General features: G+C 39.9%; 2 protein-coding genes and 1 long non-coding RNA gene across 6 annotated transcripts; 2 read left to right on the forward strand and 1 right to left on the reverse strand.

The window, feature by feature from the left end:
* Positions 1–560: 560 nt before the first annotated feature.
* Positions 561–76189, reverse strand: LOC134533128 (synaptic vesicle glycoprotein 2B-like). 4 transcript variants are annotated; one of them, XM_063370406.1, is made up of 13 exons: positions 75908–76189; positions 58525–58581; positions 57226–57282; positions 54935–54994; positions 54459–54620; positions 51802–51964; positions 50681–50802; positions 47898–48136; positions 46581–46765; positions 43407–43816; positions 40644–40803; positions 1441–1568; positions 561–798 (listed from the first exon to the last, which is right to left on the reverse strand). In XM_063370406.1, exons 1-13 carry the CDS (start codon positions 75921–75923, stop codon positions 740–742), a joined length of 1818 nt encoding a protein of 605 aa, XP_063226476.1. In that variant the 5' UTR covers positions 75924–76189; the 3' UTR covers positions 561–739. The 4 variants fall into 4 exon arrangements, with proteins under 4 accessions (XP_063226476.1, XP_063226479.1, XP_063226477.1 ...); XM_063370409.1 differs by lacking the exon at positions 75908–76189 and adding an exon at positions 60416–60616 and having other exon boundaries at positions 57226–57277; XM_063370407.1 differs by lacking the exon at positions 75908–76189 and adding an exon at positions 60416–60616.
* LOC134533131 (uncharacterized) lies at positions 10221–17614 on the forward strand. The gene is made up of 2 exons (XR_010075252.1): positions 10221–12245; positions 14489–17614. It is a non-coding gene; the product is annotated as an uncharacterized LOC134533131 (long non-coding RNA).
* A 5545-nt stretch (positions 76190–81734) lies between the features above and the next one.
* On the forward strand, positions 81735–95176 carry LOC134533130 (uncharacterized). Its single transcript, XM_063370412.1, has 4 exons — positions 81735–81942; positions 83930–84180; positions 90739–91081; positions 94733–95176. Exons 1-4 carry the CDS (start codon positions 81931–81933, stop codon positions 95006–95008), a joined length of 882 nt encoding a protein of 293 aa, XP_063226482.1. The 5' UTR covers positions 81735–81930; the 3' UTR covers positions 95009–95176.
* The last annotated feature ends 18660 nt before the right edge of the window (positions 95177–113836 follow it).

Raw genomic sequence — 113836 nt, forward strand, 5'->3', positions numbered from 1 at the left:
CGCTTTCGTTCGTCATCCTCGGGGCAGCTCTCGGTCAGCGGGCTGTTTAATTAATTAATTGTCTCAGTCGAGTTTTTCATCACCGTGTAATAAGTATACTTTGCAGTATGGCCACGTGTGTGGACCATGCCCTCACCTAAACCGATTCGTGCCTCAGGCTTTTTAACCGTGTAATGTGTAACGTGTAACGGGCGTGTAGAGAGACGTGTTAGTGAAATTAAATCTGGAGAATAAATATAAAGTGAGTACTTATTTAATCACGTGGTGAGTGAGTCTAGGAGTGTGGCGTGCCCGACGCCTAGAGCGGGCCAGGTCTGGGTAGCTAGGATAGAAAGGGCTGGTAACTCGTCCCCACTTGGGCTACGTCACGCCCTGAGTGAGAGACTCCGCCGGGTCCACGTGCCCTTCCACGTGGTGGCGCCCATAGTTAACATCTCGAAATCACCGGCAATGCGCGATCAGCCCTCAGTATATTAGTTTTTGCTTAAATGACTGACCAAGACAAAATATATACACTATACACTGAAAACTGTGAATATAAGAGATACCAGAAACAGAAATAACAACAGTAGTATCAACCTTTACTAACAAAATTAATAAACAACATTACAACTTATGAATACTATACAGTGATTGACATAAATTAAAGCCATGTAACAAATCAGTCATCTTATTGATCACAATTTTTCCTTCAGTTCTTTTTTTGGCTTCTTTAAAGTGAAAAATCAAGTGCCTTCTATCATAAAGACGTGACTTTCTTCTCAGGTGATGGCAGAAACAATGAGAAAACAGCACAACCTGAAAACAGAGAAGTAACAAATTTTCAACACTGGTCCACTGCCAACCACTAAAATATCTTTGATGGGTTGATTTTAAAAATTTTCCATTGATTATTTTTGTTAGGGTTTATACTAGTGATAGATCAAATCAAATTTTTCTCGAATCTGAATCCTGAATTCAAATCTCTTAACAGTAACTTAAATGCACCCCTTGAATTCAAATATGTGTGTTAAAAGATTAAGTCAAAAATAAAACACAGTAGAACCATCATTATCCGTCACGCAATCCACCATCTCGATGGCCCTGCACATTCGGCAACACGCTAGAGGAATTCTCGGTATGGATCCATCCTACTCAGGGGCGCAACAACAGGAGGGGGGGCAAGGGTATTTTGTCCCCCTCTGAAACCTTGAAGTGGGGGCAAACAGGGGCAAAGAAAGTGCTGTGTAATCAATTTTTAGATAATAAAACTGCTTAAATAGCACCATTTTCCACCTTGAAATACAAATTTTCCCGGGGGAGGACCCCCGGACCCCCAAGGGGGGATAGATGATTCTTTATAATAAGGTATATTGCCCCTCCTTTGGAAATTTAGTTGTTGCGCCCCTGATCCTACTAGATCCTCCGGGACACCTGGCGGCTAGGGGCGGCGAGCCTCACCTGCGACTATGCCGACCAGCACGAACACCACCACCTCACAGTTGATGTCGAGAAGCGCCCCCAGCATGTAGCTGCTCAAGGCCGTTCCCAGGCGCCCCATCATGAGCGACAGGCAGACCGCCATGGCCCTGAAGCACAGCACACACACACACACACACCCACTCACACACACTCATACACCACTACTAGGGACACAATTACGTATATGGTTTTATTCTTAGGTCAATTTCATTTTGAAAACAAGACATTTCCCTGTTGATCTTATTTTTCCACATTTCTTTATTCATAAAAATAATTTATTACTCAACAAATATGAGACTAAAATATTTCTTAGTACCTACCTATTTCACCAAAAAAAGTCTCATTTTTGATCATTAGTAATAAGCATGTTTAGGACAGAACTACTCCGAAAAATAAAAATAAATTGGTAAATCATATGTGCCAACATCATTAATTTAAAAAATAACAATTATATGTAAGACCAAACTACGTAATATTTTATTTTTCCCCCATCCATTTAGTTCTTACGTTTTGGTATGAAATTCATCCCTACTAATACGTATTATAAATGTGAATGTAAGTTTGTTTGTTACGCTTTCACGCGAAAACTACTAAACCGACCATCATGAAACTTTGTACACATTTTCAAGGAGGTATTAGAAGTAACATAAGATACTTTTTATTGGAAAAAAAAATATTTTTACGAAAGATAACAAAATGTTTGTCAAAAAATCTCAAAATCTAGCTACTTTAACGCCATCTAGCATTCCAGTTATGAAGTTTCAACCCTGAGTACTGTAATACCGTTGCACTGTATTATCGACGGTCAAAATTCAAAATTATTTATTTTTGTTACAGAGAAATATATTTTATTGATTCATTTCTATTGTAATGATATCTGATACTTATTTAATGGCTTCAATGCAAGCGAAGCCGCGAGTAAAAGCTAGTGCTAAATAAATTACATTCAATATATTTATCAAAATAAAAGACTAAAATTCTTGTAATTTCAGTTTTTTTTATTTCAGTGTATTTTTTAGTTACGTTTTGGTGCCATTTCTGTGTTATATGACTGTATTGATATGCTTTACGGTGTTATTTCAGTTTTATTGTAATTTACCATTTAATATTTTCCTTAACCATAAAGCATGCTGCCTCTGCATAGTATGTCTAATGCATTCCAACTAATATGAATATTTTAGAATTTTACTTGTGACCGTCATTCCCATCAACCGCTGCACAAAATTTAACACTAACAAAGCCTGTCTTATACACATTCCAACTGACAACATACAGCATGTAGCTAGCTACACCAGAATGTCCAGCAAAATCAACAACTCATGAAGTTTACCCAACTTCTTTAGGTATTTCATAAATTTTTACTGGCCAAAACCTATGATATTTCCATCATAAAATTAAATAAATAATTTTTGCACTACTTCTTAACACTGGTATATTCACAATGTACTTATGAATTCATCAATGCAGTAACAAAATGTTTACAGAATAACAAAAGCCTGGTAAACTGTGCAATAAGTGATGTTTTTTACATCGCATTCAGACGCACGTTTGAAGATGGAATTAAACATCTAGTGCAAAAACAAAACACAACTTTGCTCAAAATACTTGGCACACCAGCATTGCAACACAGAGTGAACTCTAAATCCAAAATGCCATTATACAGTTATAATGTTATAATGGAGTTCAAAACTATCGTTTTCAAAACAAAATTGCGAAAGTGTCTTCTCTACGGTTCCATATATTTTTTGGAGTGCTGAATCCAAATTTTAAGTTTGCTGCCTTGTAGGAGGTCAGTTTCACAACGAAAAATGCAAATAACCTCAAACATTTTCAGTTTTTCACTTATATCTAGAAAACTGTTTTTTTAGAAGGCCACTCTATACATAATTAAAGTAGACAAAATTTCCTTAAAAATGCAACATTCAACCTTCATATTCTAACAGTGGTTTCAGCTCTAGAGAACACTGAAAAACAGAGAATTTTTTTGCCCTACTGTGAAAACGTCAAAAATGCCTACTCCCACTCATACATCTCGAAAAATATACATGTTATCACCAAAAACCGTTCAACAAGTTCCTCCTGTTGTCGACTTAGGGATTTTTTTCTAAATTCCCTTCCGAAATAAATTCTTGTATCCGCCACTGTTTATGTCCAAACCAAATTAATAGTATGAACTGTACTTTACAAACTGACAGCATTCTGATTTTATATTACAGCTTTTTACATTTTACCATTAATTGCACCATTTTATTTTGGTCCCGTTTTAACCTCATTTGATGCAATGCAAAAAACTCCCGTTGATTACAACTCATGTACTATCTGCTTCCTGCAATTTATGCTGTTCGTTAAAGCTGTACCTATATAAATTCTTTATTCCAGTGTTTGTCGCATACATCATACATATGAAGATTACACTTCCGTGTTGAATACCAAATACAAAATGCTGTTAGGAATACTACTGCTGTAGCTCCTGGGTTTTTCTATGGACTGCCATTAAAAATTGTATTTACAGGTTGCCAAAATTTAAGCACGCCATGCTAGCGCTACAGTTAATACATACAGCAAAACCCCTTATTTGCACTTTTCATGGGGACAAAGTAAAAAAGTGTAAAAAGCGGGAAAGTGTAAATAAAGGGAAAAGTATAAAAAGGAGTACAGTTTACCTTATTTAGAATTTTTTTCCTTTTGTTTAATAGCACATACTACAATGCAGGTACAAACACACTAAAAACAAATTTTACTTTAGTATTTAATCAATTATTAATTTACCACATTTGACAAAAATAAAAAAAGAATGAAAGCCAAAATGTTTTTCTGATTACTTCCTAAAAAATAAATTTGAAATTTTCTTCTGCTTGCTTTTTTGGCTGTTCAAGGAGATTATTTGCCTCTCCAAATTATAAATACAGTTGCAACCGGCAGGGTTTATAACAAATACGGGCTACATACACATTGCTCACAGTAAAAAAATTTTTAAGAAAAGGCCGCAAATTGATGAATGTTTACCGTCAATAGCGCGCCAAACGCGGAGAAAGGTCATTGTACTCGGTCAGCTGCTGTAACGACGCGGCGGCGCATGCGCACTCTATGCTCCGCCCAGACTCATGACGCCATCAGCCGCCAACCAATAGATGCGAGCTTAGCGGAAAAAAATATAAGCTCCACCTCCCGTGTACCAATTTTATCCAGTTCTAATACCAGTTTATTGGTATACGCACCAGTTTTCTCGCTGCCGTGACATGTTCAAGTTTATGTTTATATTATCATGATGTCTTGGTACCAATAATTAATTATTTACGATCCCCAGAAATAAATGGTTAGTTTAAAAAATATGGCGTCAACTGTACAATACTTCCCAAATTATAAAAGACGTATAAAACAGTTACCAAGACACCGCTCATTTTATCTTGTGAAGTTTATGTCTCGTACCAGTATTTCGGCTAAGTTGTGACATAAATACAGTATCAGAACTTACAAGCAGCCATGTTTGTACATTCATGAGTTTACGTTTTTCCCTCGTGCATTTTAGATTGTCTCCTGCTATAATTACTCGTACTTTTACACGCCTAGGCTTAAATTATTACATGTTTAGAAATAAAAGCAACTTTTCATGTTATAAAATATGTATATTTTGCTATTTAAAATGTTCATTGCCTACTAGCTCCACGGTATTTTCTGGTTGTTTATGGTTGTTACGTGACGTAAATAGCGGGATTGATTCGATTTTTGAGACGTAATTCGCGGGAAAGTATTGTATTGGACTATATGGGAACCAAACGGGACCTGAAGAATATAGTGCAAATAACGGGAAAACGTAAATAACGGTAACGTAAATAAGGGGTTTCGCACTCAGGTGAAGTTAGATTCGAATCTCAGATTCGTTTTCCAGCGCGTACCATAATTATAGTACAGCACGATAAAACCGAACGAAAATGATCCACTGCTTCAGTGCAAGAAGGACATAAAGAAATGATATGGTAAAAGTGCATTTAACAAGAAAAATTATTTATAAACATCTGTTTCTGCCTCTTTTACAGCCCCCTCAAACTTGGCACTTTTAAACACCCATAGGTAAAAATCGCCAGGTTTAAGGTGATTTAAAATGAAAAACGAATTTTCTACCCTATCACGAATAACACCACCTTAAACTACGCTACTCTGGGTACAACTAAGTATACCAGATTCAGATTCATATCTGTTTCTGCCTCTTTTACAGCCCCCCGAACTTGGCAAATTTTAAACACCTATAGGTAAAATCGCCAGGTTTAAGGTGATTTAAAATGAAAACCGAATTTTCTACCTATATACCAATAACACCACCTTAAACTACGCTACTCTGGGTACAACACAGTATACCAGATTCAGATTCATATCTGTTTCTGCCTCTTTTACAGCCCTCCGAACTTGGCACATTTAAACACCAATTGGTCAAAATCGCCAAGTTTAAGGTGATTTAAAATGAAAACCGAATTTTCTACCTATATACCAATAACACCACCTTAAACTACGCTACTCTGGGTACAACACAGTATACCAGATTCAGATTCATATCTGTTTCTGGCTCTTTTACAGCCCCCCGAACTTGGCACATTTAAACACCAATTGGTCAAAATCGTCATGTTTAGGTGATTTAAAATGAAAACTGAATTTTCTACCTATATACCAATAACACCACCTTAAACTACGCTACTCTGGGTACAACACAGTATACCAGATTCAGATTCATATCTGTTTCTGCCTCTTTTACAGCCCTCCGAACTTGGCACATTTAAACACCAATTGGTCAAAATCGCCAAGTTTAAGGTGATTTAAAATGAAAACCGAATTTTCTACCTATATACCAATAACACCACCTTAAACTACGCTACTCTGGGTACAACACAGTATACCAGATTCAGATTCATATCTGTTTCTGCCTCTTTTACAGCCCCCCGAACTTGGCACTTTTAAACACCCATAGGTAAAAATCGCCAGGTTTAAGGTGATTTAAAATGAAAACCGAATTTTCTACCTTATCACGAATAACACCACCTTAAACTACGCTACTCTGGGTACAACTGAGTATACCAGATTCAGATTCATATCTGTTTCTGCCTCTTTTACAGCCCTCCGAACTTGGCACATTTAAACACCAATTGGTCAAAATCGCCAAGTTTAAGGTGATTTAAAATGAAAACCGAATTTTCTACCTTATCACGAATAACACTAAATTAAACTATGCTACTCTGTGTTCATCCAAGTATACCAGATTCAGATTCATATCTGTTTCTGCCTCTTTTACAGCCCCCCGAACTTGGCACATTTAAACACCAATTGGTCAAAATCGCCAAGTTTAAGGTGATTTAAAATGAAAACCGAATTTTCTACCTATATACCAATAACACCACCTTAAACTACGCTACTCTGGGTACAACACAGTATACCAGATTCAGATTCATATCTGTTTCTGCGTCTTTTACAGCCCCCCGAACTTGGCAAATTTAAACACCCATAGGTCAAAATCGCCCAGTTTAAGGTGAATTAAAATGAAAACCGAATTTTCTACCTTATCACGAATAACACCACCTTAAACTACGCTACTCTGGGTACAACTAAGTATACCAGATTCAGATTCATATCTGTTTCTGCCTCTTTTACAGCCCCCCGAACTTGGCACTTTTAAACACCAATTGTTCAAAATCGCCATGTTTAAGGTGATTTAAAATGAAAAACGAATTTTCTACCTTATCACGAATAACACCACCTTAAACTACGCTACTCTGGGTACAACTAAGTATACCAGATTCAGATTCATATCTGTTTCTGCCTCTTTTACAGCCCCCCGAACTTGGCACTTTTAAACACCTATAGGTAAAATCGCCAGGTTTAAGGTGATTTAAAATGAAAACCGAATTTTCTACCTATATACCAATAACACCACCTTAAACTACGCTACTCTGGGTACAACTGAGTATACCAGATTCAGATTCATATCTGTTTCTGCCTCTTTTACAGCCCTCCGAACTTGGCACATTTAAACACCAATTGTTCAAAATCGCCATGTTTAAGGTGATTTAAAATGAAAACCGAATTTTCTACCTATATACCAATAACACCACCTTAAACTACGCTACTCTGGGTACAACACAGTATACCATATTCAGATTCATATCTGTTTCTGCCTCTTTTACAGCCCCCCGAACTTGGCACTTTTAAACACCCATAGGTAAAAATCGCCAGGTTTAAGGTGATTTAAAATGAAAACCGAATTTTCTACCTTATCACGAATAACACCACCTTAAACTACGCTACTCTGGGTACAACTGAGTATACCAGATTCAGATTCATATCTGTTTCTGCCTCTTTTACAGCCCTCCGAACTTGGCACATTTAAACACCAATTGGTCAAAATCGCCAAGTTTAAGGTGATTTAAAATGAAAACCGAATTTTCTACCTTATCACGAATAACACTAAATTAAACTATGCTACTCTGTGTTCATCCAAGTATACCAGATTCAGATTCATATCTGTTTCTGCCTCTTTTACAGCCCCCCGAACTTGGCACATTTAAACACCAATTGGTCAAAATCGCCAAGTTTAAGGTGATTTAAAATGAACACCGAATTTTCTACCTATATACCAATAACACCACCTTAAACTACGCTACTCTGGGTACAACACAGTATACCATATTCAGATTCATATCTGTTTCTGCCTCTTTTACAGCCCCCCGAACTTGGCAAATTTCAACACCAATTGGTCAAAATCGCCCAGTTTAAGGTGAATTAAAATGAAAACCGAATTTTCTACCTTATCACGAATAACACCACCTTAAACTACGCTACTCTGGGTACAACTAAGTATACCAGATTCAGATTCATATCTGTTTCTGCCTCTTTTACAGCCCCCCGAACTTGGCACTTTTAAACACCAATTGTTCAAAATCGCCATGTTTAAGGTGATTTAAAATGAAAAACGAATTTTCTACCTTATCACGAATAACACCACCTTAAACTACGCTACTCTGGGTACAACTAAGTATACCAGATTCAGATTCATATCTGTTTCTGCCTCTTTTACAGCCCCCCGAACTTGGCACTTTTAAACACCTATAGGTAAAATCGCCAGGTTTAAGGTGATTTAAAATGAAAACCGAATTTTCTACCTATATACCAATAACACCACCTTAAACTACGCTACTCTGGGTACAACACAGTATACCATATTCAGATTCATATCTGTTTCTGCCTCTTTTACAGCCCCCCGAACTTGGCACTTTTAAACACCCATAGGTAAAAATCGCCAGGTTTAAGGTGATTTAAAATGAAAACCGAATTTTCTACCTTATCACGAATAACACCACCTTAAACTACGCTACTCTGGGTACAACTGAGTATACCAGATTCAGATTCATATCTGTTTCTGCCTCTTTTACAGCCCTCCGAACTTGGCACATTTAAACACCAATTGGTCAAAATCGCGATGTTTAAGGTGATTTAAAATGAAAACCGAATTTTCTACCTTTATACCAATAACACCACCTTAAACTACGCTACTCTGGGTACAACACAGTATACCAGATTCAGATTCATATCTGTTTCTGGCTCTTTTACAGCCCCCCGAACTTGGCACATTTAAACACCAATTGGTCAAAATCGCCATGTTTAGGTGATTTAAAATTAAAACTGAATTTTCTACTTATATACCAATAACACCACCTTAAACTACGCTACTCTGGGTACAACACAGTATACCAGATTCAGATTCATATCTGTTTCTGCCTCTTTTACAGCCCTCCGAACTTGGCACATTTAAACACCCATAGGTAAAAATCGCCAGGTTTAAGGTGATTTAAAATGAAAACCGAATTTTCTACCTTATCACGAATAACACCACCTTAAACTACGCTACTCTGGGTACAACACAGTATACCAGATTCAGATTCATATCTGTTTCTGGCTCTTTTACAGCCCCCCGAACTTGGCACATTTAAACACCAATTGGTCAAAATCGCCATGTTTAGGTGATTTAAAATTAAAACTGAATTTTCTACCTATATACCAATAACACCACCTTAAACTACGCTACTCTGGGTACAACACAGTATACCAGATTCAGATTCATATCTGTTTCTGCCTCTTTTACAGCCCTCCGAACTTGGCACATTTAAACACCAATTGGTCAAAATCGCCATGTTTAAGGTGATTTAAAATGAAAACCGAATTTTCTACCTATATACCAATAACACCACCTTAAACTACGCTACTCTGGGTACAACACAGTATACCATATTCAGATTCATATCTGTTTCTGCCTCTTTTACAGCCCCCCGAACTTGGCACTTTTAAACACCCATAGGTAAAAATCGCCAGGTTTAAGGTGATTTAAAATGAAAACCGAATTTTCTACCTTATCACGAATAACACCACCTTAAACTACGCTACTCTGGGTACAACTGAGTATACCAGATTCAGATTCATATCTGTTTCTGCCTCTTTTACAGCCCTCCGAACTTGGCACATTTAAACACCAATTGGTCAAAATCGCCAAGTTTAAGGTGATTTAAAATGAAAACCGAATTTTCTACCTTATCACGAATAACACTAAATTAAACTATGCTACTCTGTGTTCATCCAAGTATACCAGATTCAGATTCATATCTGTTTCTGCCTCTTTTACAGCCCCCCGAACTTGGCACATTTAAACACCAATTGGTCAAAATCGCCAAGTTTAAGGTGATTTAAAATGAAAACCGAATTTTCTACCTATATACTGTCGCGGGTTGAAATTTTGCAGGGTTGTTGAAATCAAATTTAGGGACTTTACTGACGGGACTCTGGGCTGGCTGCTCTGTTCACTAGTCAGCGCAAGTGGCGTGACCATGTAATTGGGGCACGGGGCCGGCGCGGCGCGCTGCGGGCTTGCAGAATTTTGTTTGTTTGTTTGGCCGCGCGCTGGCGCAGCCACGGGCCGCAGTTACTGGGGCGCGCTGTCGTAACAAGCCGCGCGGTGTGGCCTGCACATTGGGGTAGAGGGGGGGTAGTCTTCCCAGATGTTCTAGTTAGTTGTTTAGTAAATTTGACTTCAATAACGAGCTTTTGTTATGGTAGGCGCGGCAGGGCGCGCGAATTTAAGCGCAAGTGAGTGGTGACTCGGGGCTCACTCAGGCGGAGGCTATGCGTCTCACCTGTGGTCACGAGTTGTTAGTTCGTTCGTGATGTAGGAATTCAAGCTTTCGGGCGGAAGCTATGGCCGACGCCAGAGGCCACGAGTCGTTTAATTTAAGTTAGGTCATAATGTAGTCATCTTCAAGCTTTCGGGCGGAGGCAATGGTCGACGCCAGAGGCCACGAGTCGTTTAATTTAAGTTAGGTCATAATGTAGTCGTCAAGCTTTCGGGCGGAGGCTATGGCCCTCGTCAGGGGTCACGCGTCATAGTTTTTAAAATGTAATGTTCGTTCGGGATTTCAAGGGCAGGAGAGGCCCCTACGTTATTTTTTTAAAGTAATCGATCAAGAAAGGCTTTTCGGAAAATGTGAGTATGGACTTATCTTTGTTTTAATTTTAAGTATTAATTATGATTTGAGGTATTCGGAAGGACTAGGGAAGTGTTGAGTGAAGTTCTCTCATTCTCTCTCTTGTAAGGTCGTTCAATCGTTAAGGAAGTAAAGAGATTATTGTTTTAAATTGTAATCCCGCTATTTAAATGTTCTTTAAAATGATGTTGAGTATTTGACTTTAAGAATAAAATAATTTTAATTAAGTATTATGTTATTTTGCAAAATCTCCTTAGTTCAGCTCTCACCAGACATCCTGTACGGGATGACGAACCTATGATCCTAGGTACAGTAAAGTATTTTATGAAGTTAAGACTAGTTGATGCCAAGCGAGTTGTTTCTATGTAAAGAGCTACGATTCTCGCCCCCCCCCCTCTGAAGGTGGATCGTGACAGAAATGGTAGAGTTCGCCGGATAGGTTCTATTTCTGGAGAGAGAGAGAGGTAGATTTTTATGTTTATTATTAAGTTAGTTTCAGCTTCTGATAGCAGGTTATTAAGAGTTTACTTGAGGAGAGGATTACGGAATTTTAGTCTATAGTGGAGGAAGTCTTTGAGATTTTTTTTTTGACGTAACAGATGTTTATTTGAGGATACTTGTAAGGATAAAGTTTATAGTGATAAGTTGTTTTAAGTCGTTGAATTTATTGTAGATTTATATCGGGGATTATTACGTGAGGAGAATACGTTATAAGTTAAATGCTTATTAGAGATAATGCAAGTGGTTTAATTTAATTGAAGTTCATTTTAAGATTGTAGGTTAAGAGAATTATAATTTAAAATAAAGTTTTTTGTCGTAAATAGGAATTATTTTCAAGAGAAGTTTGTTTTGTTTTCGTGCGCGTAGGAGACGAGACGTACGAATTAAATCAGTCGAGGGAAGGATAAACGTTAGAAAGGAATTAAAGAGAAAACGAGAGTTTATGTAAAAGAGAGTTATAGAATTTATAGTGATGTTTTGTTTTAATTAGAAAAATGTTGAGAGTTGTTTCAGAACGACACGTCAGTGGACGTGGCAGAGTGAACACGTGACGGGGAGGTGCTGAGACCTAGCGGAGAACGGAGGAACCGCAAGCGAGGGTTGGCGCACCTGATGGAATTCGGTGACGTCACGGGCTCATACGGAGACGTGGACAGGCCGTGACCTTGTTTTGATCAGCTGTACGGTAACTTAGCGATAAGAAAATAGACTATTGGTTAAATAAATTTAAATTTAAGTGTGTTTTAGGAGAAGAGGAACTTTCAGTATGTAAGTAATTTAATTTAAGAAGTGTATGATGTATAGGCTAGAAGTGTTTCGTTGTAAGTTGTTTATGTTTTTGTTAGTTAAATTCTACCTCGGTTTTAAAAATATTTTTTTGGGATTTGTAAACATTATTAAGGAGGTACACTATAAAATCGATAAGCATTAAGAAAACTGGGAAGGCTAGATTTTGTGTGTAGAGGGAATTTACTCCAAAAGAACAGAGAGACAAAATTAATGTTTTCATTAGGGCGAGGGACCCTAAGGTGAGGTGTTGTGTCCCTGGGAAGAAAGGGAATTGTAGCGCAGACCATAGGAGATGGGCTGACTACGGAATTAAGGGTCAGGAGAATCCTGAGAGTTGTGAGTAGTTTGGGGCAGGAGTTCCCCATGGTAGTACCGAAGTGGCTATCCTGTATGGGATAGGGTACCATTTCAATGAAGTTTGTTGGTGGGGTTAGAATCCCTTGTTGTGTAGTGGGCCTATAGCAGATAGGCACTACAGTGAAATTTTTGGTTATTTTGTGAGGTAAATTCCCTGGAGGTTAAGTAAGATTGGATTCAGTTAGGAAGGAGGGAAATGAGAAACATTGCTGTAGAGAGTTAGTGTACTTGCCTAATGTGAAATTGAATTTTACTAAATTAATTTAGGAGAAAGTTTTGTTCGGTAAATAAATAATAATGGAAGATAGCTAGATAATTAATTAATTTTTTTTGAGTAAGGTGTTTTAAGTAATGAAATAAAATAAGGTGAAGTAATTTGAATAATTGGGGAGGAGTTTCTTTAAGAGTTTAGATAATTGTTTTTGAATTTATTGAGATATTCAGCCAGTGAAGTTTGAGTGTGAGAGATACAGTGAGATTATAAGGAAATCGGTTGTTTATTAATTAGGACAAATGAGATTTTATGATTAAGAGTCAGTAAGCATAGTTAAAATTTACGACATGATATTTGTTGACAGTTTACAGTTATTAAGGAGAAAACAGAGTAATCTATTTATTTTTATTTTAATGGTTTGAAGATAAGATTATGAATTTTTTTTTGGAAGTTTCTTTGGCATGTTGGAATAATTTTTTTTGATTTTTAGAATTTACAGAGAAAATTTAATTGATTTACATTAGTTTGGAAGTATGGAGGTTTAGTGTTCGATTAGCCCTAACTTGATGGTCGGATCCCAAAAGAATGCCGTAAAACCGATAGCCAATTGAGAGGAATGCGGTAGGCGCTTGTGTAGAGAGGGGTTGTGGGAAAACTCCTTGGGACTGATGGCAGATCAGGGGCCCTAAATAGTGTGTGATGCTGTAAAACCAGTGCAGAGAAAGCCTGGTATGCTTAAATTGTTGGGCACAGGTTATGTAAACCTGGGGTTCCATGGGATTTAGTCATGTTAGCTGCTGTGAGACATTAAGATTTCCAGGCTCCATAGTAAATTCAATGTAAATTTTTGTTTTCTTAAAATAATAAATTTGTTTTTAATTTTTTTGAGATATTTGATTTGTAACAGTGAATACAGACCCCGAGGAATAAGAGTTGTCATGATGTGAGAGGAGAAGGTGGTAGGCCTAAAAGGGTACAGGCACCACAGAGGTTATTTGTATTGCATAATTTAAATATAAGGAAACTTGAGAATTTGAAATTTTGTTGTTGGTTTGTACACCCATAAGAAGAGTATAGGCAGAATTTTTATTGTTATGAGATGTCTAATTTAATTGAAAAGAAGAAAGTTTAAAGATGCAAGGTAACATTATTATTGTAATAATTGAAAGAGATTAAGAGGTAGAGAGAAATAGGCAGTTTTTGTTTGTAAGTACTAAAGTTTACATATAGAAATTTAGTAACTAAGAATGAATAATAAGTTAAGTCTAGTGTAAAAGTTTTTTTTAAGTTTGTTAAGTTAAGAGTCACAAGTAAATTTTTTTTTAGAGAGAATGTCTTTGATAGGAAGTATTAGAAACTTATGGGAATTTTAGGGTAACATAAATAATGTAGGTAATGAATAATAAATAGATGGTAGGTCTTAAGTTAGGATTAACATTTGAAGCAGAATTTAATTAAGAAGAAGGAAAATAAATAGGCCTAATGAAAAGAACAAAAAAGGATTTTATGGTAAAGCATTTTTTTTAAGTAATAAACAATGAATAATAATGTTGTTTCAGGGTAATGTGTACTAATAATACAATTTTTTTTTAGGACCAAAGAACAGGAATTATGTAATTTAAATTAACATGTATTTTTGAAACTGTTACAGATTCCTTAAGATGAGCTGAGCAGCAGTCCAGTTTACAAGATGACAAGAGTTCGAGAGACAAGATACAAGATCACTGAAACAAGAGCCAAGACTGAAGATTCAAGAGAAGAGAAAGCTGGCAGCCATGGACTTACAAGTGGAGATTAATAAGGTCATGTAAAGTTTTATTTTTTTTTATGGAAGACAGTAACTGGAGTTTTTTTTTGTTATAAACATTATTTACAGAACTTTTTAGGTTATAGTAATGTAATGGAACTAGTGAGTTGTGGTAGCTGTCAAAAAGAACTAATACCTTAAGTTTAATTTTTAAAGTTAATTTTCTTAATTTACAGAGGGATTAGTAGTTTTTTTTAAACCTTATTTAGGTTGGAATTTAAATACAATAGCTTATTATAAATGTGTACGAACAGTTCAAGTTCACAGTACTGATAGGTAGGTCAGATGATCTTATTGATTTTGATGATTTGTTGTTTTGAGTTGATTTTTAAGTGTTGTGAATTAGACAATGAAATAGTTCTGAAAACTTAAATTATTTCAAGCTAAGAAATAGTAAAGTTAATTGTAACTCAAAGGACACCAGAATTTAATTTTTTTTTTGAATTAGTAATGTTTGAAAATTTTATACTTTACAAGAAAGGTTATAAACAAACAGATCGGATGGAACAAGGATGCAGTAAATCACAATTTCATTTAGAATTATTGATTAGCTTTTGAGGTTATGAAGTAAAAGTAATTATAGTTTAAAAGTTTGAATAAAAAAAAAAATGTTTTTTTTTATTTGTTTGAAATAGAAAGTTTAAAAGTTAATTAGTCATGATCTAGGTGGGTGATGGGGTGGGAATTGGCCACTCTTTTTCCCTATAACCTCCCTAACATGGCCTTCTATTACAACTAACAGAAATAAAGAAGAAGAAAAATGAAGAATTATTAGTTAGAATGTTTCTTTCATGAAGATACCTGATGAACTTTTACTGTTTGGAAGAATAGAAGCAAGATTAATCAGATGTTTTACTCAGAAGAAGAAGAAGAAGAAGATAAAGCAGTTTTATGACTCGACAAGCCAGAGATTGGTGTTTCCCCTCTGCGCTTCTATTGACTACGTTGTTTACTCTCATGGGATAGCTGGTTCGGCACCATGGAGAGAGATTGGTGGGCATTGTGGTTGCCCCCAGAAGAAAAGAAGAGTAGAAGAGGTTATGGGTGGGTCATGTGAACTGACCTTCAACCCAGTTACTTCGTGGGGACTATTTGCTGTATAGAGAAGATCAAGACTCAAGAGTTAGGGAAAATCATTGGAGGTCATGTTTCCCTTCCTTAAGTTTTTCCTATCAAATTATTTGCCTGATTAGATTATGCTAAGGGTGGGATACTTTATGTTAGCAGTTGAATTAATTAATTTTATTTTTTTGTGTGTTTGCATCCTTGCCCATCGATTGCAGTTTAGTAGTTAGTTTTGTATTTGTCAGGCGTGATGGTAATGCCTGTTGATGATGTTTCAGAATTGTAATCTGTTCGTGATGAGGATGGCACAACTCCGAAGCAGATGTGGGGAGAAGTTGTGAGCTGCCCTGGAAGCCAGTCCAGTAGCTGTTGGAGTTGAGTGGTGTTTGCTGATGGCCAGCCCAGGGAGCTACTCTTCTCGACAACACTGACTTCGAGGAGTTGCACCAACCTTCAAGAGATAAGAGTTTAATTAATTGAAACACTGTAAGGACACTTAATTTTTTTTGAAGAACGAAAGAAGTATGGTAATAAACGGAAACCGAAAAAAAAAAAAAATAATAATAATTATCAAGAATTTGCACATTGTTTAACGAATACTGAGAAACTAAGAACAGTAATTTAATTTGTAAAGAGAGCTTCACTAACAGAACAATTTTTTTTAGAATTGAGAACTCGAGCCTCTGAAGGTCCCTGTGAGAACAAACCAGATAAAAGTTTTACATTTAATTTTATGAATACTTGTTGTTTTAAAATAAATCTTATGCAGAATCTAGATGTATGTTCAGACAGCAAGGAACTAAGAAAATTATTATTTTTGTGAAATGAGGAATTTATAGTTATGGTTTAATGGAAAAAGACAATTTGTAATTTTGAGGTAGCTCGATGGGGCTCGAGCTCTGTGAGGGGAGGGTTATGTCGCGGGTTGAAATTTTGCAGGGTTGTTGAAATCAAATTTAGGGACTTTACTGACGGGACTCTGGGCTGGCTGCTCTGTTCACTAGTCAGCGCAAGTGGCGTGACCATGTAATTGGGGCACGGGGCCGGCGCGGCGCGCTGCGGGCTTGCAGAATTTTGTTTGTTTGTTTGGCCGCGCGCTGGCGCAGCCACGGGCCGCAGTTACTGGGGCGCGCTGTCGTAACAAGCCGCGCGGTGTGGCCTGCACATTGGGGTAGAGGGGGGGTAGTCTTCCCAGATGTTCTAGTTAGTTGTTTAGTAAATTTGACTTCAATAACGAGCTTTTGTTATGGTAGGCGCGGCAGGGCGCGCGAATTTAAGCGCAAGTGAGTGGTGACTCGGGGCTCACTCAGGCGGAGGCTATGCGTCTCACCTGTGGTCACGAGTTGTTAGTTCGTTCGTGATGTAGGAATTCAAGCTTTCGGGCGGAAGCTATGGCCGACGCCAGAGGCCACGAGTCGTTTAATTTAAGTTAGGTCATAATGTAGTCATCTTCAAGCTTTCGGGCGGAGGCAATGGTCGACGCCAGAGGCCACGAGTCGTTTAATTTAAGTTAGGTCATAATGTAGTCGTCAAGCTTTCGGGCGGAGGCTATGGCCCTCGTCAGGGGTCACGCGTCATAGTTTTTAAAATGTAATGTTCGTTCGGGATTTCAAGGGCAGGAGAGGCCCCTACGTTATTTTTTTAAAGTAATCGATCAAGAAAGGCTTTTCGGAAAATGTGAGTATGGACTTATCTTTGTTTTAATTTTAAGTATTAATTATGATTTGAGGTATTCGGAAGGACTAGGGAAGTGTTGAGTGAAGTTCTCTCATTCTCTCTCTTGTAAGGTCGTTCAATCGTTAAGGAAGTAAAGAGATTATTGTTTTAAATTGTAATCCCGCTATTTAAATGTTCTTTAAAATGATGTTGAGTATTTGACTTTAAGAATAAAATAATTTTAATTAAGTATTATGTTATTTTGCAAAATCTCCTTAGTTCAGCTCTCACCAGACATCCTGTACGGGATGACGAACCTATGATCCTAGGTACAGTAAAGTATTTTATGAAGTTAAGACTAGTTGATGCCAAGCGAGTTGTTTCTATGTAAAGAGCTACGATTCTCGCCCCCCCCCCTCTGAAGGTGGATCGTGACAATACCAATAACACCACCTTAAACTACGCTACTCTGGGTACAACACAGTATACCAGATTCAGATTCATATCTGTTTCTGCCTCTTTTACAGCCCCCCGAACTTGGCAAATTTAAACACCCATAGGTCAAAATCGCCCAGTTTAAGGTGAATTAAAATGAAAACCGAATTTTCTACCTTATCACGAATAACACCACCTTAAACTACGCTACTCTGGGTACAACTAAGTATACCAGATTCAGATTCATATCTGTTTCTGCCTCTTTTACAGCCCCCCGAACTTGGCACTTTTAAACACCAATTGTTCAAAATCGCCATGTTTAAGGTGATTTAAAATGAAAAACGAATTTTCTACCTTATCACGAATAACACCACCTTAAACTACGCTACTCTGGGTACAACACAGTATACCAGATTCAGATTCATATCTGTTTCTGCCTCTTTTACAGCCCCCCGAACTTGGCACTTTTAAACACCTATAGGTAAAATCGCCAGGTTTAAGGTGATTTAAAATGAAAACCGAATTTTCTACCTATATATCAATAACACCACCTTAAACTACGCTACTCTGGGTACAACTGAGTATACCAGATTCAGATTCATATCTGTTTCTGCCTCTTTTACAGCCCTCCGAACTTGGCACATTTAAACACCAATTGTTCAAAATCGCCATGTTTAAGGTGATTTAAAATGAAAACCGAATTTTCTACCTATATACCAATAACACCACCTTAAACTACGCTACTCTGGGTACAACACAGTATACCATATTCAGATTCATATCTGTTTCTGCCTCTTTTACAGCCCCCCGAACTTGGCACTTTTAAACACCCATAGGTAAAAATCGCCAGGTTTAAGGTGATTTAAAATGAAAACCGAATTTTCTACCTTATCACGAATAACACCACCTTAAACTACGCTACTCTGGGTACAACTGAGTATACCAGATTCAGATTCATATCTGTTTCTGCCTCTTTTACAGCCCTCCGAACTTGGCACATTTAAACACCAATTGGTCAAAATCGCCAAGTTTAAGGTGATTTAAAATGAAAACCGAATTTTCTACCTTATCACGAATAACACTAAATTAAACTATGCTACTCTGTGTTCATCCAAGTATACCAGATTCAGATTCATATCTGTTTCTGCCTCTTTTACAGCCCCCCGAACTTGGCACATTTAAACACCAATTGGTCAAAATCGCCAAGTTTTAGGTGATTTAAAATGAACACCGAATTTTCTACCTATATACCAATAACACCACCTTAAACTACGCTACTCTGGGTACAACACAGTATACCATATTCAGATTCATATCTGTTTCTGCCTCTTTTACAGCCCCCCGAACTTGGCAAATTTCAACACCAATTGGTCAAAATCGCCCAGTTTAAGGTGAATTAAAATGAAAACCGAATTTTCTACCTTATCACGAATAACACCACCTTAAACTACGCTACTCTGGGTACAACTAAGTATACCAGATTCAGATTCATATCTGTTTCTGCCTCTTTTACAGCCCCCCGAACTTGGCACTTTTAAACACCAATTGTTCAAAATCGCCATGTTTAAGGTGATTTAAAATGAAAAACGAATTTTCTACCTATATACCAATAACACCACCTTAAACTACGCTACTCTGGGTACAACACAGTATACCAGATTCAGATTCATATCTGTTTCTGGCTCTTTTACAGCCCCCCGAACTTGGCACATTTAAACACCAATTGGTCAAAATCGCCATGTTTAGGTGATTTAAAATTAAAACTGAATTTTCTACCTATATACCAATAACACCACCTTAAACTACGCTACTCTGGGTACAACACAGTATACCAGATTCAGATTCATATCTGTTTCTGCCTCTTTTACAGCCCTCCGAACTTGGCACATTTAAACACCCATAGGTAAAAATCGCCAGGTTTAAGGTGATTTAAAATGAAAACCGAATTTTCTACCTTATCACGAATAACACCACCTTAAACTACGCTACTCTGGGTACAACACAGTATACCAGATTCAGATTCATATCTGTTTCTGGCTCTTTTACAGCCCCCCGAACTTGGCACATTTAAACACCAATTGGTCAAAATCGCCATGTTTAGGTGATTTAAAATTAAAACTGAATTTTCTACCTATATACCAATAACACCACCTTAAACTACGCTACTCTGGGTACAACACAGTATACCAGATTCAGATTCATATCTGTTTCTGCCTCTTTTACAGCCCTCCGAACTTGGCACATTTAAACACCAATTGGTCAAAATCGCCATGTTTAAGGTGATTTAAAATGAAAACCGAATTTTCTACCTATATACCAATAACACCACCTTAAACTACGCTACTCTGGGTACAACACAGTATACCATATTCAGATTCATATCTGTTTCTGCCTCTTTTACAGCCCCCCGAACTTGGCACTTTTAAACACCCATAGGTAAAAATCGCCAGGTTTAAGGTGATTTAAAATGAAAACCGAATTTTCTACCTTATCACGAATAACACCACCTTAAACTACGCTACTCTGGGTACAACTGAGTATACCAGATTCAGATTCATATCTGTTTCTGCCTCTTTTACAGCCCTCCGAACTTGGCACATTTAAACACCAATTGGTCAAAATCGCCAAGTTTAAGGTGATTTAAAATGAAAACCGAATTTTCTACCTTATCACGAATAACACTAAATTAAACTATGCTACTCTGTGTTCATCCAAGTATACCAGATTCAGATTCATATCTGTTTCTGCCTCTTTTACAGCCCCCCGAACTTGGCACATTTAAACACCAATTGGTCAAAATCGCCAAGTTTAAGGTGATTTAAAATGAAAACCGAATTTTCTACCTATATACCAATAACACCACCTTAAACTACGCTACTCTGGGTACAACACAGTATACCAGATTCAGATTCATATCTGTTTCTGCCTCTTTTACAGCCCCCCGAACTTGGCAAATTTAAACACCCATAGGTCAAAATCGCCCAGTTTAAGGTGAATTAAAATGAAAACCGAATTTTCTACCTTATCACGAATAACACCACCTTAAACTACGCTACTCTGGGTACAACTAAGTATACCAGATTCAGATTCATATCTGTTTCTGCCTCTTTTACAGCCCTCCGAACTTGGCACATTTAAACACCAATTGGTCAAAATCGCGATGTTTAAGGTGATTTAAAATGAAAACCGAATTTTCTACCTATATACCAATAACACCACCTTAAACACCGCTACTCTGGGTACAACACAGTATACCAGATTCAGATTCATATCTGTTTCTGGCTCTTTTACAGCCCCCCGAACTTGGCACATTTAAACACCAATTGGTCAAAATCGCCATGTTTAGGTGATTTAAAATTAAAACTGAATTTTCTACCTATATACCAATAACACCACCTTAAACTACGCTACTCTGGGTACAACACAGTATACCAGATTCAGATTCATATCTGTTTCTGCCTCTTTTACAGCCCTCCGAACTTGGCACATTTAAACACCAATTGGTCAAAATCGCCATGTTTAAGGTGATTTAAAATGAAAACAGAATTTTCTACCTATATACCAATAACACCACCTTAAACTACGCTACTCTGGGTACAACACAGTATACCAGATTCAGATTCATATCTGTTTCTGGCTCTTTTACAGCCCCCCGAACTTGGCACATTTAAACACCAATTGGTCAAAATCGTCATGTTTAGGTGATTTAAAATGAAAACTGAATTTTCTACCTATATACCAATAACACCACCTTAAACTACGCTACTCTGGGTACAACACAGTATACCAGATTCAGATTCATATCTGTTTCTGCCTCTTTTACAGCCCTCCGAACTTGGCACATTTAAACACCAATTGGTCAAAATCGCCAAGTTTAAGGTGATTTAAAATGAAAACCGAATTTTCTACCTTATCACGAATAACACCACCTTAAACTACGCTTTTCTGGGTACAACACAGTATACCAGATTCAGATTCATATCTGTTTCTGCCTCTTTTACAGCCCTCCGAACTTGGCACATTTAAACACCAATTGGTCAAAATCGCCAAGTTTAAGGTGATTTAAAATGAAAACCGAATTTTTTACCTTATCACGAATAACACCACCTTAAACTACGCTACTCTGGGTACAACTAAGTATACCAGATTCAGATTCATATCTGTTTCTGCCTCTTTTACAGCCCCCCGAACTTGGCACATTTAAACACCAATTGGTCAAAATCGCCAAGTTTAAGGTGATTTAAAATGAAAACCGAATTTTCTACCTTATCACGAATAACACCACCTTAAACTACGCTTTTCTGGGTACAACACAGTATACCAGATTCAGATTCATATCTGTTTCTGGCTCTTTTACAGCCCCCCGAACTTGGCACATTTAAACACCAATTGTTCAAAATCGCCAGGTTTAAGGTGATTTAAAATGAAAACCGAATTTTCTACCTATATACCAATAACACCACCTTAAACTACGCTACTCTGGGTACAACACAGTATACCATATTCAGATTCATATCTGTTTCTGGCTCTTTTACAGCCCCCCGAACTTGGCACATTTAAACACCAATTGGTCAAAATCGCCATGTTTAGGTGATTTAAAATGAAAACTGAATTTTCTACCTATATACCAATAACACCACCTTAAACTACGCTACTCTGGGTACAACACAGTATACCAGATTCAGATTCATATCTGTTTCTGCCTCTTTTACAGCCCTCCGAACTTGGCACATTTAAACACCAATTGGTCAAAATCGCCATGTTTAAGGTGATTTAAAATGAACACCGAATTTTCTACCTATATACCAATAACACCACCTTAAACTACGCTACTCTGGGTACAACACAGTATACCATATTCAGATTCATATCTGTTTCTGCCTCTTTTACAGCCCCCCGAACTTGGCAAATTTCAACACCAATTGGTCAAAAGCGCCCAGTTTAAGGTGAATTAAAATGAAAACCGAATTTTCTACCTATATACCAATAACACCACCTTAAACTACGCTACTCTGGGTACAACACAGTATACCAGATTCAGATTCATATCTGTTTCTGCCTCTTTTACAGCCCCCCGAACTTGGCACATTTAAACACCAATTGGTCAAAATCGCCAAGTTTAAGGTGATTTAAAATGAAAACCGAATTTTCTACCTATATACCAATAACACCACCTTAAACTACGCTACTCTGGGTACAACACAGTATACCAGATTCAGATTCATATCTGTTTCTGCCTCTTTAACAGCCCTCCGAACTTGGCACATTTAAACACCAATTGGTCAAAATCGCCAAGTTTTAGGTGATTTAAAATGAAAACAGAATTTTCTACCTTATCACGAATAACACCACCTTAAACTACGCTACTCTGGGTACAACTAAGTATACCAGATTCAGATTCATATCTGTTTCTGCCACTTTTACAGTCCTCCGAACTTGGCACATTTAAACATCCATAGGTCAAAATCGCCAAGTTTAAGGTGATTTAAAATGAAAACCGAATTTTCTACCTTATCACGAATAACACCACCTTAAACCACGCTACTCTGGGTACAACGCAGTATACCAGATTCAGATTCATATCTGTTTCTGCCACTTTTACAGCCCTCCGAACTTGGCTTATTTAATCAATCATAGGTCAAAATCGCCAAGTTTAAGGTGATTTAAAATGAAAATCGAATTTTCTACCTTATCACGAATAACACCACCTTAAACTACGCTACTCTGGGTACAACTAAATACAAGATTCAGATTCATATCCGTTTCCGCCTCTTTTACAGCCCTCCGAATCTTTGATTAATTTCTTATTCATCACTTAAACAAATTTCATTTTAAAATTAATAAAATTTTTACCATTACAATATTTAAATTTAAGTACCGAAAACTGCTAAAATAGCACTATTTTACACCTTAAAATCCAAATTTTCCCGGGGGTGGACCCCCGGACCTCCCGCTTTACTACAGGGGGGTTGGGGGGCGGCATGCTTCTTAACCCCCCCCCCCCCCAATCCACAAATCCTGGCTACGCCACTGGTGCCATGGGGCCCTTGCTGTTTATAATGAAAGATGTCTGGGAAAGCATGATGAGTAGATTAAGATTGTTCGTAGGTGACTGTGATATACAACACCTTGGGAGGAGTGGTACATCTATAAGATGAAATTAGAGTGTTGGTCAAGGAATAATGAAATGGGGATAAATGTAAACAAAAATAGTTGGTTAGATTCACAAGAAATAGAAACATAGACAAGCAAGTATATTACTGGAATATTTTGCAGGAGATTCTGTAAGCAAAAGATGTGTTCAAGTATCTGGGATTAACACTACAGAGATACCTAGACTGGAAAAAAAAAAGCGGACGGTGAAGAAGGGAGTAGGGGTCTGGGGTTAACTGCTATGACACTAAAGGAGAGAAATAAAAGTCAATGAAAAGGCATCTTCCATGCTGGTGATAACCAGATATGGAATATGCTACAGGAATTTGGGACCCGTACCTAGCGATGGACATTTAAGAGTTATAAAGGTACAATGCAATGTAGTGAGATAAGTGACAAATATCGGAGGAGAAACAATGACGGAAGAAGGAAGATGCATAGACCATCAGTGATGATGGAGCTTGTGTGGGAAACACTATTAAGGGAGGAGAAAGAAAGAATGGTGAAATAAGGTAATTAAAGGGAGGGGGATTTTGGAAAGCTGAGAGATAGGTAAAGGGCAGAGGGATCACATGTGGAAGATCCACATGTTAGAATGCAATGGATTAGACAAAATCATATTACTGCATACAAATATGAAATTTGGTAGTTAAAGGGCCATTAAATATTCTTAGAATATTTTTTGGAGGATAGTCATTACTTGTTATATTGTATGATATTCTTAATACACGTACAAAGTTTGTTTACTACTGCAAATGAACATAACATGTTGACACTTAAACATCTAGCAAGGAAGCTAAATGTAATATTGAATATAATTACTTATCACTGGTAACAAGCATAAACAAATTAGCATTAAATAACACAATATGTGAATATTGCAAGAACAGCACGCATCACAATGTTTACCAACACCATTTTAGATTTTAAAATACACATTTCAGCTAATTTACGATTAAATAACTCACAACATAACAAAGATTAAATATATTACTAGCGGAAACACGTGATACATTTAACCTGTACATAAATTACATCAGTCTATGTGAATAGGAAAATTTAAGAAAGTGCCATTTAGACACGTGAATAATTTGAATTCCCGCGGAAATATGGTCTAGCATGTACATCAGACACGATTGACCAATAACAGTAAAATAGCGGGATGAGATGACCTGGTATCTAATGACCTTGGTTGTGATCCATTCACTGATCATGGCCTCCTCATAATATCTGGTGGCCATAAAACATAAAAGTCAAGTCGAAACGTATCGATTCGTTGCGTACGGGACAAATTGTATAATGAAAGCAACAATCGATTTTACAGAATTCTCTGGCCATACCACCAACAGAGGCTCGTGTTTATTACTTGCAAAGGTAAACAGTAATTCACCGTCGTGCTATTGAGGTTACTATGAATTGTTTCACTTATTTATTTTATTTATTTGGCACAAATATTGTTTTGCTTTGCTAGTTTGTTAGTAAAACGAATGTTCGCCGACTGTCGTTTCAAATTACGTGGCGAATGGTCAGATATAGTATCAACATGTCTAAGTTTGGGAACATTTTCGCATCAATAGTGAAAACATCAAATATGCAATTTGTAATATTTGTAGTGTACAAATTTTAGGGGGCGGGTACTTCTAAATCTACAACTAATTTAATGAAGCATTTGAAATCCCGGCACACATTACTAACAATAAAACACTGCACTGTCACCAACCAAGTCAAAAGGTACCATAAAAATAAGTAGTGCTACCTTTGAACCCATTTTGTACAAAAATGTTGAGTTATCTGCATTATGGCCTGTCAAAGAACCCTGTCTAAATATTGTACCTTTTTCTGCACAGCCCAGTACTAGTAGACAAAAACATGTGACCTGCCAACCAACAATGGCACGTTTCTTGTCATTTCTTTTTTTTTTTCAATTTTTGATTATTCCTCTGGTGCATGTTATACAACATGAGTTACAAAAACCTGCACCACAAGGATCTGGTCTACAAGGCCTAAAAAATGATCTTCTGGCTTCACTGGCGTTTCATAACCACAACTGTATAATAAACTTCTTCGTAGTGTAGCATACAGGTTTAGTTTCTCTGTTTAGACTTGCAGTGAAGTATTAACGTCAGCCGGGGCTTCGCCTCACGAGCCTGATCATCCTCCGTTCCCTTTCCCACCACCTTTCCTACCCGGCATTTGTGTTAACGTCGTCCGACCGAAGGCCACCCTAAAACCCGACCTGCAACCGCCAGTATTCAACCCCGCTAACGGAACGCGCCCCTAGCCATGGCCCACCCGAGTCAGGCGAGCCACCAGCAACCAAGGTAGAACACGGCCCACCCCCACCCCCCCCCCCCCCCAAATAAACAGACTGTCGTTACAACCAACCATGTTATAAAAACAAACACAGATTATTAAGCAGTATTACGTATTAAATTAAAGTTGGTTAACGAAAGTGCGATGTAGGAGTGCCCGGGCACTCACGTGTGTAGTACGTCGATACGTGTGTGAGTGTTCCCCTGGCGGCCTTCTGCATGAATTAATCAATGAAACCTTATGACATAATTATTCACCCACGTGTTACGTTATTACCCCCACCAGAACAATCCGACAAGATACGAACAGTCCCTGGTGTGACGTAAAATTTAAATGAAATAATTCCTAAACATAATAACTTCAATTTGTAGAAGGTTCGAATGATCTTGATTCAACTTTAATAATTAATGAAAGAATTTAACGTCCTTAAATTCTCTTAGTTAACATGCCACAGTGGAAACTAACGTAATGAGGTCAACCCTGGCGCGAAGGCCACCGAGACTCGGCCGGGCGCCATGACATGACGCCAGTACAGCGCGACTCGTGGACCGGGGCGGACGCACGTCCCACGGAGAGACATCATTCTTTGTCCACACCGAGTTCACTTCTGGTAAATATAGTCACTTCTTAAAATCTCTTCTACTAACCTCTCCGTGCGTACCCGGTCCAATTTTCGGTCCAGGACCTAATCCGGCCGCATAAATTTAAAAAACCCCTTGTACCACACTTGGTCCGCGGGGCAGGTTCAGTATCCGGCACTGGCCGTCTCCCGAGGAACAGAACTTTAGTTAAAATCAGTCGCTCCGGCACTGACACCACCTGCAAGGGAACTTTGAACGAATTTAGCTGCGGTCCGCGCTCCACTAACGTGGACACGAGCACCGCCTTGATACGTAGACTTACGGGATTGGCCGCCTCCAATTACCCTCACCCCTCGTATAAGTATCCAGGCTCAGAAACGCCTAGTGCCACGCTAATACGTAACATTCGTAAACTTGTGCAACGCATCTCCACGTAACATTCATAAACTTGTGCAACGCACCTCCACGTAACATTCATAAACCTGTGTAACGCACCCTCGTGTAACATTCCTTTTGTAAACTTGTGCCACGTTTTATTAAGTAACTTTCAGACTCATTTTTGTGTAATTGTGTAGTTTTGTATCTTGTGACGTCACCTGTTGTACGACGTGGCGTGTAACCAACGGCGTTACACCCGAACCACAGTCGCCTGAATAAATGACGCACGTCATTTATTGCCTCATTTCAGCATATGATTACTTAACCCTACGATTCCCAACCACCGCCGAGTAGGGAATTCCTTAAACCCACGCAACATCGCCGACGGTCCTAGTGGGCCACGCAGGGCAATCGACCCCACGACCCACCTACCGGTTAGACACCGAGCTAGCCTGGCACCCATCCGGACATATTACATTCACAGCAGCCACTCCCGCTAGGAACCGCACCGGGACTCGAGCCCGAGACCCTGGACGACGGCATTTGGCGCCCGCTGCATAGGGCGAAGATAAAAAAATCAAGATTTTCTCCACACAAAATTACAAGAACTCTCACGTAAACATGAAAAATTTGAGCCATTATTAAGTCATAATTTTTTTTTCCGGCCATGCCAAGCACAGCACGGACACAGTCGGCCATTTTGCACAGGCAATAGTAATTAGGGTCAGACAGGCTGGCGCGATGAAGCAAGCGGACAAAGGGGCTTAAACCCTTCCCCCCCCCCCCCGCTCATCACTCCAGCACCAGCCGCGACGCAGAAGCCTACGTCACAGCCCGAAACCCCCTCCACAGCGGCCATCATCGGCCTCCGCTTTGTGCGAGTGTCCGGGCGCCCTCGCCCGTTGCCTCGCACGCTCATCCGTACCCCCTCCCCAACGCGGACAGTTTTCGACCTCCGCTATGTGCGGCTGTCCGGCCGCTCTCGGCCGTCGCTGCGCACAACGATCTGCGCATCATCTCCGCCGCGGCCATTCTCGGCCTCCGTTTTGTGCGGCTGTCCGGACACCTGCCCAGCAGGTGAGCGCGGCCTCGCGCGCAGACCTGCCCCGCGCACACACAGCCACGAGCGAGAAGGACAGACCAACACCGCTAAACACGCACCATAACTGGAGCAACATGCAAACCCGGAACTCCAACGTTGTGTGCGCCCAGTGCTTATTGCCTAGGGGAACGGATCTACTGACGGGGTCGAGAACATGGTACATGACCTGTCAATGCACCCCCCACAGTAACGACCCACACGACCACTCATGGGTACAGCCGTGGGACGGACAGTTCCCGCCGAAGAACCATGCACAACCCGTAAAGACGGAAACAGAAACTAACACCACCGTGGTGAGCACTCGCCCGACCACCTGCGCGACGTGCACACACGCCACACAGGGGGAACGCCATGCGCAACAGCCAACACCACTCGCCGACCCAAACCTCGTTACGTACAACCGCCCCTAGGTTACCAGGGCAAGTTCACACTACCCGAATTCGGTGGCCTCACACATGAGGACCTACGAAGTTACGTAGAAAACTGTGAAGTGTGATTGACCCGGGCATGTATACCCGTAGACGAGTGGTCGGGACAGGCCAGCGGACAGCTGCGAGGCACAGCACACGAATGGTGGGACATATGGGGACGGTTCGGCATGCCGTGGACAGAGTTCGCCGGTGCACTAACCCGCTGCTTCGACACTGAACAGGCATTGGTCGACTGCACCTCACAGTTCTATGGCGAGCGACAGAAAGACTGCGAAATGGCCGAACAATTCGTAGCACGAAAACTATGTCTTCGCGCGCGTCAACCCGCACGCTCGACCCACGACAGCGCTACCCACCGTTACGGCGTTACTCCACACCAGCCTCCAGCCATTCATGCGTTGTTGTCGCCAAGAGTCAGTAGAGGAATACGTGCAACAGGCAGCGGCCATCGAGCAGAACCTGCACGACCTCTGGCAACGGGGCACACCGGGCATGAGTCGGGGACACCTTAGTCAGACATCACAACAGGGGGGAGCTGACACCCAGCCATCGACCCGACGACGAGCTATCGAGAACGCACCTCAAACCAACACCACACCCACCAGGTCGGCATCACAGGATGTCCCGGGGCTACCGCTGTGCCAGCGAGGTTGCCCAGATGGTACACGCTACTGGCACAAGGACTGCCCATTACCACCTCCTCGCGCGAGTTAACCGCCGGGAATTGCCAGCCCAGGGGCGGAACATTAGAACCACCGCCCCCGGTTACCACGGGAGGGGAAAGACCCCCCCCAACTGTACCAGCTGACCCGCCCGCGGGACAGCCTTCTGCGCATCCCCGTGGAGGGCGACGGGCGAGCCGCGGTTGCTCTAGTCGAATAAGTCTGTCACGACAAGCAGGAAGCGTTTCCCGCGGGGCGTGCGGGGATAGGGGCCCATCACGTTCAGCGCAATGGTCTGGAAGGCGGTGGTGGGCTCCCTAGGCCGTTGTTGCTCCTCCCCGTCCCGTCGACGTGCCTTCCGTCTCTGACAGACCTCACACTCGCGTACGTATTCACGGACGTCGTGGGTCAGGCCTGGCCAGTGGTAGTGTCGGCCCACTTCGCGGCGGGTCTGGTCCGTCCCGGGGTGCCCGGCGAGGTCGTGGTCGTGATAGAATCGTAACGTGGCCTCTCGGGCCTCTGTGGGGACGTATGTCCACCAGTCGATGTGGTTGCCGGGGGTCCGTGTCATTACTACGCCGTCCTGTACGCGCCAGGTACCGTGTTCGGCCGCGGGGATCTGTCGATGCCGGCAGTCGGCGTCGGTATGACGTCTCTTGGGCCTGGCATACACGTCGATACAAGTCGGCAGCGGTGTTGGGCGGTCCCTCCTCGTCATTGGCTTCGGCCGTGAGGCGACTACACGTCGTGTCGCCGTGTTCGAGTGGATTCGGCGTGACTGGTGGTAACATGGCGTCCCAGTCGTCGTCGTCCCGCAGTTCGGTGTTCTGGTCGGGTTCTCGTGATAACAGGTCGGGCAGCTGATTTTCGGTGCCGGGGACATGCTCTACCTCAAATCAAATTATTGGAGAAACAAGGCCCACCGAATCAGCTTGCCCTTCCTGCCCTGCATCGTGTGCAGCCACGTCAGGCATCGGTTATCTGTCCTAAGTGTGAAATTCTTTCCCTCGAGGTGTGGCCGGTACTTTTTCATTGCCCAGATTACGGCTAGGCACTCCTGCTCGTTACTGTGATATCGGCGCTCCGCCGAGCCGAGCTTTGCGCTAGCGTAGTCTGTGACCTCACGCTCGCCGTCTGGGCCTACGTGGTATAGTACCGCGCCCACTCCGAGGGTACTTGCGTCCGTCTGTAGGTAGAGGCGACGTTCTGGGTTTACCCGCGTGAGCATGTGACACTGTGTGAAGGCGAGTTTAACCTCTTCGAATGCGTGCTGGGAGAGGTCGTTCCATCTGTACCGTGACTGGGGTGACAGGAGGTCCGTCAGGGGGCTATTGTCCTCGAGAAGTTAGGGACGTAGCACCGGAGCCAGTTGATCAGGCCGATGAAGCGTTGTAGCTGTTTCCGCGTTCGTGGTACCTCGGCTTCGGCGATCTTCGTGAGGTGGCCCGCTTGCGGCCGGTTACCGGCGGCGCTCACGACATGCCCCAGGAACTCGACCTCCTGTGTCCCGATGTGGCACTTGTGGTGCGCGACGGTCAAGTGGTGGGTAGCGAGGCGTTCTAGGACTAATGTAAGGTGCCTGATGTGTTCCTCCCAGGTCTCCGAGAATACGATTATGTCATCGAGGTAAGCCAGTGCGAAGCGATCGACATAGCCCTCTAGTACGCGCGTCATCCCCTGGAACGTCGCCGGGGCGCACTTCAGTCCGAATGGCATCGCTCGAAATTGGAATTTGCGGCCGTCGGGGATTGTGAACGTTGTCTTCTCGCGGTCCTCGGTCCGTATGGGTACCTGCCAGTACCCTGATTTAAGATCGAGGGTACTGAACACCGTGGCTCGTCCTAGGATTGCTACCGCGTTCTCTACGCTGATCTGGGGTGGCGTGGCGCTAACCGTGATTGTGTTCAGTGGTCGGAAACCCACGCAGAACCGCAGTAACCCGTCCTTCTACGGCGCGAGTACAATGCAGGCGTTGTAGCGGCTATTCGACGGTTCAATAACACCATCCCGGAGCATCTCCGCGACCTGTTCCCTGATGGCGCGTTGCTCCCGGAAACTGTATCCTCTGGGGGGCTCGTACACCGGTTTGTTGTGGTGGTCGGTATGTGGTGCTCGGTGACAGTAGTTTGTCTGAGTGGGTCAGACACCGTGAATATTTCCTGTCGCTCTACTAGTTCCCGGTCTACGGCGGCACGTTACTCGGGTGGGATGTCGTGACGTATCTGGTGGAGTGTTATGACTTCATTAGCCCTTGAGGGTAGTGACCCGACGGCATAGACTACCAGCCTCTCTTGTGTGCCGATGTGTACCCGAGTGGCCTTGGTCTCGATTACGGCATCCTGCTCCGCTAGCCAGGGCTGCCCCAGGACTATCTCCTCGCGGAGGTTCTTGACTACGAGGGCGGTCACGGTGGTGATATAGCCCCTTATGCTAACCTGTAGTGTTGCTCACCCTACGGTTAGGCCTCGCCGGGTGTTTGTGGCTAGTTGTAATTCCGTCTGTTGCAGTTGAAGTTTCCCGGGCGGTACCAGGTGGGGGGCTACGAATACGTTACTCGCCCCCGTGTCGACTAGAGCAGCCGAGGCTCGCCTGTCGACCTCCACGGGGATGTGCAGAAGGCTGTCCCGCGGGCAGGTCAGCTGGTACAGTTGGGGGGGTCTTTCCCCTCCCGTGGTAACCGGGGGCGGTGGTTCTAATGTTCCGCCTCTGGGCTGGCAATTCCCGGCAGTTTACTCGCGTGAGGAGGTGGTAATGCGCAGTCCTTGTGCCAGTAGCGTGTACCATCTGGGCAACCTCGCTGGCACAGCGGTAGCCCCGGGACGTCCTGTGATGCCGACCTGGTGGGTGCGGTGTTGGTTTGGGGTGCGTTCTCGATAGCTCGTCGTCGGGTCGGTGGCTGGGTGTCAGCTCCTCCCTGTTGTAATGTCTGACTGAGGTGTCCCCGACTCGTGCCCGGTGTGCCCCATTGCCAGAGGTCGTGCAGGTTCTGCTCGATGGCCGCTGCCTGTTGCACGTATTCCTCTACCGACTCTGGGCGATAACAACGCATGAATGACTGGAGGCCGGTGTGGAGTAACGCCGTAACGGTGGGTAGCGCTGTCGTGGGTCGAGCGTGCGGGTTGACGCGCGCGAAGACATAGTTTTCGTGCTACGAATTGTTCGGCCATTTCGCAGTCTTTCTGTCGCTCGCCATAGAACTGTGAGGTGCAGTCGACCAATGCCTGTTCAGTGTCGAAGCGGCAGGTTAGTGCACCGGCGAACTCTGTCCACGGCATGCCGAACCGTCCCCATATGTCCCACCATTCGTGTTCGTGTGCTGTGCCTCGCAGCTGTCCGCTGGCCTGTCCCGACCACTCGTCTACGGGTATACATGCCCGGGTCAATCACACTTCACAGTTTTCTACGAAACTTCGTGGGTCCTCATTTGTGAGGCCACCGAATTCGGGTAGTGTGAACTTGCCCTGGTAACCTAGGGGCGGTTGTACGTAACGAGGTTTGGGTCGGCGAGTGGTGTTGGCTGTTGCGCATGGCGTTCCCCCTGTGTGGCGTGTGTGCACGTCGCGCAGGTGGTCGGGCGAGTGCTCACCACGGTGGTGTTAGTTTCTGTTTCCGTCTTTACGGGTTGTGCGTGGTTCTTCGGCGGGAACTGTCCGTCCCACGGCTGTACCCATGAGTGGTCGTGTGGGTCGTTACTGTGGGGGGTGCATTGACAGGTCATGTACCATGTTCTCGACCCCGTCAGTAGATCCGTTCCCCTAGGCAATAAGCACTGGGCGCACACAACGTTGGAGTTCCGGGTTTGCATGTTGCTCCAGTTATGGTGCGTGTTTAGCGGTGTTGGTCTGTGCTTCTCGCTCGTGGCTGTGTGTGCGCGGGGCAGGTCTGCGCGCGAGGCCACGCTCGCCGGCTGGGCAGGTGCCCGGACAGCCGCACAAAACGGAGGCCGAGAATGGCCGCGGCGGAGATGATGCGCAGATCGTTGTGCGCAGCGACGGCCGAGAGCGGCCGGACAGCCGCACAAAGCGGAGGTCGAAAACTGTCCGCATTGGGGAGGGGGTACGGATGAGCGTGCGAGGCAACGGGCGAGGGCGCCCGGACACTCGCACAAAGCAGAGGCCGATGATGGCTGCTGTGGAGGGGGTTTCGGGCTGTGTCGTAGGCTTCTGCGTCGCGGCTGGTGCTGGAGTGTTGAGCCGGGGGGGGGGGGGGGGGGGGGGGGTTTAAGCCCCTTTGTCCGCTTGCTTCATCGCGCCAGCCTGTCTGACCCTAATTACTATTGCCTGTGCAAAATGGCCGTCCCGTGTCCGTGCTGTGCTTAGCATGGCCGGGAAAAAAAAATTATGACTTAATAATGGCTCAAATTTTTCATGTTTTCGTGAGAGTTCTTGTAATTTTGTGTGGAGAAAATCTTGATTTTTTTATCTTCGCCCTATGCAGCGGGCGCCAAATGCCGTCGTCCGGGGTCTCGGGCTCGAGTCCCGGTGCGGTTCCTAGCGGGAGTGGCTGCTGTGAATGTAATATGTCCGGATGGGTGCCAGGCTAGCTCGGTGTCTAACCGGTAGGTGGGTCGTGGGGTCGATTGCCCTGCGTGGCCCACTAGGACCGTCGGCGATGTTGCGTGGGTTTAAGGAATTCCCTACTCGGCGGTGGTTGGGAATCGTAGGGTTAAGTAATCACACGCTGTAATGAGGCAATAAATTACATGCGTCATTTATTCAGGCGACTGTGGTTCGGGTGTAACGCCGTTGGTTACACGCCACGTCGTACAACAGGTGACGTCACAAGATACCAAACTACACAATTACACAAAAATGAGTCTGAAAGTTACTTAATAAAACGTGGCACAAGTTTACAAAAGGAATGTTACACGAGGGTGCGTTACACAGGTTTATGAATGTTATGTGGAGGTGCGTTGCACAAGTTTATGAATGTTACGTGGAGATGCGTTGCACAAGTTTACGAATGTTACGTATTAGCGTGGCACTAGGCGTTTCTGAGCCTGGATATTTATACGAGGGGTGAGGGTGATTGGAGGCGGCCAATCCCGTAAGTCTACGTATCAAGGCGGTGCTCGTGTCCACGTTAGTGGAGCGCGGACCGCAGCTAAATTCGTTCAAAGTTCCCTTGCAGGTGGTGTCAGTGCCGGAGCGACTGATTTTAACTAAAGTTTTGTTCCTCGGGAGACGGCCAGTGTCGGATACTGAACCTGCCCCGCGGACCAAGTGTGGTACAAGGGGGTTTTTAAATTTATGCGGCCGGATTAGGTCCTGGACCGAAAATTGGACGGTACGCACGGAGAGGTTAGTAGAAGAGATTTTAAGAAGTGACTATATTTACCAGAAGTGAACTCGGTGTGGACAAAGAATGATGTCTCTCCGTGGGACGTGCGTCCGCCCCGGTCCACGAGTCGCGCTGTACTGGCGTCATGTCATGGCGCCCGGCCGAGTCTCGGTGGCCCTCGCGCCAGGGTTGACCTCATTACGTTAGTTTCCACTGTGGCATGTTAACTAAGAGAATTTAAGGACGTTAAATTCTTACATTAATTATTAAAGCTGAATCAAGATCATTCGACCGTTCTGACGTTAATACTTCACTGCAAGTCTAAACAGAGTAACTAAACCTGTATGCTACACTACAAGGAAGTTTATTATACAGTTGTGGTTATGAAACGCCAGTGAAGCCAGAAGATCATTTTTTAGGCCTTGTAGACCAGATCCTTGTGGTGCAGGTTTTTGTAACTCATGTTGTATAACATGCACCAGAGGAATAATCAAAAGTTGAAAAAAAAAAGAAATGACAAGAAATGTGCCATTGTTGGTTGGCAGGTCACATGTTTTTGTCTACTAGTACTGGGCTGTGCAGAAAAAGGTACAATATTTAGACAGGGTTCTTTGACAGGCCATAATGCAGATAACTCAACATTTTTGTACAAAATGGGTTCAAAGGTAGCACTACTTATTTTAATGGTACCTTTTGACTTGGTTGGTGACAGTGCAGTGTTTTATTGTTAGTAATGTGTGCCGGGATTTCAAATGCTTCATTAAATTAGTTGTAGATTTAGAAGTACCGCCCCCTAAAATTTGTACACTACAAATATTACAAATTGCATATTTGATGTTTTCACTATTGATGCGAAAATGTTCCCAAACTTTAGACATGTTGATACAATATCTGACCATTCGCCACGTAATTTGAAACGACAGTCGGCGAACATTCGTTTTACTAACAAACTAGCAAAGCAAAACAATATTTGTGCCAAATAAATAAAATAAATAAGTGAAACAATTCATAGTAACCTCAATAGCACGACGGTGATTTACTGTTTACCTTTGCAAGTAATAAACACGAGCCTCTGTTGGTGGTATGGCCAGAGAATTCTGTAAAATCGATTGTTGCTTTCATTATACAATTTGTCCCGTACGCAACGAATCGATACGTTTCGACTTGACTTTTATGTTTTATGGCCACCAGATGTTTTGAGGAGGCCATGATCAGTGAATGGATCACAACCAAGGTCATTAGATACCAGGTCATCTCATCCCGCTATTTTACTGTTATTGGTCAATCGCGTCTGATGTACATGCTAGACCATATTTCCGCGGGAATTCAAATTATTCACGTGTCTAAATGGCACTTTCTTAAATTTTCCTATTCACATAGACTGATGTAATTTATGTACAGGTTAAATGTATCACGTGTTTCCGCTAGTAATATATTTAATCTTTGTTATGTTGTGAGTTATTTAATCGTAAATTAGCTGAAATGTGTATTTTAAAATCTAAAATGGTGTTGGTAAACATTGTGATGCGTGCTGTTCTTGCAATATTCACATATTGTGTTATTTAATGCTAATTTGTTTATGCTTGTTACCAGTGATAAGTAATTATATTCAATATTACATTTAGCTTCCTTGCTAGATGTTTAAGTGTCAACATGTTATGTTCATTTGCAGTAGTAAACAAACTTTGTACGTGTATTAAGAATATCATACAATATAACAAGTAATGACTATCCTCCAAAAAATATTCTAAGAATATTTAATGGCCCTTTAACTACCAAATTTCATATTTGTATGCAGTAATATGATTTTGTCTAATCCATTGCATTCTAACATGTGGATCTTCCACATGTGATCCCTCTGCCCTTTACCTATCTCTCAGCTTTCCAAAATCCCCTCCCTTTAATTACCTTATTTCACCATTCTTTCTTTCTCCTCCCTTAATAGTGTTTCCCACACAAGCTCCATCATCATCACTGATGGTCTATGCATCTTCCTTCTTCCGTCATTGTTTCTCCTCCGACATTTGTCACTTATCTCACTACATTGCATTGTACCTTTATAACTCTTAAATGTCCATCGCTAGGTACGGGTCCCAAATTCCTGTAGCATATTCCATATCTGGTTATCACCAGCATGGAAGATGCCTTTTCATTGACTTTTATTTCTCTCCTTTAGTGTCATAGCAGTTAACCCCAGACCCCTACTCCCTTCTTCACCGTCCGCTTTTTTTTTTCCAGTCTAGGTATCTCTGTAGTGTTAATCCCAGATACTTGAACACATCTTTTGCTTACAGAATCTCCTGCAAAATATTCCAGTAATATACTTGCTTGTCTATGTTTCTATTTCTTGTGAATCTAACCAACTATTTTTGTTTACATTTATCCCCATTTCATTATTCCTTGACCAACACTCTAATTTCATCTTATAGATGTACCACTCCTCCCAAGGTGTTGTATATCACAGTCACCTACGAACAATCTTAATCTACTCATCATGCTTTCCCAGACATCTTACATTATAAACAGCAAGGGCCCCATGGCACCAGTGGCGTAGCCAGGATTTGTGGATGGGGGGGGGGGGGGGGGTTAAGAAGCATGCCGCCCCCCAACCCCCCTGTAGTAAAGCGGGAGGTCCGGGGGTCCACCCCCGGGAAAATTTGGATTTTAAGGTGTAAAATAGTGCTATTTTAGCAGTTTTCGGTACTTAAATTTAAATATTGTAATGGTAAAAATTTTATTAATTTTAAAATGAAATTTGTTTAAGTGATGAATAAGAAATTAATTAAAGATTCGGAGGGCTGTAAAAAAAGCGGAAACAGATATGAATCTGAATCTTGTATTTAGTTGTACCCAGAGTAGCGTAGTTTAAGGTGGTGTTATTCGTGATAAGGTAGAAAATTCGATTTTCATTTTAAATCACCTTAAACTTGGCGATTTTGACCTATGATTGATTAAATAAGCCAAGTTCGGAGGGCTGTAAAAGTGGCACAAACAGATATGAATCTGAATCTGGTATACTGCGTTGTACCCAGAGTAGCGTAGTTTAAGGTGGTGTTATTGGTATATAGGTAGAAAATTCGGTTTTGATTTTAAATCACCTTAAACATGGCGATTTTGACCAATTGGTGTTTAAATGTGCCAAGTTCGGGGGGCTGTAAAAGAGGCAGAAACAGATATGAATCTGAATCTGGTATACTCAGTTGTACCCAGAGTAGCGTAGTTTATGGTGGTGTTATTCGTGATAAGGTAGAAAATTCGGTTTTCATTTTAAATCACCTTAAACTTAGCGATTTTGACCAATTGGTGTTTAAATGTGCCAAGTTCGGGGGGCTGTAAAAGAGGCAGAAACAGATATGAATCTGAATCTGGTATACTGTGTTGTACCCAGAGTAGCGTAGTTTAAGGTGGTGTTATTGGTATATAGGTAGAAAATTCGGTTTTCATTTTAAATCACCTTAAACATGGCGATTTTGAACAATTGGTGTTTAAATGTGCCAAGTTCGGAGGGCTGTAAAAGAGGCAGAAACAGATATGAATCTGAATCTGGTATACTCAGTTGTACCCAGAGTAGCGTAGTTTAAGGTGGTGTTATTCGTGATAAGGTAGAAAATTCGTTTTTCATTTTAAATCACCTTAAACCTGGCGATTTTACCTATAGGTGTTTAAAAGTGCCAAGTTCGGGGGGCTGTAAAAGAGGCAGAAACAGATATGAATCTGAATCTGGTATACTTAGTTGTACCCAGAGTAGCGTAGTTTAAGGTGGTGTTATTCGTGATAAGGTAGAAAATTCGGTTTTCATTTTAAATCACCTTAAACCTGGCGATTTTTACCTATGGGTGTTTAAAAGTGCCAAGTTCGGGGCGCTGTAAAAGAGGCAGAAACAGATATGAATCTGAATCTGGTATACTTAGTTGTACCCAGAGTAGCGTAGTTTAAGGTGGTGTTATTCGTGATAAGGTAGAAAATTCGTTTTTCATTTTAAATCACCTTAAACATGGCGATTTTGAACAATTGGTGTTTAAAAGTGCCAAGTTCGGGGGGCTGTAAAAGAGGCAGAAACAGATATGAATCTGAATCTGGTATACTGTGTTTTACCCAGAGTAGCGTAGTTTAAGGTGTTATTCGTGATAGGGTAGAAAATTCGTTTTTCATTTTAAATCACCTTAAACCTGGCGATTTTTACCTATGGGTGTTTAAAAGTGCCAAGTTCGGGGGGCTGTAAAAGAGGCAGAAACAGATGTTTATAAATAATTTTTCTTGTTAAATGCACATTTACCATATCATTTCTTTATGTCCTTCTTGCACTGAAGCCGTGGATCATTTTCGTTCGGTTTTATCGTGCTGTACTATAATTATGGTACGCGCTGGAAAACGAATCTGAGATTCGAATCTAACTTCACCTGAGTGGGTTTCGCTGTATATGTATTACTTAGTTTATACTTATGTACTTATATTATTCATCTTTGTCAATGTCCGTTAAAAATAACATAGTCGTTAACAATTTTAAATGTCAATAAATGTAAAATTTTGTCTTTTACTGCATTTGTCAAATTTGATTTTTTTTTACCCTGGACTAATCAAGCTATGTAAACAAATATAATGTTAGTACCACTATGGGTATACTAGATGTTTGAATTTGCTTAGCCGAGCCAACAATTTTTCTTAAACTTTGACATGCTTCCAGCTTCTATTTTATTTGTCTTGAAAGACCCACTGCCACATGTCTGTAAAATTGTCTCGCGGTTCATGACTATGTTTAGAGTGGAAATGACTATGTCCAATTCCCTCACCCCTGGAACACTTGTTTTTTTCTACCTATAAATGAAATAGTAAATTCAATATTTCAGCAATATATTTTTTTTCTTGTCAACCTAAAATAGTTAGTAGACTAAACACACCAGAATATCAAGTAAAAAAAGGAATGGAAGCAGTTTTTTCAAGACAAGGGTATAGCACAAGCGTTCTGGCACACTTCCATTTTGATTTTGCATACAAAAAAATTTGAGCAATCAACATATATAGTATAACAATGATCATTGTAAACAAAAAGTACAAAAACTGTACAGAAAACTGTTTAACACATTGAATTTCACAGATGGGATAACTGTTGGAATATGTGGGGTTTTCAAAAAATTTTTTTGCATTTATTTAATATTAGAAAGCAGACATTATAAGCAGGTAAGGTTATAGTTTTCATTGCAATCAAAGGAAAAATTATGAGCAGGAACATTGTGAAATGATTCTACTGTATTCATTGTCATTGGAGATGGTCGCACATGATGACACAGACCAACACGAAATCGAACAAGGCATACAAGGAACCGTCCCACCACTTGCCTGTAGTGATTTCGGGAATCCATGGAAAATTGACCTGGATTCAAACCCAGGTCCTCTGGAATTGCATGTCCAGTGTCTTACTGCAGTGACACCTTACTTCATGAAGCAAGTTTTATCTTGATCTATGTTGTACAAATGTTGGTCACTCGACTACCTCCACGAAGTTTGTGAGGAGTATGTTGGCAGTTACGAGGTGAGACAGGATCAGGAATGAGATGGAGCAAGCAAGATCAGAGTATAGGACTTGAATGAGATCATTGAAAAAGCAAGTTTGAGATGGTATGGCCATGTCCAGATAATGGGGAAAAAAGAGACTGCCCAGGAAAATGATTGTTTATAAATACACAGGAAAACGACCAAGAAGAATGACCAAGGAAGAGGTAGGAAGAGCAATAGTTAAAGAACTGCAGGAGAGAGGAGAAGAATGGAACGAATAACAAGAGGAAGATGAGGCATTTCACTTTGCTGACCTGGCCACAGCCTGGAAGCAGTTGAGGATGATGAAGATGACATAAAACAACATTTTTATTCCTGCCAGAGTCACCGGGACGGCACTGGCAGCACGTGTCTACTGTGGGCAGTCGTCCGACGGAGGGAAGCCCATACCTGAGGTGTGTGGGGAAGACGTCCACGACCAAGCTGTTCAGAATGCTCACGCACATTCCCGGCAGAGCCACGAATATGCACGAGAGCGGCAACACTTCACCCGAGGTGTGCGCAAAGTGCAGCCCGACAATGGCCAGCCCTGACACTCCCAACGAGAATGCTGCGAAACAAATGACACAACATTACAAAGGTTACAAATGACTTCAATAAAGTTAATATCAACTGGTAATAAATCTTTTACAGGATTCAACTACCCTGTTACCACTCGAAGGTTCTGGGTCACACCCACTGAGTAACAATTTATGGGCGAACTTGTCAGAGGTGGCGTTCCCAGAAGCATGGTATGAAATGAGATATCACGGTTAACTAGGAATGAAATGTTTTGGTCAATGACAGACACAAGAGACAGTGATGGGAGGAGGGAGGGAGATAGAGAAGGTTAACTCCCTTAAAGTTATGATCTTGGTAAGATCGTGGTAGAAGCAGTATTTTTTTTGGGTCATGCAAGATGAGCTACATCATTTTAAATTACAAACCACACAGAAGTATGTTAATATTAACTGTACAAACCCCCTTTTTATTGACGTGTTTTGAAAACAAAAATTGTAATTTTATTTTTAATATTTTTTTAATATTACTTTCTGAAAAAGAATGTTGGATCCACCACTGGTGGAGGGAACCGTAAATTTATTTTCAAAGACAGATGGACAGCTACATAAATATAATACATTTGCTTAAAATAGTTTATTTTATAAATATTTAACTACAAAAAAAACAGTTGCCAAACTAAGGCATTTGGCAGTCAAAAAATGTTTCAGTTATTAATTAGTAAGTTAACAGAGGAAAGAATGTACCAAACCAGATATCCAAATACCATTATAACCATGTTTATTCAAGCCAAAATACTAAATGTGGAACCCCAACTATCTGAGACCAGTGCATTTGATCTGCTGACTAACCACGGCATGCCAACCCTCTCTTTTTTTTTTGTTTAAATTTGAATTGGTCTCTTTGCGTGGGCAGACAGACAGCTTGATAAAAACTTTCGACTTTTTTGTCGAATTGATTTCCACTGATAATAAGCAGCCTTACAGATGCAGTGGTGAATAGCAAGCCTGGATTTTATTCAATTAATATGTTTAAACAATAGGTACAAAATTCAAAGTTGTTAACACTCAAGCCTGCTAATTATATAATTATTCAGACACAGCTTTTACATTAGTTCGAAGAAAAAAAAAAAACTAGAACTAAAAATTTGATTAAATCTTAAGCACATTATGCAAAAAATTCTTTTTATAAAATCATTGATTAATAAATTATAGTAACCAACAAATTCATAGAAAAATTTACGCACTTTAATGCAAATACAAATAGCTTATTTATTCAAACATTTTATAATACACTAGAGTCCCGTTATAGCGAGGTGTCACGGTTCCGGGTTTGATCCTCGCTATAACCGTGTCCTCGCTATAACCAAATTGGACAAATTTTGGCCCCCAAAAAAATAAAAATTAACCGAAAATAGCATAAAAATTGTGTTTAAACCTGTATAACTGGAAAATAACAGGTTATATTAACGAAATCTTAATTTCTGTGAGCAGATGTGTGAATTCTCTTTAAAACGGTACCCCATAAGTACGGATGCGATCACCGATTGCGTCAAAATAACCAGAATACCCTACCACGCCACGTAACGTAAGTATAGCATCTTAGCCCGCGGCCGACGCAGCATTGTCCTGCTATCTATTGCCGACGCGGGCTGTCTGCCATGTTGGTTCGGGATGTTGCTAACAGGTGGTGCTAGTATAGCGCAACGATTTAATTCCTTACAAAATAGCAGGAGTGCGGCTGTGGCAACGCACGTACGCCTCAAACGAAATAGTCGCTGGAAAACTAAACTTTTTCATTTAAAGAAACCTGTCAACTTTTTTAGAAAATAAATTTGGGATTAAACTCAAACCATCACCACCCCTTTCCCGGACAAATACCCCAACAACTGACCGAAACAAAAGTTACAAGAAAACTGTCCTAGCGATTCGGAAATAAATACGGTAGTGCCTACTAGAGGTGTAAAAGTAACGAAAAAATGTGTACCCGTATGTATTCGTTACTATAACAATTAGTACTCTTTACTATCGTTACGTTACTCGTTACTTCTGATACCGCATAATTTGCTATGTTATGTTGCAGCAACGAATCCAGTCGTATTGCGTACGCGTACAGTATGACGTCGCGTAAATAATAATAAATAGAATATAAACAATTAATAGTTTTTGTTAACCAAGACACAATTAAATCTCATTAGAGCGGCTTTTTAATATTATCTCTTTTAAGATAACAACAAAAAAACGTGAAAATATACGCGATTATAAAAACAAAAACATACATATTTCTAATTTGTAAAAAATACTTTCTTACGTTGTTTCTGTTCCAATATCAAACTTTGTCTACACACGGTACAGATAACTAACGGAAGTTTGATAAAATAAAGAAAGGACGGGATTCTATTTTTAAAGCCACGCACTTAGGTGGCGACTGCACGGCTGAAGAATGTGACAGGCGTCAACGGCAAGATGTCTAGTGGCGAGCGAGAGGGGTGGAGATAAAGCAGACAAATAACAAAAGCGCGCTTCAAGCTCTCACGCCGTAAATTCCTCAAAAATACCTCGTTATAGCCGTGTTCTCGCTATTACCGTGCTCGCTATAACGAGATTCTACTGTATTGTAATAATAATGTGTCTATAATAAAAACTACACACATACCTATTATCTTTTTGTTTTCAATGTGATTCACAATCTGCCCGACCAGCAGGTACGCCAAAGCTGAGGTCAGTCCAATGATGAGTGTGTTCTGGAAGACCAACGGGCTGATACGCCCAGCACACGTGCTCGTGATGTTGAGTTCCTCCGTCACGCCGGCCAGAGTTTTGTTTGCCAGCTCGCGTACGGCACTCATTTGCTTGGTAGTGTTTGCCGAGAGGCCGGCCGTGACATTCGTCACCTCAGACAAGTCCCCAAAAGTGTGTGCCTCGATCGCGTCGCTGGAAAGAGAGCTGAAATTTCTCACCGAGGAGAAGATCTCGCAGACGGTGGCGGACTGGTTTGCGTGGTTCGCAGCGTACACTTCTATACGGTTGAACAAGTCCGGCAGCCACAGCAGGAGACTGTTGAAACTTTTGAAAAACATAATTAAGTCAGCTGCATGAAACTAAGTTCCAGTAAGTATTACTTTCAAAACTAAGCCTTATAATGGTCAGTATACACAAACACCAAACTTACAAGGGGACCACCAAGTATGGTACAAACTGATTTTAATAGGTCTTATATATGTTATAGAGGGAGGCCCCCAGAGTACTAAGCTAAAAGGGTTTTGTCCAATGCGCCTTAAGTTTTCACGAAAATGGTGGTTAAAGTTTTATACGAACGTTTTACACCGGTACATTTTCCGTCACGCCAGGCGAGCCAGCCTAGCCTAGTTGGTAAGGCTCTTGCCTAGCAGGCGGCGGGTCAGGGTTTGCTTCCTGCTCATAGAAATTTTGTTTTTTGATTATTTCATAATTTTATAATTATTTTAACGCTGAAATAAATATTAAAAAAAAAAATATATATATATTTTTGCGTGATGTATTTTTTCAATCATTCTTGGGCAACGATTGCTACCTGATTTTGCCGTTCCCAACCTTTCTTTTAATAATTGCTTTTATGCTGTAGTTACGGTAGGCAAGTCCTAATGGGATTCTAATCTTTTCAAGGGGAAATAAATGGTCAGGAAGTAATGAACTATAACACATAATTCACTCATTGTTATATTTAATGCTATTCAATGTGATTTTAATACACTTCTAGTAAGAATTTAATACATCGTCGCTAGCGTTAAAATAAGAATTATTATAAAATTATGAAATAATCAAAAAATTGAATTTCTATGAGCAGGAAGCGAACCCTGACCGGCCGGCTGCTAGGCAAGAGCCTTACCAACTAGGCTAGGCTGGCTCGCCTGGAGCAACGGAAAATGTACCTGTGTAAAACGTTAGTATAAAACTTTAACCACCATTTTCGTGAAAACTATGGCGCATTGGACAAAACCCTTTTAGCTTAGAACTCTGGGGGCCCTCCACAACATATATAAGACCCATTAAAATCCGTTTCTACCATACTTGGTGGTCCTCTTGTTAGTACATATTTCAGACTGTTTCAAAAATAAAATATTACTTATCAGAAAACCTTCAGTATATAGTTAAATTTTTTTATTGTTAAAAATTATTTGACAAAAACTAGAAATCAACTTAGGTCCTAAATAACCTATTCTGTAACGACTCTGAAAATATGCACAAAATAAAACAAATCGAGACAAGTAAGTTTTTAACTTTATTTTTTTTTTTCTAAATACAGTAGAATCCTGCTGGAACGACCCCTCACGGTTCCCGACAAAACGGTCGTACTTACGGAAGGGTCGTTCCAGAGAATTTGGGCAATTTTTGGCCAATTTCCCCCCCCCCCCCAACCCAACCCCCCCGGCCGTTTCACGGAAAGAACCGTCCTTTATTTGGGCAGCTTTAAAATAACATCATGCTAACGTATGTAACGTGGGTAGTTTATTTTTTATCCATTTATTGCCCCCCCCCCCCCCCTCCCTCTCTTTCGGCGTCACGTTGTCCCGCCGCGCCGGATGCCTGCCAGACACGTTTCTCGGCGCCAGGCGAGCTAACGGGCGGCGGACATAATAACCAACCGACGTGAGAAGGGAAGCGGACGTCAGAGTATTTTCCCTGGGTTTTAAAAGTGTGACAGCTGAGGTTGTTATAAATAAGGGTCGGGCCAAAAAGCTATTTTACATGGTACCTAACTGGGTGGTTTGAAATATAGAGCGGCCGAAACACAAAAACAATATACAAAATTCACAAAATCAAACCACTAACCAAATCGGCGTCCAAGAAACAAAGCGTAATAAGTCGTCAACAATAATAAAAACCAAGAAATATCCGAATCAACAAGCAAAAGAAGCATATTCACCAGCGAGCAAGATCACACTAACAAGCCACAAGACAAAGACACGGGATCGAGACGGCAACAGAAATGCGCATGCGCACCACTGTTTACCGTTATCGCTAGGGTGGCCAGTCTGGACTCTGGAGGGGTGGTATCTATTTTTAGCCATGCGTGCACCTGCCAACAGTACAGCGCTCGCCAAGAAAAATGTGACGCGCAGCGCCATGCATAGCGTGTAGCGCACTTGTTTTTCATCCGATTTTACTCATTTTTTTTCCGAATTTTTTCACGGTTCCTCAAAAACTGGTCATTCTTACGGAATGGTCGTTCGGGAGGGATTCTACTGTAATCAATATCATTCAGAATTTCATTTGTTACACCTAGTTGATTATGACATCATGAGGTATTTAACATAATCTGTGAACCAAATTTCGTATTAACTGTCACTTGTAAATCCTATCTCAACAAAACATAGTTTTGGGGACTTTGTAATATTAATTGACTTTAAAGGTAAAAGGAAGGAGTTGGGGGGGGGGGGGGGGGCAAGGAAGCTGTGAATGGCTGTTGACACTAATTGTTTAGCAAGAAGGTATTTTTAGAAAGAATATTCCTTTGTTTATAAACTCTAATTCTAATTACTTATTGAAAACCAGTATTTAATTAATATTACCAATTTAATAATGTAATTTAAATATAATTGCAAAACAAAAAGTCAATTTGGGTGAATATACAGGCGTTATGCCTCAAGACAATGTCATGAGAAAGTGCCATTCAAATAACACAGCAAATTGGAAATTTGGAGAGGGAATAAGGAACCAAAAATGGTTTTTGCAAAACGATGTTAAAACATTAAACCAAAATCAGGATGGCCGGCTCCATCCAAACGCTAGGTACCAACTGTTTCCCCCACTGCACCACACCAACACACTTGGTTACCCCTACCCCCACCTGGCGTAGATGCCGAACTGGATGAGGCAGGCCAGCAGCGTGTTGAACACGTGCGGGGACATGAAGAGGGGTGCCGTCTGGGTCCAGATGTGCTGCAGTATGCCCTGCTTGTAGTCCACCTGTGACGTGGGGCTGGGGCTGAAGGACGTTCCTTCCAGAGCGGAGTCCTGCAGGATGGCGTGCACCTGGAACATCACAGGGCTCCTTCGCTGAGCCACACACACTATCTTCATTCCATTTTCAACACATTTAAATAGCTATATCTTAGCAAGAGTATCAGTCACACTACACAGTTCAAGGATATTGGGACATACTCTCAGCCTACCGTCAGGAACCATCCATGTGATGTCCGGAAACAATGGGAAATCGAAATCTTAATGTCAGGACCAAAGTTCGATCTTGTATCCTCTATCCAGTCTCTTACCACTGATCCTCCTTGCTCAATACATTAAGGGGCCTGCATAGTCAAGGGTGTATTTATTTCTATTGATGAGGCGACTCTTGCTGGTGCTTCTCGCCCTGTGTCGTCTCTAAGCGCAAGGCTGTGAACTGGCGAGCAGGCATAGGACAACTATGAGATATCAGTGGTAGCCATAACCTTACATGATCAAGAAGTGAAGATAAAGGTGTAGTGTAAGTCCCTAGAGTGCTTTCAAGAATCTTTACTGGATGTTTCATGCCTAAAAATTATTCTGAGAAAGCACGTTTTAGCCATATCAAATCTTATAAAAATATAGTTAAAAATGAAATATGGAAACGGAACTATTCATCCACCCTCAGTGTGTCCTTAAATGTTTTTCATTTTAATAAACTGACCCCACTCTGGTAACTTTTGCAGTTTCTAAATCTTTTTTTAATTTCCTGAAGCTACTGCATACACTTATGTAGGCAGGGCCCATAAACATATTGAAATGTTCAGAGTACAATGATAACCATCTATGATATTACGTAAAGTCCAAATCAGAATGAACCAATGAATTAACTGTTTCGTGGACATCTGGGTCACTACAGACTAAAAAGGGTGACGTGATGAGAATGGAGCATCGAAGGAACATATGGTTGAGGGGGAACATGAGCACCTCGAGAAATCCCACTGGCTCATGACAACTTCCATCACGTTTCCCACTTGAGAAATATTGATTACATCTATACAAGCCAAGTTATCTGACCAGCCTTCCAAATAAGGGAAAAATTGCTACAATACACAGCTTATGAAACTTTGCTTTTCCTGCTTACAAGATAACAAGACAACGTTTGATGATGAAACAGCAGAAAGAAATTTAAAACTATCGACTGACATGCTTTACCGTTACTCACAGTGTACTCCTCTGGTTCCCGCTGCCTATTGACGGCAAACACATGCTGAAGAACTTTGATAGCTTCTTCTTCCTTGCCAACTGCAAAGTAGTACTTGGGGCTCTCCGGTAGGAAAAACAGTATGCAAGCGGTCGAGATGCTGGGGATCCCACAGAGGACCACGAACAGCCTCCAGGGTCTGTAGGCGACCCACGGTAAGCTGACACTCCACTCCATTGGGATGACCAGCCACGCTAGGCCTGGAACAGACAACACCCTCACGTCAGCAAACTCATAAGCAATGGTTAGTAAGTTGCTGCCAAATGCTAGTCTGTCTCATGTAACTTGTCTCAAATTTTGACCATCCACAAAAGTAGCACCAGCGGCACAGACTTACCCCCTGTTACTTGTAAAAGTGATACATTAACATAGAACGGGGTGAATGGGATCAAAAGTTATTTTTTTGAAACACTTTATAGCAGAAAAAATTATACTTTGTTCCAATAGTTATTATGATAGTACTAGTACTAAGTTCTATGTATAATTTATTGTTTGCTAGATATTATGTTTCAAAATATAATGATACAAACTTTTAATCCTATTCGCCCCTCTAATCCTATTCACCCTGTTTTATGGTATGTTTACAGATACTGACAACCGCATTAAGTTGTTTACAAACAATGTTGACAGAAGAACAACGGTGGCAGAAAGATACTACCTATTATTGGGAACTGTTGACTTTGCAAGAAGTTACACGACACAAGATTATACAGTATACATAATAATTGTTCACATTCAAAGCGTATACGCCCCTGAAATTATACGGCAGCAATTTTAATAGTAGTGAAGTATAAATAAAGTTTTTTTTATTTTTTTTTTTATTTAAAACAAAACCAACAAAAAAGCTGAGAAAGGGATTCAGCAGCCATGTGTATATTGTCACGTGCACCTAGCCGGTGCCACCGCCATTTCTGTCACGATCCACCTTCAGAGGGGGGAGAGAATCGTAGCTCTTTACATAGAAACAACTCGCTTGGCATCAACTAGTCTTAACTTCATAAAATACTTTACTGTACCTAGGATCATAGGTTCGTCATCCCGTACAGGATGTCTGGTGAGAGCTGAACTAAGGAGATTTTGCAAAATAACATAATACTTAATTAAAATTATTTTATTCTTAAAGTCAAATACTCAACATCATTTTAAAGAACATTTAAATAGCGGGATTACAATTTAAAACAATAATCTCTTTACTTCCTTAACGATTGAACGACCTTACAAGAGAGAGAATGAGAGAACTTCACTAAACACTTCCCTAGTCCTTCCGAATACCTCAAATCATAATCAATACTTAAAATTAAAACAAAGATAAGTCCATACTCACATTTTCCGAAAAGCCTTTCTTGATCGATTACTTTAACCTGCCCTTGAAATCCCGAACGAACATTACATTTTAAAAACTATGACGCGTGACCCCTGACGAGGGCCATAGCCTCCGCCCGAAAGCTTGACGACTACATTATGACCTAACTTAAATTAAACGACTCGTGGCCTCTGGCGTCGACCATAGCTTCCGCCCGAAAGCTTGAATTCCTACATCACGAACGAACTAACAACTCGTGACCACAGGTGAGACGCATAGCCTCCGCCTGAGTGAGCCCCGAGTCACCAATCACTTGCGCTTAAATTCGCGCGCCCTGCCGCGCCTACCATAACAAAAGCTCGTTATTGAAGTCAAATTTACTAAACAACTAACTAGAACATCTGGGAAGACTACCCCCACTCTACCCCAATGTGCAGGCCACACCGCGCGGCTTGTTACGACAGCGCGCCCCAGTAACTGCGGCCCGTGGCTGCGCCAGCGCGCGGCCAAACAAACAAACAAAATTCTGCAAGCCCGCAGCGCGCCGCGCCGGCCCCGTGCCCCAATTACATGGTCACGCCACTTGCGCTGACGAGTGAACAGAGCAGCCAGCCCAGAGTCCCGTCAGTAAAGTCCCTAAATTTGATTTCAACAACCCTGCAAAATTTCAACCCGCGACAATATTCAAGTTGTAGTCTTACATTAAGACATACTTGTTGGTTTAAACTGAAATTGTTAGTACACCTATCCAATGTAGAATATTTTTTTAAAATTATTAATACAATTACATTAGGTCATTCACTCAATATAAAACCTTATCTGGAAAACTAGAATAATACAATTCAGTCACAATCATAACACAATTACCAACACTGAAACATGCCTTGAAGAAAAGCACAGGTGAAAATAAGTAGTCTAAAGGCCTACTCTGAACAGTGAATTAATACATTCATTATCAATCGTAAACCTAACAATACGGATACCAGATGCGTAGCACACAAAAAGAGGCACTTAAAAGCAACTGATAGCATAAAAGTTGAGAATTAGCCTTTTTTGATAATTTAAAGTTTTATTTTAACCTCTACATGATTTTTTTTGCATATTGGAGAAAAGATAAAACAATCATGGCCAAGTATTCATTCAAACTATACAACTTACATTTTAAAATGAAGGACAACATTGATAAAGAAACAACAGTAAGGTAATATAATCCAAGTGACAAGCAAACAAAATTGTAGTCATATTTGTAATCAAATGCATTTGACTCACGTTGATGATGATAATCACTTTCACAAAATTCACTTAGAAATTTTTTTTCTTATTTCTTTGAAAACTGGGGAGAAATATAGTTTCTTATAAAATCTGGCTGGACTATTAACAAGGCTACTAGAAAAAAGTCCAGGTAAAAGAGAGTGTATGGGAAACCTACTCGACAACTCACCTGGTAAACTGATGATTCCAATTGAAATAAATACGCAGGCCACTATGATAGCCCTGGCTCGGTTCTCTGTCGTGTGAAACTCCCCCAGGTAGACGTACACAACTGCAGACGGCCCACAAATACTGCCGACAGAAGTTCACGACCACGACCACAACCACATTCATAACAATATACAAGAACCATTTTATTTACATTTACATATTTTATATCATCCTGCATTTTACATACTTTTCATGATCCCTTAATAAGTATAAATAATAAACAGCATTCCCTATATTATTTGCTTTAACGTAAATTTATGTGCTAAATCATTTCCACACAAATTTGCTCTCATTATTATTTCCAAACAGATCTTGCATGCCCTGAAGAATTTGCAGCCTAAACTAACAAACCAAATATTCATTTGTATGTCAACATATGTATTGTAAAATATTAACAAAAAATTTATTTTCACCTCAACTAAAAACCTGAATGCTTTCTCTGGCAACCCTCGATGAAAGTGCCACTATTAAAGAGAACATTCAAAGTGAAGGAAAATATGTATGTTGAAGTTACTAAACAATTTGACTGAATGCATTCTAAATATTGCAAATTTGGACAAACTGTTTTACTGCCAATTCTCTCATTTCACATATTAGATATTACCTTTTAGTTAGAAAACTTTTGTACTGAATGCAAATATTTTTCTTCAAAATAATACCACAACTATCGACAAAGTCGATAATTACAACACAGGCACTTAAAAGAAAGAACATACAGTATAACTTAAAAAAACCTCAAAAATGTAATATATAAATAATTAATATAAATCCAAATTAACGTAAAAAATTTGAATAACTAAATTATAGCATTCATATTTTCAAAATACTTTAAATGCTACAGATTCTTAAGATTTATTCACATGTAAAATTATTTGACTAACGAATTCAAATCATTAGCAAAAAAAACCAAGTCTAGCATTTTAAAACCTACATAGTGTATTTTCTCATATATGCTTTATTTGATGGCACAATTCTTTACATGCTTATTCTTTTATAATATTTAACAAACTGGCAAACTATTTAACTATGCTGTATGTTTGATCTAATGCACAATAAAACAGAAAATACTAAATTACTTACAAGAAACCATTGAAGAAACGAAAAATCAGAAACAACCAAAATGTATGTGCAAAACTGCCGACAAGTGCACACACAAAATCTGAGAGTAACGTGATGATTAGTATTTTCTTCCGTCCTTGGGTGTCCGCCAGGTAGCCCCATAGATGAGAACTGGCGATCATACCTGCGTGGGATACAAACACGTATTAGATAAGACTTAATTTAATTACTTCTATTCTTACACACTTATAACTGGAACATCAGCAACTTACATGTACCAAAATTGTGCCAAATGTTTGTTACTCGCAGCACTGTGTTGTACAAACAAGCACACCAGAACCATTTTAGTGCGTAGTCAAAAGTTATGATTTAATTTTTTTAAGGTGTTCTTGGAACTTGAAAGTAAATCATACAAAAGTCTAAAACACTTGTAGAGCAGTGATCACATTGATCACTTGGGAAGAAAAAAAAAAGGATGTAAAATTTATAAAAATTCTAAGCGAGTCTAATATGTCCGAGTTCTTTCGATTACAATTATAATTGTATATAAAAATAATATATGTGAATATGGAACTTACCTAGACATAAGTTTTTGAAAGAAAAAAAAAGTTTGAAAAGTGTAGATTCAGCATACAAAACTCACACAGCACAAGAATTTTGCAACCCGATATATTTAACATTGAAACAAATTTTCTGCTCCGAAGCGTCCTAATGTTCAATACACAATTCTACAAAAAAGAAAAAAAAATATTGAAATAATTACAACAGTAATAACAATTTATACACAAAATGAACAGAATACGATGCACGAATCCGGAGCACCCCATTTTTGATTGGTCACCTTGTTCATAGGACTATCACGTTTTTTTTTTTATTTATAATATTTTCAAAAATTTTAATTATCAAATTAAAATTATGTTCACAATTGAATACCCCAAATTGTAATGTGAGAATTAAAATGATGTATTTAATTTTATTAGAAATATAATTCTGTACATAATTTTAATTTCTGAACAAAATTTCGTGGAATTAAAATAATGCACTTAATTTAAATTTTTAATATTTGAATTATGCACATAGTGAAAATTGGCAATGAATATTTTGTGGGCACAATACAAATTCAGTGCAATATAAAATGTTTTTCAATTAATTGAATTATTATAATTGTGGTATTTAAATTTAAATTTGGAATAGCACGCAGTCGTAGTATAATTTTAATTCATCACATTTAAATTCCAATTATTTTGTGGCCCATTAAATTTTTTTCCTGCAATTTTAACGATTTTGAAGCTGTTTCATGTTTTCTTATACCATAATAAAAATGTACTAAAATTATGTCGAGACAAAAAAAATTCCAGGTTTTTAGTATCCTTTCCGGTATATTTTGAATTAATTTTATGTATAGACATAAAATTCTTTTTTTGCAAATATGTATTCAATTTAGATATACAAATAAATATTTTATGAGGCAAAAAATCTGTAATTTAAAATTTATATAAAATGCATAATTTAATAGAAATAATATTACAATTTTAAATTTCATCTTTAAAAGAATAGTATTCAATTTGGCGTACAAATAAATTTTTGTGAGACAAAAAATTTATATAAATTAATTATATCAATTAATTTTATGTCCAGACACAAAATAAATTCATTATTTTTACTCTTGACTGAAGAAAAGTGGTTTCGGAAACTATTAGTTTCTGTTAAAATGAAATATGATTGATTTATTTATTGTTTACTATTTTTGACAAATAAGAAAACGACGTGCCATAAGCATCATGATTCAATTTACAAACGGCGCTTTTATACGCTGATATATATTGATATATAGAACGCTTGACACTCGACGGCCAAAGACAAAAATTACTCGCTAACGCACAAGATAATAAAAAGAGAGGTCAAATGGTTCCGTCTTTCACTTCATGACGGAGAGGCCCGAGAATAGCCGAAGACCCTTCATTTGTGTTTAGTTCACACGTACGCTCGCATGCACACTAGCCCCACTTTTACAATTACGGTTTAAAATTTTCTCTCCAATATTTCTCGCTCATGTTTGCAAATACAAAGATGGACCTAAGAACCTTTTTTATGTATTTTTTAATTCTCCACAACTTTTATTTGAAACGTTTTTTGCTTAAACGCCTAGATTCTGAGAAAAACTGAGTCAAACCAATTTTTAGCCCTTTACTCCAAAACCTTCACGTCCAATTTAAAAAAAAATTAGCACCATTCGTTTCAGCGTCCTCGAATTACCCTTATATCAAGTTTTCAGGTCTGCTGGTAAAAAGTGCTTACTTTGACTCTTGTTGACTGGCCTATATCAAAGTTTCATTAGACACACCAGTACGTTTGGTATGTACCATAATGTTTATGAAAGTGACTACATATATAGGTGTTTATGTTGCTACACATGGGTCCGCCATATTTGTGACCAATTTCTGTTTATCTACTTCCATTCAACTTTCACGAAATTACTGGTACTAAATGCAGTATACCGAGAGCTAACATGTTTATATATCAAGCATAACCCTCCACTTTTCATGCAGAGAGCATACATTATACTATCCCAAGGTTTTCCCTCACTACTAAAAATCCCATACACATTAAAAAATAGAACAAACAAATAAAAACTAATGTTTCAAGACTGAACATATTCAAATCCATATTCACCTCACCAATATAACACACAGCGCTCAGTAAGCCCTTGTCTTCAGACGTCATCTGGAAATCGCAGTCTGCTGCCGGCATGAGGTACGACACGCACAGGAGTTCCACGATCATCGACACCAGGCTCATTCCACACGCGAACAGAAGAAAGTAGTGGAACCTGCCATGACCTGAAATATAAAAGAAAAATTATATTTCAGCATTGTCTGGCAAGTTACAATTATGAAAGTGACCAAAATACAGGTTAACAATCCTGCCTCACTCATGTTTTATTATGAATGTTTTTTTTTCCTTGATTTTTTTTTTAAATCATTAAATACAACTAAGTAATATAATATCAACCATGAAAATTAAACCACCAAGAAAATTGCACCTCAAATATTAAATCTAAGATAATACTTAAATTATTCTGGACATTAACAACGAAATCAATAATCATACTTAAACAGCAGTGCCTACATTATGGGTCAGACTAGATAATTACCAGTTCTGGCAATGGCTTCCTCAAAAAGGACAGGTCTGATGCAAGCGTCTTCAGTTTTGTCTGAAAAATTAAAACAAAAATATCACTACGATGACTCATATTCTTTCTGTTTCTTACAATGACACTCACAACTGTAGCCATCAAGGGCATAGCCAGGACTTCATTTCAAAACGGGATTTTTTTTGGACATTTGTCAGATTTACAATAGCATTGTCCAAAGGCTGCGTCCCACATGAAGCCCCATGCGAATCCTCATCTCTCCACTCTGCCCCTCCCCTTGTTACTGATTATGTGTAACGTATGCACGAACTTAAGTTTCAAACAACGTGCAAAACATCAGTGGGTTGGCAGCCAAGCAAGTGTCTGCCATGATAGTCAGTTGTATTCTGTTTTGAAATTATTCCTTAGGGTTTTAAATGTGAAATAATACATAGTGCTCTAATAAATGACAGCAGCTGGAATCAACAGTTAACTCTGGATAAAGCATCTGAATTAAAGTGAATGTTCAAGTATTCTGAGATGCTATTAAGCAAGGGTTTGTTCACTTACATGTAATACTGTCATTGCCCGAGTTGCATATAGGTTTAGCTTATAATTGTGCTTTCTTTATGTAAACATCACGACCCTAGCGCCAGAATGCATCCTGGTACCAATCGCCATCATCCTCAGGACTCTCGTCTCCCGCCCGCTAGCAAGTCCGTGGGCGACCTCATGGCATGGTCCGGTCGCCTCGTCGAATTACTAGCATGCACAGAGATATCCATCAATTGTAAGCCTTATGTATTTATACTCAACTACGATAGTAGCAAATGTAAGAACATTCTATCCCACAGGGACATTTTATATGTGCATAAAAATATTCACACTTAAAATGTTTGTGCACAACCACCACAAATACTCACGGAATAGGTCTTATATCCTCATGCACTCACACAACAAACACCTAAATTTTTTGTCTCACAGTTTCTCTGCTTCTCTCCTCACATTACCCTTTATCTCTTAAAACTACTGTTCTCAACACCATTAACTCGCCCAAAACAGAGCTTGCAATCTCACACAAACTAACACTGCTAACCCAAGCATTCATTGTGGCTTACAAAGATCTTGGCAGTCCGACTGGAATGTTCATCATGAGGCCATTATGTCATAATTAATATTTTCATAATCCATGACTAAAAACCTTCAAGATGCCTCTTCGCTGCAGTAGTAGCCACATGGCTTCACCTCTGACCCGGTGCCGGAGTAGGGCCATAGCCAGGACTTTGTGGAAGGAGAGAGTCCGGTATAACCATTAACACTTTCTTATGAGTAAGTTTATTTTTTAATTGAGTTATAAAAGAAAATTATTAAATTAAAATCTCAATGAACAGTAGACTTTTCGAAGTCCAATGTTTATGCATAGAAATATAAGTAATGATTTTGCTCGAGAAAAGAAAACTGAACGTATTATATTTTGGTTTTTATATAATTCTTTTTATTACTTTTTTCTTAAGTAAATTGTATGATGTTTTCATTTTAAAAAGTTATAAATACATATATAAACACACTATATATTTAAACATTGGCAGATTCAGGAGGGAGGGTGTGCACGGGGCAACATGCCTCCCCCCCTCCCCCAGAAGGGTAAAATATGCACGGTACAATACGACTTCTGAAGTAATAAACAGGTATTATAGGACTAAGTCCAGACTACCAGCGCCCCACCCAGAAGTCAATCCTGGATCTGCCCCTGGTTACAAATGTTATTTAATACATGAAACACACATGTAAATTTTGTATAAACGACATGCTTACAACTAGATGTGGGGAAGGAAATGAATTTATTGTAGTCCACTATAAGAATTACAATAATCCTTCCAAATAAAGCTCTCTGTAGCCTTATGTATCGAAGTTGCTATAATTTTCCTATTATGTCTTCTCTAGAATTTTTTTCATTTAAATCCTTGAAGGGAGGGGCCTACCCCTCGGACCTCCCCTCCTGGCCACATCCCTGGCCGAAGGTATTACAGAATGCAGGGGGAGGGAGATTATGTTCACTATCCTCAAGTACTTGGCCTTGGTGAATGCATGGAAAAGTGAGACCCCCCCCCCCCCTTCCCCCGCAGTGACACAAGGCACATGTGGCAGGGTGTTCGTGGAATGCAGCATTTACAATATAAATACAAAAAACTTTTTTTTTTAATGCAGTTACTGAATATCACATCCAAAAAATTAAACCAACAAAGCATTTTTCTAGAGTTACCACTGAAACTAAATCAGTAATACAGCTGTACATTGTTTGTCTTATTTACCTGTAATAAGTGTGTCATCTTCCAAAATTTTGTCCCTCACAGGTGTTCCATTCTGCACTGAAAATAAAAAAAATATTAATGTACATTAAAACCAATAAGATTGTTTATGAAACTTGATATTTTTATACAACTAACATTTTCTCCAAACAAATTTAAGCACTTAGGTTTAAGTGCAAAGAGACATCCAAGACAACATTAGCCTAAGAACCACCAGGGTATCGACTTAGTGTTCATTTATTTCAGTCATGATAGGCAGTTGGAATCTAACCCACGACCCTTGCTACATAAGTGATGCTTTAGCAATTACCATTACCTATGACTGGACTTAACGCTAGGTATCATATGACAAGTTGGTCCTTTCAATTTCTTTTATTTCCTATTATCCGAGTGCTTCCCCATCAAATGTATAATGATCTCTCTTTTTTACATTTCATGTACTGTCTAAAATTTTCTCGAAGGATATTTAATGGATATATTATTTTATAGCAGTAAAACTTTAAACTTGAAATTTTTATGATCACTTTCATGGCCTTTTACAGCTAGTAGGGCTTAATATCTGATGAGAAACTTAGCAACCCAACTACAAATGTAATAAGAGTTATTGGAATAAATTTAAAGAGAAATTATTTCATTAATAGTAATGACAAGAAAAGAAAATAAGCTACTTGCTAAGACAGACCCAGCATCGAGACGAAATTCTGGACCATCCATAGAGTAAAACCATCAAGCCCATAAACATAAAGACATTTCACCATCACAGAATACATAATGTTTTAGGTTTGTAAATAAGCATGAAAGACATGATATCAAAATTACAACAAAAGAGGCATGGTGAGGAAGAGGAATAGCTGAAGCGAGAAGGAAAAGCAGAGAATAGAGGAGGCAGTTTGCCATGCTGGTTCGCCACACGCGGAGACGACAAGCAATGCAGTAAATAAACATTATGCTCAAGAACATCATTATGATTGACGACACATGAATGACTGTCCATGAAGTAGGTAGTGTGGATCTATAGACTATACATTTTTCATGAAAACATCAGATAGAACTTTAAAAGAGAGCTTCATTTATTTCCTTCCTTTAAAAAAAATTTGCTAGTTTTTATAAGAAATATTTTATGTTGAATTAAAGTTTAGTTTGAAATTATTTTCAACAAATTTGATTGTGTTGCGCTTCCCACAACAGTCAGAAACAGAGGAGCTATGCTGAGAAATTTTTTCCCCTTCAATTAAGTTATAAAATGAAAAAATACTAACAGGTATGCTTGTCAAATTATTATACAAAACATTTTTACAGTACCTTTCAGTGGTATGACTTCTTCAATATCAACTTTTTCGTCCTGATTTCCATTTCTTACTGGAAAAAAAAAACACATAAAATACTTTATTTCTACTCTATAGACACTTAACTTTATCACTTGATTGTACAAACAGAAAGTATTTTTAATTTAAAAACAAATGGAATTAGCTGTTTAAAAATTGGTAAAGAGAGATGTTTTAAATACAGTTACATGCATGCAAAAACTATTTGATACTTAAACTAGGAAGAAAACAACTAAATCTGAATATGAAACAGTCTGAAGCAGAATGAAGTCCTGAAAAAAAAAAGTGATTGAATGGGGGTCAATAACTTGAATGGCAGACTGATTTGTTAACTGTGAAGAGATTCAAGGAAGGTGCCTTACACTGGCTAAGATCTATGATAGCAGTATCATATTTCATACACACCGGCAAGAAAAAAATTTCTGAGCTACTTACATCCTTGTGATCTTTAAGAGCTTGAGGCAATGGGAAAAAACCTTGGGGGATGGGGTGCATGGGGGGGGGGGGGGGGGGCTGGAATCAAAAAGCCCATCACTGAGGTGGGGGCCCCACTTGCACTTGAAAAAATCTAAACTGTAGAATGGGAAAAATAAATTTAATTTTCCACAGACCTCCCCTGGGAATCCTACAGATGTGTTTCGACCCTCCTTGAGGCGCTCTTTTTTAATAAAAAAAAAAAATAAGAGTAAGCTATTTGATCAGCACATTGCACATACACAAAGGGGTGAATGGGGTTACGTTCCTTCCCACACACCGAATAACCCCACAATCATAAAAAAAAATAATCAATATACACCTATCATTCCCACTAACAAAAGTAAATAAATTGAAAGCAAAACAACGGCCAGTGTTCATGTGCATCACACAAATCTATCACAGTAAATCGGTTCCACAAAATTTGTTCTGGACACGCTAAACGCGTATTTTATATTTTTACTTCTTTGCAAAACGAGAAAATTCGTATTTTCTTAGAATACCTGCCCAACTGTCAATGAGGTCACAAGAAAACAAACATGTAGTTAACTATAAGTGTAGTGTATAGTTCATGAACTATCCGAATTATTATCTGAACTAAACTGTTGTCAGATTTAATATTATTATAAATAATACATACAAATACCGATAGTTATTACTTTGATTATTAATACTCTGTCAAGTATAGACTCTTTGGTTATTTTAATTTGTATCTGGGCGCCACTCTTATGCACAGCTTAACTTAATTACAAGGATAGGCCTAGAGTAGTGTGGTTCATAAGAGAAAAAGAAAATAATTTCACACTTCAAATCTAGAATTGGCATGAGATTGGCAACATGTAATCTAAAGTCATTAAGAAAACAAACATATACACAAAAAAACAACAAAAGGGTAACATAGGATTAAACAAATATGTACCTACTCTTTAATCAGATAAAATATAGATATAATTAATGGTTGGACCAGTGGTATACTAATGTTTTTTCTTAAATAACAGGAGGTATGTTGCACACATGATAAAACACAACAAAAGTTCATACAGTTCAAATTAATAGTGTCTGTTGTACTCAATCTAGAATCGAATTTTAGTGTGAAAAAAAAATGTTTATTATCTTCGTAATTTAATTTAATTTTAATGTAAGACCTCAGCTGAATTCAGTGTGTAATTAAGGTAGAGCATCATGAGAGCTCCATCTCATTTCACCTCTGGGTTAGAACTAATTAAAGTGTAGATCAGAATTTGTAATTGGCTTTAACAAATGTTTATCTCAATAGGTCTTTACTGTGTTCAACACAAAACTCAATGTTCATATGTCCGTCGGCAAAGTCAAAATACGTTAATGCAGAAATACGTTTCTTTCAAAATAGCATCATGAGTCAGTATTTTACTCACGGTAATTCACTCCTAATTACACGTCATATAGGGCGTGCCCTATTTAAATAACATGTAATTTATATTCAAACGACGATTGAAAACATCCTAGTAGTAGGATGATCTAATTAACTCGTAAATATTTTCGATTTTTAAGGGGATTGAAACCCAGGCTATCTAGCCAACGCCGTCGTTAATCCAAGACTTTTCTCTTAATTTTAGTAATGACGCTTATCTTAAGTAACATGGCCTCTCATTGGCCGAGACACAAAGATCGTTGACTTAATTACCACATCAAAACAAAATACAGACACTTAACAATACAACTTAATATGCTAAAATGTCTTAAATTTAAAACTTGATTTTTCAACAATGACAGTTCTGTTATGCAAATTGGTATCAAAAGTTCAATATGCCGTTTAAGTCAATTGCTCCCAAGAGGGGTCTTGCTAATTGAGCTTCCAAGTCACTTGGGCTACGCCATAGAGTATGGTAGTCGTAGATATGTGCAAAAACATAACAATAGAGCAAAACATTAAAATGTCAACAAATAATAATAATAATTAAAAAATGTTATTTATAATAAAAAACAATACACTTTCTGTGTGTGGGACAGTCATGTAACAGCACAGTAGGGAATGGTAAAGGCAAGGCTATAACAGTCAGGGACTTCTGGTATGTTACATGTACATACGCTCTTGAATAAAAAGACTTTTCAAATATTTATAAACACATTGCAAATGAAACAGAAACAAAACAGGAAAAGAACGAAACGGCGTTATAAACAAACTTTCTTACAAACATAAATACGCCACCATTACGATTTATGAAAATGGCATGTGGCTCCCAACAAGTAGTATGGAAGTAGAGAGAGATTTCACTACCAGTTTGAACCTCTTTTTTTTTTCAGCGTGATATATACCTTACAATAATATACTTTAAATGCGTGTTTTTATTAATGCATAATGTTAAATTATGGTTTTAAAATAGTTTTATAAATGTTTTTAATTTATTAAATGTATGTATGAAAATTAAATTCACAGTTACTGTTTGAAAATGTTTTTTTTGTCCCAACACCACAGAATATAGGGCGTTATATTATTTTACAGGATCGAAGGCGCTTAATGCATTCCAGATTGTTGGAAATATGCTTAATTTCCCCCTCCCCCCTAACCCAAATACGTTTTTGGTTCTCATAATAGAATCGTTCGTATAAGAACTTAGGTCATCACCTATCCATCAAAGTAGTAAGATATTCGTCAGTTCAGAAAATAGACATAATCTAAAATCCCTATGTTCACTTTTCGATGGGCATATATTTCTCTCAAAATATTTCACGTTATTTATTAGCTTCAAATTTTCAGAATGCGGCACCCAACATCTTTCACGAGTTACTCCTTAACTTTATCAATATCTAAAAGTTTAAAAGTGACAACAAAAAATTCGTTTCAAATTCAAACTATTTAACAGTTTGAATTTTTAAACAAACAGCGACACCAACCCAATGTCATTAATACGACTTCTACATTCAAAATGTCATTTAGCAGGAATGTTTTTAAACAAGTTGACGTCGTACCGACCATGGCCTCTAAGCCCGTGCTCCGCACCGCCAGTACCGGATCCCGTTTTCGGAGCGCACCCCTAGCCCAGCCGGAATGAGTCAAACTAGCACCCCGGGCGTGACCTCAATAAACTCGAATAAACTTCAGGACACGAGATCCCGGGGACTCGATTTCATAAAACAATCAATGAATGAGACACTAGAACAATAGTAATTATTCATAAGCATTAAGCAAGTGCGTCGTAGGTAATCCTTGCGAGCACCGCACGCACGGAGTGGACAACGAACCTAATTACCAGTCGCCGCGGCCACTGGCCTTAATTACAGTGCCCATGAACCTGATCAAGTCAGGTTAGGAGAAATCCAACCTAAACAATTTACATTGAGACAATTTGTCACTATATTGACAATCGCCAACTTGGTGCGACGTTTCAAATCATTAAATAATACAAAACAGCTGTTAAGCATTAAGCACCCAATTACCAGGTGCTAGATTTTATTTAAGCTCCTGGAATGTGTTTTTTGTTATTATTCAACCAATTAATATAATATAAGTTTTTGGTGCCATCTCACAAGGAAAGTGAAAGTTCCCCCCCCCCCCCCCCCCCCTTGCGAGGCGGCCATGTTCGGCAGTCTCGAACCACTCCGCGCCGGGTCAAGACGTGTTCGTCCATGAGCAGTCGTCACCTTTGTGCTCACCGATCGCTCCTTCTGTAAGTAATGTAATCACGTAACCTTCTAATTCGCTGCTGCTCACGTCGACTCGGCGTGTATTCCGCGGAACCGGGCCTAACCCGACTGTCTATTTAGTGATTCCGCACCGCGTCGCGGATCATGCCACTTATGGTACTGGCCGACTCCAGCCACAGTGTTTTTTAGTTAATTCACCGCGCATACGCCTGCCGGCTCCAACGTCACGTAAATGTTACAGTTAATTTAGGGTCACGCTCGTCAAGCTCTCCCAGACTCGTTAACTCTCGGCGCTGGCCATTTCCAGCAAACATTAATCATGTTCCCGCGAGACTGCCGCGGTAAAACCCAAGGGTTGTTGTAGTGTTGTGTTTTGTTTTAAAGTGTAAAAAATGTAATATGGCGTAGATGCCACTCAGCACATTAGCGCGGTTTGTGTCGCGACTTTGTACCGCATAGTGTACGTGTAGGGCGTACCAGGTACCCACGCGTACCACCGGAAAGTACGTGAATTAAACACCATTTAATATAAACTGTGTCGTCTACTGTCACTCTGCACCCTTCCATCCTGCACACGGCCGAGCGCCGCAACTCAGGATAGGTTTCAAGCCGCGTACCTGGCGGGGCACGCGGGGGCAGAGTACCCACGACCCACCATCAACGGCATAGTATCGCACTAGCCTGGCGCCCCCCTGGACATCAGCAGCACCATGATGCCCGTAGCACCCGTCAGGTACCTCCCGGGTCTTAATCAGAGGTCGGGTGACGGCAAAGTAAAATATAATAGATTTCGAAAATAAAATCAGATTTCTTCATCATAATCAAATTATTCAAAATTAAATTATTTAATTTAGTATAGTTTTCTCACATTGGCACAAGCCTCCTCCACAGTCTTCAATAAGGCCAGCCTAGGTCCTATCTAGTAAAGACCTCCTGGAGTAAATATACATAGAGTGCAGTAGGGAAATTTTGTCGCCAACTGCTATTATGAATACAAACATGTGGCACATGTGGCAAATTTTGTTTGACCAATTACATTTATGATTTTTACCAGAAAAGAAAATGGTCGAAACGGAATTTAATTCCATTTAAACACAACCGATGTCGTACCTTTTTTGCCCTTATAATTTTAAACCTGAGTCTCTCTATTATATGCCCGAGCCCCAAACATGCATGTCTACACCATCTGTCACTGTTGGCAGGGGCGCAACAACTAAATTTCCAAAGGGGGGGCAATATACCTTTTTATAAAGAATCATCGATCCCCCCTATTGAAGCGGGTGGTCCGGGGGTCCTCCCCCGGGAAAATTTGTATTTCAAGGTGGAAAAGGTGCTATTTAAGCAGTTTTATTATCTAAAAATTGATTACACAGCACTTTCTTTACCCCCTTTGCTCCCACTTCAAGGTTTCAGAGGGGGGGCAAAATACCCTTGCCACCCCCCCCCCCCTGTTGTTGCGCCCCTGACTGTTTGAGCGCACTTTGTGACATCACGGCCAGCCACCGCCAGTGTTATTTTTTTTTAAAATGTTGATTTAAAACTTTAACCAGCAATACAGACTGAGTTAGATATTCGTGCAAGTTATAGGTTCGTTTACAGCCATACAAATACATACTGGCAGCATTTGAGATTTAAATTAATGATATAGTTGATGCGACTTCCCATTATTGACTTGCCTTAACTGATTGGTAAACGCCATAGGTTTTTAAAGTGTTGTTTTAAACCTCTTTTCTTAGATTAACCCCCTCCTTAGTCTTTACCTCGCATGCAGGGCAACGCGGGCAACCTCCACACTTACGGGACCGGCCAACTTCGGAGTGTTCTTCCAAGTAATTCACTGTCATGGATACATGCCAAACTCAACATTTCGGATCAGGAGCAAACGCCTTCATAAATACACAAATTGCCATTATTAGTATGAACATTATGAATCCTGATCAATCATGAGGTATCATGAAAAATCATGAGAGATCATAATACATTCATATAAACCGTAATGATTTCTGGGGACTCATTATGCACTGTGTTGAATCCAAATGAAATCTTAATGAAGTCAGAAAAGGCCACATGAATTCAGAAAAAGCCAAATGAATTCAGAAAAAGCCAAATTAATTCAGATGAACCTTGGTGAATTTTCATTAATATTGATGAATTTTCATGAATCCTGATTAATTTTAATGAATTAGGAATCCTCGTGAGGCTTAATTAATAATGATAAATTGGAGTACTGTGCAGTTGTACTTGTAAGTACAGGTAAGTACATGTGGGAACTACATTAAAGACAGATGTGATTACTTCCTGATGTGTGAGTACTGTTAACCCCTGATTGTCATCCTGACCAAGTGGTTGTCCACAGTGAGACTAGCCTAAACAAGGGCGTATTCACGGGCCTGCAACACGTGGGTCAGTGAGGTTTCAGGCTAGGTTGCATAGCATTGTTTCTCCAGTGTGATTGACATCCCTCGGTAAGCCACATGGGTCGAATGGTCCAGCACACTCCTCCGTGTGGGAGGGTGCTCTTACTGAGAGCTGGCTCCGATCAACAACATCTAACCACGATGCTATCTGAAGACGTCTGCATTTCTCCACACTCCGCAGGAGACCAGCCTGCATCAAGATATTCAATACTGGGAAATATGTTTTTTTGACATGACAATGTCTAATAAATCGATGAACGCCGGCTGCACGCACGAATAAGTGTCCCGTTACGCACATTGTCCCACTACGATGTGTCCCGTTACACTCATTGTACGCTTGCGCCGCATCTCTCTTCCACTCGATTGGAACAAACATCGATTTGACTTTTAAATCATGTTTTCGTCGTTTGAATTATTAATATTATGTAATTTAACGTTCGTCCACCGATTTTCAGCACAATCGGTACGGTTATTTAAAAGTAATGTTGAATTTTCAAATACATTTTTGTACGAACAATGGTGTTTTACAGTTACACATAATAATTCAAAGTACACCTGGGATCAAATGCACAATGTTTTAAAAAATATTGTAACACATTATAAATAAGTTTAGTGTATTTGGGATGCGTATTTGTTGCGTATTTGTTGCGTATTTGTTATAAAATCGTATTATAAAAACGAAATAATATTATTCCCCTGTGGTGCTGACATCTATGGTGACGGATGCGAACCGCACTATCTATCCGCTTCCGCGGCAACCAGGCACTCGTTAATACATATTTTCCTTTGTTTATCGCGAGGGGCGTTATCATTAATGAATTATAAATAAAATTTCGTGCCCGGGGCCACAATTGCATATCATTATGAGCACTAGAAGACATAAAAACGTAAAATATTCTCGACGAATTTTAATCTCTGCCCCAGCGCACCACGAGCGTCTGGGTTAGCGATTAAAGCCGAAATTCTTTCTTAAACTTACTAATACTTATTTTATTAACTGCAAGGTCATTTTTATTAAATCATACGTTTAATTGCACGACGAACAAACTTCGTCGTTAAATGTGTAGTTGCGAAAAAGCGTAAAACATTCTCGACGATCTTGGAGTTAAATAGAAAACATGTATAAAAGTTATAGTTAAAATAATCTCTTCGTTAAAGTAATAATCATATTTGAATTAATGAGTGCAAATAGAAGTAAATTTATCAATTAAATTGTAGATTTCATGTCACTCCTTCTTTGTATCCATACGAAATAGTGATAATTCAAAAAAATGATTCAATTTTATTCATAAAAGTATGCAATCATTTCATCAATGTTTTGTTATGACGTTGTCACGTTAAACTATCGTCCGTAAACCGACTTTACAGAAAACCAATTTTTTTTTCTACTTTGACTGACGTCGTAACGCCGGAGGCTATCCGAGTCCGGTCTCAGCCCGCCAGTATTGGCTTCCGCTGGTGGAACGCACCCCTAGCAAACCCAACCCAGGTCAAGCGCGGAACTGTGACGCAAGTACTCACAGTGTTACAATTTTGCCACTGAACTCCACCTAGCGCGAACAACCGTCAATTAATCGTTGAACGCACTCGTAAAACAATTCCATTTAATCAACACGTAATTCGTAAAGTGCGTCGTAGCACACGAGTGCAAGCCTCCTCAGGGCACATTAATTAACGAACGTCCTTAAGTTTCATCACGGCCCAAGAGCTTAAATTAAGTGTAAGATAAAGTGCTGAATCAACATCCAGAACAAACCACAAACTTAAACATAACCAATGGTTTTTAACATGTAATTACGAGTCTTTCCTTTGACTCATTTTTTCAAATAATAAAGTTTCAATGTTAGCAATTAAAACTTTAGTCAATGTTTAGAAATGAAATTATCACCTGAATAATTAATCACACAAGGGTCATGTACATTTAGTGAGCAAGTTATCAAATACTAAACCGAATAACGGTAATCTCTTTCTTGACTCGTGGCGGAACTATTCCCCCCCCCCCCCCCCCCAGTGGGGATCCAGAATTTTGGTTTGGGAGGGGCTTGACCCAGCTGAGGCTAGGCTTTATCAAGGCAAACACTAAAACAATAGTGGACCCAGATGCTTTTGGGGGGGGGGGGGGGGCCTTGAGCCCCTTAGCCCTCCCTCTGGATCCGCTACTGCCTCCCCCCTCCCCCTTCCCACTCGCCAGTCCCCTCCGGAGTTCTGATCAGCTCGCGGCCCGGGGCGAAAGTGTTCGTTCCGTGGGGAGTCATGTCTCAAACCTTCTTTAACGTCAACTCCCCACGCGACCCCGGGTCGGTTTTTACGGTGCAGGGATTAACCCGGCCGCCTTAAGGACAGCCATTATCCGGACCTGGCCGGCCCAGGAGACAGCTTTAGTTCACGCAGGCGAACAAACGTCTGCCGGCCTCAGCCACCTCCCCTCAGGATTAATTTAACGTGAATAATTCGCACATGCGAATTAGACTTACCGCCTGTTATCTTCAATATACAGACGTGGCCGACTCCAAGTGACCACTAAACCTCCCCTACGACGAACTGCCCTAGGGAGAGATATTCGTAACACAATCAAGAGTATAGTGTCGTTTAATTCTCGTGTATCCAATTCTGTCCAAAGAACTAATCAAGTCTAGTGCCGTGTACAATCCATGTTCGTCAATAAATACGTGTAACCCACGTTCATGAGTGCAAATGAGTGTTTCTGTTGCGTAGTTAGGCACCAGCCATCTAAGCTGAATAGGGAGTGCCATCATGTTTCATTAGCAGCTAGATTACACTATCAAATCCAAGCCACCGAGTCTAGGGAAGCACGCTGGGGCCGATCGACCCACACAAATGGTTAGACGCACGAGCTAGCCTGGCGCCCTCCCGGAAAATCAAACCATAATCCACCACCAGCCCCTTAGACTCGCCGCGGGAATCGACACGAGACCCCGGCTGACGGCAGGACTTTAAAACATGGAGTTTAATTATACGGGAAGAAGACCCTAAGCAAGACAAAGGAGGAGGTGGAAAGAGCACATAATTAAAAAAAAACTGCATTGAATTAAAGTGAAGGATGAATGGAGTGACAGGAAAATGAAGGAATTTTACTTAGCTAACCCGGCCACAGGCTGCAAACAGTTCGACATGGATGATAACGATGTGTTGGTTAAGTCAAATGTCTGTAAACTAAGGACTAACTACACAATGTGTCTAAGTTTCAATTTTTTTTAAAATCTAATTTAAGGGATAAAAGCCTCTCACAGATGTACAGGCAGAGACGGTTTAGGAACAACAATATGTCTGTTGTTGAATAAATCACCCTATATTGTTGTCGTTTTTGTCTGTCTAAAAATAATCTTTAAGTAGAAACTGAATGTCAAAAATATATAAGTGAATACGCATGTTAGGTATTATTGTTCAAAACTCGGTAAAAAGAACTCAGCATATTTTGTTTTTATACAATTTATTTAAAAACATTTATATAGATGTGAGGTTTTTGAAGAGATTCGGAATAATTACGTAATTTCTCTAATTAGAAAACTACTGTAGTTAGCTATGTGAAATTAATACATATGACGAAACATATTCTGTATTAAAAAATTAATATGCTGTAAATATTTTCATATAAAAAGTTTGAAGTTAAGAGCAAATGGTACAGAACCCTCGTAGCAAGAGTGCATCTCACATTTGCGTACTTTATTATTGTGTTCCTTAACATGTGCATGACTCATTTACTTTTTCTTACAATGCGCGTCACTGCGATTATAATAAATATTTGCCAAAAGTTAACATTCTTTTTCGTAAACTTCCTCCAGTTGCCTGCAAATATAGGAAGATTTTAATGGTGCCTCGCGGGGGGGGGGGGGGGGGGAATATTTTCCGACGAATATTTGACTACCTATCTCATTTAAAAACATTCTAGAAATTTTTTATTGCTTTTTTTGTCATCTTTATTTTTTTTAACGGTGTTTGGGGAGTGAATAACTTATTCGAGACAGTTTTTAATGTTGAATGATAAGCAAATAATAACCTATGAAATTCAATTTCCATTTTAAAATTTTAGAACATCTTATAACTAACAGCGCATGCATTTACAAGGTCTTACTCAAAGGTACAAAACGTGTACCTACATGATAAAAATGTTATCTGACTATGAATATGATGTGTCCGTTGTACTACTCAGGGGCGCATCAACTAAATTTCGAAAAGTGGGGGGGGGGGGCAATATACCTTTTTATAAAGAATCATCGATCCCCCCCTATTGAAGCGGGGGGTCCGGGGCTCCTCCCCCGGAATAAATTTGTATTTCAAGGTGGAAAATGGTGCTATTTAAGCATTTTTATTATCTAAAAATTGATTACACAGCACTTTCTTTGCCCCCGTTTGCCCCCACTTCAAGGTTTCAGAAGGGGGGGGGGGAAAATACCCTTTTTCCCCCCCTGTTGCGCCCCTGGTACTACTCACTGCCTGGGACCACGTAATAAGTCTCCTTTAATGTGTGTCAATATTTCATGAGCATACAATTATGGTCACGAGCTATAAAAAGACCAAATTATAGGTACCCGCGAAGTACAAATAGCTTAATATTTGAGTGACGTATTCTCGAAGAAGAAACTGAAATTTTGTAACACTGTAACCGCCGGCAGACTACATACAGCTTGGCCTTGGACGAAGAGGTTCAGGTGATAAACATTTTAATTACGACCACGGCGAGGATTAGCGACGATGCGAAACATGTGGCCAGCTCACCAGCACTAACAGCTGACGTAAGCTACAGCGCGGACGATCTGTTGACATCAGATGCCTTCGTTTGCTGGTCCTGCTACTGGCCAAGGCCGAAATCAGGATTTTTTGAAAGAGGAGTTTTAAAATAAAATTGCTACTTACATCTCAGGAACAGTAGGTATAATTTTAGAAGTCCAACGTTTATACATAGAAATTTAAATAATGATTTTTCTTGAGAAAATAAAACTGAACCTTTTATATCTTGATTTTTACTAATACTTTTTTCTTGAGAAATTTGTTTGATTTCGTTAAAACAAGTCATAGGGCCTAAATACATAAATATTAATGTTATTTAATACATGAAACATTGTCAAGTTTGTATCAAAAACATGCTTACAGTAACGTGTGCAAACCGGCATTAAAAATAGACTACGTACTTGGAAATACAATTACTACCGCTTCTGTGTATGAAACATTGTTCTGGTAGATGGGGGAGTAAATGTCTCTACTGTAGTTCACTGTAAGGATTACAATAATCATTTCAAATTAATCTCTAAGTAACATTATGTAGCCAATTCGCTGTAATGTTTTTTTATTCTGTCGCCACTAGATTTTTTTTCTTTTAAATCCTTGAAGGGAAATGTCCGGACCCCCACAAACCTCCCCCCCCCCCCTTCCCTTCCGGTTACGTCCTTGTACCGGTGCACGTTACGCGGCTTCGAGCACTTGAAAAATTATGGTAATCAAGCCTAAGAACTAATGTAGAGCATTTGTGCTTAACGGGTTCAAGTGAACATGATGTACGTACGTTTTTAACTAATCATGCAATGAATACCCTAAAGAAAATTACATTTACACGTAAAAATATTTAAATTCACACTTATCTTCAATATATGTAGTTGACTGTTTGTATTTCAGTTACGTAAAACAAAACTTTATCATACGCACCAGCCGCGTTACGCTGGAGTCACATTTTGTTCACGCTGACGTCATGTGTACCGAATGTGATTGGTTGGAAATGTTAGTGTCACCGCGGCTCGTGCGTATCAGTTCCATTGCTTCACACGTTTCGCGGCTATTAAGTGCTTGAAATTTGGGTGTGGTAAATAAGTCTTAAGGCCCGTACTACAATGGCACACAGTGGAGACAGATCACGAAATCTCCCGGAACATATCACTACCGCATCTCTGCTGCTTCCACAATGCACACAAACTTAACAAATGGCAACCAATGATATATCAAGTTTATAAAATATTAAATTAATTTTAAAAAAATATGCTTCGAGATTGTAACACGGCCAGAATTTACGTATATAAGTAATTAAAATAAAATACAAAGTAATAATAGAACACTGGATATTATTGTGCTTGAAACTATTTTTAACATATTTCGAACATAAACAATCATAGCTACCACCGCAGCCAGTACTGGCTTATATTGGTCGCACGGAAGAGCTCAGCATTGCCGCGCTTCTCAACCCGTCGCCTCGCGGGAGGGGAGGATGCACAACGAGACCTTCGTGGCTACGAGCAACGCGCCCCAGCTGGCTCAGATGCACCGCTGTTCGCCGCGGGGGTCCAAACACCTGCGAGCATCGGAACAGAGTTGAGCCAGCTGCTGTCGAACAGAAGCTGCCACCCGCACTCGGTTCAGAGGCTCTACGACTCTCGCCCCACACGGACCACGGTCCTTCATGCGGAACTCGGAAGCCACGGAAGACGCTCATAGAGCTGGCCGAAAGCCTCAACCCCGCACTGTACGAGTGATCCGACTCTTCCGCCCTTTGCATCCCGTGGGCCACCTACGAGGCTGTCATCGCCTTTGAAACACAGCCCGACCCAGAAGACGAACCGGCCCCAGGCAAGGGCGTCGCCAGCCGATGACCAGGGGGGGGGGGGAGCAAGTTGTGGGAAAAGTATGTATTTTTTTGGATTTGGCTACATTTTTTTAATCTCTAGGGCTCTAGGCGGGGGGGGGGGGGAAACTGCCCCCCCGTAACCCCCCCCCCCTCCTGGCTACGCCCTTGGCCTCAGGGCTGCGGGAAAGCAGCGCCCAGACTGACCAGTCTGTGAAAACTCCGGTATGCCCAGCCACAGGCGACTATGCCCGCGGCGGGGTGCGACATTGGCACTGCGGCGAAGAGTGCCACTGCTGCACTTGACCCTGCTGCCACCTGCTGCGGACATGCCCTGGCACTGCAGGAGGGCCGGGGTGCCGGCCGAAGCCATGCCCCGACGAGGTACTGGCGCATCACCAGCCAGGCTACGTGGCGCCCTGCCAGCCTCCACCGAGTGGCATTCGCCGCGGCACAAAGAAGCCATTCGTCTCCTGGAGGCCGGCCTCACCGTCCAGCTAGCGGTGGAGCCAGCCCAGGCCAAGCAGCAAATTGTCCCCCAGCAGCAAACCATCCCGCACTGGCGCTAGCAGACACGCTGCACCGTCCTAGGTACACTCCGAGCTAGTCGTGGGTCGAGGGGACTCGTCTCCTCCGCATGTCTAGCCCCTACTCCCGTTCAAGGCGGGGGTTAGTGGCCCACGGTTTTGGGAACCTCGTACATAAACAACAATTTTATACTTTTATATAAAGTGGTCTTGATTATCTCATTTCAGTATCTTCACAATTATGACATATAATGTTTGAATTGAAAAAAAAAATATTTTAACGTTAAATCATAATGCAGTGATTTCAATGACAAAAATATATACACAAATATTTACGAATATCGCGTACATACAACTGGTTCACAATATGTTATTCATACGTCAAGTAACCGGACCTTGTATTTGCTTATCGCATTAAAACACCTGTTTAAATACTGCGAATCTAATCAAAAATGTCCGCTGTTAAATTAGAGACATAGGGTTATGTAAATAATTATTTTATCTTAAATGCATCCTAATTAGACGTAAGCATCTAAACCATGGCTTGTTGATTGGTTGGGGGGAGGAATCAGGTACATATCATGGTTATATCATTAAAAATGTTGTATTTTTAAGTTGTGCTAGTAAATAATCATTACATGTTATTAATTTATCTAAGGAATTACAAACTTCCTTCAATATTTTAAAAAGCAATTAAATTAGGGTAATTATCATACAGTTGTGCATCACAAACAAATAAAATTCTTTTCTTTGATTTAATATAATATAATGAAATACAATTGGTTATGCAATAAGTAACAATTGCAGATAATTTATTTCATAAAGTTAAAGCTTAGAAAGCTTTTGATGGACGGGTGGAATTTTTCGGGCATTCTGATTGGCTCGAGGACACGCGATTGATAGACGGATGGGAAACGGATAGTCCAGCTCTCGGGTCATTTGAAGGAACGCTTTTTTGTTATTCAAACTCGAAAAGCGCGCGTTCGGTAGGTTTTTCGGTTGAGCGACTCGTCGACAACATGGATAGTTTTAACTGAGGAAAGAATCGGCTATCCCGGCATTTCCCTGGCGTGGTTCGGTGAAACCACTAGAAACCGAAAACAGGACCGATTGGCCGTGATTCGTCCCGGTGGCCTTAATGCCAGTCCATCTCGTCGCTCGGTGGACAGGAACTGCAGACTATAATGCCCGTTCTACAACGGCACGGAAACGGAGACCGATATCACGGAACATTTCACTATCGCGTTCTGCCGCTTCCTCGATGCACGGAAACGTAACAAATGGCCACCAATGAGATTGCGTTTCAAGGTTACGAAACACTAATTTATTTAACAATAATATTCTTCGGAATCATACCACAAGCAGAATTTACACATGTAATAAAATTAAACGCTAAAGTAACAATATACACTAGATATTCTTGTAATTTAAATAACTTTTCACGTATTTAGAACATAAAAAAACATGGCTACCAACCCAGCCAAGTACTCTGCGTCTATTGGTCGCCCGTAACAACGTAAACGGAAGAGCTCACTCAGCATTGCCGAGATGATCCGTACGGGTCCGTCTGCGTCTGCTCCGTGAGATCCGTCTACGTTTACGTGATCCGTCTCAGTTTCATTGTAGAACGGACCTAAGGCCGGGTTTAGAAACTTTACGAGGAAAGCAACGTTGTAATAGAGCGAACACAACTGATAAAAAAAAAGGGGGGGGGGGGGAAATCACTGTCCATAAAATACGCAAGTCGCAATCCGTTACCAATCCGTAACTTAAAATTATAAAACATTAGAACACAAATTTCTATCCCCAGTTTCTTTTGATAAATCATGAAAAATAAAAATATTGTGAATTTCATTTAAGTGTTCTTTTTTATCACTGTGTGGAAGTGTAACAAGTAAAAACGTTCCACAATGGCCGTCGGAAACGCAAGAAAACATGAAGTTAAACAATACTTGCGTTGTGTCATTGCGCCTTGCGTAGTTTACAAACCGGTGTGTGGTTTCTGAACATGTTGCGCCCTACGTTCTTGCACAGTTTATAAACCAGGTCTTACACAGATGGCTCTATAATTAACAACACAAGCGCGTTTGTGAAAAATAACCTAGTGAGTGAATTTTTTTAGTTATTTATTATTGCCTATTATCTTGTGTCATATATGATTTTTTTAAAGAAAATAGAATCTGGGGGGGGGGGGAGGGGGGGTTATATTCAATTATATCGATTAAGTAAAGTTTTTCTAAGAGAAAAGATAGTAGGTAATTTTCGCTGTCACAATGATGGTACCTCATGTATTAATGCAGTACCCGAAATCGCTTAAAGAACATAGGTACTTGTACGTATTTGTCCCCGGAAGTGACATCACAAGCGAGTATGCAAGTAAACGTATTTTTCTTTTTACTTCTCGCGAACCTCTAGCTATAGAAACGTCGCCATTTAGAAGAGAGAAAAAAAACGTTTTGTAGGTTATATTTGATATTGCATTTAAGTAATTTAAGGGAAGGTAAAATAATTTTCATTTTATATTTGATTGGTAGGCCTATTAATAAATTTGTTTATAAGGATGTTTCAATAAATGCATGCTCATGCATACCGATTGTAACTACGATACAGAGGGGAATATCCATAAAGTAAAAGACGTTAAATTGTTTGACACTAACGAAGTGCTTAAAATTACTCTTTTAGTTGACCTTTTTTACAATAAAATTTATATATATTAAAACTTTTTCGGCTGGCAAGGTCACAGCATGAACAGATAAGTTCTTCACACTGGGCATACCACCTGCCATATATAGGACTGGTGTGTCAACTCTAGGCTTTCACACAAAAATTTTGGATTTGTCGGGTCTCTAGTGCATTTGCTAGAAGCACATGTTGTACGATGTAGGGTTGAGGGAGAGGGGAATATGTATTTATTCAATAACACGTCGTCCTAAGTTATTTATCGTCTCGCGTGTGTTCACATTGGCTCCATAATTTTTCTGCCCTTTTAATGCTACGATGTATTCACATAAATATGGAGGCATAACAATTAAATTATTGTCTTGCCGAGAAGAAAAAACAACTGAATTTCCCGAAAAATAAAATTTATTTATCAAATTATTTAAAATTCCTCCAAAATAACCTGATAAACAAAATTGTAGAAGTAGTAAAATTTTATAAATTGATCACATATTTAGCAAAGACGTATAACTTTAGGTACAAATCATTGTCCACTCAATTCATTTAAATTTATGGGACAGTATTAACAGAAATTTAATAGATATCAACCTCAATACTTCGTCATCATGATTTTCTTCTGTATGAATATGGGCAAAACGTATCATGTCAGGCCTATAGGGAATAATAAACGCGTGCTTGTCTGATCATTTTAATTACGGTAAAAGTACCGCATCAGGTATCCAAGTATAGGCCTATCTCTTGATCCTGATGGCATGATTCTATATAATACAATCATCCTGTGATATACGATGCTTGCTCGTGGACATAACAAAATCTTCTCATATTAAAAAAAAACAGTTTTGATTGAAATTTTAATACGAATAAAAAAAAATTCCACAAAACCTGGCATAATTTGTTTGTACTTTGATATTGCTTTTGTTTGGCCGGTATCTTTCGACGTACTAAATTAAAACAGCAAGCATGAATGCACCACAGGATCACGCCTTCGGGTTGAATGTATAAAACACGGATTGATTGCGACATCCCTCTATTCGAGTAACGCATCTTCGTACGGATGCCAATCCTTCCTACCTTCTCTGGGCTCCATGTCGGAGAGATGCCGAAGCGCGGTTCAATCGCACCGGCCGCGCCCACGTTCACACGAGCGACGGTGCGACGGTGCCGGCCGTCATGCGAGCAGCCAGCTGCCGCCCCGCGCCGCCTCGTGACTTCCTGCTGGCGCGAGCTTTGCGCGCCCGCCGCCCCGCGCGCTGCGAGCACGCTAACCAACTGCGGCGAGTGATAACCAGCTCGCAACGTGACCTGCTCGGCCGCTCCTGACGCCGTCTGCACTGCGTGTGGCCCCATTAGCCAGCACCACGAGGGTCCGTAGGGTGGATATAACCCCCCTCCCCCTCCCCCTCCCCCTCTCCCTCCCCCCGACTATCGGGGGAAGTAGCTTTGACGTGAATACGTCTTTGAAATTGCTTCCATAGTGGGAGGCATTTTTGTCTGTAAAGTCGGTTTACGGACGATAATTTTACGTGATAACGTCACAAGAAAACATTGATGAAAAATTGCATACTTTTTAATTTTCAAATTTTATTTACAATTTTTTGCAAATTTAATTTAAATAATTTGTTTAAATATAATCCCGAACAATTAGTTGAAAAGCCCGCCTTAACCTATTTGATATTATAAAAGATTTTCTCGCACGGTGATTGGCCGGTTCTTGCACGCTCAGCTCAGGCGGAACGTGACCATTTTTCGTGCGTGCAGCCGGCGTTCATCGATTTGTAAGACGTTATCACGTCAAAAACGAATGATAACAAAAATCGGGGATACAGTTTGGTGTTGCAGCTACATATCTATCATCTCCATTCAAAATTTAACTACACCACTGGATAGCTTAAGGATCAAAGAATTCGTTAAGGGGCCCGCCTACCTGGGCACACATACGGTGTGCAGAGCTTCAGGAAAAACAACGCGATTTCAAAACTGCTCAAGATATCCGCGTGGGGCCTATTTACGAATAGCATTTAAGAGTTCGCTGAGGACCGAAAAGTACTTTTAATTTCGGATTAAGTTTTTAAACTGTATTTTTAGAAGCGTTAAAATGCCTAAAACGCGTGTTTTCAGAGTAATTTTTAGGCATAAAACAATCAGTACAGATTCTTGAAAGCACTTAAGGGGCTTGCATAACACCTTTATCTTCATTTCTCCGCCATATAATGTTACGGTCACCGCTCAAATTTCACAGTTATCCTGTGACGACGAGACGAATGCGCGCCAGTTCAGAGACTTGCGCTTAAGGCCCTGTCACACTGTCAAATATATTGTATCCAATAAATTGGACAACAAAATTTGAAGGGTGATTTTGGATGAAATACGTCTTCAAATATATTGTATTCAATATTATTTGACGAGCAATGTAAAATATATTTGAAGTCATTTCACACTATCAATTTTCTTTGAGTGAGCTCGTTTTACCAAACATTCTGTAGAGAACTGTAAATGACAGTATTTAGAATCAAAAACAAATTTTGGGTCAAGGAACGCGGGCTTTTTTAAGTAGGTTATATTCCAATTTAGGTATATTGTGATCATACACAGTTTAAAATTTACGTTTTCCAGGTGTTTGGAATGCCTGCATTAAGAGCATCAAAGTGTTTCAAAAGCTGTAGCTGTAATTGCAATTGTAGCAAGTCTCAGTAAACTAGAAGAGAAATCTAAGAAAAGGAAACGCAGATGGTGGACGAGACAGTGGATACTTTCCCGGCAAACAAATGGTGTTTTACCCCTTTTTGTCATGAACTTCGATACGAAGATGCCGATTCATTTCCGAACTATGTAATAATGGATTCTGAAAGTTTTGATCTTCTTCTTTCAATTGTGGAGTCTCGCATTGCAAAGAAGGATACTCATTTGTGCCAGTCTATACCAGCAAAGCAGAGGCTGGCAGTTACATTAAGATTTTTAGCGACAGGGGAATCATTTAAGTCCCTTATGTTCTCTACAAGTATTCCACACAACACCATCTCAAAATTTTTACCTGAAATTTGTAGTGCAATTTATAGTGCTCTTCAAAAACAATATTTAAATGTATGTTTAGTAAGAATAAAACATATAATTAAATGTAAATCTGCAAGTAGGCATATACCTTCTCATTCCCGCTTATTTTCTCACCCAACTAGCTGCTGTTGTATGGACTCTTTCACTTGTATTTCATCAAAATTGTTCCTATACTTTAAAGTGAATGTGTTAAATTTTGCTGTGTTTAGAAATTGGCAATTTTGTTTTATTTTGAATTAAGTGTATTTACTGTTACAAACCTCAACCTGAGCCTTTAAGCTAACTTCACCTCAGTCACATTATCTCTTTAAAATAATTTTTTAACGAGATATTAGACCAGGTATGCTTGTTTCGTACAGCCTGGGAAGTATAGGCTTACTGACAAGGATCTGCTACACAAATATTTACATTCACGAAAAATGGTATTACTTTCAAAACTTAAATAATAATAATTGAACACGTAGGCAGCATTTTAATATTTCTAGGCCTTTCTTGCAAATCACCAGAGCTACTTGCTTACTCAGAGATGCTGCTTTAACATAAGTCAGTACCATCTATTGTCAGGAAATTATGAGTCTATATTCCAGAAAATTCCAGACAATACTTACAGAGTAGCAGCTATTGTAAAATAAGGAGAACAATGACTTATAAGAAAGATTGATTGGGTAAGCCAAAATAATTTTAGTTACATTAAGTCTCTGAATTGAAATATTTTAAAATTTATTTTAGGTGTTATTAATTTGGATTTGTAGGTAAAAGTTCCGAAATGCATATCCTAGTTTTGATACCTCATTCCTGATGGCACATTTTGTACGCAATGCTTGCTGTTTTAATTTAGTGTATCAACAATACCTGAACATAAGCAAAACTGGTATAGCAGTCAAATAATGATCGTAAGTTGAATAGAAGATGTTTACTGGTTTAAGGACCATAATATTCCAAAACTACAGTAACTTCTTTTAGTCAAATATATTAACCTGCACTTCCGTACATACAGATTCAATTGGAGGATAATATACAATAACAATTACATATTCCAGCAGGAAATAAAATAGTATTAATTCAATTACTGCATTTATTTCCCATTCGCCATTGCTGATATTTAAACTATTACACTTCAGAAACGGAAACAAAAGCGGCCGCTTTATTTTAGATAACTCTGATTGGCTGATCCCATCCAACATCCAACATATTTTAGAACCAGTCCTATACGTAAAATATTTGAAGGAAACTCTAGGCATTCAATCTCTCAAATAAACATGGCTGCGATAGTGACGTTTAACGTGACGTCACAACCCTCAAAGATATTGGATCCAACATATTGGAAGGTGTTGGAAGCTAAAATTTGACAGTGTGACAGGGCCTTTAGAGGCTATACCGCGCTGGAAGCACCAGCGAGCGTCGCGCTTATCATCCCGCCTCACTAACACACATACACCCCTGACGAGGCGGGCCCCTTAACGCTAAGTGAGGACTGTGACGCATCGCGCGCGGTGGAGGGGGAAGCGCCGCCATTTTGAGGTCATTTTGCTGCGTTTCGAGATTTCCATTTAGTTTAACTTTTGACTCGGAGAAGCTACGACGTTCTTTTGAGCTTCAATCGTCGGCTCTCGTCAAAATCTATCGATTGCATATATAAAACATTCGTGTAAAATAGTTACAGTGAATTTATGGTGTTAAAATAAAAACATTTGCTTATTTTATATTTTGTATAGAAAATATTATCTGCTACGGACACGTACTCACGTACAATACACGGCCGTGTCCACGACACAGCCACACCCCATTATTTTTTTTTGGGGGGGGGGGGGGGGGGAGGGGAATTCCTTGGAGACTATGTCCTTGGTGACCGGTAAATAAATCATCAATGAATTCCGCTCAATGGCCTATCCTACCTAAGGGTCGACGGGTCTTGACTAACGAAGACAGAGTAGAAAGCAGAGCCTGATGGTGATCTTAACCTATACCTACGTACATGTTCCCATTACAGAATACCTGAAATAAGAAAGAAAGAAAAAAACGTGTCAAAAGAAAATATATAGACATAAAGAAGCACTAGTTTAAATTCGATTCTGGTTGTGGGCAGAAGGAGTTAAGGAATTAACAAATAAAAAATTAACATGTTATTTTGTGTGTTGCAAGGTGGCTGTTACAACGCGCGGAGCTATAAACCACGCAGTGCACGTTGAGAATGATAATGTAACTATCCAAACCCCTTGTTGACGTAAGTTTCTGAATACACAAATCATAATCATATATATATAATACAAAAATAAGTCTTATATATGTATAATGTATCCCTGTTTAGCACAAACCAAGCGAAAATTTATATAAATTTGGTATTATTATTTTGATAAATTTTTATTGTGGATTTAAAAATAGTTTCAATAAAAATGGTTTATTATTGAATTTGTTTATTGAATATCTATATTATTATTGAATATTCGTCTGGTATTTGTTCTAATATCACGCAAAAACTACTGGACCGACTTCTTACTGTGTGCTTCATGACGCAGCTATATGCTCGGACATGGAGTTAGGAACAGTCAGGAGCTAGCAAGCCGTGACGTAATTGATAGTTTTCTACCTCACCGTCTCTGGTTTGCAACACCCATAACATCGCATAAATGGTGCTTGACCACGTCTGATGAAGGCCAATAAGTGTGATTTTGAATTTATGTCGTCAGACACAGTCACTCACATAAAATTAAATCCTTTAGAAGCAAGTAAGCATCAAGGTTTCGGGTCTGTACAGTAGGCGACTTCATGCAGTCAGTATCCATGTAGTAATTAATGGAAGCATTTGTCTGCAGTGGTTAGTTTCTTGACTTCTATTCTTAAGATACTACTACCTTGGCTTAAGACCCTGTCACATTGTCTAATATTTGTCTCCAGTATATTTGATAATAGAGTTGGAGGGGAAGTATTGGACGGAAAATGACTTCCAGTTTTCTCCATCAAATATATTTGGACATAGATAACCTCAAATATGTTTTAAACCATGCCACACTATCAAAGTTTTTATTGGTCTGAACCATCTCAATTTTTTAAAATAAATATTGCATCACAACGCTGGAAGGAAATTTTGAACTTGTTATTATAATTGTGCATTTTTAAAAAATTTTAAACACGTATAAATTTAAATCATAATATTAGTTTCATAATGAATTAAATGTTCGGTGGTGCTTCGAGCGTGGCATCGCCTCTAAAAGCAAGGCTCTGGACTCGTCGAGAGGGAAAGTACTGAATTTGAGCGGTTACCATAATATTTAATGGCGGAGAAATGAATGTGTAACGACAGAGCGTTGAGTGGTCATAAGAAACTGTCTTTGAAATTTTATGTCTAAAAGAATTTTTTTTTCCCGAAAACAAAGCGTTTTAGTCATTCTCACTCTTCTAAAATTATAGTTTAAAAACGAAATACAGAAACAAAACTATCTATCCGCCCTCAGCGTATTCTTAACTGTTTTTCGTAAACAGAGCTCACTCGGGCATCTCGAGCACTTAACTTTTTTTTTTTTTTAAATCGCGTATTTCATCTGAATCTTTGCACATTGCATGTGTGCCCAGATAGGCGGAGCATTTAACAAGCTTTTACGAACATTTTCACGTTGTCAAGTAATTTAAAAATTAAACAGCTTAAGATGGGAAGTTTTCATATAATGGCCCATTGTGGACTTGCATATTTTATAAAATAAATTTTATCAAAATTTATTATAATAATTTCACCGGAAATATGACTCACAAATATAACATTACATTAGATATGAAAATAATGAAAACATGTTGGCCTCAAGTTTGTTGTGCTATGCTGTGTCTATGAAATAGGTTTTAATATTGTTGAACGAGTTTATTGCTAGATATTATCTATGATTGAAAAACAAAATCATCCTAATTCTATGACAAACATTAAAATATTCAACGTTCATTTGAAAATTTAGTGATCATGCGAAATTTTAGAAAATAGTAATTATATTTTCAGTGCACGTGAAAGTTTTCTGTGATTTTTACATGTAAGACATTGCAGTGTCGCCAAACTTGTCATGAACATGTCTGTAAGTATTTAAATTATTCTTAAATCACTGTATCACTTACAAACATTGAACTTGTACGTTTATCTTTTTTTAAATTATTATATAGACTACCTCATGTTTTAAGCAAAATCTGCTAACATATATTATACAATATTTAAATCGTTGCCTCTACCTACTGGTTTTAGAGACTGGTCTAAGGGAGGTTTTGAGTAGCGGAAGCAATTATTCTCTTCTCAGCGCAACTTACACGGGGGAACACTTGGAAATGGGAAGGGAACATTAGCTCTGGACACGAGCCTAGACAAACTTAAAATTTTTAGGTGATATTCTTACAGCGCGGCTTTTTCGTGAAGTATTAATAAAATTCAGAAAATACAATTTTTTTTTTAACTAGAGACTTCCTGTATTTACCCTAAAACAGCGTCCTTATATTCCTACTGGTCTCTGATAAATCACCTTAAATATATTACATTACAATACTGTGCATTGATGCGGCCACCGTCATTTTTTGTCTTTCTCTTGTGGGTCTGTGTGTATGTATTATTTGGGGAACTTTAGTTAAATTGTGAAAATGGTCGATTACCATCAACCAATCTCACGATTTAACTCAAGTTTTCCATATCATGTACACAAACAAACCCTCACGGGAAAGCGAAAAATGGTGCGGCCACGTTTCAAATTCAATTTAAATGTTCCGCTCCCATTAGAGGCATTTGTTACTACGTGACAAAAAAAAAAAAAACCTTTTTTAAATGCAAATGTATGAAAACAAAGATTCTGTAATGCAATTAGTTATTTACAAAAACAAAAAACAGAAAATATAAACATTAAAATTTCCCTTATCATTGTAATAAAATCGTCATATTAACTAATTTGACTATCAAAACAGTACCTCTGTTTACTAAATTTCTCCAGAACAAACACACAGACCCACACGGAAAAGAAAAAATAATGGCCTTGGCCGCGTCGTTGCTCACGCATTTTAATATAAGCTATAATCGGTGAATTCTCAGCAACCCTGTTTTCAGGATACATACAGGAACGTTATCTAGTGTAGTATTTTCGGAATATTATTACTTCATTCACGGAAAAGCTGCGCTGTAAGAATATTACCAAACTGTTTGCATTTGCAGGTTAATACTCTCGGCATTAGATAAAATATTCAGTAATCGATACTTTTAATAGTCGAACATGATAATATTTATATATATATATATTTTTAAGACACGAGTTTTAGCGTGAGTAGCGGCTTGCGGGGCCACATTTCGTCAATTTGCAGCAACGAAGCTGTTCTGAGAATGGCTAACAACAGCCGGTCTCACGCTTTTCAGGATGAATAGCAGGTAGGGCATGGGCGTCGCAAGGATATATTTTGGGGGGGACTTCAATTGATTTAGATGTTGAGGAATATCCATCCCCTGGAAAAAAAAACCGGGTTGGGGTTTGAAGGTGCAAAAAGGTGGTTTTTAGGCATTTTTATTTCATAAATATTCTAATTATAGTTGGTTGCAATATATTTATTTTTTCTAAAAAATATTTTCAGAGAAAAAATTTGTAAAAACACAGTTAACATCTGTATTCGGTATCGGACCTGATTTTGATTTTACACGAAGATCGAATTAAAAAGTGCTCACATTACCACGATTGAACTAAATGCACCATGCGCAACATTATATCACAGAAATCATATTTTTAATATAACTACGAAACTAAATATATTATTGGAGGGGACGAAAATAAAGACTTTTATTATTGGGGGCGACGTGTCCCCCCCGGTTGCGACGCCCATGGGTAGGGTGTGCGACCGTTGATCCGTTCCGAGTCATTTGAAGGAGTCGTCCGGTAATCCGCGTCGAACATTCTTTTTTTATTATTATTATTATTTCTGAACCAGCGGCCGGCAAGGGAGTTGAGAAGTGGGCTCCAAATCATGCCGTGCCGTCTCGCGCGAGGACGACTGGTATCGTCGAGCCCCCGAGGTGCCCAGAGGGTCGCCGCGTGTGCGCAGAAGTGGGACGGCCTGCTGAAGGAGGTGGGCGAGCTGTCGACGCAGATCGAGCAGAGCACCGCCGCCGACGACAGCGGCCAGGAGGCGGTGGAGGCGGCGGAGGCGGAGACGCTGCTGCAGGAGCTGGGGGCGGAGCTGGGGGAGGCGCTGGCTACCATGCGCGACCTCGAGTGCGCCATGACGACGGTGAAGGCCGGGGTGCGGGGCGAGGAGGCGGAGTGGCGCAAGTTCCGCGAGGAGATCTGCTGCATGTGAGTCCCCGGCTGTGTGCCTGCTGCTAGGCGACGCCTAGACGCCTACACGCCTGGATTACAAGTCAAAGTAGGCTAGGTTAAGGGGCCCGCCTACCTGGGCACACATACGGTGTGCAGTGCTTCAGGAGAAACAAAGCGATTTCAAAACCACTCAAGATATCCGAGTGGGGCCTATTTACGAATAGCATTTAAGAGTTCGCTGAGGGCCGAAAAGTACTTTTAATTTCGGATTAAGTTTTTAAACTGTATTTTTAAAAGCGTTAAAATGCCTAAAACGCGTGTTTCAGAGTAATTTTTAGGCATAAAACAATCAGTACAGATTCTTGAAAGCACTTAAGGGGCTTGCATAACACCTTTATCTTCATTTCTTCGCCATATAATGTTACGGTCACCGCTCAAATTTCACAGTTATCCTGTGACGACGAGACGAATGCGCGCCAGTTCAGAGACTTGCGTTTAGAGGCTATACCGCGCTGGAAGCACCAGCGAGCGTCGCGCTTATCATCCCGCCTCACTAACACACATACACACCTGACGAGGCGTGCCCCTTAAGGCGATTACAAAATGCAATTCTCGCAAAACCTTTTTTTTTTCTGAGGGCGATCGAAATTAAAATGAAAGTTTGGTTGGATTAGGTCAGCTGCATTTAAAAAATACTCTAAAATCGTGAAATGTGTGAATTCTCGCAAAATGATTTTTTTTCCTAGCCTAACTTAAACTAAGTGGGGTTCGGGTTAGGAAAGTATCTAAGCGTGTCATCGGCTGGAGCTTATACGTCTAGCCATTCAAGGAGAGGGTCGAATTCATCATGTGCTTGTTGGGGAATTGGCCGGTCACGACAGTAATTGCAGCCATGGCTGATTTGCCCTTTCTTAAATATGGATTAAAACTATGTTAAGCTAGGTCCAGGCGTAGATACGGGGAAAACCTTGGGCACGAACATGTGGGCTGCAATAGGCATACGTTAATAGTGTAGGGAAATACAGGATACAGGGCATGGTTCAGACGAAGAGTTTGTCAGGGCAGGTATATTTGAGGGCACTTGGACGCCAGACGCATCTGCAGTTTGATAACCAGAGACGCGAGCGCCCCTGGTGGTGAGTGGCCACATTCCCCATCCACCCGACCTCCAGAAGCACCTCAACACTAAAGGAAGAATAGAGCCTTACCTCACCTCCCCTCCCCCTACCCAACAGGTGGAGAGCGGCATAGCAGGACCTCGCCGAGTCAGCCAGCCCCACATGCCATACTACTCAAGGAGGAATTAGTCCTCGCCATCTTGCCATTTAAAATATTTTGATGCTGCATCCAATCTATAAAAAAATGTTTGGTTTGATATGGCAATAGAACTCAGCTATGTCTACTTGAAGTCAACACTTGTGAACTGGTGTGATTATCATGGTAGATATAGTCGCCCGTGTGAAATAAATTTCTTCGTAGCGCTTAAATACGATACCCTGTTAGTAAATACGTGGTTTCAACAAGTTTTTGAAGGTGTGGGATATACTATTTAGCCTTGAAATGTTAAAAATTTGGATAAACATTTCAAAATTATAATTACCTATAGCAAAAATAGGGAAAATTCCAAGATGGCAGGGAGTAATCCTCCCTATAAAGGCTAATCCTGATAATCCATTTAGAAGGCTCTCTTGAACTTTGTGTTTTGTCAAATCTTCTCAACAGATATTATCTAATAGCGAAAAATAAAAGTTACGCATGTATAATATTATCAGATTACTTGGGTGACCTTTTACAGTTCAGAAATTTCGTTAAGCAAATATCTGATGAATAAGTTGTGTGTAACCCAACAACAAAAGGAAGTTTGTTATCTGAATATATTTACAGGAAAATCACCTTAGTTAATAGTAATGACGAGGAAAAGTAATGACTAATCAACATGAATCTGACACTGAGCATTAAGTGGGTGGTATCCTCAATAATTTGGTTACTTTTTTTTTATGGGTGATCCAACTTGAATTAACAGTTGAACCGAAGTTAATAGTGATGGTTTATAAACGGTTTTAATCATTTCTTTACTTTGTTTGTTTAAAAATTTTGAGGCCCTCAAATTACGAATTCATATTAAAACTTTAGTAGGAAGCGATACCATCAAATCGTGAGATATGAAAAAGAAATGATCATTTTAATAAAGTGTTTGTCATAAAACTTTTAATTTTTTAAATAATACAGTTTAAAAATAAACAAAATATTGTTTTCCCTAATACGCTTAAAAAACTATGGATTTTATGATTTTATAAACCAATAGTTTTATAGATTTATAAATAATGATCTAAATTTAAATGCTCTACGACCAAAGCTACAGACAAAAGGTAAATTATTCGATACTGTTTATCCTGCGTAAACATGCGCTTATTAATGCCAGTGTTGATGTATGTATTGACGTATAGTATATAAACCGTTAAATAATCACTAATTAAATTCATAAAGTATTTCTACAATCAACTGACTTGGCTATTAATTAAATTTTTTTTAACTTACGAGCAAAAACACGAAATTATGGAAATAATATAATTTAGGAAACTACCAACTTAAGGTTGGGCATCATGCTATATAGAATATTTATTTTTTTAATAATTATAATTCAAGAGCTATTCCTCTTAATCCATCAAGTTAATTATTTTGGGTTTTAGGTTTATTCACAATTTTTTCTTAAGGTACCTATTTACAAATATTGTTTTATTATAGTTTAGACCTTCAAAAAGTCACGTAAGAGCTTGTAATCTTGGTCACCTGTCACATTTTTACAGCTTGTAGATAACTTGTTAGGACAACCAAATGCAAACGTGCTATAGTGATAAATAGTTAGAATTTATTATTAATCAAAGAAAAACCAAACCACTCCCACAATTCTTGGATTTATACTATTCATATTTAACAAGATATTTAAGATTAAAAATTTAAAAAACTTTTGCACAGAGAATGAAGCCATTTCCAACCGACACGTTTTGTACAAAAAAATTGTTATTTGACTTACTTTAAAAAAACAAATCTGGAACTAATTTTCGTGATTAGCGTTTTACATTATGTTAAATTCTTAGCTAGCAAATTATTAAATGAAATTCACCAAATCAACCCACAACATATATCCTCGCAGTAATACTAAGACATATGGCCAGGCATTTTAGGGGAAAAATCGAGCAAACCTAAAAAAAATAAATGTAGTTTTGAAATTTGGCACAGACGTTCCTTTGGGTGTTAAAAATTGATCCTAAAAAGTCCCCATCTCTCAGATGCCGGCTTCGTACTTTTTTTTAAGGCAATAAGGGCGTAAGTGCCGAAATATGCATATCACAATTGTTGCGCGAAAAATATTCATTCTAATATATAAAAATTTGATCAAAAATTTAAAGTTAAGGGCCCTTAGTCCTTAATCATTTGTTTTTATTACTTTATACACCGCAAAAATTATCTTATAACCTAATTTATACTCAAATAATGGAAGTAAAATGTATCACTGCTCTATACAACCACCAGTTACATCAAATTCACCACTGATAGGAAACAATATACCTTTATAAAAGTTTTCCGTTATTTTATTAGCTTTAAATTGGTGGGTCAAACATGCGTATGCGATAATAATTGACTGATATATTAAGGATTACAATGAACTACTATACAACAATGGGGGTTTGAGCAATTTAGGTTAAATTTGACTTTAGGATTTTACCAGAAATATAAATAACGTAGGTTTTAAATTTGGCACAGACGTTCCTTTGGGTGTTAAAAACTGATCATAAAAAGTCCCCAACTCTCAGATGCCGGCTTCATACTTTTATTTAAGGCAATAAGGGCGTAAGTGCCGAAATATGCATATAACGACTGTTGCGCGAAAAATATTCATTCTAATATATCAAAATTTGGTCAAAATTTTAAAGTTAAGGGCCCTTAACCTTAATTTTTGCTGTGTATAAAGTAATACAAAGGAATGATTATCTTATAACCTAATTTATACTCAACTAATGGAAGTAAAAAGTATCACTGCTCTATAAAATCACCAGTTACATCAATTTCACCACTGATAGGCAAAAATATACCTTTATAAAAGTTTTCCGTTATTTTATTAACTTTTAATTGGTGGGTCAAACATGTGTATGCGATAATAATTGACTGACATATTAAGGATTACAAGGAACTACTGCACAACAATGGGGTTTTGAGCAATTTAGGTTAATATTGACTATAGCATTTTACGAGAAATATAAATAATGCAGGTTTTAAATTTGGCACAGACGTTCCTTTGGATGTTAAAAATTGATCCTAAAAAGTCCCCATATCTCAGATGCCGGATTCATACTTTTTTAAGGCAATAAGGGCGTAAGTGCCGAAATATGCATATCACGACTGTTGCGCGAAAATTTTTTTCAGTTATATCGTAACTTGTATAAGATGTGAAGTAAAAGGCACTTAGTTATTTAACATTAATTATTGTTGCATAATACATAGCACAAAAAATATACTTGATCTAAAATCAATTAACGGAAGTACACAATAAAAAAATTAACCAGTCCATTAAAGGTTCTCTTCATCAGAACGATCATTGATAACAACATTAGTGCATGTTGCCCCACGACATTTGGCACACATAATACCACGCTGCAGTCCAGCCCGCACACACTCGCATTTGTAGCTGCATTCACTTTTACAGTTACATGATATCAAATTCAGGAGCTGTTCTGGAGCTGGAGTAAGGGATGTTGTTATAGGAACAAGTGTGCCACTCACACTTTCCCATCCCCACTCAACAGGATCTAATGAATGGCCCAGCCACTCATGCACCTGTAGGTAAACCCGAAGAGAATGCTGTTCACATGCGGCACTGATTGGTGGAAGAGAGGCTAGCTGGAAAGAATCACTATCAGGCATCTTTGCTATCTTGCAGGTATACATATATTCTCTCATTTCATCCAAAGTGGAATAGTTATCTTGTCCCTGATACATTGCAATTGCAAACTTTTCTCTAGCTGCAATAACGATCTTCTTGTCCGCATGTGGACATGTAAAAACATGTACTGTTCTCCGAATAGAAACATAGTTCTTGATGATGTTACATGCTTTCTTCTTTCCCTTACCGAAGAAAACACTGGTTGTATCGATCAGGTTTCTTTTTTTTTTTCTATGTATTATGCAACAATAATGGATGTTAAATAACTAAGTGTCTTTTACTTCACATCTTATACAAGTTACGATACAACTAAATGAAAATTTTTCGCGCAACAGTCGTGATATGCAAATTTCGTCACTTACGCACTTATCGCCTTAAAAAAGTATGAAGCCGGCATCTGAGAGATGGGAACTTTGTAGGATCAATTTTTAACACCCAAAGGAACGTCTGTGCCAAATTTAAAACCTGCATTATTTATATTTTTGGTAAAATGCTATAGTCAATATTAACCTAAATTGCTCAAAACCCCATTGTTGTGCAGTAGTTCCTTGTAATCCTTAATATGTCAGTCAATTATTATCCCATGCACATGTTCGACCCTCCAATGTAAAGATAATATAATAACGGAAAACTTTTATAAAGGTATATTTTTGCCTATCAGTGGTTAATTTGATGTAACTGGTGATTGTATAGAGCAGTGATACATTTTACTTCCATTAGTTGAGTATAAATTAGGTTATAAGATAATTTTTGGGGTGTATAAAGTAATAAAAACAAATGATTAAGGACTAAGGGCCCTTAATTTAAATTTTTGATCAAATTTTGATATATTATAATGAATATTTTTCGCGAAACAGTCGTGATATGCTTATTTCGACACTTACGCCCTTATTGCCTTAAAAAAGTATGAAGCCGGCATCTGAGAGATGGGGACTTTTTAGGATCAACTTTTAACACCCAAAGGAACGTCTGTGCCAAATTTCAAAACTATATTTTTTTTTTTTCCAGGTAAAACACTAAAATTCCTGGGCTAATAAGGCTACATGAATATTTGATACAAAAAAATGTTGATGGTAGTCATAAGATATATTTCACCATTAGAAAGTGTCAAAAGTTAAAACAATAATAGCACTGATAGGTTTGTCTACCAACGTGATTGCTGGTGAGTCAGCAAAACAGAGCGATTAGAGAGGAGAGAGTCTGTTTGCCAACCAGCAGCAAGTACTGCAGTCGACAGCTAGGACTTGACTTCACCGGCAAGCAGCTGTAGTGTAGTCGACAGCTGGGACCCCGCGAGGTGCCGTGTTTGTTCGACCCAGGCTGGGCAACTCCTCGCGGCTGCAGATCCACCTGACTTGACTTCACCGGCAAGCAGCTGTAGTGTAGTCGACAGCTGGGACCCCGCGAGGTGCCGTGTTTGTTCGACCCAGGCTGGGCAACTCCTCGCGGCTGCAGACCCACCTGACTTGTCTTCACCGACAAGCAGCTGTAGTGTAGTCGACAGCTGGGACCCCGCGAGGTGCCGTGTTTGTTCGACCCAGGCTGGGCAACTCCTCGCGGCTGCAGACCCACCTGACTTGTCTTCACCGGCTAGCAGCTGTAGTGTAGTCGACAGCTGGGACCCCGCGAGGTGCCGTGTGTGTTGGACCCAGGCTGGGCAACTCCTCGCGGCTGCAGACGGCGATGGCGCAGACCCACCTGACGGACCTGGGCGGCGGCTTCGCGCGCTTCACGGACGAGCTGGAGAAGGCGCTGCGGCAGCAGGACTGCAAGTTCCGCGCGCAGCCGTCGGAGCGCCGGAGCGCGTACCGCCAGAACCGGCGCACGCTGGCGCGCTGCGTGGTGGACGGAGCGTGGCGCACGGCGAGCGAGATCAAGGCCGGCCTGCACATCGCCGCGGCCAACATCGCTCCGGAGGCCGTCACCGCCGACAGCGTGCAGCGCGTCGAGAGGATCATCGTGGACTACGCGCGCTGCGTCGAGGACAAGGCCAAGGTCCTCTACCTTCCCCCGCATTTCCAGGGAAGCCTGACATGCACATGATGGCTGTATCCGAATACATAGGGATGCGTCCTTAGCAGGGCCGGCGCGTCCGTATAGGCGAACTAGGCAACCGCCTAGGGCGCCAAGTAGCTGGGGGCGGCGCAGCACGACACATAACAGCTGATACAATATGTTTAACGATTATTGAAACTAGATGAAAAAAGATTTTTGAAACAGTTTGGAAGGTTTATATTGATATAAGTAATTATTTAAAGTCCACGGTGACCTGTTAATGATTTGTAATGAGTAAAAAAAGAAAAAAAAACACAAGCCTGCTTACATTTGATTGTTGACAACGTATTAGGCTTACGTGTTGTATTTTGAGGCAAGGACATTTTTTTTTGGGTGCCGGGGGGGGGGGGCATTAAGGTTTTTTTGCCTAGGGCGCCAATTTACCTTGCACCGGTCCTGGATCCTGGTCCTTAGCACACACATCCCTACATCCCTTAGCAAATGCAGCCACAATGTAGAGGACGCATTTCTAATGGATGGATAGTATCCGAATACTTTTACTGCTAGCACCACCTGTTGACTGTCAGTCGTACTAATGTTCACGCAGCCATTTTGTGTAGGGATATCTACGAATATTCAGCAAAACGTAAATAATAAATACCTAACAATTAAAAAATAATGTAACGTGTGTGTTGTACATGTTAGCGATCCAAATAAAATACATTTTATAAATTGTAAACTTTAAAAATACTTATGAGTTTTGAATTATCCTTTAATTTTAAATTCGTATTTTGATTATATTTATTAACGTCTTCATTTGTCTCTGTTTAAGATATCACTTTCGCTTATAATGTTTTAAACAAATCTTATGCTGAAAATCTGAAGTAATATTATACACAAACAAAATAAAACAAATCCCGAAGTTGGCCGAAGGTTAATTGTTCGGGTGTAATCGGGAATGGCAGAACTTTTATGTGCATCTTAGGTCTCCCACGTCTTCCACGTCTCCACGTCTCTGTCTCACAGAGTGAATGGCGACCACTGTTGCCACATTTCATCCACCATTTCGCTTACTAGCTTAATTATAATAAGTTTTAACTTTTTATATTTTAGTTATCTCTTATCACAGTCATAGTCATTCTGACAAAAATAATTTAGTACTTACCACAAATTAAAATTTCACAGGAGAATCTATTTGTAGTAGGTCACTATTAACAACAATACATTCCATTAATGCTTAAACTGAGTCCAATAATATAATATTCAGAAATACTTGAAACCAAGATGGCATCTTTCAGTTGCAAAATGATTCTCTTAATGATACTCAATAAGAAATTGTATTTCTAAATTTACCATTCAAATTTTTTCTTAGTTTTTTTTAGAGACTAACTTTTTGAAGTGAAACTTCTTTGCTGAAGGCGTTACAAAACTCAAGCGTTACGAAAATTCTGATGGTACGAGGGGAATAGTTAGGTGCGTAGTGGGGGAACCAGTAGAGGAGGAGAGTGCGTCAGAGACGACGCCACTCCAACCATGCACTAGCGGTCGAATGGGAAGACATCAAAAGGGGCGTGGGAGGGGGGGGATAGGTACGTAGTGGAGCATGCAACGGCCAGAAGGGGAACTGGCAGCAGTGATGCTACGGAATTCTCGTAACGCTGCTTGAGTTTGCCTACGCCTCAGTTTTCTTAACGGCTATCGATTGACGCTACCATATTTATTTTATTTAAAGAATCTACAATTTATTTATTCGTATGGAAAATGTTTATTGATTTGTACAATTAACTTAATACCCCAACTACCAGGTCGGGTACAACAATTGATGCTGTATTTTCTAGGAATTTAGAACGTATTAAATCCCAGAATTTTGTGTCGTATTTTAGCTATCACAAGCCAATTGTTACTATAATAGACACTGATATTTCTGCGGATAACGATTCATAAAAAATGAGAAACTAAATACCATAATCGATTCATGTTTTTGTCAAATTAAGTAACGAAAACCTTGTAAAATATATTTGTAAACATTAACTTTGAATATTTTTTTTTTCATTTGTGAACATACCCGATTCCGTACTATTTTATCTCTTATTCAATAAAAATTACTAATAATTTATACCTATCTGTACCTAATTAGCAAGAAGTTTCACTTCTGTCGCGCGTGAACTCCACGCACCACTTTATTTTTTCTGCTCATGACGCCAACATTAGCTTACGATTTACCTGTTGAACTGTCAGCTGTTTTCAACAAGGCCATGCGCTTTTTGAGTACAAACAGTACTTTAAAACAGATGTACACGATCTAAACCAGTAGTTTGACTCAGAACACCAGGACATGGCCCGTCCGACCGTGTTGGCCGTCCATGATGTCTGATGGGACGAGCGTGCCTCTTTCACTTTATCCAATGCATCTGGTTCACATTACAATAAACAGAGGGCAGCACGGTAGATTGCTATAGAATCTGCTCGAGAGCTTTACACAAATTAGAGATTAATTTAGGTAAAGAATTTTCAATACTATTTTTTTCTCTAAAAACACCAAGAGTTTAATATATATTTGGACGAAACGTTTAGTTTTTTGCCGTGACAGCGTCTAATAGAACGATGAACGCCGGCTCCACGCACGAAAAAGGATGATTCATTGTCCCGTTACACACATTGTCCCGTTACGCTCATTGTACGCTTGCGCCGCATCTATCTCTCTTCCACTCGATTGGAACAACCATCGATTTGACTTTTTCTAGGCACATTAAACTTGAAACACTCCCATTCGTTTCGTACTTTTCCTATCATCGTCCTATCCTTAACAGAATAACACAGATTGGAAGAAGTTAAATAGCAAACATGTATGAAAGTTAAAGTTAAAATAATCTGTTCGTTGAAGTAATAAACACATTTGAATTAATGAGTGCAAATAAAATTAAATTTATCAATTAAATTGTGGATTTCATTTCACTCCTTCTTTGAATCCATACAAAATAGTGATAATTCAATAAAAAAAATGATTCAATTTTATTCATAAAAGTATGCAATCATTTCATCAATGTTTTGTTATGACGTCGTCACGTTAAACTATCGTCCGTAAACCGACTTTACAGACAACCAATTTTTTTTCTTCCTATATTTGTTTGTAATTTTATGTAGGTAGGCCTACTTTTTTTTTTGGGGGGGGGGGGGGGGGTAACTTGTTTTTCGTTTCAAAGCAACTTAATGAAAAACAAATTGAACAGAGTTGTGCTCAAGCCAAAACACACAACTAAAATGTTTGCTTGTAAATGGTTGTGCCCAGGGGCGTAGCCAGGGGGGGGGGGTTAGGGGTTCAAACCCCCTCCCCCCCTTAGCCCCAAATCTTTAATTAAATTTCTTATTCATCACTCAAACAAATTTCATATTAAAAATTAATAAAATTTTTACCATTACAATATTTAAATTGAAGTACCGAAAACTGCTAAAATAGCATTATTTTACACCTTAAAATCCTAATTTTCCCGGGGGAGGACCCCCGGACCCCCCGCTTTAATACGGGGGGGGGGGGGGGTGGCATGCTTCTTAACATCCCTCCCATACACAAATCCTGGCTACGCCACTGGTTGTGCCGAGCACGAGGTGAGGCGCACGACGCGGCAGGGCCCCGAGTGACGTGTGTCGCAGGCGCTGACGATGGCCGTGGAGGACGCGGACGAGCGCACGCGCGCCCTGGAGACGCAGCTCAGCAACCTGCAGCGCTACAACAAGAACCTGAAGGAGATGGTGGCGTCGGCGGCGGCGGCGGCGGCGGCGGCGGCGGCCAGGAGCGGCAAGAAGCGGGCGTGCTCGGAGAAGCCGTCCTCCGAGGACCTGCGCGACCAGCTCAAGGAGCTGCGAGGGAAGTCGGCCCGCCTCAAGTCCATCCTGGACCGCAAGTGCAACTGCTCCAGCGCGCAGTAGCGGCGGTCCCGAGTCCGCGAGTCCGCGAGTCCGCGAGTCCGCGAGTCCGCGAGTCCGCGAGTCCGTCACGTGTCCGTTCAGTTCTGCATCCTCGTCGTGTGACCGCTACTCTGCCCGAAACCCCCCTTCAAATAGCTTGTGAATAAAGCATTGCTTGTCATCGTACAACGGCCGACTTTTATTTCTTACTTACTGAGTTCCCCTTATACTCTCATTCAAGAGGAAAATGTCACGGGTTCTTTTGGTTGCAATGCGGACTGCTTAAATGCAGGGGCGAAGCCAGGGGGGGGGGGTTAGGGGTTCAATCCCCCCCCCTCCTTAGCACCAAATATTTTTAACTAATTTCTTATTCATCACTGAAACAAATTTCATATTAAAATTAATAAAATTTTTACCATTACAATATTTAAATTTAAGAACCGAAAACTGCTAAAATAGCACTATTTTACACCTTAAAATCCAAATTTTCCCGGGGGAGAACCCCCCGACCCCCCCCCCCCTCAGCTTTAATACGAGGGGGGGGGGAGGGGTCCATGCTTCTTGACATCCCCCATACACAAATCCTGGCTACGCCACTGCTTACATGTATTCCTTTGTATTGCTTTAGTGAATGGATTACAAATTGTTTCTTCACTACCCCTGATGACTGTGCGCCAGTCAACTTCCAGCTTGCAGCAACAGAGTTGCCGCAGTAATAAATCAACCAATATGAAGGCAGGTATGGGTAGATAATGCACAGGACTGCTGATTTTACCCTGATAAAAAAAACGACCTGCGAAATTGTTGGGTGTGTAGTAAAAAAAAACTTATGTGTTTATTTTTCGGATATAACTTAACTCCTAAAGAAACCTATCACCTATTAAGGTTCCTTTAAAAGTGCATCTTAAAGGATATAAACCAGTTTTGTTGACCTTTCAAATAGTTGCAAAAATCCTTCCAGAACCGTCGGTACATCCTTTCGTCAAAGTACGAGTCACTCACGTCCTTACATGCCTCCTTGTGACCTTTAAGTTAAGTTACGGCCTCCTTGAGACCTTTTGGCCTCTTCTTGTTAAAATGTAACATTAGTCTGTTGTTAGGTTAGCCAACTGCTGTTTACACCAATCTGTATTCGGGTGATTCTCTGTAAACACGTAAATGGCTGTCCAAACCACCTTTTTCCAATAAGTATTGCTGTATCATAAATTAAAATACCTCAAAACGTAAGAATAAGAATATTCATTTTTAGTGCAGTTGTAGTAACAACGGTATAAATTATATATTTTTTTTAATAAAAGAATTCTCAAACCAACGTAAAAATCAGTTCCCTGTGCTGTCCCATTTTCAGAATTAACACTTTGGAATTTTATTTTTAAATATTTATTTATAATATAGACTTTTGTGTGTAATGTTTAAAAACAATGAATTAACTTACTTTCTTTAGATATAAATACCACCTAAAATCAATTTATTTAATTTCATTCATTTGATCAAATCTTGTCCGGGCTTTTCAAGCACTGTGCCTTTTCATTTTGCCCTGCGTCTACAAAAACGTAACTAGTCTGCAGTTCGTGTCATTAGCGCTAGCAGTGCTGTGCCGCCATTTTATTTGATGTTAGTGCATCGCGTGTGGCGTTAAACGGAAAAATAAAGTAATGACCTAGAACGGGATATACCGCCTTGTGACTGCATCGCTAAGAACATATTAACCTTACTGTTCGGAAACAGAAGTAGGAAACAGCTATCACAGACCTATAATCAAAGTAAAATTACTTGGTCGGTGTCCTAATAAGTTTCCGGGGAGTGATAATGGTGCTCTGTCTTTGTAAAAAAAAAAAAATCTAATATATTTCGAACGCCCTTCAGCAAAGCAATATAAACAATAAAATGCCATGTGTATTCAAGAATTCATCCAAAACAAAATCATTCGGGTTGGAATTTCAAAGTTGGTAATGAGCAAGAATTTTTATTGTAATATAATTTAAGAATTCCAATTTTATAACTCATGATCAAATGTATTCGGGAATACATTTAACATTGCTAAGATCACACTTACCTCCTTTCCCGTTCATGTGAAACCGTATTTTGATAAATGGTTAAACATGTGCCTAGTTCATTTTAATGTAGATTATGCCATCTTCCACGTTTAAAATTTCATTTTATTTGGCTATATGCACAGAATAGTTAGAATCAAAATTCCCCTTTTCTAACTTTAAAAGTTTTTTTTTTTTTTTTTTTTTTAAGTTTTACGAACAATTGATTCGCAGCCACATATGTATGTTACACAGCATTCGAGAATAAGCACAGCCAGCTGTAGTTGGGCTCGAACCCAAATATTCCAACCAGACGCGCCATTACAAATAAGCCACAGTGGCGGGGAATGAAGGAAAGTACATATGTAGGTTTCATAAATGTTGTGTAGTGCAGGTGAAACGTCTGGCGAGTATTGTTGGGTGAAAACGGACGCCCGGAGCTAAACAGCACGGAACAAAATAATGCCAACTAATTACGACTCGGTTTCACAACAACTGTTCTGAAGACATCAATCATCGTAATGTCGCAGGTGCTTGCCTCTACGTATCGCTCTCCAAACACTTCTTGGTCAATATATTTATAACAGGCATAACAATCGAAGAGAAATGCCGCACACAGAGCGAAATTTCCCTGCTCCTTGGCCGCGCTCCACTGATACGTATTCATGTTCCCTAGACATTTCTTCCGTTCCGCTTACCACTCACGTTTCTTACCAACTCGCAAGACTTTTGGCCTGCACTATACAGAATGTTAGGCAATTGCGGGGAATAAATTTAATGGGAGGCAAAGAATGCCAAAACAAGCCAGCAAAGTTACAGGCGCAAACATGAGTGCGTAAATTTTAATTGGGGGGTCATCAGGAGACATCTCCGGACAGACGAAAGGAATTGCAGCCAAGAGAAGTGCGCTTTTACGAAGGGAAATTTTAACAACAGACGTGCACGGAATAGGAAGAACTTCGTACTGCTTTAGCAGCGACTGACTGAAACTCCATTGTTAGAAATTATAGTAAATTTACAAACTTTTCAAGCGAATATATAGAAACTATGCCGTATTTCGACTTCCGTGTTGCATGTTTCGTTCTAAACAAAGGTAAACACACCCATGGACAAAATAAGAGTTTTCTTACATTAGACTTAACACTTTTAGTAATTGGGGAAAATTTTTACCAGTGTAGGAGTTTCATACCACGAAGGGTGCTGTATGGCAAACTGCGTGCGGCTACCTCTAAACGTCTGAGCCTGGCTCGTCGACTGCTTCCCGTGGAGAGTTTGAACGCCAACTGCTCTGTGATCGCGCATCCTCAAGGCCTGGCCAGACAGAGCGCCAGTGGAAGTTTCCGTACAGATATGTTGTTTTGACAAAGATTGCTTGTTTTGGTATTCTTTACCACCAAATATTGTTGAAGAAAATACAGGGAACCCAGGCCTGTTAGCATGGGCGAAGCATGAGACGCGCTATTACAGCGCTCCAGGGACGTCGGAACGTTTTCATGAGTGGGGGGGGTGGGGGGGGGGCTGATAAGATGTACTACCTATTACACTTACCTCAGTCCTAGAGCGGGCCCTCCCCCGGAAAAAATTGGAATTTCAGATGCAAAATTGTGCTATTTAATGAGTTACCGAACCAAAATATTAAAGATACCATTCCAAGAATTTGATGAAGTAGTATGTATTAAATACTACTCTGACAGTAGGTGTAGTACAATTTAAATAAAATACCATCTAGGAATTTGCAATCATTTTACAGTATATTGACAATCATAAATTTGATTTCCTAATCAATGTGATCACCAATGCAACGTTTGTAACTACTGGTTGAGAAAAATACTGCTAGGACCAAACATTTACTCTGGGATAAGGAGGGGGGCGAAATGCTACTCTCGCCGCCCACGCATAACAGCACGGAGGCGACTCCTCCCTGCTGCCCCCCCCCCCCCGCCCCCCTGTTCCGACGTCCCTGCAGCGCTCGTAGCGGCGTCAGCTGTAAGCATACACGCGAAATTAAAAATTGTGTACGTTTGAATGGGTGACTTAGGCCATAGAGGTAAGAAGTAATTCCTCCGTTTATTTCGCATGGTTTTTCTTTAAAGTCTGAAAAAATAAACTGTTCTACTGAAAATAATGCTATGTATTTTTCGTAGAATTTCAAAGTTCTTAAAATGTATTGATGCTTCAAAATTATATATATGAAATAAATAGCAATTAAATTAAAATAAAAACCTTAAAATCTCTTTCTAACAACATTGTTTACAACGCTAGGTGCAGCTCATGCCACCAGGGTCGCTGCCATCGCTTGTCTCGCGGATTTTCGACGACTTTCCCATATTAACGTACTGCAATATTTTACGCCACCCATTCAATTTATGTCTCGAAATTCGATAACATTACGTAGATGTGAATGATCTTCTAAAGAATCGGGGCTGCGGTGTAGAACTAAACGGCGGGCCGTATCGGAGACGCAACAGCTGTCTTACGCGCGCTGCAGAGAGTGCCCCGATAGGAGAGCCCATAAATTACGTAACCCATTACACATCTCACTTTTGTCCGCGCGTTGTAAAGCTCACATGCTTAACTCCTGTTACGCGTGTTTATTGAAGGTCTCTAACGGTGCAGTCGTACCAACGCGGCTGACCCGTTGATTCTGCACGCTAGCTCTGGTTACAGCTTAAAAAATTTTCCGAGTAATTTTAGAGCACAGTTTCACGGCAACACTAAACTAACTCAAGCGAATAGTTTAAGGTAGAAACATTTGAAAAAGATTTATTATTGAGAAGAATTTTTTTTGTCAGGTTTGTCAGGATTGTTTACAGCTCGAATCGATCGTAATGTTAATTATTTTTTGTTGGGTTTTAATCAGGATAATCTTTCATTTCATTTCACGGAATTTTCTGTGCTACCTATGTTTTTCATTTTTGACATCGCCTGATTTTGGCTTGTTTTCTGTGTGTGTTCGCATATTTATTTTTTCTACCTGTTATTGAGTTATTTTGTGGCATAAGGTATAACCAGCAATGGCGTGTGCTCAAAACCAAAATAACTTCTCAAATCAATCTTCCCCACTGCAAGACCAAAGACCATCAGAGAGCATTTTTATAATTTTAAAAACTTTTTAGCCTACGTATTACTTTATATAGGTTACCTATCACAACCGTCCTGTTGCACTTACAGCAGTGAATCAATAAATAAATGGTGAAGTGCACGAACGCAGATCATTCGAGTGTCTGACTCGGGGTCAATGACCAGTGTGTTCCTCCTCCGCGTTGCTCGGTGAGACATGAATATATTTAGGACACTGGATACGTTGTATTTTTTGACGTGACAACGTCTAATAAATCGATGAACGCCGGCTGCACGCACGAAAAAGGTTGACTCATTGTCCCGTTACGCACATTGTCCCGTTACACTTTGTCCCGTTACGCTCATTGTACGCTTGCGCCGCATCTATCTCTCTTCCACTCGATTGGAACAACCATCGATTTGACTTTTTCGAGGCCATTAACTTGAAACACTCCCATTCGTTTACTACTTTTCCTATCATCGTTCTATCCTTAACAGAATAACACAGATTGGAAGAAGTTAAATAGCAAACATGTATAAAAGTTATAGTTAAAATAATCTCTTCGTTAAAGTAATAAACATATTTGAATTAATGAGTAAAAATAAAAGTAAATTTATCAATTAAATTGTAGATTTCATTTCACTACTTCTTTGTATCCATACAAAATAGTGATAATTCAATAAAAATGATTCAATTTTATTCCTAAAAGCATGCAATCATTTCATCAATGTTTTGTTATGACGTTGTCACGTTAAACTATCGTCCGTAAACCGACTTTACAGACAACCAATTTTTTTTTTTTTACTTTCACAAGGAAATTCATCGAAAAATATTTGCCAACGATATCACTTGTAAAAATGCAAGTCAGCGCTTTGTACACTGTGTAATTTACAAAGTTCTGCTTTGCAGTCATACAAGTGATATCGTTGGCAACTGAGTAACAGTACAGTGTGATGACTAGGTTGACGTAAATATTATACAGCTGTATAGTAATATTCATTTAGATAAAAAGTGTAAATCCTCTGTAAATATGTTCGTAATATTGACGAAAGGGTACGTGGCCGTCGTAGATAACTTAAACGAGTTAAAAGCGTAAACATGAGCTATTTCATCGCTATTTCGCAAATTTTGGTTTTCGTTTTATTTCACGGTGGTCACAAAGTTAAGTAAGTTTGACCTTAATTTGGGATATTTCGTGGTCCTTGAAAATTACCTGCTCCATCTTGAGCCAATTAAGTTCAAAAAAGAAAACACTTTTCCTGTATAATAGTGAGTTATGGAAATTTGTAACTTCCAGCCCCTTTTCACGCGGAAATATTGATGAAAGGTCGAAAGCAATGACGTTTATATCATACACACAGCTTTCTCTATGTCGTTGAGGTTATAAGCTTTTGCAGCATATAATTACATAGTACTGTGCACAGCCGCGAGAGCGCTTGTAGCACGGTATTAACAGTTGAGAGTGGGCCTTTCCTATGATTTGAACGTTGTTGATTTTCGAACAGTTTAATTTGGTTTGGCTTTCTTCCAAAATTTCTTTGTGGTTTTCTAATACTTTTTCAACCCACAAAACCTGCAAACATGTCCGTAAGTAGAAACAATATTTCAAGATCTATTACTAATTAGGGCGTTCTTTTTCATTAGTTGCTCAATTCATTCATGTATTTACAATTATTTCGATTGATTTGTTCACGTAGACGACTCGATGTATGAAGCAACACTATGTTGAGTTACGACTATGAAACTCATCTAGTAAATTAACCATCATGTATCAATTTAATATCACCCGCAACTAAAACGTTTGCTGAAGTATATTTTAAGCTACTTAAATCAATGTTGCACACGTTTAACCTAAAAAGGATCGATTTATCATTTACGCTCATAGAATAAAATAAAAAGTTCTTCCTTTTTATTGGCAGACTTGGTGATTTGTAACTTGCGCAACTAAGTAGTTCTACTTGACCTTAAATAAAAAAATTTGTGTAGTATAATTTAAAATTTCTCAAAAAATACATTAACATTAACTACATTAAAAAGAAGAGAAGAATAGTTCAAAAAAACTATTTTTTATGGAATAACGCTTTTTTTTTTCTATCGCCAAAAAAACCATCTGGAGAGCGAGAAGTTGATCCCAAGTTTTTTGTTGTTTCCATAGAGTATTGATGGTGGCGATCATTAACGCACGATTTGTCTGCATAACTGTGTAATCAATGGCACATTCATCCAGAAAACAGGCACTTTTGTTAAAGTTGTTAAGAATAAAATTGTAATTTAAAGCCATTTAATTTTTGATGTAGGTTCTGCCAAATATTGTAATAGGGGACAACATAGGAAGCTAATAAGAAATACACGTGACAAGTAATATTAGCGAACCTGGCGGCGTGGAGTGTACCTAACTACGTTTTTTAAATGTGTTTTAAGTGCGTGTGAGTAAGGGCATGTAGTGGCATGGAGTGAAAATATCTTGGAAGTAAAGCAGTGAATTGTCTCACGCTTCTCCAATGGTAATTAGCCAGTTTTTCCCATATTGTCGTATTACGATATTTGGTTCTACTCACACCGCATCCGTATAGGCGAAATATGACAACAACAAAAAAACTGTGAAGTTAAGAATTGCCAACATCAAAAATTAAGTTTTAAATATCAGACAATCGTAGAAATTTCTTAAACATAATAGCATAGGGTATATAAAAAAAAAACATTTACGAAAATTCTTAGTTCAGAGTTCACGGAAAGGTGAATTAAAGGATCGGCGTACTGATTATGATGGCCAAATGTAATACTTTGGAATGATGTGTAAAATCTCAGCTCCCGGTACACAGCATTTAGTGGGAGTAATTTCGTAAACGGAGCGGAAGTCGCATGGAACGGAAATACGTACCACGCTGCTGCCGTCTTTGGCGGATGGCGCGAACCAAAGTTCTTAGAGCTAAAAAGTAATCTTTATAGTATTAATATTGTTTTAGTGAAATTTGACAAAATTGGCAGTATGTTGATAAGATCGCTTGTCGAAGATCAGGTCCAAAACGGAAAGTATTAGAAGCTGATTGTTGACAGCCGCGGGTGGTGATTGTAGCCGTGTGCCGCAGGACGAGCCGGAGAGCCCGGAGGCCCTGTGGAAGGGCTACGCCAAGGCCGTGAAGGGCCTGGCGCTGCCCGCGGAGGACGCCGCGGCCGCGCCCATCTGCTCGCCGAGCGAGGCGGCCGCCGTCACCCCGCTGGCCGGCGAGCTGGGGGACTCGGTGCGCTGCGTGGCGGAGCTGGAGCGGCGCTCTGGCGCGGCCCGCTGCGACGCGCGGCGCGAGGAGGCCGGCTGGCAGCAGCACCGCGGCCAGCTGTGCCGCCTGCTCGACGTGTCGGCGCGCCTCATGCGCTGGCTCGAGGCGTACCGCCGCGCCGACCTGGACGGCGGCTTCGCGCGCTTCATGGACGAGCTGACGCGCGCCATGCGCCAGCACGACTGCAAGTTCAAGTCGCACCCCGCCGAGCAGCGCGCGCTCTTCCGCCAGAACCGCAAGACGATCGCGCGCTGCGTGCTGACCGGCGCGTGGAGGGCCGTGTCCGACGTGAACAGCGAGCTGGGCTCCGTGACGCCGCTCGTGTCGGAGACGGAGGCGGTGACGCCGGAGGCGGTGCGCCAGGTGGAGAAGGCCGTGGAGGAGTACGCCAAGGGGCTGGACGAGAAGGTGGAGTTCCTGGTGTGGCGCCTCGAGGAGACGGACGACTACCTGAGCTCGCTGGAGTCGCACCTGCGCGACCTGGAGGGCCACAACCAGGACATGAGGGACATCCTGGACCCGCCCAAGCACTGCGAGTACCTCAACGAGGTGGAGCGCATGTCCAAGGCCTCCATCGCCGACCTCACGGCCGAGCTGCAGACGCTCAAGGACAAGTCCTTGCAGCTGAAGGCCATGGTCGAGAAGAAGTGCGAGTGCGCCAAGTCGCGGCGCTGAGCCTGGCCCGGCCTGGGTCTCCAAGCAGGACTCGCGGCTGACCACCACCTCCACCACAACTACTCTGCAAACACCCGTTCCTAATAAACCAGTAGTCACACCTGAAGCGACTTTCTATTTTCCTATAGTAGAGCATTTACACGCACCATTAAGTTCGTTTAGCAATCACCTAATTATTATGCATCAGGGAAGCATTTCGAAATGTCAATTTTTTACTGCATAGAGTAATTTATACAATTCTTCCTCAAATTCCCACTGCTCTATTTCATATCCTACATAAATTTGCACGTTTAAAGCATTTCCATTAGAAGGGTTAAAAACTTATATTTATCTGCTATCATTTATTGTAGGTTTGTTCACTGTTGCATGATATGGTAAATTTTTGGTGCTGAATACGAACCAGCATAAAATAATCGGCTAAATTCTGAACATGGTACGAAACATGGAGAAAATAAATACATATTTTAGGTTAGCTTTCTTTTATTTGGTGTCGCATCACGATAATTAATGACGTTGGCATTCAAAGTACGTCTCGAGCTTTTGGAACCTAGGGTGCGCATATGGTTCCAAGTCACATTACGCAAACAATTGGCAGACCTGGAGGATTATTTAAATTATAATTTTTTATAAGAACCTTAACTGTTATATTAAAATGGCTCTTATTATTTTTTTATAAATTATGTCATGTGTTGATCGCAACTCCATAAAACTGCACAACACCAATATTTTAACAACTTTTTTCAGTCGCTGTATTACAAGATAACGGCTGCATTTTTACGACACAGGAATTAACCAACTGACAAAATCATTGACTTATGATATGAGCTATGAAAGGTTCTTCATATTAATACAATTTAAATATGAAAATGCCATTATTTAAAAAAATGCTACGCTAAATGAATTACATTAAACTTATGTTGAACACTGAAGTCAAGTGTTTTATGATGGAATAATATAATAAACATATTTTACCTAAACTTATAGTTTAAATTTTCGCTCTGCAAGTCGACGTTTCTGTTCCAGCAGCGAATCCTAGAGGTGGGAGCGGAAACTAAGTGTGTTTCGCACCTACAAATGTGGTTAAAATCACAATGTTCGTACATTTAATCAAGCTTGGCATTATTTAAAAAAAAAAAAAAAGTACGTTAAATTTTGGGTCCGAGTTTTGTATGATAAGGGTATTTACAACATGAGATCACATGAATTTGCTCGTTACCGAGATTATATGATAAACATCTCAGGCGAACACTGTAATACTCGCTTACACACACATATATATATATATATATATATATATATATATATATATATATATATATATATATATATATATAACCTTTTGCCAGCTGGGCTCCATAGTTGGAAGGAAACACGTTGCCCGGAACGAATCAGCAGAGCCAGATAGTAGGATGGGCCCTTCGGAACGGCTCTTACACTTTACATATCAAATGTTCTAAAAACTTTAGTATTGTTGCTTTTCATACGCTTGCCGCTTGTGGATAACCGATAGTTAACAGAGATGAAAGCCAAAACAACCTGAATTGTTCCATGTTTACCGAAGTAAGATGTTAGGTTAGGTTCGGTCAGTGTATTAAATAACAGTTATTTATATTTTCTGGGAGGGAGGTTTGTTAGATTGCGTTAATGTTATTTAAAATACTCTATGACAATATGGCGTTTTTTCACGAGCGATCGGCTATCAGAGAACTTCGGAACAAATCGGGTGTGGCTCTCATCTGTGTAAACAGTATGCTACCCCAGCTTTACCGCTCGCTAAGCACTACATGGTTAACATATTTAGAACGGGTATAGCACTCGAATTAAAAAACGCCGCGACCAAGGAGATATTTCCACCTTCTTAGCCGCATCCCACTAATACATATTCCCTTCCCTGCTTCCCCTCCCGACATGGCCCGCCAATCACACTCCGCACCCCTGCACTGACAAATCTCAAGACTACTGGTCCACACTGTACTACAGCCAGGTAGGCAGTCAGCTTAAAAATAAGTTTAATATTTGTTAAATTATTATTTTAAAGGGTAATATCAATTTTAATTATTGGCTTCATGAAAAACAAGTATTTTATTTACACAAGTTAACGACTTGGTTTAACACCTCGTGGTTAGTCATAAAGGCATTGAACGCGATCGTCAAATTCGTAGCAGGCTCCAAAACCACTTGGTTACCGTCTAAGTGAAATGGAGGGGTGAGGAGAGAGCATGATAGTTTCAACAAATGCCTGTAGGGTTCGGTAGGTTCACAGGGGGTGCGCTCCCACGAAACGTGCGAGTCGTAGGCAGTACTGTCTCCTCAGGCAGGGCGATGAAGCGTTCCGTAGTGTCGCTCACCAAATGGCGACATTCTGGTGTCACGCAAAAGAGAGCTACGCCGGGTGTGATCTACACGTTTTCAACCCCTCCAGGTCGTCAAGGGATGTCTGCTCAACGAGCCCATCAGTGGGGAACTGAGAGCGGACTCTTGGGAGAGGAGTTCGGAATCCTGAGTCCTCTGGCCTTCGTGTCTCAGAGGACTGGGATCGATGTGGGGAGACCGCTTAAGGTGGGTTTACGATTGAAAATTAAGAATTAAGACTTAAGACTTAGTCGTGTACTTACCATATGACTCTATGTAAACTAGTGGAATGATTTATGATTGTCGTGTGTGAATTTTGACGGGTCGTGTGCGAACCATATGATGACTTAAGACTTAACAGAAATTGTTATATTTTATATTTTTCGTTAACACTTAAGGGAAGCGACCAATCACAACAAACCGGAACCTTTCAACCGGAAGTTTATGTCTTATTATTGGACCGAGCGAGGCAGTATTTTGGGTTAGAATTCGTATATTTGTCATTTGTAATCATCATCCATTTCGAAAAATATATATCCCATTTGTCAATAACCTATTTCAAACCTGCTTCTCCGTTTCGAACAATGGCCGACCATGTGTTTTGTGCTGTGATTGGTTAGAATTAACGACTTCTATGTCAATCATAAACTGGAACATGCAGTTTTGACTTAATCGTGTGCTCGATGTTAATTTATAATTTTTAAGGAAATCAATCGTAAACCCAGCTTTACACATGGTTGGAGCCAGCTGGGCCTGACGACCTCTCCGAGCTTCCAACCGAGCCTCATTGGCTGTAAACCCCTCCGCCTTGGCACCAGGGGTCGGTGCGGGCTCAGAAAGATGCTCGGTCGGGGATCGCTGGACCGGCCCGTGATCTGCACAGGGCCTCAGGGCTGTGTACTCCGAGATCTTCAGTACGTGGAGCCGGCGTGAGCTCCAAGCAACTGCCAAGGAATTCGCCCTTGGATCTGGATGGCGGTCTGAGGTGACTTGAGCCATGCCAATTACGAACCGGGCCTAAAGCCCATTGCACTTGTGCATAATGTTCAGAGGCTTGGATCAAGGGTAGACACGCACTGCAGCAGGCGGCAAGGTGTCTTCAGTCTCTCATGTAAGGTCCGGGAGAGAATGCGCAGTGTGGGAGTACCGCGTGCCAGTTCTGTGACAAGGAAGGTCGCTGCTAAGGTTTCCTTATGCAAGTCCTGGATTCTTGGTGGCAGTGGTTAATCCCGTGCGCTCAGGTAGGCCCTGAGGAATGTTTCCCTCCATGCGAAGGGCTGCTACGAACACGGCAGTAGCTACCTTGTAACTACCCGCAAAAGAAGCACTCCGATTAGAACAGTCCCAGGCCGGTAGGGATACCGGGCGTATCTCAGTGACTGACTGGGGCTCGGTGCGATGCAACCGTACTGAAGAAGTCTCGTGGTTGGGGTTGGCTTATCTTCCCCCATGCCTCATGGGATGCCACGCTTGAGGAAGCCTATATTGGGTACCAGGCGCGGGCGTGTGCAAGCATTCTACACGCCTGTTTGCTGTTAACTAGGCACTTTACAGTGAGTCCGTTCGTGAAGGCACCATTGCTGCGACATTTCTGGCGGAAAGTCAGGTTATTCGAACACTGAAATACCAGGATTATTTAATTTTCCAGTTTACGAATTGAATTAAGCCTACCGGGTCCGTAATGGGCACTAATACATATTTGAATGATTCTTACAATGATAAAGATTGATTTAAATTTTTTTGGACATACCCACAATGAATTATATAAAAAAAACTTGTTAAATCAACTTTTCCTTTGTGACAATCATTCAAAGAACGTAATTAGGGATAGTTAATTCACGTTTACATATATGATTAATATTAGCATTGCTCGGTATCTATTTTCAGTTTTTTACTCTAAATATCTAAATAACATCCATAGACCTTGGATCTTGTGGCTTGTATGAATTCACCGAGTACCTATGAGAAGTTAATTTTAAAAAAATTCAGTGGCCATCAATTTCAAATAAAGAATTATTTGTATAATGTTAATTCAAAGAATTAATTCAGCTGCTAACTTTACAAGGTAAATAACAAACAAGGAACTTGTTCTTTACTGTCAGATTATTGGTGATAATTATTTTAATGGTTGATTTTAAATTTTTTTTCATATATACCCCAATTAACTATAGTAAAACGTGATGACTATAAACAAAATGTTAATCTACAGTTTTGGAAATTTGTTGATATCATTATGTAATAAAATTGTACCAAAAAATGTGGCTGCATTTCTCGGAATTTATCTTAAAACTTTAATGTTTTGTATAATATGAACAAATGTGAAAAATATAATTCTTAAAATATTTCAGTGTTTATCTACAATGTTTGCATGGCTACACTGTGTAAAGCTTGTCTAGCTTCGGAACATTGGGATAGTTGGCCAGAACCTGGCATGGACTGGGGTTTACGTGAATGGAGCAGTTTAGGTAAGCAAGGCAAATGGTATCAGGTACACAGACATTTTATTCAAACATCAAATCATAACATTAGGTTACTGATGAAGTTACGTTAATACAATTTAAGCAAGGCTCAATACAAAAACCAAAAACAATGATTATAGACAAAACGGGCTTGTTAATAACAAGCTTCGAAGGTAAGCCGGCTACACCGTAAGCGATCCCATTATACAACGCGCTGTTGACGCGAAGCAAAGGCTGTGGCAAGTAAGCAGTTAAATCCAAACATTTTTACATTTCTTCAAACTGCTGCAAGGTGCAGTTACAATTAAAAAATAACAGAAATATGTTATATTCATTACGTTGTACAAAACTACTGCGAAGTGCAGTTACGATTAAGGAATTACTTTACATAATTACGTTTGTCAGAACTACTGCAAAGTGCAGTTACAAGTACAGAGGGAATTTACATTAATGAGAATTAATCAAATACGTGCGACGACGTCTCAGGGGGAGACAGTTACGGATGAAAACCAAGTTGACAGTGAAGTTACATTAATGCGTTCATTCAAACCAAACAATTTTCAAGGTGGCCGCCGAAAAGGAATTTAGACAAACCAATTTAAGAATAAATGACTCTACATTAAGGTAAGGGCCACCGCCTCACACACAAATCAAACCAACTTACATTTTCCCCTGAGGTCGCACACCCACGTAGTTCTAAACTGAACCTAACTGACTACATGCTCGTAGATTACAACAGCTGACAACCGAGCCTGACTAAAATCAAGAAAGAAAGAGAGGCTCCTGACCAATTTGCAGCTCCTTTTATAACATCGCGCCGCAGCGCGCGCATGCGCCAATCAAGGAGGGAAGGGGTGAACAAGTAGACATAGAACAACAAGGAGGGGGGGGGGAAGGAGGGAGAAGGAGGAGGGGAGCGGAGTGCCGGAGGCCGATGCGGCGCGCACAGTTCAAACCGCTACAACTGCTGAAGTATTGTCATTAGATTTTCAATCAAAAATGTGTTTATTCATTAAAATACAACTTTAGGTATTTAATGCCCAATGCAAGTCAGTACAGTGGTTCATAAAAAGAAGGCTGAAAATTTGATAGGTAGGCCTATACTTCACGGAATTATTTTGAAATATATTTTATCATGTGATGTAGTTTATGTAAGTGTTTTTGCATTTGTTGTTCTTCGCTGTATGAGGAAAAAAGAAAAACTAAGCGCATTTGAAAGCTGTGTTACGAAATAAAAATTTAGCCATACGATAAATGGCACATCACTTGGTCTTGAAAAACAAAATATTGTAACAAAGTAAAACTAAAGAATGGTGTTGCCCAAAAGTGATTGTTCCTTGTTGCTAAGGATACTTAGCAGAGAAAATTCGTGAAAAGTTTGTTAGTGTCGTAAGATCCAAATTCTGTATTGTCCGTAGAACATCAATATTACCCGTGAATCATGAGTAAGCTGAAGGAAGAAGTTGCCATCGAGGCACGCGACCAGTGCAGGGAAATGCGCAGGCGTGAGAAGACGTTCGCGGAATGCTTCAGAAGGAAGGACGAGCTGGAGTGCACGCTGGACAAGCTGGAGAGGCTGATAGCCAAGGCCGAGAGGAGGGACCACATGGAGGGCGACCTGGAGTGCGAGGCCGAGCTGCGGGTGGAGAGGGAGCACCTGTGCTGCCTGAAGAGGAAGCTGGAGCTGGAGCACCGGCGTAACCCGGAGCTCTGGAAGAACCTGGACAGGATCGAGCAGCTGGTCGAGGACAACGAGAGGAAGAAGCGCGACATCAACAAGCTGAGGCGCGACCACGAGCTGGTGCGCTGCCGCGGCACGGTGTGCTACGACTACGAGGACGCCATCATGTCCATCAGCATGTTCATGAGGAACAACGTGCACGAGATGAGGAGCGAGGTGATCCCCCAGGAGGCGATGGACAAGATGGTGGAGCACATCAAGGACAAGGTGGTCAGCATGCTGCTGCTCGGCGAGCTCGTCTACCTGTACAAGCAGTTCCGGCCCTTCCCGGAGAACCTGATCCCGGTGGAGACGAAGAGGACCGCTCTGGAGAGGATGCTCCTCTCGGAGTTCTCCCACGCCAAGGCCCGCGTCAAGGTGCTCACGGACCAGTACCGGAGCACCGCCAAGGACCTGCGGCTGGCGGAGGACGCGATCAGACCGCTGGGGAAGAACGTCAGAAGGGACATCGCCGTCGGTCGGAGGTCCTCTGCGAAGAAGGACTCGTGCCAGGCCTCGGACGATTCAGAGTCGGACTCCAAGTCAAAGTCGGAGGGACTCCCGTCGCTGACCCACCCGCAGATCCTGGAGATCATCGAGGAATCCTCCGAGTTCAACATGGACATCGTGGATAAGGCGTGCGACAAGGAGTGCGAGAGGCCGCCCATCTTCGCGCACGGCGGCCCGGAGGTGGAGAAGCGCGCCAAGAAGCCTCGTGACCAGAAGCCCAAAGTCGTCGGCCAGGGCAGGATCCATTCGCCGTTCCTCAGGCCCGTCAGGCAGATGAGGCAGTCCCTGTGTCCCGAGTTCGCCGATGTGTTCGACGTGGAGGAAGCCACCAAGAAAATCCCGTGCAAAAAGTAGTCACGAAGCCTGTATCTTCAGTGTGTCAGAGAGTAACAGTGACTTTAAGTCTGGTGTGATTTCGCTCATCTTACAAATTCATGAAGCCTGCCTCTTCAGTGTGTCAGAAAGTAACAGTGACTTTTAGTCTGGTGTGATTTTTCGCTTATCTTACACCGTTAGTTTTCTTTGTAGCATTCCAAATTAAAATTGAATCGTAATAATGGCTGTCGAGTTATTTATGTCTTATTTTATCTTCTATCTTCTTGACTGATAAAGAGTAAATAAAATATTTAACTGATTTGAATTGTTTCAGTAGGAACATAATTAAACAATTAGGTATGTTTGTAATGTGTTTGTTTTTTAAGAGTGTTAATTTTTTATTAAATAGTTATTACTTCTTAGTTAAAAAAAATTCCGTAAGGTAAAACCTTGAATCATTTAATACACTTATAAACTTAGAATCCAAGAAGGGAAATGGTTTATGAAAAAGGAAATTATTTGTGGTTGTCATACATTGTCAATATACAAGAGGGCAAAAATTCCCTCATATTGCCCCTTTCATGAACCAGTACAAGTGTTTCAACTTGAGTCACTTCTTCGGCTGGTCCTTTCTCGTCTGTGAAGATGATATGACAGGTATTTGATCAGGTTTGAGTCTTACCACAAAATGAGTTGATTAGACAACCTTCCGACCACAAGAATGTGTGGTTTATGCTTACAAAATCCTCTTCAGCTTTAGTTACATATATAAAAGACTAGAATTCGTGTTGTTCTAATGTTTTTAACTCTTTGACTACACACTTTTTTCTGAACATTTTTTTACTCCTTTCTAGATGTGCTGCATGTATACTGAGGTTTTAGCTGACGATTTTGAATCGATTTTAATATAAATGTTTTATCAAAAATAAAATTTATTTCCCATTATTTTATTTATCTGGGAATAATGCGTCAAGATCGCTTCTCTCGAGCCGCATGAGAATTAACTCTTTTTACAAAATAATAGTTTTTTTTTTATTTTCTAGAAAATATATATTTAAGACAGTAAAAATCCAGTAGTTGAATCATATTTCCGTATGTGATCATATTTCAGTGAGATATTAAGGTAAATACTAAAAACTTATATGCATATACATATACACATACAATTTATAACAGTTATATGCTGGTAGGCACAAACTGTATAAACTTTTGAGTTGATGGTTTTGGGATCTATGGACCATGGAATTAAAAACTATATAAAAAGTTTCCGAAAGTCGCACCGTGGTAACGGCTATAATATGTAGTATTTATTGGATATCTACCTAAAAAGGGGGATATTTCATTCTGTGCCCACCATAGAGGTAATATGGGTAGAGAGAGCGTGACGTCACAAATGCGTGTTCAACATGGTTGGCTCGAAAAACACGTGACTTAAGGACGATTGCTGTTGTTGACATATCGCATCGGGGCGAAAATACGTGTTATGTGCTAATTTTTGAAAATGGTTCTGTATTGCTGTGCGTTTGGATGCAAGTCAATACATCATAAAGGAAGCCAGCTAAGTTTTCACAAGTAAATATGCTTATTTACGTGAATATTAGCATTAAAATACGCTGGTGTTTGGTACTTGAGAGCTATAATTGGCTTTTTATCTCTCAGTTTTAATCTTTTTCAGTTTTCCGAAGGATGAAAACCGTAGAAGGTTGTGGGAAATCAAAGTAAGACGACAAGATTTCAAAGCAACTTCGGCGACAAAAATATGTTCCAAACATTTCGAAGAGGAGTGCTTCGATATAGTGAAGTTTGGTGGTACATGGCTAACGAACACTGCTGTTCCCACAATTTTCGATTTCCCTCCGCATTTGCTTACCACTCTAAACCCGAGGAAACTAGTCAAACAGTTGTGTTGTAGAGGAATGTCACGACACTAATGGAAAGAGAAGTAAACAAGGTTATGTCCGAGATACGACAAAGGCGACATACTCGTCCGAAACGTATGTGTCAACAGAGGCAGAAGGTAAAGAAATACATCACTTAACAAAGTTATAATCATATTTCACCTAAATGTGCAACAAAGTATTGCATCCACTTGGTGTGTAATCATTTCGGCTAGTGATCTCCAGATAGTTAATTGAATGCATCATTGTTATACATTGATATAATATGCAACACAATGTTGTAACCTAGCTATTCTATTTTAGTAAGTTATAGGCCTACACAAAGCAATATTTTTTTATATTTATTTTTATTAAATTCCTAAATAAATTTGGAGTACAAGTCTCATTGGATGTAAAATAAGTCAATAATAATAATAAAATTTTATATATATAACATCAAATAGGTAAGACAGATAAGTAAAAGATACAACATACAAAACAATATAAGAGTATACCTAAAGATGTAAAGGATAAATTAGTACAAATGTACATAAAAGAGTAATAATTAT

Source organism: Bacillus rossius, chromosome 6 (genome assembly GCF_032445375.1).
Source record: "Bacillus rossius redtenbacheri isolate Brsri chromosome 6, Brsri_v3, whole genome shotgun sequence".
Lineage (NCBI taxonomy): Eukaryota > Metazoa > Arthropoda > Insecta > Phasmatodea > Bacillidae > Bacillus > Bacillus rossius.

What these genes read in the sequence shown, in the direction of transcription:
- LOC134533128 (XM_063370406.1), bottom strand. An exon ending in AGAAGTCATACCACTGAAAG is followed by an intron (nt 57,283 to 58,524) that starts GTACTGTAAAAA and finishes TTTTATTTTCAG; the next exon opens with TGCAGAATGGAACACCTGTG. An exon ending in AGATGACACACTTATTACAG is followed by an intron (nt 54,995 to 57,225) that starts GTAAATAAGACA and finishes TTAATTTTTCAG; the next exon opens with ACAAAACTGAAGACGCTTGC.
- LOC134533130 (XM_063370412.1), top strand. An exon ending in CGCGAGGAGATCTGCTGCAT is followed by an intron (nt 84,181 to 90,738) that starts GTGAGTCCCCGG and finishes TGTTGGACCCAG; the next exon opens with GCTGGGCAACTCCTCGCGGC. An exon ending in GCGTCGAGGACAAGGCCAAG is followed by an intron (nt 91,082 to 94,732) that starts GTCCTCTACCTT and finishes CGTGTGTCGCAG; the next exon opens with GCGCTGACGATGGCCGTGGA.